Genomic DNA, 127,356 nt, shown 5'->3' with positions numbered 1-127,356 from the left:
ACATCAGCGGCCGAAAGTTAATTTTTTTAAATCCATTTAGGATTCTGTTATTTCGTTTAGCTAACAATTAAAATTTATTTATAAAACTAAAAAACGTTTTTAAAATTCGTTTTACTTTTTTAAAAACTTACAAAACAGATAAAACTAAAGTTGAAAGGATATCTAAATTTAAGTATGAGGTGGAAACTATGCACTCTTTAGATTAGGTCTGCATTTTTGACAATGCCAAGTTCAACATTAACAGTTGTTAGGTCCATATCTAACATAACATAAATTTCGATTTCAAAAACATCATTTTCTCACAGCTATAGCGTATTTTATGAAGTTAGAATAGGTAATCAAATCACCTAAGACAACGCTTCTTTCAAAAATAATGTTAATCAATATTTTAATTTATCGATATATCACCCATCACTACCGCGAAACCACACTAATGCTATTAATGTAAGTCCGTCGCGGCTATGTCGATATGTTTAATTTTTCCTATCATAACATATGGTACTGCTTTTGATAACGAATTAGATATATGTCATTCTAAGTAATATATATCAACTTGTATTTTATTAATATACCCCTAAAGTCGAAACTGGGGTCGTTATCATGTATTTTTATGGAATAATAATTAAATATATGACCGGAAATCAAGCAGGTTATGATATCTCTATAGCTTTTTGCAAAACACAAACAAAAGTATCACATAGATTAAAAGAAAATTGCGCATTAATACCGCCCAATATCCCTGCATTGTTTATAAGTGTATAAATAAACAATGCATTCATACATATATGGCATATATATATGATATAAATATGCCAAATACTAATAATAATGAACTCAAATACTATTCAGATCATTAAGTCAAAGGAATGCTACAGCAGGCCCTCTTTCTACCACTCAAAACGTTTACAAAGCTTTCTCTGTAGTTCATGTGGATCGTACAGATCGTAGCTTCGATCCCCGGCTGTGTACTAATGGATATCGTGAGGGAACCAGCATGCCTTAGACCCGAAAATACCCAAGCAGCATGTCTTAGGCCTAGACGTAATAAAGTTGTAATGTCACTGATTTCGCAATCAATCTATAGTTTTTATCTATATATCATCAGTTTATATTTCGTTGATAAGCCATGCATACTGTATTCCTATTGAGTACTCTGTTAACATTCGTCATCCCTGTCCGAGAATTCATTAGTCGGTGAGAGTTATTAAAGGCATGCGATCTACATACATAGATTCGAAATCCAGCCAGTAATTTTTACGTTATTTATGAATTTGTGTATCGATACTAAATATATCAGAATCCATACATTGGGAGATTTTATTAATAAAGAAAGGGCCCTAAATCTACAAGTACGTTTCCGTTCGTAAATCGTTAGTGTCACAACAAGTAGTTGATCGAATGCCCACGCCTAACTATGATTGATTGTTATACTCACAGGTTAAATCGTTAAATGAGTTTCTGATTTGACTAAGCATTATTCACCCTATATACAGAGTTGATTATTTGTTTTAAAGATACCATAAATTACGGTGGTCGTTGATACACAATTTCTATTAAATATTTAGGACTATTGAATATAACTTGGATTGTATTCAATTGACGACACTTATTATAGATAAGGTAAATACAGAAACAATGGTATATGTCTAACTAATATATACATTTACCTTTCATCAACACAAAACGTGGAAGAAATCGCTTGATAGCGATAAGATGGCCTTATCTTATTGGCTAACTTATGTAACCGGCTTATTTGTATGTATGTACAAAATATAAGGTAACGAAGTGTAAATAAATAAACGTTAACATCAATTTTAATATACGTATGATATTACATGATAAAACACGGGTGTTTAATAGAAAAATTCTGTGAACCAAGCGATACTGGCGATACAAGAGAATTTTAAATAAAAAAATTATGGAACTTAATTTTTTGGAAGATTGCGCTGAATAAGCATTACGCTATCACATCTATTTGTCCTAGGCGCGACAGATAGCCCCATGTGCAGCGGCTGTTTCAGCGCAGAGGAATCTGTCACCCACGTAGTCCTGGATTGCGAGGCTGTGGTTAAACAACGTAAGAAAATCCTCGGAATAGTGAGGTCGCTCCGAGAAGCCTGTGAAGTCCCCAGGAGACTTCTGTGCTTCTGGAAGGAGCTAGGCTGGCTTGAGTAGCCAGGGCTTTACGCAAAACGGACCAATTTCGAGTCTAGTTGCGGAAATTGAGCCCAACTACCTAATACCTAAAGCATTACACTATTATGTTGCATAAATGCATACTTGTATAAATGTGTAAATTTAAAAAAATATTTATATTGCCATCTTTAGGCTTTATAAATATACAAAATTACAAAAATTGATTCTTTGCGCTTTATTTGTAAATATCTCATTTCCTATGGGTTTTTTGCTATTTGTATTTTATTATCAATATTGTAGAATACCGATTACATTGTTTAGGTTTTAATAACAAGTTTAAAATATTCGTTATTACATTGATTAATTTAAAAATAAAGACTTTTCGATCAGTGACAATAATATACCAATATTTATATTGAAAAAAAAATTCCTGATTATAAGTGGTTTGAATAAAATATTTTTTAAGTTAAATACCTTTTTCTCGTGACTTGGAGCGCTGTGAGATTATTCAAAATATAGTAATATGGATAAAGAGCGTTATTTTTTGCGGTTTTGAAAAAGTACGGTATATATTTTTTTATTTTAATAAAATACCTTCACAAGTATTTAGAGACAATATTTGGGGTAACCTTTGATTCCCGAGTCTCGACTCAAAATCTAACCTCCTGATTTAGAGCCGAGCATAACTATGTCTTTAGTACTACATAACCTTTGTAATTAAGGAGTATACATATATATTAATATTATTTTTCAAATATATATTAACCCAGAATCAGTCAGTTTTATATTTAATGCTAATGTAGCTGTTATTTTACATTGAAATTAGAATGTAATTATATATATCAATGCGTTTCCGCAGAATGCCTGACTGGCACTGATGTAATTAACTTAAGACAGGGCCAAACGGGTCTTTAATGTCATCGGTAATCCCTTTATGTACTTATTCAATCTTATTTATTTGTAATGGATATTTTTTCATAATTAATTTGCACTAGCTTGGGACGTCAGCGTTTGGTTAAATAAAATAAGTTAAATATTATTATTATATTTGTTTTATATTTACATTATGTTACCTGTATAAATAAATAAATTTTGACTTTGACCAAAACCGCCATTACTTGAAATCATGATCCTCTGTTAGTCGAAATAATCACCGAGTACCTCCAAGCCATGTACCAAAATGTACATATTTTCACTCTATCAAAAAATTAAATTTGACCTCTGTATCTCGAATATAGCAACGTTTTATTGTACAACCTTTACAACTTGATCATTTGGAATTTATTACCTCTATTGTTCGAACTAAAATAAGTTACCGACTTTAAGAACTTGCCGACAGTGTGAGTACACTATTGTTTCTTAGAAAACATTTTAGGAGTATTCGATAATAAATTTATGACTCAAGTAAACACGTGTTTGCTTGCTTGGTGTCAGGTGTAATAAACCTCAAACTCTTTATGTCGAATCAAAATACGCCTAAGTCGAAATCCTCCATAAGTTGAAAACTCTATAACTCTATTTTTTAGCGTCTCCCTTGATGTTCGACTTATAGAGGTTCTATTGTATTTAATTTTTAAATGATAAGCTACTGTGTAACATATAGTTCTTTAATCGTCATAATTTTGGTTAAACATAAAAATCTAAAATTTTAAGCATTTCACACACTGTATTCTTTTTGATTCTGTTATAATATTATTTTTTGTATTTTATTTCTATATTAATGCTATACACATATGCAGTATAGTAGACAGGACGCGAAATATGATATAAAAATTTCCCGTCAAGCCTTTGCAAACAAGTCAATGTCTCGACCCTATGTTATGATAATATAATATCCTTTATCTCCCTTCAAACTTAAAGGTCATCTGAAACATCTAGACTGTTTCGTTTTTAATTTTATTTAACACTAGCTGAACTGGCAAACGTCGTTTTGCCATGTATATCATTTATGGTTATTGTGCCTCACTCGACATAGATAGGTATAGTGTGCCGCGGACTTTTTTGTAGATATTTATAAGATCTACAATTACTTAGAACATTTTATGGTTCTATCTTTAATAGTTTAGGCAGGGTACGCAAAATAAGTAACTTTTTTGGTTGATATTTTACACCTTGTGCCCGAAAAACCCTAATATCTTGCGGAACCCTATTTTTGTTCAAAATTAAATATAGCCTTTATTACTCGTGGAAAATGGAGCTTTCGAATGGTGAAAGAATTTTTAAAATCGGTCCAGTAGTTTATGAGCCTATTCATTACAATCAAACAAACACAGTTTTCCTTTTCATAATATTATTAGTGTAGGCAAAATAAACTTTTAAATTATTAAAACGGTAAATTGTAATAAATACTCTTTGTGTCTTTTTGTATTTATGGAAGGAATCGTTATTTAAAGGTAAACTAGACTACAGATTATCTATTGACTTTGATCCAAAATAGAGAAAAAGAACTATTAATGGAACGTTAATTGCCCACACGTGCTGACACGAAATACCCTGAGGTAGTATCTTGTTAAAGAGCTCGTTAAGGCAGCCACGGTTAGCAGGTAGATTTTTTAAATTTCGAACAAACCACCAAATTTTTTTCACATTCCTTTTTTAAAAACCGTCTGCTTTCTCCACCCTCTCGAAAATTATTATATTTGAATAAATTTACCATTGGTCATACATTTTGTATGCAAATGCTTGTAATTAATTTAGAAAAATAATCCTTCGGCTTTTTAAATAGTAGTAGTATAACAGTAGATGGCTATTGTATGTATTACTAAATTAAAACTAAACAGTTCTATGTTCAGTAATAAAATAGTTAAGAGAGGTTTTAACCAATTACACTGAATACCAGTTTTAAACGTGTATAACGTCGAGTAGACTCAGTATTGTCATACAAACAATTTCCAGTAAGCTTTGTCTGCTATAGTGATGAAAAAACTGTTTCAACCAAACAATGCTCTGTCTGCATCAAATTATATCTTTCTAACAAACAAACAAACCCTAAAATAATTCCAATTATCACCCATATTGGTTTAATTTCAACAATGTAATGATGTATTTATTATAATATTTAAATAACTAGACATTTAGAGTGCCTGTTGCAATGAGACGATAAGTCAATTAGGCTGAAAATTTTATTATATTTGAAATGGTTGATAAGGTTATATTAAAATAAAACTTTTATTTAATAATAAAAAGATACATTATTATTAATGTATACTTATATATTACTTACAGGACAACCAATGGTCTATGTATCATAAATTTTTAAGTTAAAAAAATAAGTAGTTTAACATTAAGTGTTCTTTCCTCGGTTCCGAGTGGAGCGGGACCATAGTAGCGGTGCCGCACTCGGATCCGTGCCAGCGTCCCGTTAATTTTTTAAACCATTGCCATCACTAGCTCTCGAATCCGAGTATTGGGCACCCAATGCCGACTACTTTTAGCTCCTTATTTTTAACTTATTCCTAATTGAGAATTGACTGGCCCTATGTGAGGTATCCGATCAAAGCAACTGGTATATGTTCTCCATCTCCTTTTATTTCGGTGTTGCGTCAGAGGGGTACCGGTATTAGTTATGCGGAGCAAAGGGAGTGCAATGGATATGAAAGAAGATAAGTAATAAACAAAAACTAAATGAAAACTTAAACCACATTACGAGCAAAATGAGGGTAGGATGATGTTTCTGAATACTTTTTAATTTACTAATAGAACGATTTAGGAGAAACCTCTGAAGATGGAATAAAAGGGCTATCCCTTTTATTCCATCTTCAGAGGTTTCTCTTCTTTCGGGGAAGGTTAGGAATTGTGGCGAGGATGAGAGACATTTGGAAGTGAGAAGACGGCGCTCCATCGAAGATCGTGCACTAATGTTAAACATAATGACATAGACTCGATGTTATCCTGATTATGTAGAACTCGAATGAAGGCTATTTATATTTAATAGAACGAAATTAACGACTAACCCAAGTCATCAATACACTATTGATAAATATTTAAGACCCACAATGCATTGATATGATGAATAATGGTATAGAAGGTCATCCATCTTAGACCCGATTATTTGTCATCGTTTGGGGTCACTTTATTATTGTATAGAGACGATAGTATAAGGTTAAGTACCTTTATATAATCTTCAAATACGTATTTAAGGAAATATTTAAACTGAATGGATTTTAATGGTCACATCAAAATGCAAACAACTGACACATTCCTACTCAAACCTCAAAAAATAACGTATAAGTACATTGTTGTTGTGAGTATATAACGTTTTTCGAATTTAAAAATTGTAAATACTACAAACGCTATGTAAAAGAAAAAGTTGGTGATTAAAAAGAGTGCCGGGGAGTTTATTGCCAGTTCTTCTGTGACTAGACTAAACAAATTCAGAAATCTGAGGCCAATTCCTAAAGCGGTGGTAGCGCCACTGATTTATTTTATTTTTTAATTACTTTTATATTTCTTTTAATACTATAATAAAGAGTTAAATTACAACACAAGTAATTTATACTAATGACAAATCACGTGCATGATAGATAATCGTCGAACATTCCACTTCATCCCCTTACATAACTCACGTTTTGCGGTAAGTCACATAATGTAATCCTTTGGTAATTTCAAGTTCATTCATGTAACGAATTTAAATGCATATTATGATCATTACTTCAAATCTGTTGTTGAATATAGGTGTAGTTATGAATTTCACTAATCTGCTTTCTTCTTCTAATTCCAATGAATAGGCTATCTCGCTCTTGCAATTTAATTACTGACCTTACCTAACAGTTTTTTATACATCTGTCTTTACTGATTCATCATGGAACATTACGACTAACTTCAGACTAATAAGTAATTTAAGTCTACTTTACTTAAAAGGATAGTACTTGGATGACCGACCTTTGCTCGGAATTTTTTTATTTTTTATAAATTGTTTTTTGGAAATTAAATTAATACTAATATTTTTCGATCTTACCGATAGAATAATAAAAAAGTATGAACTATATTTATTTAAAGAAAAAAATCATGAGTGTGATATGTAATTCTGGTGATATATATATATATATATACAAGAATATCTCGTTTAAAGATATAAGATAAGATTTAACATGAGCTAGTGACCAATAACACTACTTACAGTCTCTATTAAAGTAAAGACACACTTTCATTTAAAAGTTTAATTTATGAAGTCATAATTTCCATCCCAAAACTAAATTAACGAATATTCAAAATGAAATTACCAAAGTACTGTTCCAGTATAATTTTATCTAAAAAGTGTTGTGCAAAATCCGAAATACCAGACAAACCGGATGACGTATCTGACTAAATCTTGGCATAATCTCCACATCACCTCAAAAAGTTACTACTCCAACTGTTCTTTCTAAACTGTGATCAAGGCATTAGGTTGCTAAATAACTGCAGTAACACGAATCTTAAAGCAAAATGACCAATTAAACTGTGCGGGATCGCTTTTCTACGCGACGTTACAAGTAAATTGTTGTCATACGAAGTTTTAATGTAAAATCTTCGCGAATGTACTTGAATAAAATATATCCCATAGACTTGAAGTGTGGAGGGACGAATGTACTGTTCGTCCAACGTAAAAGATCTTTATTTTAAATTATTAGCTATTTATTAATTAAAATAACTTGAGGCTTACCAAATATTTAAAGAAGTTATTACATAAGAAAGGTATTATGATACAGAGTATCTGACTGATAGACTTTAATTTATTTTATAAAAGTTAAGTTTATTAATAATGTTAAGTACATTCTCCCTTTCGTAATGTGAAACTAAAGCAAATTACCAATTAAATAATGTATCTTGCAAGAATAGAAATGTATTAATTATGGTGGAGCATGCCCTCTCTGCGCACTGCTGTGCCAAACTAAGGTCCTTAATGTAATAAATTATAACGTGGCACGTGTGAAATATAAGCATAAGGAATGAAATAAAGATTTGAGTTTGAGTAATTCCAGGTCAGTCCTCTCCATTCAGTCTTTTACCTCTCCTTTCTTTGTACCTCGAATCAGCTGCATTCATTTGTTTTTTCTTAACTTTTAAATAAAACAATTAAGTTGATACAATGTTGTATAATTCACCATTTATTTCCGTTGCAACAATCATTTAAATACACCTAAATTGACGTTTACCAGTTTAGATACATATAAAATATTTAGTGAAATTATCCGAATTATCATATACCCAGCCTTTGAAATCGGATACTTTCACCAAATTAGATAAAAGTTATAAATCGTAACAATTTTTATATACAATAGCATCGTTTAGAACGACATTTATAGGTTTCTAATAAAATAAAGAAGCGTTTTTTGCTTAAAATGTACAGAGTTTAAAGTTAGAACATAAGTTGAATATTTTCTACTGTATTTTGAGTTGATTGACATAAACATTTTGGTACTAATGAGAGTTCAAAGATTACATTTTTTAAATCTGTTCCGCAAGCCATGTTTCAATTGCATTAACTAAATCGTTAACAGAAAAATTTGGCACATCATTGGCACTTTTACGATTCACAATCGTGGCACGATTCAATAGATCTCTTCTCGTCTACTTCGTTGATCTCCTCGCTGTCTCTTCCCAGTCTTATGAAGTGGTCACGCGCTCTGTTCTTCCTTTGAGGGTACCCACTGACGTAGAGCTCAGAACTCTGCTCGTAGTTTGGCTTTTCCTCCACATTTCTTCCCAATCGAATAAACTTTGGGTCACGTCCAAGACGGATAAAGTTCGGGCTTCTCTTCTCATTCTCGTAGTCATTTTCGTAAGTCCTCAGAAGTGTGATCAAGTCATCAGTGGTGAAAGTCAAGGGTTGGGATCTGCCGAAACGTAGGAAACTGTTACCGCGGCGCGTTGGTCGTTGGAATTGCTCCCGGATTTCGGCTGCTGACGGCTCAGGTGGATAGGAGCGACCAAACCTGAAGAAATATATATAATTTTAAAACTGAAAAAATTTATATATAATATGAGGCAAATGAGAAAGCTTATCTGATGCTAAGTAATAACACTGCCCATAGACACATACACGGCTTGAAAGCTCGCAAATTAGTATTCGCTCCTTTAAGAATTGGTACGCACATTTCTTAAAAGACGCTAAATCTAATTATTTCAGAAATATCTCAGTGGCAAGTTCCACAAAGTAGTGATGCGCAAAAAATTATGATATATGTTCCTTATTCATATGAACGTTATTTTGCATTAGCTACTATTTATTTCTGATTACAATATTATAAAAGTTATTGCTTGTACTTGGAGTAAAAGATTTGAACGATTTTAAAGAATTTGACAGGATTTTGCGATTTTCTTGTATTTTCTTCCCAGTCGTTCTGGAAATAAGACAGAGTGGACCATAGCCAAGTTTTAATTAGCTAATTTATTTTAAAGCTACAGAAACTTCGTCATTAACGCCCTAATCCAATACGGAGTTTGGAGTTTGACTTTTATAAAATATTTTGTAATACATATTAGCTGCCTAAAAACGCACTTTCTTAGTCCGTGAGAAGCCGTCGAGAACCTTGGTCCGTGGGGTTCTAGAGTTATAAGGATTTTTAAGGAAATAGCACAAAGAGTAGACGACATCACAGAAGACCGAAGAACTAGCAGCTACCTCGAACAAAGAATTAGTCTAGCTTTTCAAAGGGGGAAAGCTGCCAGTATCTTCGGAACCTTGCCTAAAGGGTCTCCTTTTAATAATATAGTATAGTTATTATATTTTAAGGTTAGTTTATGTTTTAGTAGTGTAAAGGAAATTATAAAATTAGAATTAACATTATTGATAAAATACCTAAGGCTAAAGTCGAGTTTAATTATATATCACAAACTATATATACCTTATCATACTCCGATCGACGGCGCTTCTTCTCCGTGCTTCCAGATCTGGGGAACGCCTCACCGGGTTTGCAACCACTTCAGCCATGAGGCACAGAAGCACTACAGCAGCAGCGTGCTTGGTGTTTGTCATTTTTAATCTGTGTAGAATATAGAAAATATATTTAAAAAAAAATAAAAAAAATATGAAAACGTATACGCCTTAAATAGTTTTAGCGATAACACTCCAGTTTTTACGGATACGCTTGTGTACCACGTAAACGCTGGATTGAAATCGAGTGTATTGCCGGCCTTTTAAGAGCGTACCAATTCTTAAAAGGCCGGCAACGCACTCGCGAGCCCTCTGGCATTGAGGGTGTCCATGGCCGGCGGTATCACTTAACATCAGGTGAGCCTCCTGCCCGTTTGCCCCCTGTTCTATAAAAAAAAAAAAAAAAAAAATCGTGATAGCTATTGGCAGTTACAGAGTATCAATGCAGGGCGTGATTGAATGACAGCCTGAAGGACTATGCGTATGGTACTTATACTATTGATTTCTCTAGATACCAAATTATTTTCTGAGAAAACTAACATTTGGATTCTCGCTTCTCAGTATCTCTCTCAATCTTTTTCACTTGCTTGCTACCTACTCCCGCTTCATGGCTATTTGCTTGATGCTACGTTCGCCCTTTCTCACTCTCTCAATCACTCCCTCCCTTTTCTTCAACAAAAACGCTGCACATCTTCGTGACGCTATAATATTATTATTGTGTTTCATCCGTTAAAAAATACCCTCATGTGCATAGAGAAGTTTCACTTCAAAAATATAAATTAAACTACGAAAAACAGTACTAAAAGTGATTTCAAACTAAAATCGCTCTAACATCACAAAACAGTCAGTCGTAAAATAAATACTATTTGTGTCGTGATTGAAATGCTGACCTCTCACCAAGGATACCGAAACAGACTTTGAGGCGCCAATGTTAAAACCATTAAAGTATGAAATGCAACAAAGTTTTCCATTTCCTGTAACATTTAACCATATTCAATAGGAGGAGGTTATAGTTAATTGCTAGAATTCAGTTTCATAAAATAATGCTTACTTATTTAAAGAAAACGCTTTTTTAAGGGATTGAAGTTATGTATTATTGTAAACTTATAATTATTTAAAGATAATCTTAAATTTATCCGACGTTTCGCGTGCTTTACAGCGTGCGTGATACTTTTTGACATTCAACACCTTTTGTCTTCAGTCACCGTGACCACGCACGCTGTACAGCACGCGAAACGTCGGATAAATTTAAGATTATGTTTAAATAAGTAATCCGTTAAAAAAGTGTTTTCTTTAAATGTGTAAAAGTTATGTTAATAAAAGACAATACTATTGCTTACTTATAAAAACTCAAACGGATTGACGGGTTTGATTATAATAGCATTTTTTGCGAATCATCTTCCCACACAACAACGAGAGAACTAATTTTCAGATAAATAATAGATATTTTGTTAATTCTTTTTAAATGTAAAAAAAATTATATACTCAAAATAAAAACGTACAAAAAAACAAACGAACCAGTGATGCTACATACTTTTTAGGTCCCAGCCTCAGAGTATCTGTTTTATGATCATTTGTCAATCTAATAGGCATTTTTCATCCTGTGCCTGACATACGCCATCGATTTTGGGTCTAAGACATGTAGGTTTCCTCACGATGTTTTCCTTTACCGTTCGAGCGAATGTTAAATGCGCACATAGAAAGAAAGTCCATTAGTGGACAGTCGGGGATCGATCCTACGACCTCAGGGATGAGAGTCACAGGCTGAAGCCACAACGCTAGGCCAACTCCACTTGCTGATTAAGTTTGTTTATAGTAAATTATTCTGAGATTCAATTAAAAATCTAAATTCCTAATCAGAGTTCTTCATTTCACTATGAACTTCGGCAAAGGTCCTTAAATGTAGCCTTTTATCCTCCCATCTAGTAGCGTTATAAAATGTGTTTTCTGACGAATTTGTCAACAAAAGCGTCATAAAATTGTAACGTTTATGGTGGATAATATGGCAAAAACGAAATGGCTACTTAATGGTCATTGTTTGGTTGAGTCCTTGAGATGCGATTTTTTTGACTTGACAACGTCTTATAATTCTATGAACTCGGAACTCGGTGCTAAGTGGACTTAAAAGACTATAATATAGAAAGTACCTAGGGCAGGAAGGAGAAGAGGGCAACTCAAACGTGGATAGAAGAAATAGAGGCGGTAGCAGGAAGCGAATGGAGAAAGAAAGCCATATAGTCAGTTGGAAAAAGTTTGGGAAGCCTTTATAGACCAGGTTAGAAGATTTTCTATAGTATTATATATATTTATTACCATTGGAAAGTAGAGATTATAACGAACTTTTTGAAAAAAGCTTATATTATGATGGGTGAATTTTCGATTGAAAATTTGGGTGCTTTTTCGATATTAATTCAATATAAGGTAAAAAATAAATATTTCAAATCAAATAAATTATTTAGCGTATTTAGGACATTAGGTATAGGTAAGTTTTCATCAAATTTCGTGGTTTTTTTTTGTAAAAGATAAAAATAAAAAACCAAAAACTTGGTTTTTTGAATTTTTCACATAAATTTTGTGGTTATGTGAAAAAAGTATAAATACAAAAGTTTCAGATGTTTTTATTATTAAATAAATAAATTATCTACAACTTTGACTTTTTTTCATATGACTTTTAGTTTTTATATATTATTACCTTATTATATATTACATTTAGTATATTATTATATTAAAATAGAATTCCTTACCAATTTATATCAGCCGAGCTCAGTCTCTAAATGTAATTAAAAATCTCCTTTTTGATAATTTTTTTTCTGCCTCGTTAATAGCTACTACTTATAAATATTAATTGTGATTAAATTAACCTTTGGCTTTATACATACTATTATTTGTAATTTTTCTTTGTTTTATTTTATTTAATTTTAGTTATAGTTGCATCTATTTCTCTATCTTTTTATTAATTAATTATGCATTTCTTGTACCTTACTCTCAGTAGGTGTTTCTTTTTTTTATTGTTCCATATTAAGGTTGCCTGGAATAAATCGCTTGTTAGCGATAAGGCCGCCCGTTGCTTATAACGTATGTTACCTACTCACTTTTTGGTTTTTTATATGTATAATTATGTATATTATGGCATTTAAATATAAATAAAAAATGAAAATAAATAAATTTCCATGCATCAACTCTTTACATTAAATCAATTAATATAAACGGATTTTCTGTATCGTTAATGTCGTTAAATTGGGAGATAAAGCTTTCCGATAATTCAATTGCTTTTTTATAACGCTTCAAATAATAGATTATAAGGGTGATAATATATTGCAGTTCTTTGAAACTAAGCCATGTTTATACTAAAGTACAAACAATCATAAAAATGCTAGAGCTTAGACTGTGAATTGGAGTTTCTTGCTTCTTTACCTGAATGTGGAAAGTGCGTAATGAGGAATAATAGGGAACGGAGAAAGTCTTTTAGGGAGACAAAGGATAATTTATTTGGATGGTTTAACACTAGGTGGTAGCTTTGCGAAAGGATTGCTCTTTCACGAATTTTGTAATGTCATTCATTGTGCTAAGACGCTGTCCAAATAAACGTATTTTGATTGACTATTTATATCTATATAATCACGAATTTATGTTATAAAAACAAAAACAGAATACTGTTAATTTATTTTGCTGGTTATTTCTTTTGGTTCGTTGGTTATTTTGTCAAATAATCGAAGTTAAACTTTGGTCATACTAAAAATCCCTTAACCTACGTATAAGCATTATAAAGTGTTGGCTTCATAGTGCGATTCTCAACCCTGAGGTCGTCAGTTCGGTCCCCGGCTGTGCACTAATGAAATTTATATCTATGTGCGTAATTAACATTTACTCGAACGGTGATGGAAAACAACGTGAGGAAACCGGCTTGCCATAGACCTAAATAGACGACCGCGTGTCAGACATAGAAATAAAACAGATATAGAAATCTGAGGCCCAGAACTAAAAAGATTTTAGCGCCAGTGAGTCTTTTTACTGACGTGTAGGGAAGGTTGGGTGATTGGAAATTTAAGATGAATTGTTTTTCATCGGAAATCGAACATAGAAGAAAGCTTAAAGTAAAAACTTTTAATAAATTCAAGTGCAAATTAGTAGTTATTAAAAAAAATAAAGATAAGAGTATTTTTGTAAGTTTGTGATGAATAAATTCAAATACTACACTGATTTCACTAGCATAGGCTATATTTATATTCAAAATATTTCATTTATTTGTTTAGCGAATTTATTAAGAGTTCGCTATATTACTCTCCCTAAACGAAACCAGTATACACTTAATGAAATAAATGACTTAAACGACGAAAGCGGCTAAAGTCAGTTATAGTTGTGGTTCATAAATAATATTCTTAAGTCCAAAAAAGCAAAAGCAAATCATTCCTTGCTTAATGTTGGCCATAATTCGTTTTAAAGCATAATTTTTCACGAAGATCTCTAAAGTGTTCAACAAGAACTTTAACTTGGTCCTTCGCCAAAAAAATAATACATTGAATGTTTTAATTATTTATTAAGTGATTCAGTAAAAGTCAGAAGTTAGGGAATAAAATTTAGACGTGCCTCGACTTGTTAGCGGCTTGTTATAGATTTTTCTGTTATGAATTTTATGATACATTACTCGTAGTTTGAAAATTATTTATTATGTTCCAGATTTTGTGGGATTCTTTGCTATATCGTCACAATTAGCATTTATTTTCCTTAATATCGAATAATCAATAATGCGTGTTCATTTTTATTATTTACAAATAAATGTATTATACCTTTATTGTTTTGTTAAGAATGCATTCACAATAAAACATTCAGATTGGAACATCGGGTATGTTTCCAATATATGGGTCTGGGCATCCACCATCAGCCTTTTAAATTAAGAAACCTTTCATACTATATATGCAATACTAGGCTAAAGAGAGTGCCTGTAATTGAACAAACTATCACGCTTAAAGTCTAAAACTTATACTAAGAAAACCTGAAATATTTCATCTTGGAATTTGGTTTATATATTACGCGCCATATAAATGAGAAAACAATTAGCCAAGATGCATAGTTAAACTTCTATTATTAACCAATACTCCAGCAAAATTAGGAGGAAAGACTTTTATTTGTATTTATACGTTTTATAATACTTTAATTAAATACAGAGGCGTATCAGCAATGTCTGGCTGCTTCCGCGATCGTACAATACAATCGTACAACCGCATTGTCACCATATAACAATAGAAGCATTAATAATTTAAATCTACGCTTTTGAGAATATATCTATATGTGATTATTTGAAGTCCTTCACATCAGACGTCTAACAGGCCTTGTTTAGTCAAAAGATTTTTTTTTGCAAATTGATTTGGGGATAATTAATAAGTAGTAAGAATGTGAATATATGTATGATATATTATTATTTTACTAAAAAAAATCATTATATCGGATCAGAGTGATCGGCGTAAAGCACGTCGGGTGCCGAACACTCACAATCATATTTTATTAATTCCAGTAAATTAATAAATTAAATTAAAAGCAATAATTTGTCCTCTATCAGCAGGAGGCATGGTGAAATAGGCGCATGCACATAGCATTGCATCCTAGAGCTAGGGATTGCAACGGTTAAAAAAATGAGCGGGATCCGGTTCCGAGTGGGCGACACTAATGTGTTTAATATAGCCAAGTCCAAACAATAATTTCTGAGGTTCGACACAAAACACAGTGATTATCGTGTGATCTAAAAAATCTATAAAACGGGTCTTTGGCTCAGTGAACGTCATACTTATTGTACCTACCCTAAATACAAGATCCCCGCCAGTTGTTTGAAGTCCATATAAAAAATAGACGAATCTAAATACGTTATTCACATTTCGGATTAATATTATTTATGATACAGTCCTCAGTATAATCTTCAAGATGAAAGGAGGGTTTAATTCCGCGCTGTAAAGCTAACCGGATCCCTGTGTCAGTCAAACATGAGTTTACAGGATATACGTTGTGAAATGATATATACTAACATAAAAATAAAATAATAAATCAGTGGCGCACAACCCTTGTAGTTCTGGGCTTCAGATATCTGATTATGTTTCATAAATTTTCAATCCTATAAGGATCTACTTCTTCCTGCGTCTTCTAGTGTCTGATACAAGCCGACGACTTTTTGGGTCTAAGCGAAGTTCAAGAATTACGTCACGCAATTTTTGGAGATTCTTGACATCCCTGCCCCTTCTTTACATTATACTTGAACGCCGAAGGCAAGTCGGTCTACTCACAATGTTTTTCTTCACCGATCGAGCAAATGTTATGTGCGCCCATAAAAGTCCATTGGTGCATAGTACAAACATACTGTTTAAAAAAATATTAACATAAATATAATATTTTTATTTAAGTTAAAATAATTTAATGACACTGATTTGATACGATTTTCAATATAATTTTAGTTTTAAATTCTTTTTGAAATATATTTTTATGTCTAAGCGATTAATTAAAAAGCTTTTCGTAATACAATGCAGAACTAGAAAATATTATTTTAATAGCTCTTTTGGACTATTAAGACTGAAAAGCCGAGCAAAATTGCTACCTAATTGATGCTTACTATGAAAGTGCGTTGCGGAAAAATAGTGAAAATAGAAAATGCAAAGCGAATTTAAAAAACGTGCTATTTATTTTAAGTCGATTACTTATATATGATTTTTTTATTAAATATCACTACTGCATCTCTCAGATAGATTTCTGGTGAAAACTTTTTGATATATTTTTTATGATATTATGATTTGCATTGGATTGTACGTAAATGGAATCTTGGATAATATAATTTTATTTTATTCAAGATAGTATATTTATGTTTTATTATGTATTAGGAGGCAAACAGGCTCTATTTAAGTGATACCGCCGCCCCAATGAAACCTATTCGTATAAAAATTATGTTTATTTTAATGGTCAATTTCAACTGAAAATCAATATAGTAATATTATTAGAACAGACTTAACCGACTTAAATAACTTTTGAGTTAATGTTGCTTATAATAAAAATCTAGTATCAAAAACAAAACCAACAAAAAACATATAAATGTGATGATTAAAACGTAAAAAAAATTACTAGATTATTTTTTTCAAAATGTGATATTTTTTCCTGATCTTACACTAAAGCAGATAAAATGTGTATGCAGTGCACTTAGTATGGTGACATTTCTCCAATATAACAATGATATTTATGATTCCGCGATGTCTTTCTGCAAAGCCAAAGATGGAACCGGAGACTTGCACAACAGAATGCAAAAAAAATATTGCTCTTATAGTCTGATTACGTATTTGTTAACACTTCGGTGTAGGAATATATAATACAATTGACATAATTAAGTGATAAGGCCGCCAGTTGCCGGCCTTATCTTCTTCCAGGCAACCACTGTGAGAATTTTTTTTATATAAGTTAAGCAAGTTGTTGTTTTGCGTTGATCCCGCGAGAATGTATATATATATGTAAGTGCAAGGTCCTATTTGACCATGCCTCCTGCTAATAGAGGACAAATCATTCTTTTTAATTTATTTTATTATAATTGATTAACTGGACTTAATAAATGATTTTGATTGATTTTTTATTACATCGCATTCGAAGTGCAAAAAACATAAGACAATCTCCTTTTTCGACATACCTACTGCTGATAGAGGGGTCTCTTTTTACTTATCTTGTAAAATTAAACAGTTCGTGCCAAATCTTTCCTCCCTTCTACGCCCTTAATTTAAAAACTTGCCAATAGTAAATTAAATCTAGTTTTTTTACTTTCATGAGAGCAAATGACTTGAGTAACGCTGAGCCGCCGAATTCTTTGTGACCGCTTTATGGAAAGGCGAGCTATTGGATAACGATATACACTTAAAAATAAAGCCTTTAATGGTCTTAAACGGGAGGTTTTACGAACGTTTGAAATGCTTTCACTCAATACGCCTTCAAAACGTTATTTAATAATCTTCTATGTCAATTATTGTGCGTTTTATTTAATTATATTAGAGTATGGCTAAATTTAGTACCACGAAACAATGTGATATATCTCTATTTGAAACCATCTCAATTGTCAGATTTAATTAAGTATGAAAAATCCATAACTGGAACTCAATTAATAATAATAATAAGTCTCATGAGGGCCTTATGCCCATATATACTAAATTAATACAGCATCAAAACACAACATTACTATAAACATTGATAACTTTGTAATCCAATCCGAAAATAAATATCATAAGTTTTGTGTCGTTAAATATATTATTATTATAAGGATTATTAATTTTAATTATTACATATGTTGATTATTATTATAACATGTAAGATACGAATAATGTATACACAGTGTATGTTTTGACGTAAAAAATATTATCATTATAATGATAAGTCAATAGACCCCTCTCAATATGGCGTACTTTAATAAAAATGTCTTTGATAAACATTTGGAAAAACACTCATTATTTTAAATTAATTGAGGCAAACTCTATTATAATAATTAATTTGCTCCAATATTCACCTAATGTTGGTCACGTTAGGCAAACATCTATTTTGTGATTACGGAAGCTGTTTACCAGGCTAACATCAGTCTAGGAGAGGTCAACAATGAGTTTCAAAGGCTAAATGATGCACTTAATAGACATTGCTAATCAATCACATGCAAATTTTTGTTTTAACAGGTTTTTTGTTTAGTGAGCTTTTTTATGCTAGTTTTATTAATAAAAATATTTTTATTGATACTAACGTTTAATTATTCGATTGATATTATTATAATTTATCGAGAGACAGAGCGTTCAGAGGCGTTGTTCGGATTAATACCAGCAGCCAAGTTTCATCATCGGACGTCGAGGCAGAATACGAAATTCTAGCCGTATCACCTCGACGTCCGCCGTTCCACAACTGAGCGTTTTTCTAGGCAGTTTTTGCCGCGCACCACCACTTTGTGGAACCAGCTGCCAACTTAAGCATTTCCGAACCAATTTGACTTAGGATTCTTCAAGAAAAGATCGTACCAATTCTTAAAAGGCCGGCAATGCACACGCAAGCCCTCTGGTATTGAGTGTGTCCATGGGCGGCGGTATCACTTAACATCAGGTGAGCCTCCTGCTCGTTTATCCCTTGTTCTATTAAATAAAAATAAATAAAAAATATCTGTCTAGATTTTCCAATATAGCCTATATCCTGACTTTTTTCTTCACCCAACAAGTGACAAAGATATTTTTTAAATAAATAACAATTTACTTTGACATTATATTTTGAATGAATCACGGCTGTACAGCTACAGTTTTTTGTTACTGACCATTTAACTCTCGCTTGGGGAAAACATCGAGAGATATTGACAACGTGTGTTATGTGCAAAAGGCCGGTTAGATAATAGGGAAAATGAAGAAAAAATAAGGGAAACAGATACAGATCTGAGGCCTTACCCTTGTAGTGTAAATTATTAACAATTCATTTATTGTGAAGGTATTAAACAAATTAACTTTTACACTGTAATGGTCGTTAAATACCAAATAGCATAAACTTAGAGCTAATTTAAATTCTTTTGTTTTTTCAGGCAACGAATTAAACTTGCGACTTTTTTCAAACATTTCAACAAGTTCAAAGAGAATTATTAAAAGAAACCTTTTCAGTTGTATCATTGCTTTATAATTTCATCAGAGATTAAAGTTATAGTGTCATAGCACTCATATTACGCATTGTTAAACTCAAAGCGATAAAGAAAATAACAATTAACAACAGTTCAATGTAATAATGAAACATTGTTAGTTAGCTGTCTGGGGCTCCATTAAGATTAAATTAACTATTTTTTTATGTTAAAAAATATTTAGTTATCAGTTTAATCTATTATGGTAATGTCAAAAACCCTTCTTCATATACCAATATTTATGTAATATGAATTGTGTTACATAAGAACCGAAAATGGTACGTCTTGTTGTATCTTTTTAGATACTCGCGTCGGACAGATCTCTAAATATCCAAATGACTGGACCATATCTGAAGATATGAACGAATGAATAATTCAATTGGAAGACTTCCAAACTTGATTGTATAGCTAAAATATATGTACAATGTTACAGACAAATCATATCAGCAACACAAGAGGAAACGGAAATATATGTTCTACTTTTTTTTGTTTATATTGACATATAAGATGACTTTATTTATATCGTGTTTGTATGTTTCGAAACTATTACAAATAAGGGGGTCTTCCCTGAGAGGTACGACCTCTAACAATTCAAAATTCGAGCGTACTCCTCCCTTAAAGGCCAACAACACACCCACTAAATCTATGGGCTGCGATGACAGCCTTTTTGGGCGTCCCGCAGGCTCGTTTCCTATTATATAAAGATAATAAAATAACTCTCCCAAGTAAAGATTTGTTGATCTTATCGTCAATTTCTTACTTTTGTATTTGTTGAAAACGTTGTATTTTCTACGTAGAAAATTTCAGGTCACTAAATGTTAGTTGTTTAATAAAAGTTGTGTTATAGTTTTTACCTCATTTTAAGGTTTAAAAGGTTGGTTTGGGAATTATCTGTTATAAAAATTATTTATTACTTTCTATGTTTTATTCTGCTACATAAAGAACAATAGATATTTGTACATTCATTAAATTTTATCTATTTCTGTGCCGTCAAGGAAAATCGGATACTCCAGAGACAATTTCAAATAAGTAAATTTCTGTCAGGACAAAATTGAATAAAGTTTAAATAAGACGTATCATTACTTCAGGCTTTGTTTTCAATTAAAAGAAAGACAGTTGAATGTTTATAGTTGAAAGACTTTTGATTGGAGACGGGTTAAGATCTAAGGCTGTTTATTATAAAAAAATATAAACAATATACTTTATTTAATTTCAGTTAAGTTATCACAATTTAGATGATTTCTTTAAGTAAATTACTTTGTATATTTAAGTTAAGGATTTAGAAAGATTTCTTGTGAAATATATTTTTATAAACCAGGTACAGTTACTGTGATAAAGCTACGATGTTGAATGTTTTTTGTTGAAATTATAGATTTTATAAATATTATTTTCTTATTATATAACACTTCGTAAAATTAATTATGATTTTAGCTCAATAGTTGTAAGGTTTAGGATACCTAAGAGTTTTTTAGTTACTAAACTGATTAAAGAAGGAAGATCCTATTAGCTACTCACCGTCCTCACAACACTCGCGCACAAACTTTTGAAAGCGCGTAGCACGTCTACGGCGTAGCGGTGGATCTACGTTATTGCATACCGAAGAGCCATCCCGTAGCTTTTATGCGAACGGATGTGACGTCACTTGGAGCATTGTCAAGACTATGGGACGTGGGTTGTGGCTCGATTTATGGTGTTATAGAATACTCCTTGTTCTTAATAACAGTGTTTAGACGGTATAAGTCAAGTTTAGGGAGCTACTGGACAACAATTAACATTAATTTGATATCTAATCTTAGATTACTCTTGGATATTGGAAAATTACTATCTTATGTTACTATATTCCTAATAAGTAGGATGTCTTTGTGAGTTTTTTTTAATTCAATTATCAGTAACTTTTGCTTTAGGCTTTATAACATAAATTATTAAAGGTTTTTTATATAACTATTTTTTAAATTTATGATTGTATCTACACCATTTATATCTCTAGATTGTATCTCTAGTTACCTCTGGTGATATTTGATTTGATCTAACACTTTGTTTAACACTTCTTCTTCTCAATTTTTCAAGGTATTGATATATCACCAAAGTGTTGGGAATAGATATCAAATTTGGATTCTTAATTCAATAAGATCGTGTTTTTGTTCCAAACGCATTTTTAAGTTAAACATATAAAAATGTACACTGTTGACAAAACTTAATCGATTTGTGAAAACCGCGTGAAAATCCATTGAATATTTGATAGAATTAAGCTTATATAAAAAATAAAATTGAGCTTGTTCTGAATATCAAAAATAAAATATTTTACATCCATAGTTTAAATTAAGTTGATTTAATAAAGACAAACACATGTATAAATTTATTATGTTATTAATGAAGAGGTAACATTAATAAATTCAGCCTTAAAAGAGCAATAGTACAATAAAAAACATGATTTTGAAAAATCTAATTTATTTGCTTTCTTCAATTCACGCTTGGAAAGGAGTTACTTAACATAAAAATGGTTTTTAGTTATTAAGGAAAAAAATACTGTAGATATAGCTAAAACTTAACACATAGAAGGTTCGACTAATAATTAACACAACTTACGACTAATTTGTTTAATCCATTCAAAGTTGTATTGTGTAAATTATAATTAGCCTAAATATAGACATTTGTTACGTTGGACTTTCATCATTCCCATAATCATTCATAACACGTGTCGTTTATAACATCAGCACAATATTAAATGTATTGATTGAATGACTTGCTGAGATCTAAAATAATATAGCGCAACTTCAAGCTTAAACTAAATCACCTTTCTACAATTTTAATCACATTTTTGTATAAATTTCGTCAGTTTGGGGTTTTTGGAGGCCAAGAGACAGTGTTGACTTTTTGTAATCTGCCCCACTTTAGCCTTTCAATTTTTTTTATGCCCCCAATAGTGGGGGTTACATAGGTAACAGACATATTTTTAATATTCAAATATTGAATTGTTCACTAAGAAACAATTTAAAGGTTTCGGAAACAAAAAAGTCACATTGCAACCCAGAGGGGCCTGGACCCAAAAATGAGAATAACGTCATCAGAATAACTCTCGGATAACTAACTGTTCTCAGACCGCAAGAGAAAGCTCGCTGAACAGTGCAGTGTCCTGATGAGGAACCGTAACTAAAGCATATTTTGAGACAAAACCAATACATATCATAGAAAAAAAGGATATTGTTAAATTCTATGACGCTATACCGTAGTGCTGTCGAAGATTATATTATAATCCACATAATATTGAATAATTAAACCAAATTCTAATAAGTTTTTTTTTATGTTAGCCCAAAAATTTGCGGCCCACCTAATAGTTTAAGTTGCCGCTTATATTAAACACCATTCATATTACGTAATAAATATTTTAGTTCAGTTAGATTTAGTTTAGTTAGTCTGACATCGTATGTTCGAACTCCGGCGAAAGGACAAGTGGAGATCGACAGAACAAAGCCTGTAAGGATATGAGAAGTTAGAAGTTGTACCCAAAAATTGAAAAACATAAAACAGTTTATTTATTTTTATACAGCGAAACATAATCAGGATTCTTTTCTAAGACAATTCAACAGCGTGTGTCTTCTAACCTATAAAAATATGAGTTAAACCTTTTTTCGTTTTTGAATACAAATACAACATTCTGTCAATGTGTTTTTTCATTTATCATAGCTTTATATTTCATAATCCATATGCCTTACCAAATAAGCTACGAAAGTCCTCGATCTATGAAGCTTAATTTTTTGCTGATCATATTCATGAAATATATATATTTTATTTATAAACATAGACAAATTACTTCTTATTAAAGCAGCGTTTATTAAGCACATTAATGTTCTGAGACAAATATGTTGCAATTTTAACTAGTGCACACATATGTGTACAGTATTGTATATATTTTTATACAATGACGAACGTCTCGTTATGCAACTGGAAATCTGATAAGCATCACCTCTGTAAATAAAGTATGAAAGCCTTCGACTACGAGGAAACTTTCACAGTATCAAATAGCTTATTTATTTGTCATGGTATTTCTTATTTTAAAGTTCTAGTACAAACTAATTACCCCCGCGAATTTTATTTCCCCCTGATTTGATTACTTATCTTACCTTTTCAGCTACATAAGATCTTGCTATGTGGGTAGCGTAGACACTGTTCGCTTTAAAAACAACAGTTTTTTAGGTTTATCCTTGCATTGTTTAATAGAAAAAAAATAAATGAAACAGCTATGTAGGGTTCAATACAATTATAATTGCAGCATTTAAATACTAACATTAATTTTTATGGATTTTATGCAAAATTAAGGCATTATATTTAAATATATACTTTCGTTTTCCCTTTTCTATTTCCACGATCTTTAATTCGACGGATGACGTATCTTGTCTACGTAAACTAGTTAACCACAGGTTATAGTGGCTAGATGCGTAGGAGGTTCATTCATAGAAATCTACGTTTTTGGACGCACTCCAAGACGTATAGACGTCTTGTCCCATTTTAAGACCCCAACGAAATTTGGCATTAAGATAAATGGTTGTTGCAGAGGTTGATACTTATTTTTAATATTCACAGCTTATATTATAATATAAACTTTAAGATTAAGTGTACCCGATCATATAATTCTTCTTTCATAATCCTTATCTTGGTACAAACTTGCGAGCCTTCTGGTAATGTGAGTGTCCATTGGCAGTATCACTTAACATCAGGTGAGCCACCTGCACGTTTCCCCCCCACCGTTTCACCCCCTGTTCTATAAAAAAATGTAAAAAAAAATACACTTACTCGTAATTTAAAATCTATAAAATGAGGAATATGCGAGCCTCGATTTAATCCATTCTATCTCCAAACGCGTCTTTTCGCAAAAATAAGCGTATTGAATGGATTTAAAAGATGACGTTAAAACGCACACACACGTACACATCCTCACACCTTACACATACTAACACACACCTCAACCAAGATCTTAGTACATTATGTTTTAGTAGCAATTTTTATCTTTAAGAAGCTTTGAATTGTTTTTTTTTTGAAGCTTCATTTTATATTTAAAAAAAATAAAAATTTCTTTATTTTGTCCCAAAACAAATACCACATTCCATTGAAAATTTCATAGCAATCGTTCCATTAATCACTGTTAGAGGTGGTGGCTTTGTTTTGTGACGCATGAATTATATACAGAAAATAAATTAAATTAACTGAAGGAAATTAGTATTTAACTCTAGTAGTTAATTTCGTTTTCAAGTTTTATAATATTGCAAAGAATGTCAACGCTTCGGGGAACGGAATATTCGTGAACACTTTGTGTTCTATCGTCACATATTTTCTGTATTTTTAAATAAATAAATATGTATTTTTTTGTCTTACATATTATAAAAATTATATATGAAACACCTCTGTACCAGGGAACTCGTTAAACTAAATTTTTAACCCTGCTTGCGGTGTGACGCCGCGCGGCGGCGCATCGCGTCGTGTGGCATGGTATAGTAATTTGTATGTAGGATGACGTTGCGACACCGCACCCTAACCGCATCGTGTGGTCGCGCTCTTATGTTTTTACTGCATTAGCTGAATTCCAAGCTGAATCTGTTATTGTTTCATCGGTCCTCCGAACTTAAAACTTCCGGTTGATGTCTGGAAATGTATAAGTCCCGAAAAACCAGGATAGGCTACCCTGTAGCGGCAGAGCCCGTGTACCAGGGTTCCTACAAAATATGTTTTTGCACATAGTGGAGGATGACAATACGTGCTATTAAACCAATTTGTGTACTCCACATACATTTCTGTATTTTTTAATATGTTGTATAATATATGCAGTCCGTTAAAGTAAAGATAAATAAAAATGTTCAATTATGTACATACTTTAACTTTTATACGTTGAAATTTTATTTTTTACAACAAAATTAACATTTAAATTAACTTACTATCTTCTATTAGGAATTTTATGTTGAGTGCATTTCGTTATTGTCTGGACAAGATAAAAATAATGCAAACATAATAATGACTCTTCATTTCTGAGAGTATTAAATAGACCCGAAGTTAACAATGGGAAAACCGGTAAAAAAAATATAGATTAGAGATAGATATAGATTTAGTTTCTAGCAAGTCTAAACCTACCCAAAATATTCCACTGATTGACAACTTGACAGTATGGAATCAAGGATGAGTAAAAAAATATTTTTAATATGGAATTTAAGATACAGGTATCACTTATTCCACGTCATTAAACTTGTACCGAAGACATCCTTACTCATAGGCAAAGAACACAGAAGGGCTAGTCCAAGAGAAAAAACTACCTTGAAAAAATTGAGCTACACAAAGGTATGAAAACATAAAAAAAGGATTATTTCATCTAGTGTCTAGCTCTAAGTGTGACTTCAGAATAAGTGAAGTCTTTACTCTGAACATCGCCCTTATCGCGGATTCTTAAGAGTGTATTAGGACTAAAAAGTTTTTTTTTGGACTGATGCTCTAGTGCATTTTTTACTCCATAACCAGTATAGCCTGATATGATCAATGTCTGACACGACTGAAGTGTACTTAAATGTCGCAACTTCTTAAAACTAAACAGAAAATAAAAAAGCCATTTTGCACATTTCTATCATTGTATTGACTCAGCCTCCAAAGTATCTCTTGATAGCAATTATATTTCAACTGTATTGATTTGTTCTGAGTTTGACATTTGCATTAAAATATTCGTTCGATATTTAAAAGGTAAAATGTCAAATAACCTAAATAGCGAAACAGATTACCGTCAACATAAAAGGATCTGTCACAGGTAGTTAGGATAATCACACCGTCTTATTGTTTACATTATCTACTTAGAAGATTAGGTCTGCGACTTCATCTGTGTAGAATTAATATTATTACATATTATAAGAAAAAATATCATGACATTATGATAACTAAATATTATATAGTAAAATATGTTAAGTATTTTATTTTCGTCATATTTCATATTATATAGAATTCAACGGAAGAATTAATCAATTATATTGCGTCAATTTATTGATTGGTCGTAGTGCTGATATCACAAGTTTGGGACCGTGGTACAATAATTTAATAAAAAAGTCGGAATCGCAATCGCTATTGCTATTCGAATAGGTTGTAATTAGCTAAAGTATATATTAAACAATGTATATAATCACGATGTAAATAAACAACAATATTGTAGGCCATTTTTGCGTATACGATAACAAGCTTCAAATAACATCGTAAGATAAATTCTTATGGATTTTGTTAGTGAAATGGGTAGAAAACTGATATTGTATTACGATACAAATTGCTCCGTATTTATGAATTACTAAACCCCATTGTTTACCTTCCTTTGAATATATTTTTAAATATAAAAGTAGCTTTTATGAAGCGTTAGTTAATATAATGAGATTTAACTGACACAAAATCACAAATAACGAGTTTTAAGTATCAGAGAACAACTCTATATCGAAAAATCATTTCTCTGTGAACGTCGAGAAAATTGTTTATAGGGTGTTTTTTTGTTTGTGTTAAGGAAACATTATACTAAAACTTTTAATTCGATTCCAGATTTCACAATTTCAGTGTTGCAACGTTATGACGAGTAAGAAATTGCGTTGCGAAATTATTGACGGTAACGGAATATTTCCGGATCGATCGACTACTTTAATAGAAACTAAGTATATCAGAAAAATGCAGTTTTTTCTTTTTTCGAGTCCCTATGGATCCTTACCCTTGAGTTTTACATGTAAACATATATATGTTGTATCATTATTTTACAAAATGACAGTAGCTAATGTCAAATGAGGAATTGAATTAAAAAAATATTTCTGCCACTCTTTTATTTCCTTCCACAAGTCTTTTATTTCCTATCATTTACGTATTAAAACAAAGGGTAATACTGTATTTGATAGTAATTTATTCTATTTCATTTCTTATTAAATCGTTAATTTTTAACCTGTGAACTATTTCTTTTATTTGACAACTTGTCATTGACAACTGACACAATAATCCAAATTAATATTAAATTTTCAAAATCATCTTACGTTCTACGGCTTCCTTAAGTTAGCTGTTAGATTGTATTCGGTGGTTTTACAGAAATTCTATTTACTTCTAAACTATAAAATGGTAAGTTTTTGCTTTATTGTATTAAGGTTTTACCTATGAAAAAGTACCGCTTTAGTTGTAATTTATAGCAAAATTATTTTAAAAATTGCACTGTCATTGGCGCTTTTTGATATTGTACCAAAATACCTGAAAAAAATTGTTAATATTAACGGCTTAAGCTTTTAAATGTACTTCAATCTTTTAACGAAGAGGCGTGCTGGTCCATTAAGCGTGAAACAATACATTCTGTTGCCGGAAATAAAACATAACCAAACAAACCGAATAGACTAAACAACACTTGATATTATTCTATTTTCTTTCAGTTTCGCAACCAATATGATAGTGACGTCACTGTGTGGAGCCCACAGGGTCGTCTCCATCAAGTGGAGTATGCAATGGAGGCAGTTAAACTGGGTTCAGCAACAGTTGCACTAAAAAATAAGCAGTTTGCTGTATTAATAGCTCTCAAAAGAGCAGTGAGTGAGCTATCAGCTTATCAAAAAAAAATAATTCCCATTGATGATCATATTGGTATCTCTATGTCTGGACTAACTGCAGATGCAAGAATGTTAAGGTACATAATGTTCTTAACCCTGTAAGAATTAATATTTATCACAATCATAAACTTAGTGCATAAACTAAGGTTTGAAGTTTAAAAATAATAAAACAGTATATTGCAGTTGTAAATAGGCTTGTTATCTAATTCCCTTAAAGAAAATGGATTGGTATACAAATGCAGTAATATATCTCTCACAATGCCTCTACATTACTTGATTTGCAGTGAAAGACTCAGTATTCCCGGCAAAGAAGTTTCTTTAATGCAATGCATATTTAATTATTGATCTCAATTGAAAAACTTTATTTGGCTTAGTATAATTTAAAACTGTTATATTACAGCCGTTACATGCGGACAGAGTGTCTTAATTATCGCTATGCACATGATGCACCAATGCCAGTTGGCAGACTTATTGGTATGGTTGGTAACAAAATGCAAATATGCACTCAACGATATGATAAAAGACCATTAGGAGTTGGCCTACTTGTAGCTGGATATGATGTAAGTAATATTCTTTTTGTTTATTGATACTGAGTAGTTTGTGTTGTTTTTTTTAAGACTTATGATTATTGTATCATTGCAGGATCAAGGACCTCATATATACCAGACCTGCCCATCAGCAAATTTCTTTGATTGCCGTGCAATGGCTATTGGAGCTAGATCTCAGTCAGCAAGGACGTATCTTGAGAAGCACCTCACTTCATTCCAAGATTGTGATCTGCAGGAATTGGTTGCTCATGGTCTTAGGGCTTTGAGGGATACACTACCCAATGAAGTTGATTTAAATACTAAGGTACATAAATTAAATTATATATATATATATATTTTTTTTCTGGCATTTTTTATGCATAAAAACTAATTTTATACTTCATATTAACATATTCCTAACATTTTTGCTTAATAAGTATGTTTATGAAACTGATTTTATATTGAAAATATATTTATTTTAAATTAACAAAAGCATAAAAAATTTAAAATTATTAATTAAAACTTGACATCATACAAAGTTTATGATAATACATAATCGAATAAGTTAATTCTTCTGACTACAACTATGTGTATTTATATGTATATGCATCAGTGTGTTTTAAACATAACTTGTCAAATGATTTTATGAGCTGAAATAGCTTAGTGGTTAAGCATGTGTTTCTCAACCCTGAAGTTATTACTTTTATTGCTTTTATGCGATAAAAGAAAGCCTTAAATGAAACACTATATTTGGACTTAGGTAACAACTGCATTTAATCATTTAAAATATGAGCTTATAATCTTCATATAATTCCCCCATACTGAGGTTGTGATGCTAACAAACACTAATTTGGCTTATTGAAGGTTTCATAAATATGAGTGACACTCCAATACATAGTCCACATTTTGGACATTATCGGAAACGATAATTAAAATAAATGAGTTTGGAAAAAATAGAAGTTCTTGTTTTAGCTTCAAGTATGCAATGATTGCTTGCTTGGTTTACGATGATAATTATTAACTATTGATTATGATATTATGTACCATAACTAATCTTAGATTACATAACTCTTGCTTTTCTGTATTATTTATAGATAAATACATGTGTGTTATTAATAACTTGGAATTCATTTGCGCACATAATTTTAATGTATTTACATAATATAAAACATTTTTATTCTTAATTCGTGCCAACAACTTAATTAAATCTGATTAACCAAGATGAAGAAAATTATACATTTATAGGTTTTGGGCAAAATATCTTTAGTTCAGAGAGGAATTTAATTTCTAAAACACAAAAAAAATAACTCAAAAATAATCTGGTGATGGAAGTTCACCGCATTCTTTGCGGGGTAGAGAGCATTATCGCCTCTGGCCAGGCTACTAGTGTGTTCAATCACACTTAAGCATGGGCAGTGTATATGATTGTGATCAAAAGCAACTTTATATCTATGGAAAGTTCTTATATTTTACTTTAATTCCAGAATGTATCGATCGCTATCGTTGGGCCTAAAACACCTCTTCGAGTGGCTGATGAAGCGGAATTGAGTCGTTTTCTGGCGTTGGTCGAAGGAGAAGAAAGACGTGGAGGGACAGCCACTGGAGACGCTGCACCTTCGGGGGAAGAGCCCCAGCCACAAGTAAGAATATAATTCATATATTATATAAAAAAAAAGAAAAAAAAAAGAAAAAAAAATCTTTTAATTGATTAGTTCTTAAAGATTAAAAAAAAATTGTCACCAATTTAAATTATTTAGCTACGAATATCACCAAAAAATCTTAAAAAACTTTTTTCTAACATTGGGTTTGAAATAAAAACTCTGTGGTCCAGTATAATAAATTTATTGAGAATCAGCTATATTATAACATGCTACCTTATTGAAATAGGTGCTAATAATTTTTACAATTAAAATATTTTCCCTCGGATTATTGTTTTTAATTCATTTGTGTAGTAGAATGCCACATAACAACAGACGGCGTATAGTCCATGGTATTTTCTTCATCATCAATATCAGCTAACGTTGTTCTTCTCTCTGGGTCTCTTTTTATTACGTTCAAAGGCAGATCCTCAACATCTGACACATAGCCCCATTTCTCATACATTTTAAGCGCCGTAACACGCGGATTGTTTGACATCGGACTCGCTATATTTAAACGCAGGAACGGTTCTTCCACTGAAGATCTGACAGCTCGCTGTGCGCTTTTCTCGTCAAACTTCTCGTTTCGAAGCTTGGCATCGAATGCAATTTGCAAAAACATCGCCCATCGGGGCCTATAGTAGTTATAAACCATTTCTGCCCATTGTTTGCATGCGTAATCTGATATCTCCCCGTTTGGACCCCATAGTGTAATCTGATTTCTGGCATTGATATCGTACAAATACGACTCCCCGTCGTTTTCGGCTAAACTTTTTGCGCTCTGTAGCCAGTTTAGCAATGAGAAATCATTATGCGTTGCTAAAACTTCCCCCATGTCTTTCATAGCGTCCAAGAATCGGGTAATCGATGAGTTAAATGTCCAGGAATTGGTGTATCGGTCGTTCACTACATTTAGGTAGAGCTGATCTATTCTGTATTGTAACAGTTGACGGGCCACATCTACCAAGTCGTGGTCGAAGCCCCCTTGACAGTTATCGTTATTTGTGAGGACCAAGTTCTTCAAAGCATCGAGAAGATCTTTGCTTTTATACCAAGCCCAAGGGCGTATTTTAAAACTCGGTCGACGGGTTATCACGTACTTTCCCCTTATTTTGTTTAAACCGTCGAAATTGTAGACGCTTTTAAATAAATATCTCCAGGCGGTGGCAGTTGTGTTGCAGGCGTATCTTCTTTCTGCGTAATCTGCAACCCATTGATTCAAATCATTGATAGGTGATTCGCGCCACGCTGTTTCCAACATTAGGTCGTATACGACATAGTTTTGATTGATCCCTTCTGGCGTTAGACCCATTCCTATCATAGTGCTGTTAATCCTTTTCCTGACTTCGTAAACGTCTTTATTTATGGTCTGAATGTTACCAAACATGCCAAGGGTGCCTCCGAAATTGTGCAACATGCACCAAATGAATGGTTGACCATAATACATTTTGTATAAATCATATTGTGGCCACTGTTCCGATTGCAGGTCCAGCACTAACATTCTTCCATTTGGCACTGCTGTAAGGAAGGCCTTGACTCTATCAACTGGCCAAAACAGCGGATTATGTACGAACATCCAATTCTGTATCATCCACACAGCATTCTGGTCCTGTTCTATTAGAGTGTTATAAATTGCCTTCGCAGTCTGCTGCACTAATATTGTTGACCAGGGTTCAACCTGGATCTCGTTGAAGGGGTCGGCCGAGTATATATTACCCGTACCCAAACCCTCGGTGACTTTCCTTAGATACATTTTTCCAATGCTTTTGAAGAGTGGATCAAATGGGCTAAGGAATAAGTTGCAACAGTAGTCATCGTTGAATTTGTTCCACGTGTTCACTGAGTAGAATGTGGAGTTTGGAAATATTCGACTAAACGCTCGTGGGACGTGTCCATTGAACGCTGGAAGTATCGGAATCATACCAAGACTTTGCATTTGACTAACCACGAAATCCTGATTATTCTTTTGAACGTCGTGCCACGATTTGAATAATGGACCGGCCCAACCATGGACGTTACCCATTCTCAGCCATGACAGGAACGCTGGCCCCGTGAAGTGTTCATTGATTTCGTCATCAGTCATTCCTATTGTTTTGTAAATGCTTGCCCAGGCGGCTTCCTGGGCGATCGGTGCCAATGCCAAGTTGATTCCGTTCAACGCCATCCATTCCACATGTGTGGACCATTCGGTTTTCCACCAAACAAAACTGTATGACGCTGTACATACATTCTGATAATATCTGAATCTATCGTTAGCGACAACTGTTTCATCTACTTCGGGGAGAGGATCGGGAATTTGGACATTCTGCACTTGCCATGCTATTTGGCTCTTGCAGTATTTCTTCAAGTAATAATTGAAGCCCCAAACAGCAGCCACTCCGGTACTGGCTTTTATTTGTAGTTGTCCATTAACAGTCCGAAGTACGAACACGTCCTTATTATGAACGAAGAGAACTGGACTCACAATCACGTTCACGTTATTTAAATATTTTTTAATTATTGATTCCGCAGCCGCCTTTTGTATGTCAGGTGATGTTTTTGTTTGCAATACCACTGGGTCTAAATAATTGAGGTTGATTGCCGTAGTGTATGAGAATAAACAAATGATAAGGTAAATAGAGTACATCGCGAACGCTTGCGACGAACGCGGGGCAATGAATGTACTATTCAGAGGGTCTTAAGTGAATAATAGTGACCATTGACCTGAAGAAAGATAAGCTCAGACCCGGCGAAGTTTTGTACTAAATATTTTATTTATGTACTAATATATTGAAGTTGTAATTTTGTTTATAGTTTCGCTATTACAATGTCTTATCCCTAAATAAAATTAATATATATATAATAAATAATACATTTAAAAAATAAAGGTATACATGTCTCTTTTTATAATTTATAATTTATAATTTAGCGTAATTAGAATTTGACGGATAGATAACAAAGAAAAGTGCTGGAGTGGTTTATAATAAAGTGTAAGGTGTGCCCGTGCAAAACCGGGACAATGATAAGTAACTAGTATCATTTTAAGTGTGCAAAAAAAATATAGGCATCTACATATATTTTTTTTATTTAAAATCATTACAATTAATAAAATATTAAGTGATATATTTTATTAAAATGTGTATTAAAAAAAAACAAAAATATATATTTGACCCCGACGTGATTTGAACACGCAACCTTCTGATCTGGAGTCAGACGCGCTACCGTTGCGCCACGGAGTCGATGACATTCGACTTGAAAAGTTCAAAGTGTTTAGAATGGCTGGCTAATTCATTTTTAGATATTATGAGTTTGTTGCTGTTGCAATATTTTGTTATTAAGATATTTGTTTAAAAAAATTGTGTTACTTAAATTTGTAAGTTAATAGTGAGTTGTTTAAAAGCAATTGATCATTGCTGCTCGTAAACCTAAAACATTCACTGAATGTATAATATATATTGGAAAACTGGGAGATATTATTTTTAAATATCTATTTATTATTAATAATTTTGCTTATTTTACTTATTAAAATATGTATTAGGAATTTCTTGTTTTGTATTTGTTATCATGTTAATATTATTTACAAATTGCTATCTGGTAATAGATAAGGATTCTTTAATGAGTTTGTCTTTAACAAAGTAGGATAACATGCAAATATCCGGTTATATCTTAGCTTCGTTACTAGCTATGGGTAATTCACCTAATTATGGCAATTCTTAAAAGGCCGGGAACGCACTTGCGATCAGTTTGCCTCTAACATTAAAATCTACTTCTATGTTTATTCAATATTCATAAATTCATTTTGCTTATTTTCAGCAGGCGATGGACACGGAGTAAGTTCAAGACTGGAAGCCGTGGGAAGGGATGACCAGATCGAAGACCTGATGCCGTATTGTCCTCCTACCCACAAATATGCCACAATTGTGGTTCTACCCTCTTTTCTATGCTATTGGAAAGGGCGGCCTCGGCCAGTGTTCAGACCTATTGCTGCGTAAATTATTGGTATAAGTTAATAAAATAATCTGTGTTCAAAACTAAATCGGTGTTGTCTATTCCCATTTTTATTCTGTTCACTTTCTATCATATTATACAAACGATAATCCATCGCCAAATTTTAATATAAAATTATATTTTCTTTAAATAGTTTTTGGATTAAACATACCAATTTTATTTAACAAAATGAAACTGATCGTCTTGCTTGTACTATAAATATGTACGTTTATATGTCTGAATGCTGGCCGAGGTAAATAATATTTATCCTGTGTAATTCTTCTTAATTAAATGCATACATTTTTAATTGATTTTTTTATTTATACATACTGTTATAAACATTAAAAAATATACGCTGAAGCCATTAGGCCAACACTGCTCAACTATAAACTTAAACTGCTTTAGATATTATTTTTAGACACAATTCTTCCTTATATATTTTTGTACATAAGAATATAAAGTCTTAAAGCAGTGTAGTGGCTTAAGTAGGAGACTCTCATCCCTATGGTTGTAGGTTCGAGCCTCGGTTGTACTTTCTGTCTTTGTGCGGATTTAACGTTTGCTCGAACGGCGAAGGAATGTCTGAAGCCGGTTTGCCTTAGATCCAAAAAGGTACAGAAATCTGAGGTTGTATATGACAATATTTTTTCCCAGGCATAATAACTGAATTTAATGAAAATTCAAGGATTCAAAAATTTGCCTATTAAGAACATTTTTGAAAGACGTTGAAGTTTGTGGATATATGAAAATAATATTGTATATAAGTAGATACATATAAAACCAATATACTTACATGGAAATTAGGAATAGTATGATTTTGCCTTTCATTTCAATTTCAACAAGTTTCCCTACAAAAATATGTTCATGCTATGCTAAAGATAAAGAAGACATATATTTTTGGCACAGTCATATGAAACGCGCCATCCTTTCCTTTTAGATTTCTAAAGGTTTTCTAAATAAAATTCATAGTGTGATTTGATTTATTTAATCTCTCATAATTAAAATTAACATATTTACAAATTATAAAGGTAACAGGAGTTCAGTATAAAGCATCAATAATTAAGGGTTCAATATGAAAACCAGTACATCGACTACGCCTCGTAGAGATTACGACTGGTTCATGAACATAGAACCCACGGAAGGGCAGTGGTATGATGCTACTGACAGGTCTTTATCATATCTTAATAATTTCAATTTGTAACAGTGAATAATTGATTGATAAATTGTACTGCAACACATCTCCATGGCGCGCTGTCAAGTCATTAGGATCCCAGCTGGGTTGCCATGCTAAAATATATGATACATCAGAGCCAAAATGCACTTATATATATTAAAAAGGCATTTTTATGCGGCCCTCAAAAAAAGGTTATTTTTAATTCCTGTGTCAGCTTTATTTATATGTATGAATACAAACTTGTAGATTATTACTTATTGTCATATTACCAATTTGACTAGGTCTAACTTATTACAATCGATATTGGTGGTCCTGTTGTACATTTTTTGGTATGGGACAATATATAAATATACAAAACTTAACTATATACAATTAATCTTAGCACCGTTTATATAAAACTAATTCTTGAGAATTTTGGACTTCGATCACGCGGAAGCTAACTTATGGTAATTTCAAATATATCTTTGGAATAAAAACAAAATACTATACATATGCACATGAACTAATTAAGAATGGAATATTTATATTTATTTTTTATTTTCGTTTAAAAAATGAGCCTATTTCTCGTATTTTCCTTCGATAGAGCTGGCTTGTTATGACTGAAGAAATATCTATTAAAAACTCGGCTAGTTTAAAAGTCGATTGACCGTCTAGTTAAATACACACTTTATTTTGATAATTCGCAGTGTCGATATTACTGCAAGTTTCAATCCTATCTGTTACTTTTTTATTTTTAAAGTAAAAGTGTAATTGTATACATATCATCGATTGTGGCAATGTAAATATAATTTTACTTATCATAAAGACAATATAGAAAACCAAAAAGGTTGAAAGAAAGCACTGTCCTACCAGTTATCAGCTACCAACACTATCGAAGACAAATTAGGAGATTCAAGGCTAATACGTATTATTTACATTTATGTGTACAGGTTGTGTCATACAAGAGTATCTAATACATATCCGTTTCCTGTGTACGTAAAGACGGGCTGGTTTTGATCTAAAACAGGTATGTAACTTTCTTGTAACGCTATCGGCTGTCGACTTGATGCCTCATTCAATTGTCTTTCCAAAATAGTATTTTGTAACTCTTCTTCCTCCAATTGTAAGGTTAATTCATCTAACAATTTCGTTCTATATTCCAATTCACTTTCTGTTCTTTCCAGCTCTTTATTGTTATCTTGCATTTCTTGGGCTGTTTTTGCAAGATCTTCCTCTATTTTGTCAATCAGCATTGTCACTTGTGATACGTTTTCACAGCTATTTGCCTTGTTTTCGTCTGTATATCGTTTGACCTTCGCTGTTAATCGAACAACTAGTTCCTCTTCGCGGTGTAGTCTTTTGTTTATAATCGCGAGCTTTTCAAGAAGTTCAATTTCTTCTCTTATTTTTGTTAGTTCGTCGGCTGATGCTTCTGAATCTGTGTCGGTGTGCGTTTGGATCAATCTTTCGGAGTTTACTTGGCAGATATCTGTAAGTTCTTTAGTAAAGTAGTGCTCTCTCATTAGGTGTCGTTCTCTTCTGGATTTGTGTTTTGTGTGTCTTCTAGGTGGCGTGCCACTGCCGACTCCTACACCGCTGTCACTATTGGCTGCTTGGCTATCATTTACCTCACTGCATCTCCCGAGATCTCTCAGATATGATTCCAACAGATAATTTGTTCCATGCTTTTCCATTCTACTTTTGTGTGTTTGGTCTTCTAATTGATCGATAAGTTTTTCCTGCTCCCTGTAAGAAACAATATTTTAATCTGTTATCGATACTAAGCAGTCAAGTTTATATGTATATTGGCTAATGCTCGTTTGTGGTTAATTTAAATAATGATGTTTGTTGATCATTATACATGCAATTACCTAATAGGCATCAACTAATATTAACTCTGTAGTCATGAATAAATTTATTTCAAATTAACCATAACAATTTGTATTGTCATTGAAAGACGCAATAAGCCTGCAATTGAAATATTATTTAATAATAGAGATGCGAATAAAAACCTTGATACGTAAAGCAGAGGTTGGAAATAATATAGGTATTTTAAATTATGGATTAAGCTAATGTGAAAATACTAATGTAAGTGATTAATTAACTAATTAATTAAAAAGTGATTAATATACTCCAAACATAGCTAGTTTTTTAAATGATAGATTCAGACATTGAAAAAAGAGAATGAAGCCGACTTTACGGCTGTAATGAGGCTAGTTCATTTAAGATAAACTATACATTTGGGAGCTATACTGTGATTTTTAATTCCGTAGAATTATGATATTTCATATGTGTTGCTTCTAAAAAAGTTTCTTCTTCTTCTCCTCTGAAAAAGGGACCAAATTTGATCTATTAGAGGACATTAAAACAGACAGTAAAATAAAATGCTACGTATTTTTTATTTTTTACCTACAAAAAGTTAATCTTACATAAATAACAAATATTTTAATATCACGAACAATACATTTCTATCTGCATTAAGCACTGCCTTTTAATTCCAGGTTTAGTAAACTTAAATGAAATGTTATCTTTACTTGTGCGTTTTTTACTGTTTTTGATCAAAAGGAGTCCCTTTTTTTAAGTCTAATTATCACTCGCCGTAAAACCACTTAATGTGGAGCATCGCACTTAATAAAATTGATATATTCAACAATAAATAAAATATAGCATCAGACGTTCTCGACTCTTATTAAAATTGAAAAATGTGCCCTGCCAAAGAGTTTGAAATCTCTGACATGTCAAAAAATGATAGCTGTCAGAATTATACGGAATTAAAAATCAGAGTATAAGTGCTCTCTTTCGAAGGTAAACATCAGGTCAAACAAGTTTAACATCGGGTAAGCCTCCTGCCCGTTTGCCCCCTATTCTATAAAAAAACTTAAGTAAATTTTACCTAAGCTTATCAAGTTGCTGGTGTATCGTCCTACTCTGATGCTGTATCACAGACACGAGTCTCGCTGCTGGCTCTTCACTCTTAGCTCTCGGTGGAGGTGTTGCTGCTCTATGACCTTTCCGTCGTCTTCTCGTCCTACTGCGACTTCCAGCATCACTGTCTCGCCCAGAATCATCTTCTCCACCGCTGGATAATCTTCGAAGTGATAGACGAACCTGTTATAAGTAAACTTATATTAACAGGAGTAGAACAACAGAATACGCCACCTTCATAACATGAATATCATATATCATTGACTATAACTGTTTTGGCCTGGAAGAGATCGCTCGAAAGGAATAAGGACGCCAGTTGCCCGAATTTTCATATAATTATGCTGAATAACTATTACTGTATGCAACGAAGTGTTAATAAATAAATAAAAGATGGTACTCTTGGATATAACTTACTTCAAAAAATAGTAGGATTACTAATACTAGGATTTATTTATTTAGTATAAACATATTTGTTTAGGTTATATATGTATTCATTAGTCACTCTAATAGGCAAGAAGGTGATCAGCCTTCTGTGCCTGACACATGCTGTTGAATTTTTGTTTCCTCACAACGTTTTCCTTCAACGTTCGAGCGAATGTTAAATACGTATAAAGGGGGAAGTCCGTTGGTAATCCACGGCGGAGACTATTAATGCACAACTGGGAATCGATCCTACAACTTCAGGGATGAGTTATAAGTCTTCTTAAGTCTATAGGCCAACTGCTTATTTATGCTGGTATTTGTCAAACATGACATTAATGCCCTTAAAATCTGTAAATGGGTAGAATGTTAAGTAGTTCTATGTAATAATCTTACTTCATGTCTAGCATCTCCCCACGCAGCCAATACATGCAGCACCGGCACATCTGGTGGTAAAGGTCGTTCTACTCCCCTCCATCGCTCAGCTAGAACCCACTCGCCTGGTTCGCTTAAGCAGCTGGCTGTTACATTAATATTATTTAATATCGTGTCGTTGCATTCGAATCATAAACGTCGAAACGTTTATATAGTACTGTATAGGAAACATTTCTATCATTTTTATAGCCAAGGGCGCTTTTCATTAGGTATATAAAAAATACTGGGTTCAATTCAATTCAAAATCATTTATCTATATAGGTAACATAATGTACACTTATGAACGTCAAAGTATATGAATATTTTACATTTACAGCGAGTTCTTGTTCTCAAGGACGTAGAACGGAAGAGAACAACTGGCAATAAACTCTCTGCCACTCTTTTTAATCGGCAATTTTTTTGGTTTACACAACATTTGTAAGGAGCTGCAACCATTACACCATGTTCCACATTATATACTAAGTAATTAATAATAATAAAAAAAATAAAAAGTAGTCCTCTATCTGCAGGAGGCATGGTGAAATAGGTGCAAGCACTTACATTCTCGTTGGATAAACACGCAAATATATAGTAGACAGTCCTTTATTTCTCTAAATATATTTCACTATTACTGCCATAAAATAAATCATTCCGGCCTCGAACCAAATTGGAAAATAAATGCTATTTTATTATAATCCAAACGTCGACCAGTAATCAAACCCGACATGAATCCTCTTAGCCAAGATGTGTATGGTATTTAACCTCTTATCATTGATAAATCTTTCTTACCTTCTGGAGTATCTTGTAAGGCCCTGACGATATCAGCACACGTGGTGTGAGACCGCACCCCTCTCACCCATAATTTCTGACCACGAGCTAGCACCCCCACCTCTTCATCGCTGTAGTCTGATGAGGAAGGCTCCATATTTCCACCTGTTAAGTAATACTTAAATGAATAACATAAAAAGCTTAATGTGCAGTTACGTATAATAACTTTTATTGCGCTTCATGGAGCCCTCGGTCATGTTTCAGACACAAAAGCTTGGTATTAGCGGCAAGGAGTGGTAAAATTTCCTTTGAAAAAAGTTCGTAAAAATCCATAGATTAATGACCAAACAGATTAAAGGACTGTATAAAAGCCAAAGGTAAATAATATGCAGGTATAAATTTTAATAATATTACATTACTTCATTTTTAGAAATGCATTTCCATTTGTAACAGAACTTTTGGCTGGTCTAATTATTTTAATTATATACGATGAACTCGTGTGATATATCGAGTAAAAATAATTACTTCCCTCCCCTAAGTTCAATATTGTAACCTTTACCAATGACCCCACAAAAGCGGACCTTTTAGACAAAATAGTGACAAAATAATGTCTTATAGTGGTTAAGGACCTGCACCAATAATAAGCTTACCCGTTGAAAGGATTTCGTTTAGTTCTACCAATATCTGTAGCGCGAAAATTATTAACTGAACATTTAAGTCGGGATCACAATCGCTATTGCCGGCTAAGTTGCTGTTAATGTCTGTACTTGAATTCTAGACTCTGTCCAGGGTTCAAACTCTTATCTGATAAAAAACACAAAGATTCACAGAATTGTACTAGGACCTAGGTACTAAAACTTTTTTTTTGTATCATATTTAATTGTAAAACAAAAGTAATTATTATTAGGAGCGCTTAACGAACAAAACAATTTTCAACCCAAATAAAATGTATATTTAATAAGAGCACAGACTAAGTTTATTATTAAGGAACAAGTAGTATTTAATCACACATGTCAAAACTAAAAGTGAAAACAAATAAATAAATAATATTTGTTCGAACCACAGCTCAGACTAAGAAAGTCACAGCTCAGACTTTCTTAGTTTAATAAGCTTGGTGATATCCTAAATCATCGGAGTACGCCCTGAGAGTACAGTCAGACGTAGGCACTCTGTTCAATAGTCACATTAAATTAAAATTTCATTATTTCATTTTTGTACGCGAGTTGTTAATATAGAGTAAAAATAAAAACCGGTATTATTAAAATCACCCCAAAGACTCAGAAACCGTACATTTTAGTCCTTCGAGCCGGATTGCACCCAGCTATATACGAGCCAAGGCTGTTCACTATCTTTAATCTTGATTTTATTTCCAAATGACTATTCGCTCGTAATAAACAATAGAAGGTAACAACGTAATAGGTCAAAAGAAATGCGTTGCTAGGCAACCAACGACCAAACAAACAGGGGTTGCATAAGTTTGCACAATTTAGGGGCGGTTGGCGCCAGGCACGCGAACATTATCAGGAAATCGGGGCTGCATAGTTGCAGTTCGTAACTAGTTTGCATAAGTGCATTTTAATGGAAATCTAGTTTTATTGAAGGAAATGTTCAAAAAAGGATCATAAAACGAAATTGGATGCAGACATTTTCCTGAATTGACTTATTTTATTGCCGTTTAGATGTTATTGACGGTATGCCAACTTATTTGTTGGTTGTAAAGATTTCTACTTAAGAAAACTCTGGCTATATAACGTATTATGTACAAAAAGGTTCAAACATTTACGACAGGACAACCCCAATAAATACATTACATTTAACTTAGTAATACCTAATTCGGCGATGTTGTGTGTATGTATGTATTTATATAAAAACATTATCTATTATTAAAAACATATAGGCTTTTGAAGGAAATACACACATTTATTGAACCAGGTTCCTTACTTTGTACCTTCCAACAGTATGAGCATCACCGATCCCGATCAATATATGTTTTGCCCCCACAGTTCCAAGGTTCAAGGCTACTAAGAGGACTACATCGTAGTTACATACAAAAAGGTCGGATGTCGCTATTATAGATAGATAAAACATAAATTTCGAAACACACAAACAGAAAAAAAATAAAAATAACAAAAGAAGATGAAAAGAAAAAAGGATTAAGATACATTTTAAGTGTGTAATGTGCGTTGTGGTTGTAACTGGCTCTCAGCATTATGCTATGGAGCGGACATGTTCCACAGCGCTGGTCATCAGCGCTCAGACGCAAAAAAATAAAAAAATAATTTTAGTAAATATTAACAGGGTAAGTAAAGTAGTTTTGGGAGTTAAAATGTACAAGTTCATGTCCCCGTATACAGTAGATGCTATTTCCAATCTTACTTAGGGGGTTTTAAAAAAAAGCGTAGGTACCATCCCTAAAGTCCCGCTGAGTAACTATAAAATTCGGTGTAGCATGTGTCAATGGTGGCACTTTATCTCGTTTGTACCAACTCTAAAATTTCCAAAATAAAGCAGAAAATATGCGTGATTTCTACGCGATACAGCACTTTTACCGTTATTAATAGAACAATATAAACGATTCAAAGGCACCCCTAATCTACCCCTTCGTAAAACTAAACAAGTCTGAAAGTTCATTAAATCAATACGAGCTAAAATAAAATTCGGTGAAGGTGCGGCAAATGCCAGGAGTGGGGTGGGGTTTGCGGAAACACCTAATGGACGTTAGTCACGACACGATAGCACTGGGGAAGTTTAGATTTACTTTCAGAAACAAAAGAAGGAGTGTATTGTCAGTCTATATACTTCGTTATTCTTCAGTAGCTAATAAAGTTATGCTAAATTTAATTATTGAATCACACAGTAAATTTAGTACAAAATGTCAAGGAATAGAAGGTAATAATTTAAGTGTAAATAAAAAGAAAACTATATACAATTTCGGAATTATAGTAATAACAGACAAAGACATTTTATCGATATGTACGTTGTGGTTTATGACATTTTCTTTTGAATTATTGTATGTAAAGGGAGGATAAACTTGCTGAGTTTCTTGCCCGTTCTTCTCAGAACAAGACCTCCTGGTAGTCTTGCGAACGGATGGCGTAGTTTTGCTCTTTCGCGAATTTTGTAAACGTTTTTGACATTCACAAGCATGCCTTAGGTCGCATCTGGACTGAATAAATGAATTTTGATTTTGATTTTTTGATTTTTATATGTGTTTGCTTTGAATCGAGCTCGCAAAGTGCCTTCAAAAACGCAGCAAATATTATCACCGCTTTGTTGCCTGAATTCTGCTAGAGAAGATCACTGCCGTGTCATGCTTTCAAGGGGAGATTCAATTTCTAAGGCAAGGTGACATAAGGACTATAATTTTTCAGAATAAAAATATATACTTACGTTCCTTTAATGTATTGATAGAATATTTTTTTTGTATTCTCACCCACTACAAACAAATACACGTCAACTATTTACTGTTTCTTTTTAGTCCGTTTAAATTCGGTTTTCAAAACAAAAAAAAAACCTACAAAACGTTTCAAGGTCAAGCCTCAAATGTATCTGTTTCGTGATCATATATATATATATATATATATATATATATATATATATATATAGGGATACTGAAAATATTAGCCGTATTTCGAATAAGCCTGCGAAGTTTTTTGGTACATGAACTTTCATGAAATAACTGCGTACGTACGGTGCGATATATTTATTTTTATGTTCGTGTATCAGGTACCTTATCTACAAACAAATACATATATTAAAAGCAGTTCTCTTTATATTTTTAAATAAATATTACCCATTTCATCGTACTGTTTGCGTAATTTTTCCTCGCGGTCATTTGCAATATATTATTTGTTAGTTGCCAGATGCTAAACGGAACTCAACAGAAATATAAACGCAATATAAATGTAACAAAATAGCCGGTGGCTAAGTATTATGAAGTGTACACGCTAAGCCTAATTGCCCACGGTAGCACTAGTGACTTACTTATGTATCGATGATTTTCAATACTAGAACTAGAATTATTATATTAAGGAACAAATTGATTTTTAAAAACAATACAAAGTATCTGCTGATTTGTTTTGTTATCAAAAAGATAACAAAACTTCATCATCCATTTTTTTTAAAGAAGCGAAATCAGATTATACTTATGTGGCAACTTTAAACATTTATATAACGTTCAAAACAATCACTACACACAACCATAGACAACAACACAACATGAAACAGTAATAAATTAAAATATTATCAAAAAAAACTATTTCTTACAGATAGCAATTTACAAGCAGAAGACCTTTTGTAAGTTCACCCAACGGACAATTAAAAACATTTTTTATTATACTTACATAAGTATAGATATTATAAAAGAAAAATATCAGTAAACAATTGCTGTGATATTTATCGATACATTTCCCATCACTATGTGTAATAGGTGAATTATCAGTAGCCCATGCTTAGCACAGGCACCTAATTATAGACGGGAACGCCGCGCGTTGAGCGCACGCAAAGACGCTGTTACACACAGGCATAGAGACCGGCGAACAATTTCGACTTAACGCAGCAGTTAGAATCATTACTTGCCGTAAGCGATACGCCGTTTCTGTTATTAAATAGAATAATAATAGGTTTTTAAAATACATATGTTTACGTCCAATCTTAGAACTCAAGCTTTCTGTGATGAATACTAGAAACAATAACCATACGATGGTATCTATTTCTGAATAGAGATGTCGGTACAATTATAATTTTATAACACCAAAGTCAAATTAGATCAAAACTGATATGTTTATTTGATTCACCAATATGATTAGATCTACAAATTAACAGACTATTTGATAGTCTGTAGTAATATCATAATCATTACTATTAAAGTGGGAGCAATGGTTCGAGTGTCAGCTGACATTATTTCGACAGATATAATATGACTGATATATAGTATACTAGTTGTAAAGTAGATATAAATTTGTCAGAAACGAAGCCTCAAGTAACCTCAACTCATTATTATACGTTTGTTTCTACTTTATATTATATTCTAAAGTTTTTTTACTCCAATAAAATATATAGCTTTACAATGTTGTAACCGACACAATAATAATACACCAATTAAAAATTAATAAAAGTTTGGTCCCTATAACAGTATACCGTTATCGCTGTCAGCATTTACTCGCTGTATTGCGATACTTATTCTTCTAGCGAGAAAATACACCAGCTCTGGGGCATACTGGGGCCAGTACTGTGCATTTGAGTTCCACGCGTAGAGTCTACCCCAAAGGAAACAAAATCGAAGTTGTAGGAAAGGCAATCTTATATTTTAACTTATATTCATATGAACGCAAATAGAGTTATCTAGGTTACTTTTTTTCTTTAAGTTTCATAAAAGTTTGTACCTTCTATGTCCACTAGGACTTCAACAAAATTTGTAACTTGCAACAAGATAACATAATATTTACCCATTTAAAATAGTACAAGTCTACGCACAAAATAGTCCTCACTATTATTAAAAATTTTTTGCTAGGAAGTATAAAAGAGTGGTGAACTAGAGAACCGTGTGTTTGATAACAAACAAAACAATAACAAAAATATGACTTTCAATCTTCGTTCATCTTTACTCGCATCCGTTTGCGTATTAATTATTGCAAAAGGAAAACATTTAAAATTTCAGTTGAGCCTAGTTTAATTTATATCTTTAAATAAACTATTTAAATATCATTATCATAAAACGAAATAAAAGTTCATGGAAACGAAAAATATACCGTATTAAGATTTATTTATAATAATGGTAATTTATTTGCAAGAATATGGTAGAACAATGTTATGGTGGTACAATCTAAAGCTCGCTTTTTTGCCACACATAAGTGCGTACAAATTTGACTTAAAAGGTACATTAGAACTTACAATTACATTTCTAGTCAGATCATAGTCAATTCTTATATTGATTTATCGCTGCATCATATTCTTAAAATATATTATTAATAAACATTACGTTATCAAATGAATATTAATAACTATGTTTCACGCAAGTCAATAAGTCAATTTTTAAAAATCCTGGTAGGAAGATCTTTGAATGTAAATTATTATAAACCTTGATTGCCATACAAAATGTGTTTTTTGTAGCTTATATATTGCCAAAATTTAAACATATTATGAAACTATTACAAAACAGTTTTATATCCATCTTTTAAGTACATACATTTTCAAACTATACTATGTTAATCGACCACTTTTCTAATCATTCTCCCGCGAAGAGTCCAGAAAACTGCTGCTGCTAGAGCAAGAGGAATATGACTTGGACGCTAGACTCTGCGTCGAACACAGAGCAAAAATGTTGCTTCCGGCTGCGGTGATAATTCCCGGAATTAACATAATCTCTCCATATGCGCTTTCCGTTTCGTCATTATCTTCAAACCAAATTTGATTAAAGTGAAATCCCTACGAAGCTCTAGTGAGTCTTACCATAAAATCCCCATCAAGAATTTGCGGTAAAGGTAAGGCAAGAAGACTCTTCTATATGAGATTCTAAGAAACTTCATTTATACCCTTGAGGTAGTGTTTATTCTAGACTACTAAAATTGCAATCGATCTACAGGGAAGTGGACATTCAAAATTACTCACTCAAAATGCAAATCACTTCGGTGATTAGTTTGATTAATCATCAACGGCTACCAAGAATGGTCTAAATTGCATATTATTTGGCACGGGTCAAATTGATACCAGTTCTAAGAAAGGTATCCTAAACTGTAGTTTAACCTAAGGCGTTTTAAATGGATAAAATACTTTTATAATATTTAAAACTTCTGGAAGGCAGACGAGCAAGAGGCTCACCTGATGTTAAGTGTATAATGTATTCTTTTAGTTTAATACGAGTAGAACCGAATATTTGAATAGTCAATATATAAAATTGTATGTCAAAATTTGAATATAATTAAAGAACTGCACAGATTAACGGACGTTTTTAAATGTGAGTGAACTGACAAAAGATCTGTTTCATATTAGAATACTAAATCACTCATTCTTAATATTAATAAGGAGATCTTTAAATTAATCGATGTGTTCTGTGGTCGAAGATCAATCGAAAGAGTTCTATATTTTATATAATCTGTAGCATTGGCGCCAACCTAATAAAAAAAATACAATTTCAATACTGTATCCATGTTGCATGAATGACAAATTAAGATTTAGCTTTTCATAAACCAGGTTCTTAAACATACAACGCTTAGTTCACACAAACAGCAGTTAATGTGTCATTACCCGGTGTTTTTGTTTGATACAGACAATGATGTGAGTGTCTTATCTTTATTATAGATAAGGTAGATTGACGGAAACCGTTTAAGTTTTGAAGCTATTGTTAAATATGTTTGCTTATGATTACAGGATTATTTTATTACCTTTAATAAAAGCAAGACATTGAGAGGGTTCGATAAAGCTCATACCACAAAGTAAGCCGATATTATTATATTTTGAAAGCATCTTTAATAATTTTCGTTTGTGGGTGGGAGATTTTTGCGTGACTATTTCTACTTTGCAGGTTTTAAATCCGCGCAAAATTATTTACATGACATTGTTGATTGATTCGGTGTGCAGCAAAAACTGCCTCAAAAAAACGCTATATAACAATAGGTGGGATTTCGTATTTTGCCTTCACGTCCGATGATGAAACTCAGCTGCAACAACTCCTTTGAACACTCTCCATGATAAATACTGTAAAAGATACAGTGACCACACATCTCTACGCAACGCAATTACAATGTATGAGTAAAAAAAAATCAATTAAAAGCACACTAGATTAACTTAAAATTCTGAAAATGTCTGTCTAATAGATAAGTTTTACTATTTAAATAGCAATAGTTGATAAAGCAAAACTTTTCCTTATCAAGTATCGACATAACTACGCAATCGTTGAGAAAAAGTAACTATGTAACAGTAATTAAGAGAATTGTGATTATGTACGGATCACAGAGACACGTTACAACAATACGAACTTATGCGGGAATAGCTGTCAACTAAATGACTTTGTGTGGGTTAAGTTAGAAGCGTGAAAATATTTTATAATATTTTATAAGTATGTTAAGTGAGTTATCTTTGATAGTAACATTTTTGTATTTTTGCCGCGCACTATGTAAGCTGCCCATATAAGTATTTCCAAACCAATTCGACTTCAAGAGTGTACCGATTTTTAAAAAGCCGGTGACTCACACGCCAGCCCTGTGGCTTGACTGTGGATCAGCCGTTAACAGCTGTCACAGCCCATGAACCAGAAATCATTTTTATATCCATTAGTCCATACCTTTTTCAGTACATTTTTAGATCAGGCTATCGTTCTCCCGCAGTCCAGAAAAAGAAGAGTCTAGAAAACTACTATGCTGCGAGAGTAAGAGGAGAAACTATGCCTGTGGTACTGGGAGCGTTAGTGGCCTTTAGGCTAATATTTTTTTAAATTTCTATTTTTGTCATTTATAAGATGAAAATACTAAATTAAGAGCGATGTTAAGCAGAATTCCTACTACAATATCCCAATTTCACTACATGCATAGTGTATAGCAATATAGATTGTAAATGATTCGTTTTCTATATTGCACAGATTTGAATCCATTACGTTTAGGGCCTGTTTCACAATGTATGGATAATGTACCAAATAGCTATGCAACACATAAATTATTCGAAAGATAAAAGTTCCTAATAAGATATTTCGCGTTTCATGACGAATAGCGCTATCTGACAGTCGTGAAATACAAAAATACTGTTTATCCTACCAATAAGTAATAAATAGCTTATTTGGAACTTAGTATTGTGTCGTATGTGTACCGTATGAATAAAGTTAAAAACCATATTATTTTAAAACAAAGTTCTCATTTTTAAAACCAGTTACAAAAAAGCGCGGGCATAAATGGTACTTCTATCTGTAACTGAGTTTTTGTATATCGCTACCTCTTGTAAATTAGATCTCTCGATATGGCAATACATTTAAAAACTCAGGAAGCTTATCCATTGATGTAACATGGGAGTTAATCAATGATAGTAGCAATTAAAATATTTCAATCTATGCGATGGGATTTCTTCCGTCAGCGCAAAAAGACTTGACTTCTCAAAAAATTATTTAAAACCGTCTTCTATCTTCAGTCTTCGTTGTTCTAGACCACATTGGGCTGAGGCATCAGGAAATTCACGGGTAATATAACTCCTGTGAATTCTCCCAGTGCCAAGACCCAATGTAGTCCTTGGTCCAAGCATCCTGTAGTTTCTTCTCTATTGTTGTTGCATAGTTCTTCATTAGTCATCAAGTCTTAAAATTAAAGTCTTATTCAGAGTGGATACTTAGCGAGGACACACATTCATATGTCAACACGTTAGTAGTAGCGGTAGGTCTCGACTCTGAATTTTACCTTTACAAGAAAAATTATTAACGCGAATTTATTAATTAATTAACACGAGTATGACTGGAATGCAACTTTATTTAACTCCCAAAAAAACTAATCGTATATCATAGAGGTACTTAAACGGCCAAACCCAATAATTAATGGACAATAAAATCAGACCGTGTCAGTCGGTCGATCTCCTATCTGCATCCCAATAACCAAGCCAAAATATACATGTCTATGTTTAAAACATATATATGTATTTAAAATCTTAAGAAAGGACACAGTTGAACGGTCATTTTTTCGGTTCATTTTCATTCAAAGGTATCCACATACACCGATCCGACCTACCATGGATAGCTTGTATCGACAGATAGCTATTACAATCCGTCGATTGGTTATTGGCATACTGTTATCAATATTTGGATTAAGATGTCTATCTCAGATGGTCAAATATAGGTTATTGGGTTTGGGCGTAAGACATCGGTTTCGTCAAGACGTTTTATTCGCTGTTCTAGCGAATGTTAATTGAGCACATAGAAAGAAAAGAAAGTCCATTGGTCCAGAACCGCGGATCGAACCTACGACCTCAGGGAAGAGATTGGCACGACAAAGCCATTCGGCCAACGCTTCCCTACGACTGTATTTAAATTTTCGGTTCGTATTCCCAACGCAATAAACCGCTAATTAACAACTGTTAAGCAATTTTCCATTCCAATAAGTACTGCTTAGTTCCCACAATTTTTTACAGTTTTGCGAGTTGGTACACCGCAAATGTCCATTGCTTATTGTTTGCCACCGTTACTAAAAATATTTACGCGGTTTTAAATTCTGTGAATTAATTAATTCCAATCTTTAAAAAGGTTTAAAGGAGAAATGCTTGTAAGTAAATTTTATTGTTAATACTAGTAATTCTAATTTTAATTATCAATTGCAATTGTTTAAAAACCTTCTTAACTCATTTCAAATTCAGTTATAGGAAAATTTTGACACTCATATGTAAAATTAAATTCATTTTTGACATATGGAAGTCTTAGCTTACATCTAGACTTACGTATATCTTACACGATGAATATTTATAATATTCTTAATATACATAATAATAATAATACATTGCTAATAAAAAAAATTAAAAAGTTTGGTTCTTGTGGCGGTACCTTCAATGCTGGCATTTCCTCCATATTTATTCGTTGAGCGAGGAAAACACCAGCTCTGTGGTCACTGATACTATCTGGCCCAAGAGTCTTTACTCTAAAGGAAACAAAATCGAAGTTGGACGAAAGTCTCTAATATTTAAGTCATTGAAGCCATGTTCCACCTGCTCTGCGATGTATTTATGCTTGTCTGAGGGAGGTGAGACGGATGTCCACACAAGTAGCACCCCGTCTCATCTTGCATAGAATCAAAGACATCCCATCTAGCCGACGTGAATTTATTTAAACAACAGCTTACAACTACCAAATGTTAAACAACTTGATGATTTTCTTTATACAAATAAGTATATAAGGTACACATATACATAACTAACCACAACACATAATAACTAAACATGACACGCCAACTAATTGTTCACAAGGACTAGTAAAAATATACTTAAACCCGTGTATAAGAGTCATAACACTGTTGTTACTTCGGTAACCATAGCAACGCTTCAATATGTCTGCCTATCAGATTTTGAAAGCAAATTACACGGGTCGATTATTCAAATGTTTTCTGAAGGTTGTGTGTTATTTTTGTATGGAAACCATTAGTGTAATGGACGTTTCGAACACGTCAAAAATAACACACATGAATAATTTAAGTTCATTTAGTTTATGAGTGAATTTTCTTTGCTTACATTTCGTGGTCGTATAATGTTTTATTTTTCTTGAACTTTTACAACCAATTTAGATCTGAGCCTCAGATTTCTGTTTCTGCTACATGATTATTATGTCAATCTAATAGATAAGTAAGCCTCCTGCGCCTTTCACAGACCGTCGACTGTTTCAGTCTAACGCAAGTCGATTTTATTCACCGTTAATGCCGTTAAAACGCGAAAATGTTAATAGTTATCTAAGAAACAAATCCCTCTTTTTTATAGTGGAGTGGTTGGATATATTTTATTTGCTTAGCCGCACAACAAATTCGAGGTTAATTGTAGCAAAAATTCCATGGAAAACAGCATGAAAACCATAAAAAATGTCGCACGGTATCAACATTTTTTGCATTACTAAGCCACATTCGCTCGCATGTGTACTATCTTGATTAAACTATAACATGCGACAGAATTATTAAAAGCAATTGTCTTGTTAAGCTTATCTTTGTTGTATTCATTTAAAATAAGTCAGAAGGAGCTGGTACTTTTCAGTGTCCTGTAATTCAGGTAGGAAATGTTTCCAGAGACTATTTCATTCATTTGTTTTATACTACTTAAGTTATGTAATATTTTAATATTAAATATAACAATGATCAGGGATAATTCCTCAGTGCCCTCTTTAAATGAACTTGTTTATATATGAAAAAAAGAATATTTAGTATTGTCTTTTATTAACATAGCTTTTACACATTTAAATAAAACAGTTTTTAACAATCCGCAAAATGGAGGACACCGTGAGCAATTTCTGCAAATTCCCATCTTCAATATCAATTCCGGGGAAATAAATACAGATAAGGTAACTTTTTCTACAGCTGTAATACTTTTTGACATTCAACACCTTTTGTCGTCAGTCACCGTGACCTGGCACGATGTAAAGCACGCGAAACGTCGGAAAAATTTTAAATTACTATGTTAAATAATTATAAGTTTATTAATACATAGCTTCAATCTGGTAAAAAGTGTTTTCTTAAAAAATAGGATAATTTACCAATACTTATCAATCTACTACTAATTACCATTGAAAATTGTAGTAGAAAGAAACTCTGCCAGTTCTCTTTCTATCTAATAAATACCTAATAATATGAAAATATCTAAAACCAGGGCAACATAACGCTCTAGGCGTTACCATTTGTAAAAAATATATTATACATTTTAACTTTTACGGTAAGAGTGGAGTATCATTCAGAACGATGATGCAGACTAGACAAACCAATTAAACAAATTTACACGCCTAAGGTGTGTATTGCGTGACAATCAGGGTGACCCAAAAGGCCGCCCTTTCGTCGCACCCTTGTCCTTTTATACCGTGTCATTGGGGTGACTTAAGGTCATAAAAGGGTAGTGGTTGTTAGGGATAATGATAGAGAGATCACAAATTGTTGGTTGGCTTCGATTTGGCTTTGATTTGAATAGTTTTTCTGACTGGCAATTTCTTAGACAATACTTTAAGTGCTTCGTTGTCCGACTTAAACACGTAAAAATGTGTCTACAAAATATTACTGCCATATAGGACTAAAATAGCAAAATAAAATCAAAAAACAAATTGATACATTTTATGGACTTCTCCTAATAAAAACATGTTCATATTTCAATGCAGCCTTTTACTCATCACACAAATGGCTCTAGGTTATTATGAATAATAATTGCATGTTGGATTGCAGATGTCACTTTTTCTTTGGATCTTTCTTGGTGAAAGGTTAAGCAGATGTATCCATTTCTTGGTAAAAAATTAAATTAATTTGTTTGTGCGCTTTTCTACTTTGCGTTTTGGTAAATAAGAATAGTTTTATTGAATACATTACGAGTTTACATGCTATAGGGAGACAGTACACACACATATATAAATATATATTTTGATTTTTGAAGTGAAACTTCTTTAGGCGCATGAGGATAACATTTTTGTGAATGAAATGTCACGAAAATATGCAGCGTTTGTCGAAGAAAAGGATGATTGAGACCGATTGTGAGAAAGGGAGACAGAAAAAATACACGCTATTGGTTGCTGTATTCGTTTAGTAGTAACTTAGAACTTCAGATGGCAATTCTGTCGCATAACGTAATCAGTGTGAATAAAGATATAAAAATACATGGAGTAATTATATACTGATACATGATCATCTAGTGGGGCTTTTACCTAAGTAATAATTAATTTAGAAAGAAGTTTCACTTCTGACATGTGTTTTTTTTTTTGGTAGCTAAGTAAGCTTTTTTTACTGCGTGTACCGTTTGTCAAAAATGTCGACTTTTGGGTCTAAATATTAATGTTTTTATATTTTATGTCACCGTTTGAGTGTTATGTGGCCCCGAACGAAGAAATTAACAAGATAACAGTTAGCGTTAGAACGCACGGCTAGCGTTTAGTACGAAGTTAGTACATTTCTTTAAGAAAATCAACAGTAAATGGTTTGTTCACGTATATTCGGCTTAGTTGAATTCCATAAATGAATACTTACTTGAAATCTTTCCACTTTAAGACGATCTTAAAGAAACATCCTGGATTACGCGTAAGTACCTGTAAACAGAGAAAAATATGTTGTAATATATTGTTTATTTAGTAAAAACTAAAAGAAATCACAGTTTTTAAAAGTATGATTTGGTTTTTAAAAAAAATCTTAAATTAAACGAGGTTGTCAGTCAATGTATAGTATGGAGTCACCCATAATATTTTTCACGTTGTCAAACTGTCAATGTTTATTGTGTAACTCTCTTCTTGTGTTGTAATATTTCTACTGTTTAGAGTTTCCTGATTAAATTCGTACGTTTTAGTTATTATTTTTTGAACTAAAGTATCAAGTATTTATATATTTTTTTACAATGTAATCGTTACATATACTGTGACTTCATTAGCAATTAGTCTTGTATAAGTTTGGCTTAAATAAATAAAAAATATATAATCCTTTTAATTGAATAAATAGTAAAGCAAAAATACTTTTTAGCTGACGCATGCAGACGCGGCCATGGGCTAGTTTTTTAAAGACGCACATTTCGTACATACTTTAAAACGAGTTCATGTAAAGCAAGTTCTCGCTAAAAGTAAGTAATAAATTTGAATGGCTAAAATCCGTTAAACTATCGTCAAGTGTCTAGTTAGGACATAACCACTACTGGTCTACAGTAGCGTCAGCAAATATGTCATATTATTTAGATAATTTGAAAGTACCTTATGTTAAGCCTTTATTGCCAGTTCTTCTCTTCCGTTCTACGCCCTTGATTTGAGAACTGGCAGTAAATGTTAAATTAGAAGCAATTAATGTATTTTTTTTGACGTTCATAAGTGTATAATACACCTACATAAATAAATGATTTTTTTGTTTGTTTGTTTGAAGCTATATACAAATAGTAGCATATACTACAATTTGCTAAATATAATTAATTACTAACTAATATTATTTCCGTATAATTTTAGCAATATAGGAAAGATATCTCGTATATATTCGCAACAAGAAATAAAATTTAAAAAAAATCGGTATCTGTTACGTAAGCATATGCTTTTTCAAGCAAATAGCTGATCAGCTGAAACACAGCATTGTTTTTAGCTTAAAGCGTGCCAGCTTCCTCGCGATGTTTTTTTTTCACCGCACAGACGAGTGGTTAATGTCCTTTAGTACCGGTCAGAACCAGAGTTCGAACTTACGGCCTCAGGGATGATAGACGCACGCTCAATCTAGCCGGTAGTGTTCTCAACAACGAAATTAATCATTACAATTACGTTGCGTCACTAAACGTGTGCGAATTTCATACAAAACTAGGTTATCACGACTCAAACTTCAATATGAAATAAATAGTGCAATTAACTTTATTAATGGTCCTGTTTTGCGCCCAGTACACGGTAAACGATATATTTAACATTTTTTACTGCCTTCAAACTAATTAAAGCTTATTACGAAAACATATTTTACTATCATTTACTTGTGAATGTCGGTTTTAATATAGTTTATTATAAATGGAATATAATTGGAGCTAAAATCTACTAGATATAATAATAATAAATTATACAAAATTTGTGTGATGTGGTGGTGATGCAAGGAGGTTCCTCGATCCATGAGCATCCACACACACACAATACAGCGAGGTAGTTCTGCTAGCATCAAAGCTTTCGGCTATGTATATCTGTGTTGTACCCACGAGAATGTGGTTGTAGTTTTTGCCACAATGGACCATTTGGAGTATGAATCTGACAATTGACATGACTGAAATAATGTATAAATTCAATGACAATTTACTCAAGATGAATGCAGTAAAACGTAAATTAAATGCAACTTCACTCACAAACAAGATATATAACTGAATATTTTACCGTTAAATTAACGTAAAAATTAATTCGACCTCTGACCATATGGTTTGAATTTAATTTAAGCTTGTAAATGATTAATTTAAACTTAGTTAAGCTCAAAAATATTCAAATACGATAATTATGATAAATTTATCCATTTATTACAGAGTGCTGAATAGATAAATGACTTTTAGATTGCATTGGTATGCTGATAACATATAATTTATGTTTCTGCAATTATCTGTGATATAAAATATACTTAAACTACCCGCTGACTTATAATATTTTATAACATCCCACATTATTTAGTAAAAATAATGTCTATTTTATTTAACTTTAGTTGCACTACACACTTATAAGGAAAAAAATTATTACATACTTTTTTTAATATTATGATTTTGTGTGTTTCTCTGTGTGTAATAAATATTATGTCTATGTTTATGTATGTGTCTAGTTGAATAATTAAAAATGCACATAAAACTCTTAACCTTTTTTTAACGAAATGTTTATTATAGTCTGATATATTTAATATATAGCTACTAGATACTAATATCAATGTTATTTACACAAACTGATTGGTTTAAGGTACGCTAAAGTTTCAGTATCTTATGGTAACCTGTACAATATAATTCGATCAAAATGTAAAAATGTGTTATATTCCACTAGTAAATGTGGTCTGTGCTTTCTATTCGTTTATAGAAAAGAGGTTTTGTATGGTTTTATGCATAGGGTAAACCAAAGACAATATAATGGCGTTGGATGCACCAGACTCTCTTTTAAATGAACATTTAAATAGAGCATTATAAAAACAGATTATTAAAGAAAAACTTAGTGGCATAGGACAGGAAGCGCTGGAAGTTTTTCATTTTGGAGACTAAGACATGGAGTGGATTGGACACAGCGGACTCCGTGAATATAAAGTCTAGCTAAAAATTGGTGTCTATGGGCTGCGATGACTTACTTCCCTTTTAAGGCGCCCCGTTTGCCCCCTTAATATATAAAAAAATATATTTTAAATAATGACTGCCAAAATTGGTATATATAAAATACAGTATACGTGCCTGAAAAATATGTATTTTACTACAATGATCTTTCAACAAAAAAACAGACAAAACTAAGTATTTTTCTAGCAACATCCATGGATGCATGAAGTTATCTACATGAGTCATTTACTCATTACTACTTGCTTTATTTCATTATGTACGTTATACTACATGAATTTCAATCAATTAATAGTAAATATTAATTTAAAAGCTGTCGAAATTATGCTAATTCTTAACGTGTTAATTAAAATTAAGTATTAATAAATCAACGTCCAGTTTGTCAATTATTTTACATTGTTAACCGTTTTGTAATAGCTATCATGAGTAAGATCTAATCTCAGACAAGTCGGTCACCTTGACACTTTTTGTGTTCAGTGAAAATTAAAGAGTACTTAATTATAAAGTTATCAATAATTAAAAAGGGCTTGATTATTAGATAATTTTTAATAAGTAACTTTAAATTTTGGCCCGTGTACTGTTATGTCATCGGGCTTTAAATAATAGAGGATTTTATTTTTACTTTATATAAGCGATATAGTAAACTGTTGTAAATGAATACAACAGTTGAAGAGAGTGCTTGGCTGGCTATACTCTCTGGGCGTTAGTTCGGCGATTAAGGCAATTATCACTTTAAACTCTTTTAAAACTAAGAAAGCCTATGTAAGCATAATGCACTGGCGTATAGACCGATTCTACGCCATTTTATAATTAATAATAATCAGTAGCACTACAATCTCTTTAGGTCTTGGCCTCAGATTTCTGAATCTGTTTTATGATTAATTTTTAAATCTAATAGGCAAGTAGGTGATCAGCCTCCAGTGCCAGACACACGTCGTCGATTTTTTGGGTCTAAGACATGTCGGTTTCCTCACGATGTTTTCCTTCACCATTAGAGCAAATTTTAAATACGCACATAGAAAGAAAGTCCATTGGTGCACAGCCGGGGCTCGAACCTACGACCTCAGGTATGAGAGTCGCACGCTGGAGCCACTAGGCCAAGACTGCTCTCTATTTTATAATTAGCAAGAGTTATTTCTTCCACTTATAAAAATGTAAGAAATAAATCCTCTACCATTTATTAAAATTATATTTGTCCGTGACACGAATAACTTAATTGGAACTATTACATAAAATCTGAATTAATTGTCTTGCCATAATAATTACAATAAAGGTTAGATAAAAATTAATTAAAAGTAAATGCAGTGACCTTATATTTAGCAAATGTTTATTGTTTTTTCAATCGGATTTATTTTAAAACAAAATATGGGTGATGTTACACCCGCAACGCCAGGAATCGAACTATCTACAGTCCACAATTAACTAAGATGTCGGTTCGGAATATATAATGTATAATTTATTTAACACTCAACACTGCTATTTAGTATTAAATCTTTATATCCCTTAAAAGGGAATCTCGGTCAGAATGTAAGCGTAACAGTTTAATATATATTACAAAATCATTTTATTTATGCTCACATGAATGTTTTATGTGATCGTTATCTAAACATTTATTTCGTATATATATAGACATTTGAAACTCAGTACGCAATTCAACTATTAAATGAACCGCAAGTGCACTATTTAATTTAAGAATATCGTCAAAATGAGACGCGACGTACAAATATTACATCTTCCTTATCAAATACGAAAATCTTAACAGAAATTTTATACGGAATAGTCCCCCGCAGGCACACAGAAAAAGTTACTTTTTAAACATAAGATCGATCCAAATAAGTCTGAATGGGGAGCATGACACTCTAGATTCTAACTGCTAGAATAATTACGAGAATAAGTCCTAATAATAATGATCCAAATAAGTCTAGGTCTAGAATCGTATCGTAGAATCTTCTACCTGCCGGTGAGTTGTGTCAAATTTAAAGTTATTTCCCCATGTTAGGATCAACCTGGTGGTGTAGAACAGGCCAAAGCGATACTTGCTTACTAATAAATATGACTTATTTTTATTGAGCATAATTGTTAAATTATAAAATGTTAGAGTTACGTAGATATTATAAAGTAACATGTCAAAAGGAAAGGCTAGCTACCCATTATACAGGGAAGCTTTTGTGGGTTTAGTGCACTTTCTATTAACTTTTACAGCATAAATTACCAGCAAATCGATATATTTAATGTGACTAAAAAAATATTTTAAAAACTCTGGTATCTATTATTAATAATGGCATTTTTATTCTTCGTTTACAATAAATATTTATTATATTGATCAATGAATCTTAGAATTTAGAATTTAGTATGAAAATGTGCTTTGTTATATTTTTTGTGTATATTTCCTTTATGTTTATGTTTGAATGTATATTCTGTGTAGGCCTTTGTGTATAATATAATTGTTTGAATATTATTTAATGAGTAGCTGTAGGAGTACTTTAATAAAAAATAATAATACATATCTTTTTTATAACGTATAATAAATTTCTTTACTCATTTCTTTCCATTTCATATCCATTCGTATTTCGCGAAGATCCTATTCTATCTATAAGTTCACAAACCTACATTTGTATACAACGATTTGTCAATGTTTATGATAGTACAAATTACGATAAAAATTTAACGAACTTATAAAAGTTATGGCACGTGACCGCCTACACAATTTAAGGTTTATTGGGTTATATATAAACTCGAACAATATTAATAAAAATGAGCTTTACGATATAAAAAGCTTAAGATTTTTCTTTTTACTTTTTTATTAAAGGTTTATTAGACTTTAGATTATATTAGACAAGTTTGTTATATCGTTATTAATATTTCGAAAATAAATATATGTTTTTAACGAAGTCTTTTTAACGATATATTTTTTTTCATGTTATAGGATCGGAAGGCACACGGAGCCTACAGGACGCCCAAAGCAGGCAGTGATCGCAGCGTCAGGACTTAACCAGTCGCCGGCCTTTGATTGAGGAATATACTACTTTTTGGATTCCACTGGGAGTTGATTCCACAGTTCGTTAGACCGAGAAAGCCTTCCATTATAACTATATAATGTATTGCAACTACCTTCTAACGATTGCTAAAAATATGTCACTGCAGATGTTTTCATTTTAGTCTAAATTTTGTGGAAATGGTATTCAAATTTACTGTTAAATAAAACCTTCAACAGTCGTTATACATACATTATTTGTACAGAGTAATTAATTTGATTATGTCATATGGGTGGTGCCAGTTATAATTACTCACTGCACGAACAACGCAACAATGTGTACTCGCAAAATATATGATTATTATTTATAACAGTTGACGACGTTGGTACTCTGAAACTTCCAATCCAGTCCTATCGTTTTTGTAAGTGATTTCAAAGTTCTCTCAATGTGTGGAGCTACGGATCACGCGGTTTTAAACCAGTATAAGTTAGTATCAGTAAGTTACAGATTTCAAACCAGTGCAAATTGATGACGTTTTCATTTTGTTTGTTTACTACTGTTATTTTTATCTTTTAGTTTTATTTATTATTTATATTTTTTTCTATATATTGTTTTTCTATATATTCTATATATTGCTTAAGTTCTAATGTAATTAATGTGTATTGGTAAGTGTGTTAAATTTGTGAGGTCATATTTTTTTGTATTTTTTAGGCATACAATGTGTATGTTTTAGAATATATATGTAAATAAATAAATAAATTATGTCTCCCGTTTGACAAAAAAATCATTGACGTTAGTGAGATTTAGCGTGAGTTTCAAGTTCTTGGCATCTAATCACTTTACGAAGTGCACATAAAAATTAAAAAGCTAACCAAAGGTGAGGCATTAAACAAATATCGTGTTGGTTCACAAAGTGTGTTTATTCAGTGTGTGTGCATAGATATTAGATATTTTGTTTGTACATTCACTGTATGAGTAAAGGAAGACATGAAGCTTAGTACTTAAATTAATAAGTACGTGTTTTATTTGCGAACGATTACGACTTTAAACAGCCAAACACATTTCTTACCATGTAAGAAATGTGTTTTTTTAAACTAAACTGGAAAAGTAAAAGTAAAAAAAAATTCAATGTGTAGTGAGTTTGAAGTATATCTACTATTAAAGGATTTTTTTCTAAGAGTTTTTTTTTTCCTTTTTTCTTTAAACTTTTAATTAATTTTGGGTTATCGGTTCATAATTTAACTTGGTTAAAACTTTTAAGGGAACTTGCTTAAACAAGGGGTTGTTATACCCACCGAATATAACATCTCTTTTCTTAGCTTAATTAAAAAAAATGGAAGATCTTTCTATTACACATTCTCATTCAAATATATTATAATTATATACGTAATTTAATAACATCAAAATCAATTATTTCATAACCGTTATAGTTTATTTTATTTGCCAATAGATCTAGAAATTAACGACTATTGATAGTCTGTAGTAATATCATAATCTTTATGTAGGAGCAATGGTATCAGTATTCGCTGCCACTGATTCGACACATACAATAAAGTCGAAAATTTCGAATATTCTTAACGAAGAAACGAATGGACTGGATGAAACACAATTCCGCCATTATATGTCTAGGTACATTATCCCTGAACAGGCAGTAGAATTTCCACATATTTAAAAATTCTAGCCAAGTTGAGACGTTCTGCTAATACTATAGAAAAAAAATACACATTATAATATGACATATAGCTTAGATATATAAAACTTCTGCAAAGGATAAAATAATGCGACGTTTTAGTTAACAGTCATGGCCAATATCCATATTTCAATTCTAAAACTTTTATTGAAACGTAGTACTCGCGATAACCAAAAGACCAGAAATGGTTAAAATTTAAGGGTTTTATTGGTATATAAGAAGCCTACTCACAGGTTCCATGGTGCTGCTGCCTCGCCGCTTGCCACAAGAATGGTACGTGGTATTGGCTCATGGGTTTCTCCAACCCTCAGTGGGGTACCACCACCAGATTCCGAACCCCATTACGCATGCGTATGGGTGGGGCAAATTATTGATCCCAGGACCCCATTTTCTATGATGGCCCGATAAGAAGCACGAGGTAGACAAATTAGTATGGGGTGGTGAATCGTAAAGGTATTAATTATGTATGTAGTAGAATGATTGATAGAATTCGTTCTATGACACGATGGTACGTTTTCAAGAACAATCGAATTAATCGATTTCTTTTCGTGCTTTTACGAAATTAAACGACCATTGGAGATTATTCTTTCAAATTAGACAAGATGTTTTTACACTGATGAGGCACTTATGCGTCATCTGTTTCATAGATCAAACCCCAAGGAAGCATGCGAGTGTCATATCATGGCAATTATTGCCACATACCACCACTTTGTGGAACCAGTATTTCTGAACTTATTCGACTTAGGGTCCTTCAAGAAAAGAGCGTACCAATTCTTAAGAGGTCTTGGAGGTTACGCATGCATTACATCAGGTGAGCCTCCTGCCCGGTTGCCCCCTATTAACTGGATTGATCAAGGACTCATTGCTGAATCTGTGTAAATAGGCGGTGAATGATTGCATCATAATGATACTCTTGTAGGCCAATTAGGGGTCAGAGAAGTGAGGTGCTGGACAGAAATTGGTGTTCTAGAAGTTTCCATATGTACCACGACGTTTAGACATGAGCTATTTATTTATTAAACTTTACCACATTATTATTATTACTAAGCCTTTATTGCAGACACCCAATAACATATACTAACATTTATTTAAGTTACATAAAAAAATCTAATACATAAATAATAATTAATCTAATACAGAACTCGTTTGGGCGTGTCTTGTGACACATAGGCCTCTTGCAGCTGCTTCTATCTTTTTCTAATGTTAGCTCTTCTTGTCCAGTTGTGCCTCCCATTCTCTTTATATCGCCTGTCCATCTCTTGTTCTGTCTTCATAGTACTAAATCTACGGTATATGTTAAAAACTATTTCATATAAAATGTATTAAAAAAATGTGTTTATAAATATAAAGTACATATGCGTTTACAATCTTAAGTACTTAAATAATATGATTTAAAATCCCATGTTGGTTATCGCTAAAGGAATTTTGAAAATTCACCATATTATATAGAAATTGAGAATGAAAACCTATAACGTTTTTTTAATAACTTCTCAGTACTTTATAAATACGAATACGCTATTTATTTATTTAATAAAGTACCCACAATATTAGTAATACAGAATATAATGAATGACCTTTCCAAAATAATAATTATAAAACTGAATAATACGTTTTCGCCTACTTGATAGATGTGCTTTGTTTAACCAATACTGAATATATCTGAATAAATAGCGTTCATACTGTTGTATTCAAGAATTCGTCGGGGGTGCATGAACTCCTAGTGTGATTTTCACAGAATTCTACGTCAGAATTTTTTATATGGAATTATGAAGCAAATTCTAAGCAGCCAAATAATTGTTTAGTACGTGATCCTCGCTGATATGTGTCAAATCGTGATTACTACCTACACACAGGCTGGAATGAGGAGAAAATCGTGAAGAATTGGGAGTATTGTACACATGTGGCATTCTATACAAAAATGTATAGCAGATTCAATTATATCCGCCCCATACTCTAGGTTACGGGACAAAAATAATTACTAGGTTTTAAAATCAATAGACCCATACGTCGTTACAAGATAACAATCAAAGCGCAATGCAGTTGTTTGTTCTCAGAATTGCTTTACAAATTATACTTAAAGTTAGACTAGTACTATTTTTTTTAAATATTTGTATCCAATTTGTAAAATTCCATTGATTGTGTGTTTAATTTTAAACGCAGTATATAAAGAATTGTAAATGAGACAAAAAATACGGAATTGTCTTATTCATTCACCTGAATCGGATAGCTTTGATCTTGGATTTCATTAATTAATTAACAATGTAGTAATTGTTTTAATGGTTGTAATGAAACTAAAGAATGTAACTAATTACCAAATCGGATGTGGTTTAACATGATAGGTGCTTTTTTTAAGTTACTTGTCAATTTAAGGAAACGAATCGTCTTTTGACAATTTGTCACCAAGCCTTTTTGAGTTTTATGGACATGTAACACGCATCGACAAAGTTAAGTTAAGGCTTCACCACAACATCCGCGAGATAAACACAAAAGCAAACGAATTGGTATTTGACTAATGCCCATGCCCACACCTTAACCTTAGCTTGAATTCTTATTCTCCCGAAATCTAGAATAATTTATAATAATAAACAAATGATTGACGGAACACAGCAAGAAAATTTAACAAGAAAAAACAACGAAAAACTGCAATTCAAATTGAAAATGATGTTCATTAATTTTGATGTAACCCTTTCGCGCATCACACAATCAAAAGCGCCCTACGTTGGGAAACATTGACCAAGCCTTATTTACGTGTAAATTTGACTAAAAAGGATATAATCTGTGATCGTCTGTTCATAAGAATCTGTGTACATAGGCGGAGCATGATTCCATTGTTATAATACTCTTGTATGATGATGGGTCAAAGTTTAGATCGGTATTAAGATAAGTAACTAAAAAATCATGCCAACATTCAATCGTATTTAGTACTATAAATTTATTATTATAAATGAAATTAAGATAAATACGTCTTGTTTAACAATTCAACGTAAAGTCCTTGAGGCTGCCAAGCTACCTGAAACACCGTATAAAGTGCGCACCTGTTAATTAAGAATGTAAATAATAATTACTCTTAAGTATTAATTAACCATTCACATTTTCTTTTAGCCCACGAAAAACACGCATGAATACAACCTTAAAATCCTTTGTTTCGTATACTACTTCTATATTTTTTATTTTAACGTGATACGTCTCAGAATAACTAATAAAAAACATCTTTTAAATGTCTGCTGTGTTCTATATAATTTATTAATTGTATATCAATCTGAAAGTGAAAGTAAAAGATGGAGTAAAACTAGAAAAAATAAAGGACATGACAAAGTTTAGAAATGCTAGTTCTAGTAAAAGATTGAAATGGAAATGGACAGGACACATTATAAGAGAAGATAAATGGACGAAGAAAGTGACGGAATGGCTTCCTCGCAATGACAAAAGAAAACGAAGAAGACAAATGAAAAGATGAGAAGATTATTTGCGAAGAGTAGCTGGTCCTTATCGGATGTGTAAAGCGTGAAACAGAGAAGAGTGGAAGTCCTTAGAGGAACCTATGTCTAAGGACAAGCTGTATAATAAAATCAACCGGCTTGCCGATTAATTATAAGTATTTATTTTTTATTTTTAGTGATAACTTTTTTGGTATTTCACACTTTTATGTACCTAATGTGTAAATACAGCAATAAAGGTTTTTATGATTTATTATTATTATTAATTATTTTATATCAATATTTTCTGAATCACCATTTTAGTGAAACATAAAGTACGATTGAGCTCATTATAATACATTTTATAACGTTGTAAAATAGTCAATTAATGAAACACGCAATCCATACATTAATAAGCATAACAATCTCTTCATAAATATTTATTTTATGTCATAAAAAGTTATTTATCATCCAATTTTGACACTTGATACGATAAAATGATACGCTTTCACGATAAAATCGCGGGTGTATAAAGGAAGTGAAGGAATACCTTGGAGGATAGACAATATGGATGAGGAAGTGCAGTGCTTATTTGGAGGAAATGGTTATTTTGAATACAATTGAAAATTTATGCCATATCTATTTATTATAGTCGACATAAACCTATTACTTCTGTATGACAGATGTCAGAATTACCTTAAAAAAAGAGAGGACCCTACGATAAGATGCAATAAAAGAGATAAGATTGGTAAAAATGTCGCGAAAGATGCAATAAAAGAGATAGTGGGAAAGATTGGAAAAAGTCGCGAAAATGAGACACAAAAAGAAGAAAGTCAGTGTTTCTCAAGGCAGTCTTGCGCATCACCACTATGTGGAACCAGCTACCCACTGATGTATCTCTGAAGCAATTTAACTTAGGGTCTTTCAAGAAAAGAGCGTTACAATTCATAAAGGCCGGCAACGCACTCGCGAGTCCTCTGTTATTGGGTGTCCATGGGCGGCGGTATCACTTAACATCAGGTGAGCCTTTTGCCAGTTTGCCCCAAAAAATGTTTGTTCTATAAAAACACGTGCTTGCGAGTACGTTTCCGGCCTTTTAAGAATAATTAGATATCCAATAAACACTGCATTAGTATTCAATATAGAAGTAGAATTTGAAATGTTTCGACAAGCAGATATTAATTTCAGTCTAAATCATGATAGTTATGGCATAAACATATAAACTTAAAGCCTGCTAAAAGCTTATTAAACATGGAGTTCACAATTTACATTCAAGTAAATGTATGGATATATTATTTATTAAGTATGGTCAAGCGTGGCTGTCCAGTTTATGTGGTGCGTTCAAACTTCGATTATGCTTCACGAGTGGTTTATAATATATTTTTGAGGGGTTCCATCGACAGGTTATTTAACAAGAGGCAAACAGGATCACCTGATGTCAAGTGATACCACCGCGTCACTCTCAATGCCAGCCTTTAAGTATAAGTACCCTTTCTTCTAATCATACAAAGCAAAGTGGCGGGTAGAAGGAGACCTGGCCGCAGACGCACGCCCTGGTTAAAAAACTTGAAACAGTTTGGTCAAAAGACCAAATCATTGTTTTGAAGCGAATTACATACGGTACCCTAAAGAAGATCGCTAACGTTGCAACACGTGTATGGTTAACGTGCGGGCTTCAGGGAATCGTTTTGCTGCCTCATCATTTACCGCATTTTTCCATTTTTAATTTAATAAAATATATTTGCATTATATTCGTGTCTTGCATCGACTACGGATCTATTCTATGTAATTTAATTTTAAGTTTAATTAATAAATAGTTACATAATTATTGGTTTTTTTTGAGAGTCCGGGCTGTCGATATCGTAATTGGCGCAGTCGGTAGGATAGTTTCGGGGTTACGACGATCGCTATAAAGAAGATTTCCGGGTCTAGTTTCGACACCGCGCGCGGTCGTTCTAGCTATCGCTATCAAGCGTTCACCGAAGCATCAGAAATCATAAGGAAGCAGCCGGGGCGTACTCAAACTTCAGTGCAACTCAAAAGAAACCAGGGAAGTCGACGAGTTATGTGAGTACATTGAATTATTTTTCCATTCGTGTTGCTCTCTCCTCGTTACGATTTTCCGCCCTATGAAAAATAGTCCTGTGTCCTCCAGGTATAAAACTCGTAGGGTTAGTTTAGTAGACTTGAATCGTCAATTAAGTGAAGACTTGAATCGTCAATTAAGTGAAGACTTGAATCGTCAATTAAGTGAAGACTCGAATTGTCAATTAAGCGAAGGCTCGAATCGTCCTTCAGTAGGTTTAAATTTTTTTCCTAAGAGCTCGAATTGCCCTCATAGTTTAAGCAGTAATTTGAATTTAAGTTTTAGTAGTTTAAAGTATAAAATGGATCCTGATACAGTTTATAAGGCTCTCCGCCCAGTTCCTGAATTTGATGGGAACCCACATATACTTCCTAGGTTTATAAGAATATGCGATCAAATTGTTATTCAATGTGTAAAGGACGAGATAGGATATGAATTATCTAATTTATGTGTAATCAATGGCATATTAAATAAGATCACAGGTTCAGCCGCTCGTACTATTAATTCCAATGGCATACCTGAGAATTGGTTAGGAATTAGGAATACATTAATTAATAATTTTTCTGACCAAAGGGACGAGACCGCTCTTTATAACGACTTAGCATTAGCGACACAATGTAATGAGACTCCACAGGAATTTTATGACAAATGCCAAAACCTTTTCAGTACTATAATGTCTTATGTATCGTTGCACGAGACATTAGACACAACTGTAGAAGCTAAAAGAGTTCTATATCGCAAATTAACATTACAAGCATTTGTAAGAGGCTTAAAAGATCCTCTCGGGTCCCGAATAAGATGTATGAGACCTGAAACGATTGAAAAGGCGTTGGAATTTGTCCAAGATGAGCTTAACGTTATGTATTTACAACAGCGTAATAATTTAGCAACAGATCCTAGAAAACCATTGTCATCATCATCACCACAGAACACACACCAGCAACTTACACACACACAGCCTAAATTTCCTCCGATTATTAACAACTTTAATCCTTCTAAATTTTTACCTGGGCCTAGCTGGCAAAAACCTAATTTTAATCCTAATTTTAATCCTAATTTTAATAGTCGTCAGCACATGCCTATGTATCCAACGCGTACTCAGCAAATTTTCCGAGCACCGTTGCCTAACTATAATAGTGGTTTCAGAATACCTAATAGGAATCCTGTACATAATAATTCTGGTCCTAAACCTATGAGTGGGGTAAGTCATTTCGTGACGAAACCCTTACCACCTAAAATTACTGGACATGATTGGCAGAAATTTGGTAACCCGCCTCCATCAAATTACTTTAAGTCTAAAGAACTTAATTTTAATGAATTTTATGATTATGATGATTATGAGTATGGTAATGACTATGTTGAGTACAATTGTTATAACACCGACTATGACTTAAGTGACTATTATGGACAATATGGTAATTATGACTATGATGACAATCAATACTATGAACAACAAGAATTACCACCAATAGAGGATATTCGCTATGATAGTAATAGGCCTAGTACTAGTAAAGCTAGTAAAGATATTCAATCGAAATGTCCAAATGGTAGGAAGAGTCAGGATTTTCACAAGAGCAATCAGAAATCCGCACCAGAATAGAATTAAATTTACAATCAAAGAAAGAATTACCTTATATTAAAATTAATAATCCACCTTTAAAACTTCTCATAGATACAGGCGCAAACCAATCATTTATAAGCCCTGAAGCAGTGGATAAATATTTCAGTAATATTCCGAAAATGTATGATCCTTTTGAAGTAACTAATTCTAGAGTAACAAGCATTCATGAACATTCAATATCAGTTCCTAGTTTTCCTGAATTTAATGATGATAAAAATATAAAATTATTTATATATAAATTTCATAATTATTTTGATGGTTTAATTGGATTGGATTTGTTAGAAAACTGTAGAATTGATTTTAGAGATGATATATTAATAACAGAAAATGCGAAAATTCCTTTATTGCGATATCAATGTAAAAGATATACAGATCAAATAATACCAGCCAGAACAACTCGTTTAATTAGTATACCGATACATCATAACGATGGTGACGTATTCATACCAGAACAATTATTAGGTAATTGCATTGTACACGAATGTATTACTAATGTGACTGATCAGATTGGTATAGTAGAGGTTAAGAATATGACAGATGAAGACATTTTAATTCCAATTGACAGACCTTTACGACTTGACTTATTTAACTTTGAAAGTTCCTATACAGAACCGGACTCAGACAGAGTAAAACAGGTTTTAGACAGACTTAGAACTGACCATTTGAATAGTGAAGAACGGGTTAATTTAGTTACTCTTTGTAAGCGCTACGCTGACATATTTTACATTGAAGGCGAGCCACTAACTTTCACTAATAGAATCAAACATAGCATTAGAACTCATGATGAAAACCCAATTTATACCAAAAGTTACCGATATCCTTTTGTGCACCGTCAGGAAGTTAGAGAACAAATTAGTAAAATGCTCGAACAAGGTATAATACGACCCTCTGACTCTGCTTGGAGCTCACCCATTTGGGTAGTACCAAAGAAAGCTGACGCTTCTGGTAGACAAAAATGGCGACTTGTAGTGGACTTTAGAAAGTTAAACGAAAAGACTATTGACGATAAATACCCAATTCCGAACATCACCGACGTTTTAGACAAGTTAGGTAGATGTCAGTATTTTACCACCCTTGACCTTGCATCTGGTTTTTATCAAGTCGAGATGAATCCTGAAGATATACCGAAAACCGCATTTAACGTAGAACACGGTCATTTTGAATTTCTACGTATGCCGATGGGACTTAAGAATTCACCTTCCACATTTCAGCGTGTAATGGATAATATCCTTAAAGGTTTACAAAATGAGATATGTCTAGTATACCTCGATGATATTATAGTATTCAGTACATCTTTGCAAGAGCACATAATTAATTTAGAAAAAGTATTTAGTAGATTGAGAGAGTCCAATTTCAAAATCCAGATGGACAAATCTGAATTCTTGAAACTTGAAACAGCTTACCTTGGTCATATAATCAGTAATGAAGGTATTAAACCGAATCCTGATAAAGTTAAAGCCATAGAAAATTATCCTTTACCTAAAACAACAAAAGAAATTAAACAATTTTTAGGATTATTAGGTTATTATAGAAAGTTCATACCAGATTTTGCACGTCTGACGAAACCAATGACTAAATGTCTTAAAAAGACTAAGAAAATAACTTTAGATTCCGAATATATAAAATGTTTTGAGAAATGCAAAACTTTATTAACTAACGATCCTATTTTACAATATCCCGACTTCAATAAAGAATTCATTCTGACAACAGACGCCTCTAATGTAGCTTTAGGAGCAGTACTTTCACAAGGCACAGTAGGCTCTGATAAACCGATCTGCTATGCCTCTAGAACATTAAGTGACAGTGAATCGAATTACAGTACGATCGAGAAAGAACTTTTGGCAATAGTATGGGCAACTAAGTATTTTAGACCTTATTTGTTTGGTAGGAAGTTCAAAATTATAACAGACCATAAACCACTTCAGTGGATTATGAATTTAAAGGAACCGAACTCGAGACTGACACGATGGCGACTGAAACTGAGTGAATATGACTATACAGTGATTTATAAAAAAGGAAAGTTTAATACTAACGCAGACGCTTTATCCCGTGTTCAAATTAATAACGAGGAAATAGAATCACTTCTTAAAGAATGTGGTATAGATGTGTCAATAAGACCTGAACCACCAGGTTCAACTACTGCAACAGCACATACATCCGCTGAAAATCCTATTCTTGAAATACCCATTACAGACGAACCTCTGAATAAATTCCATAAACAGGTTTGCTTAACTATAGTAGGTGATATTAAAAGAAGACCTCATGTAACTAAGCCTTTTGATACCCACACACGTACACATATACAAGTTTCAGAATCTTCATTAGAACAAGACGTAATTAATGCTGTGAAAGAATATGTCAACCCTAAGATAAAAACTGCTATTAAAATAACTCCACCATTAGGTATGTATTCGATAATTCCGATTTTACAAAATAACTTTAAATGTAATTCTATGCATCTAGTTTTAGTAAAAACCGAGTTAGAAGACGTTAAAGAGTACTTACGACAGCAAGAAATAATTAAACACTATCATGAAGGTAAAACTAACCATAGAGGTATTAATGAATGTTATTTAGCCTTGTCACGTCGTTATTACTGGCCTAAAATGAGGGAAGAAATTACTAAATACATAAATGAATGTACAATTTGCGGACAGACTAAATATGACAGAAACCCAATTAGACCACAGTTTAATATAGTACCACCTGCAACAAAGCCCTTTGAGATAGTTCATATGGATTTATTCACAGTGCAAGCTGAAAAATACCTTACCTTTGTAGATTCGTTCTCAAAATACGGCCAAGCATATCATTTACGAGATGGTACAGCTATTAGTATTATCCAAGGTCTATTAAATTTCAGCACTCATCATGGACTACCTTTGACTATTGTGACAGATAACGGGACTGAGTTCACTAATCAACTTTTCGCAGAATTTGTTAGACTACATAAAATTAATCATCATAAAATACTAGCTCATTCACCTAACGATAACGGAATTATTGAAAGGTTTCATTCTTCTTTACTAGAACACCTTCGTATTCTTCATCTGAAAAATAAGGATGAACCTACAATAAATCAAATTCCTTATGCAATCTTAGCTTATAACAGTTCAGTACATAGTTTCACCAAATGTAGACCACACGATATCATTAGAGGTCATTTTGATCCTAGAGACCCTTTAGATTTTAATTTAGCCGAACACCTTTTGCAACAGTATATTATAAATCATAGAGACCAAATGAAGACGGTATATGAAATGATTAATGAAGCTACAACTATTGATCGTACGAATTTAATGACTAATAGAAATAAAAATCGTGAGCCAGAAACTGAATATGTACCCGACCAGCAAGTTTTAATTAAGAACCCCTTAGCTAGTAGACAGAAGTTAGCACCACGATACACTCACGACACAGTTCTTGCAGACCTCCCCATACACATTTACACTTCAAAGAAAAAGGGACCTGTCGCTAAATCTCGCCTGAAACGAGTACCAAAGTCACCCAAATTGTTACAGGTACCGACTAATACTGATAATGACAATGACGAAGACAGTAGAGATAAAACTTGAGACTCTTGACAATGAACTTTTACCCTTTAAATTGGTCATTCCTTTATTATATAATATTTAGGACGAATAAATGAACAGTTGGATTATTTTAAGAAATTCAACTAGATAGGATTTATAAAAGAGAATATTTTATAGGATTTATACGTGCAGCGAGCACGCATTATAGTATGATAGGCATAGATAACTTAGGATATATGATTAGTTAATTAAGAGAAATATATAATCTAGAAATAATAAAATTTTAGATATTGATTTTAGAGAATATTATTATCCTATAAAACCAGGTAGTTATATTATAGGTATATATTCTAAAGATAGTTACGACTTATTTTAGCTATCCATTGTTCCTAATATATTCCACTAGACCTTTATACCTATATCCTTTCATAGCAACCGATGGGAGATTTTTCATGTACTTGCAAACCGAATGCCCGAAGATTGGCGAATACCTTCTCTGTGAGGAAAGCACAAATCAGTATCAGCTACGAGAACACGCAGATTGTATCCAGAGTATTATCATTAATCAATCTTTAGATAAATCATGCAGCCCCACTGAAGTCTCTATAACAAGGCAAGCTATGGAACAACTGGATGATAGACACTATACTATTGTCTTCCCGAATCCTACAAACGTCGAACTTTGATGTGAACGGCAGGAATATGTATCCTTATCAAGCAGTTACTTAGCAACCATTCCTCATGAATATTCACTACGAACAGATATATTTAAGATAACCAAGATGAAATGAAATCAAGGGACAGCCGCTGAAGATCACCTGGAAAACAGAATTATGCTACAGAACCCCATACGACTCGCCCACTTTGATTCTTCACTATACCATACAACGTTGCCCCTCTATGCACTTGTATCTGGTATAGTTATAATTTTCCTTGCTTATACTCTTCGACGATACCTGCGAAGGAACTCTACTACACCAGAGGGAGAACCAAGAAGCAACCCTATACATTCTGTTCCTGATTCTGAAAATCATGAAGTACCAGCAACATTTTCCCTCAAAGTGCTCAAATAGTTGCTGTTCTGGGGATGGAGGAATTACATACGGTACCCTAAAGAAGATCGCTAACGTTGCAACACGTGTATGGTTAACGTGCGGGCTTCAGGGAATCGTTTTGCTGCCTCATCATTTACCGCATTTTTCCATTTTTAATTTAATAAAATATATTTGCATTATATTCGTGTCTTGCATCGACTACGGATCTATTCTATGTAATTTAATTTTAAGTTTAATTAATAAATAGTTACATAATTATTGGTTTTTTTTGAGAGTCCGGGCTGTCGATATCGTAATTAGCGCGGCATCCAAATTTAAATAATAAATAAATAAATACATAAATTTTATTTAATCAAGAGCAAGTAAAGATCTGAAAGCAAATAAAACTGCAATATCACAGATTTCCTAAGATATATAGATAATTAAGCATCGTTTATCAAGTGACGTTATTACGGAACGATGATTATGTTACATTGGCAATAGTTTCTCAATCAATTGTTATAACGAATTGTTTAAACACATATTGCTAAATGTTTTGAAATTTTATAAACAATACAGTGAATGTTGTTTCGGAATCAGGTTTAATATGCTTATGTAATATAAATAGAAATTATATTTTATTTGATACTTGGCTCTGATTAATAGAAAATACCCTTTAGACATACATTTAAGTATTTAAATATGTTTACTGATAAACTGACTAACTGAATTAGTCCATTGAAATGTTACATTTGCTGAACATTTAATAGAGCTTACTTATCTATTTTATAATACAAGCTTAACTTCAAGTTTGTGGGGTTAGCTTAATGAAAAATGGATCGAGGATGATTCTCTCACAGGAACCCAACTTTTAAACTTGTTTGAATGATTTATTTATAAATTTTAATTAATAATATTAATATGTAGTTTAAGAATATTGTTGATACAATAAAAATTTAAACTTCACAAAACACATGTCCTTTTAAGATAAGGGATAATACCTGATTTGATAAGATTAGTTTATAAATTTCTTTTTCAAGGTTTGGCCATAACTTTATTACTAATGAAATTTAGCATAAAGTTTATATACATAGATGGAACGATTTTATTAAAGCGATTAAATTCCATCTCCATAATTAACGAACGTTAGTCGAACAAACCGGCCGTGTAATGAATTGACAGTTAATTACAAGCAATAACACTTGCAATATTTTGCATACATTAACAAATGCTTAGCGCGTACTTAATTCGATCTAGTTTCCGTATTCAATATTTATTATTCAATTTATAAGTAAATATGACAAGGAGCGTCGTAACTTTGTGCATTCAAACCCTTCTTTGGACTTATGGATATATAATATTATGTGCGCTGTAAAATAAAGATGATTTTAGATAAGTATATGGACTACAAATCCATCTCACGCTCGTTAATCTTATGTTGACTTAACTAAATAATTGTTATTTATTTTCCTTTAAAATCAATAGCGAAATAAACGTACTGTCTGTGTTACCAGTTAGGTGCACAAGGGCGGATAAAAATTAAATTGAAATACTTTAAAATAGTTATAATACCTTAATATTTTTGCTAAATCATGTGACTAATAAATAATAAACTTAATGAAAGTCAAATAATAAGTATTAAAAACATATAAGACATTGAAATGTTCATTATCAGTTTTCGACATTACGACATACGCACCCAATGCTTCAATTATTGTTTCGTTTTAATTACATTTGAATTTTTAATAATAATACACATCATAAGACCTATCACTAGCAATATACCTGCAGTGAGAATGGTGTGTGCTAAAAAGAAGACACAAAAATAAGTATTTTGTTTGTGTTGTCAAAGATTTTGAGATGTGGTATTACCAGATACTTCGCATCAATTGGATCCAAAGAATGATGAATTTTTAAAACAGTCTGTTAAAATTTGATAAATTGCATATCTTAGATGCGGTTTGCGTCATCATCGATACGACTTGTTGCAGTTAATAATGATGGGCAAAGTTCAAGGTAAGATATGGAATGGTAGATGAAAGCAGTCGTGGTTGCAGAACGTACCAGTGGAATCACAACCACCAAGAAGCTGTTTAGACTAGCGCAAAATGCAGGCAATTCAATTGTTAACAATCAAGCTGTATTCATAAAGTGGCATCTGAAGGAAAAGAACGCACACACAATTGTATGTGGTCTATATGCGCTCGCCATTTTTCACATATTCCGATTTTTTTATTATATATATAATAATAATATTTATATAATAATAAAAAATATTGACGAACATCGATAATTATTATGATTATAGCTATCGTAATATATACAATAATAACCCAAGTACGTCAAGACATTACTAACGAATTACACGTTCCCGACAAATTCATTAACGTACAGACAAATCGCAATGCATATATTTATTACTTGACGCAAGCATGCTAATTATTATGTGAGAGAATTATGGATGGCTTGACTTTAAGCTTCACGTACACTAGACGAAAATACTTTAGTACTTTCTAAAATTTTCACATATTTTTTTTTATAGAACAGGGGCAGCAAACGGGCAGGAGGCTCTCCTGATGTTAAGCCGCCTATGGACACTCTCAATGCCAGAGGGCTCGCGAGTGCGTTGCCGGCTTTTTAAGAATTGGTACGCTCTTTTTTTGAAAGACCCTAAGTCGAATTGGTTGGCTGTTGTGGAACGAGTGAGTTTACTGTAGTGAGTTCTTTATTGATGGCTCAGTTTTTGCGCGATACTAATTTATCTTTGAACTTTGAATACGGAATTTGGTTACGCAAGCTAACCAGAATCTCTATATTGATCTAAGTATTAGGTTGACAAGAATTCGGTCCTTAACATACACATCATACGCCTCCCGCCTCCGTCACTGTCCCAGCCATTTTTTTATTAATTTTTAATTATTAGGAAATAGACCATTATTTATTTAAAAATACAAGCAAAACAAAATAGTTTTCATTTTTTATTTGATTGTATAAACGACCGAGACGTTGAGCATTTTCTTTTGTACTCAGAGTTAAGAATCGCATGCTACAAATTCTATTTAAAATGTTGCTCAACTAAATAAGTAAGTAATTTTATATACACAAGAGAGAATTAAGAATTATTTAAGTTAACTGGATCGGCGTTACAAATTCGTTATCTACAAGATATTGTTGACATTTTGTGTCCTATTAACCTTTTCTAGGAACTTTCTCTTCCAGCAGAACATTGTAATACCGCCACTATTGTAAAAGTATGGTGGTATACAGTTCTCTCTTAACGCCTTAACGACTCCAACCAATCCTCAAATCCTCGAAGAATTCCCAATCAATGGGAGTTCATCGACGTACAGAATATTAACGCTAGAAATGGTACAATAAAATTATTGGAACATAAGCAAGGTAATTTAGAAATACCCATACCCATATTAGGTAGACAATATCTACATATAATTATTTCTTTACTAATAAATATATAACGTAAATACATATAATTTCTATTGATATACAAAATGTAGGATTTTGTATTTATGCTCTTACTATTGAGAGATTGGGCCATAATTGTTAACACAAACAAGTACCTAGTACCATGTTGCGTACAACACAAAGAGTGCATTAGGAATAATTTTACTTTCAGTCAACAATCAGCGGAAGCCTATTCGCCCCACATGGCAATACCGCGTGACAGCTTTGCGAAATGATGGGTTAGGGTTGCCACATTACTTTTCTAGGTTTCAAAAACAAATTGGCATTTTGGTCATTGAAATACAACTGTTTTTACGTGTTTTAGATATTTTGATTGGCTTTGTTATAAGACTAAGAGTGAAGACAAAAGTGAAGTCCACTTAACAGAGGCACAGAACACCGCTATACAAGTGAAACTTTGATTATAACAATACTGAGTATAGTTATATGTCATATTGACAATAAAAACCGTGATGTTATTTAGAGGGATAGTGTCCGCTCCTTCTTTCTTTCCTTAATAAATAATTTTTTCTTAACTGGTTTTTAGTATTTTCTGGTATAACTATACTTATATCTAACAACATCCAAGAATTCCATGCACAATTAAATCGACACCACACTTTGACAGTAGACGGTAAAGACATCTTTAAAATTATTGCCATTTGAATAAATTCGTTTCAATAATTTCCGCATACGCGAGCGCGGTTCTTTATTTTATTGGTGTGTCAACTCACTTTTACCAAATGCACAGCGCATGTTACCCTGTGATAATTTTTACTTTAATCTTTGTATATTATATAGTTATGGTCTAAATGTAAAAGTCACTCACTGTGTCAGCCCTTGCTTGTTACATCCGACTAGGGAATACAGATGTTTGTAACGATACATTTATGTTTCTAGGTGCTTTTAAAATAAATAAACATGTAAGAAAAATCGTGATTGTTACTAAAAATTAACCAATATTCTTTATTTTTAAACGCCAAAATTACACATCAATCTGTATCAGGTGACAGTGTTGAGTAAATGACGTAACATTGATAGAACCTAAATTTATATCGCCGCGTTTAATTATTTGCAATTATCATTTTGCCTTGTTATATTCCTACATTATTGCTATTTATGTATATTTACATTGTATATTCGTGGATACTTAGTAATCCGTGCTGCGAGATTGCGGGCAACTGGATTGTGAGGAAGATGCATGATCTCAGATCTGGTCAGCGCTGCGCCTTCTTAAGTTCTCGTCGTATTTTCTATAACATATTGTCATAAGTATCTGATTGTAGGATTTAAAGAAGTGTGATGTTTGAGAGCAAAAATAAAGTGGCTCTTGTCAAGAGAAAATTGTAAAATCAAGTATTAATGTCAACAAAAATATTTTTTTAATAATTAAAATGTATGTCTACAACCAATATATAAGTAAATACGTCTAAGATACCTACTGTATTAATCCTTTTGTTTCTAGGAAACATTCCGATGATCAAACAAATTGTTGAACAATACCGCGGTATTCATGAGCTAATAGGCCTTTAATTGAATCTAAAGTATGCAACATTGTTTACTTAAAGGTTAGGCCACAGAATATATAACTTGAGCTATCGTGAGAATGTGGACAGTGCCACTAAATGTTATATTGGAAACGACTGAACGACAATTGCAAAATCAATTGTTTTATTCGACTCATATGACGTAAAGAGTCACAGAATAAAATAAGCTTGAAATTACATGTCTTTGTTATTATGTAGTCTGTATAAAATATGGCTTTAAAACTGTTATGGACTAGATTTATTTGTAAAAATATTAAGTTATACTTGTAAATGTATAGTATTTTTTAAAAATGATTATACGTTTGTAAATAAAACAACACTAACAATAGAAAATAGGTATTTAATACATTGAAATGACATAACGCATTATCTAGTTAAATTAAGTTTATTTAAATACCTATCACAAACAAACTAAAATATGAACCTCTGGGTGTCGGTTTTTTGTGACGGTGTACGCGCATCGTACATTTTATTCTCATCATTTTTCCCTAACCCACCAAAATAATTATATAATTAAAATGTAATTATTTAACTAAACTTCAAAAAATATATGTATTGATTTTAAAACATCAGTCACGTCAAGAATAAAGATATAATTGTGCCATCATGTAATGTTTTCGCCTTTGTTATCTTAATATTATCTTGTTTTATTTGGTTCGAAACTGTTTTTGTTAGATAAATTAATATATGTTTAATCTAAAAATGATAGTTGACACGTTAAATTTGACGTTAGTTTATGTGTTGCTTGGGATGTCATTGGTGCGATCAGCGCCATCTTGCACAGACAAGGTTTTTGGCGGGTTAAATTAAGAATTTAAAACTTAACAGAATTTAAAATAACAATTTGTACTAAAATTATCTGAAATTATCTTTTTAAATATCCTATCATCTGAAACTTTGAATTCCTTTTTCAGAGAAATACGTCAACAGATTAACGTGAAAATTGTAAATAAAGTAAATAATACATTCCATAGACAACATTTTCTTTTGTTTAATGATCTTGTTTTGTTTAAATATGATATAAAATATAGTCTATCGATATCCATAGTTACACCGCTCACACTTTGAAATGGAATTTGCTATGCCTTGTAACATTGAATATAGTATTTAGTTCTTCTTGTACCAATGAATTAGCGTGTCAAGCGTTAGCTATTATAAATAAATAGATAAAATAAATGATTTTTCCTAGGTACATACATCTTTAAAAAGCTCCAAGTAACCGTTCGTCATGAGATTTTAGTGGACCAGTAGTAGGAATGGTAAATATGTAGGAGTTTGCCCTACTAATTAGTATGTATGATTCTCACTTACCCGTGAATAGAGCAAACATGGGACAGTGTTGCAATTATTTGATTTCTATATTAATTCTTTTCCAAATATTTTATCTTTTTCCATCGTATTTCGTGCTTACTGGAAAGTCTAATTAAACAGTAAAGCAATGCGTAACAACTTTAGTATTCATATCATATTTTGTCCGTCAAAATTTTTAGTCTGCGAGAAAAGAACTATTGTAGGATTTGAAGTCGAAACAGCGCTACAGTGCCACACCCTTTTTTTGGCCAGAAAGAGCGTCATCGTCATGGATTAGTATTGCCAATAAATAAAAATTAAACATTGTAAAGGAAATAATTTGATGTCTTGCAGGCTGACTATGTATACTTGTATCTAGAAAATACAGTTTTAGGCTTAAATATTTATGACACAAACTTGGGAACAACTGATATGATATGTACTATTAATATAATGTATTTTAAGGTACCTAGCAATCAGAACAGTTTGATATTAAAACTTTGCTATTGCAATTAATAATGCAGGGAATAAAAATAAATACATTTGAGTTCGATTCTTATTAGACTACCACCTAAAATGATTTATTGCACGCAACAAAATGGCGACTGCCGTCTCCAACTCCATGCCGCCGGCAAATGAAAAGTATGTGGCACTATTCACTACGTTTAATGTTCTTGACAACCTGTTACGTCATAATAGTTTGACACTAATCATTTCGATATTAAATAAAGCGCAAAATCTGCTTATTTTTATTTATTAAAAAAAAGTTTCAAATGAAAGGCTTCAAAGCTAGTATCAAACCAAAACAAAGCCTATGGTACAAATCGTGTACGCGACAAATGGAGATCCTTCCAACAACTTTCGTCATTTGACTGTGAAAGTGAAAAGTGCCATTAAAAACTTTCGAAAACTATTCAGTGTTAAAGAGCCTTATTTAGACTTTTCCCCAAATTCATGTTTAAGAAAACAACAAATTACGAATTCCTTGCGACACCATCTAGATACATGTATTTCCTAACATATAAATACGTTTTTTTAATGTTTTTTGTAAAAAAATAATTTGTTAACTTCCTAATATATTTTCTATTGTTCTTATTCCTTCCCTAACCTTATTCCCTAAACGATACGTCGATACAGCTCCACACAACTCTATCCTGAGCGTGTCTCAGTGCATTAGGGATCTTGAGGCCTTGTTCAGACCACGGGTAGGCGACTTCGCCTGCTATCACTCCTCCCCACCATTAACAGCTTATCGAGAATAATCGGTTATCTCTTGGAAATATGGCCAAAGCAGCTAAGCGCCTATTTGTTTCCTTGACAGTCTTGTGATGTGTAGTGGTCTTTAGTTGGTTGTAAATGGAGTTATGGGTTCTAATAATTAACAGACCACGAGGCGCCACTGGTTTTTTTTTCATCTGATCGGATAGCCGGTTTTACATGATTTATGTTTTTTTTTAATAATTTGTGAATTTACAAAAGAGGCTATGGACACAGCCTTGTAAAAATTGGTACGCTATTTTCTTGAAGGACCCTAGGTTGCAGTAGTTAGGAAATACTTCAGTGGGCAGGTTCCACATAGTGGTGGTGGGCGGCAGATTTCTTAAGAAATGCTAGGTCGTGGAATGACGGACGTGAAGGTAATATTTTGTATTCTGCCTTGACGTCCGACGATGAAGCTCAGCTGCAGGTATGTAGGCGAAAACCTATTTTAATTATTTGCTTTAAATCACTTATATTATTTCCTTATTGAATTTCGCATTCCTTGATTATCAAATTTCTTTGATAAAAATATTCCGTAGAACGGTTAAAATAGAACAGCCAGAATTGAATCGTTCAACAATATTGAACGTGTAGCTATGCGCGTCGAAGGCGCGTTCGTTTTTGTTTGACGCTATGCACAGAATATTAATTATGGTAAATTTTGGGTGAGTTATATTATAATCTGACAGTTTGAAGCATCTCCTATGGAACAAGCATTTAACATACGGGAGTAGTCTTTAAGAGAAACTCCTAAGATTTTTTCAAATATAATTCTCACTTTTTATATTACATATTTATAGTTTGTAGAAATTTTGTTAGTACAAAGCTTGCTGCAAAAGTTAGTAGGTATTTATTGCAATACACGTTGGCAAAACTTTTTCAAAAAGATACGTAAAAGATCCCAGGTTTATAAATTTATTGCAAAAACCACGACAATTTTCTAGTAATATCTAATAAATACTCTACACTTTTAATTTCAATAGACTTCAAGCAAAAAAGTAATGGGATTTACCAGAAGCAAAAAAGGTTCGTACTAACGTTTTTCTGTAAATAAGTAGAAAGGAGGTCGTATTTCTAAGCATGGGTAAATTCTAGAAATTTCGATCGATTCACTAAATTCCTCATCTTGAAGCGAAATTGAGAAAAAGAGTGGTAGATGATTTATTAGTGTTTAAAATATGTTAAATATAAAATTGAGAGAGAACGTTGAGGACATTGCTACCGCGGCTAGTAAATGGTCTATCCAGTCAGATGTTAGGTAGCCTAACGCTAAAATTTATCAATATTTTCCAAAGTATTGATAAAATAGATAACAATATTTCATAAATTCTTTTTGACGTGATTACGTCACTCCTGAGCCGACGCACGGTTGACTGACAGATCTATAGTCTATTCCAACTATGGGAATAAGGCCTTCACATGTCATAGACAATGGACAATGCTTCTGTATTAATGTGACGGAACTATGGTATCGACTATGGCAGCAGTTTCGCTTTTACAAAGCCACAGTACTATTTTTAAGATTGTGTAAAACGACAAAAAAATCTAGTTTATTTAACTTACGGATATAAAGTGATAGTAATCAATCATTTCAAATAAGAAATTTAAAAATGGCACATAGAGAAAAATAACTATAATACAAACATAACAGATGGTTTCATAAATATGTTAGGATCACAATACAGCGAGGAATTTATATGTGTTATTCACTTACTTAATCGATATGTAGGTACAGATTAGATTATGAATTATGAAAATATGCTGGTCCTGCTCCATAGGACAATCCAGAAATCCGGCAACGCACTCGCGAGCCCTCTGGCATTGAGTATGTCTATGGGCGGCGGTATCACTTAACATCAGGTGAGCCTCCTGCCCGTTTGCCCCCTGTTCTATAAAAAAAAGTCATAATATTTTTTTACTTTGACGTAAGTCACACACTGTTGGCCTGTACGTTAATTCCCTATTTGTTTATGAAGTTTAATATAAAATCGTTGCAATATTTGCACTATGTAAGTATCTATATAATAATTTAATTATCTGCTGTATTGTTTTAACACTATAAGTGTAGTAGTTATTTGAATCTAGGTACATGGTCTTGACATATAATTATGAGATCAATACAAAATATTGTAAAAACTATTTCAAAACCGTAAGTTGTGATTCTGTTCCATATGGAGTTTCTTTTCCATATGATACCTTTTGGAAAGGGTAACGAGAGCTTTTTTTTAAATAATTAAACTTTAAAAAGTGTCTCATAATGCCTTATTGAAATAAAAAATTTGTTACTTATATAAACATTTTATTAGGATTTAAACACATCAACCGATACATGAGTATTATGCCTTGTAAATTATTTATTATATATTGCATATCATAAACGCGTTTTAAGATTCCATATAAATGTAAGCTGTCGAACCCAATATGGTGCGTATCGAAAACTAGTAGTACTGTTGTTTCACAAGTTTTTTGTTAGTAATTTATAATTACTCCAAGGTCTTCGTTTGATTATTTAGTCGGCAGTCATTTAAATGAAACTTTTGAATAACATTTGATTCTCATTTTATATATCTTATTGCAAATTATAAATACAGTTATGTATAGAAAAAAAAAATAAGATTAAGCATAAGCCTACTAATATAAACGAGAAAATTTGTAAATATGGATGGATGTTTGTTAGTCTTTTACGTTAAAACTACTGAGTGGATTTTAATTAAACTTTACATTAATACATTAGAATAACACATGAAGCAATTATAAAGATATTGTGTGAATTGTCCAAAATATAATATTAGTAATTAGGAAAAGTCTATCATCTACTAGGTATTCTGGCGTGCGCTGCCAGTCGTCGTAATGTATGTGAAGGCGCTCACGTCTACATCTCACTCAATAAAGGATAAGGGGTGTCCTATGTGGGTAGCTACATCATAAACGATTTCTCCAAGCTTTATTGACGTTCAATAGAGAGATCAAAAATCGGTGTTGTGTATATAAACATATCCAATTATATATTCAGTAGACGCCATCGAGATCCTGGGGCCATCTATAAGAGAAGAGAGGCTTAAAATCTTTGAGAATAATTAAATTCGAAATCAATAAACATCTCTAAAATGAGTCATAGTCTGCAATAGACAGATTACAATCATTGTAGCCACTCCCCCAGTTCCCACAAAACTGGTCATAGGAAACGAGTAGGTTAATTCCGGTCTAATTAAAAAAACGGGTTCAAACTGCCATCGAAGCATAGGCCAGTTTTTTCTTGTCTGGCCACTGTACTTGTAGTACCACAGTGTGTCTACGCACAGTGTGTATTTGTGAATGTCGGGTTAGTACAGAATCTGGTTCCGTTTCTTTTAAGCCAAATCGAAAGACTTGTAGCGACACTGTGTGATACCCTGAAACGCGCTAAATAATTAATAAATTATAATAAAATAATTTTATTAATAATTAATTGTAAAACTCATACGATTTTTTGAATAACAGAGCGCTATCAGCTGGCGATCAGCAAACTTATACAGTTTGGCGATTTTTTAATGTTGTTGGTAAGTGTTTGTCCATGTTTTGATAAAAAAAAGATATTCTAGCCGCTAAGGATATATAGAATCGTTTCGTTTCGGCGGAGTCTCGCAAGAGGCATCTTAGAAGCCTATTCCGGTTGAGTGACACTCGCCAAAACAGCCCTTATGCGAAGTTAAGGCCCTTAAATCCAACAGCGAGATTCTATTCAAAAATTGTGCCCTTCGCGCCAATCGGTGGTTAGACTGAGGATCCCCCCTTCAGATTGGAAGAATAGTACATTATTAAATTCTTGGCGACGTTATTAAATTCTTTTAAGTTTGTTATGTCTTTCAAAATCTTAGATTTGCGCGTAGACTGGTGATCGGGCCCAAATATTCTTGTAAACTAGTATTATAATTATGTAGTACCCCGGCTGATCAGGCAATGGACTTTCTAGGTGCGCATTTAACGTTGTAGGGTGACGGAAAACGTCGGGAGGAAATCATGTGTCAGGCAGAAGGCTGATGCTTATGAGAAAAAACAAATGGTCATGTAACATATATATAAACCTCAGGCCTAGTTCTGAAAATACTCTGGCATAGTATTTTATTTTATATATTTTTCAACCAATTAGGGAATGGGCATCTAAAATATGAATATTTAGTCTTTTAACTGATAAATAGATTGCATAAATAATTTCACCAAGCAATTCACAAGACAATCTTTTAAATCTAAATCTTGATTAATTTGATAACACTGAATCTTGATTTTTTTATGTTTTTGTTACTCTATCGTCTTTTTCTTGACTAGGTTTGTGATTGCAATTCAATTATTTATTTAATATAATTTCGTTTTTAATTCACAAGGTATGTGAATAATTATGCAAGCAAACCTTTGTGCTGTCATCTGTCAAAAGCATGATATTAACTCACTAAAAAATGCATACACTGTAACGAGTTGTTGACAATTGTAGATCAATAATAGAACTGTCTAGGTTTTTATGATGTCTATTATAAGCATTGTTTAATTATAACGTGTATTTGAAACGAGTTCCTTTAAGCTATATTTACGATGCGTAACACTATGTTTATGTTGATATATTAAAAGTATGATAATGCATTATATGTTTAAAAAAGGAATCTAAATACATATATAGTTACAGCGAATTATATTGCTTATAAGTAAGGCAATGTGAATTAATACATTTTGAATTGATTTGATTAGAAGAAGATTTTTCTATGTGGGCGATAAGAAATTACAAAAAAGCCACTCTGTCGCACCGTCTTCATAATGGTTTCAAGTGGGTAGGTAGTAGAATGTAGGTACAAATAATTTCAGTAAATGAATTTCTTCTCCCCTTATTATTGTCGAATATATAATATCAAAATAGTACTTACAATTAGTATTGATGATACTATGAAGTAATAATTTTTGTATTATATTGAACATCCACGACCGTTTAGTGCATTTAAATGAGGCTTGCCTGAAACAAAAATAATTTTAATCAAACAAAACTGTAGAGGACAAATGCCAGAACTTTGAGTTAGACCTGCTATGATAATTAAGATTTGACATATTTTTAGAATATTATTAATATTATTATTATTATTATTTTTAGAAAAGTAATTTTACAATCGCAATTTTTCAATATTTTATCCTCGTATTGATACGAATAGGCTCGTTAACAGAAGCTAAAAATAATTTTACTTCAAATACCAACGGCGGCAATAGATGGCGTGGCGTTACTTGATAATATTTCAAAGCTCTTATCATAATGTCAAATTGTTATCAGCATCTTACTGCGTTTGAAATATCACTCGAAACTTCCATGTAAAACAAAGTCGTGTTAGTTACACCACTTGTAACACAAGATCAGTTGGACCGATGTTAGTTCTCTCTTCTTTTGTGGTTTCTTATCTGCTCCGATTAGCAGAATAAGTAGTAAAATATCGGATACATTGAATAACAATAAATTAATTAATTAATTTTACGAATGCAAACAGCGTGTGGTGCCATCTGTTGACAAAACATGCATCATTTTGGTCAAAATCGTGTCAGTTCAAGAATTCCGATCATGAAGGTGGAGATGCATATCCAGGCTTTGATCTTGCCTAATGTGTAAAACTGCCATTCTTCTTTCGTAATGGCAAACAATAAAACATCTACTTGCGAAAAAAGTTGAATTAATGTTATTAACTTAATTAAGTCCTAAAATAAGTTTAACTAAAGTAACGATATTATTGTAAGCTAGTAATTTAATACGTATAAGTTTTATTGCTTAAATCAATGTCAACAAAATATAACAATATATAATCATTGATAACGTAATCGTGTATATACTTAATTAATAAACAAATATTACACTCCACAGGTGTTTCGTAATAGCAATATTCTCGATATTGTAATGTTGGATTGAGAGGATTAGATTGCAAAACTAAATCTCAAAATGATTGAAACAAAAAGCGTCGGCAGTGCAAATATGTAAATTTTGCACGCTTATTCCACGGATTAAATCGCAAACTACCACAGATGTTCCCACGCAGTGGAAGCACTCAAATTAAGATAATGAACAAGATTCTAAAACGCCTATGCGGATAGGAAATTTCTTCCGCAATAAATGTAATACTTGTATTAGCCCCGCGGTTACTTGAACGACAGTAGTTTCTGAGATAGTACAGAACAAATAAACTGGTTAGCTTAATTAGTAAAATATCAAAACTGAAAAGAATTGATGAATAACTAGCGAAACATTTTAGTAAAGCACGATTTAAAATTTACTTTATAAGTAAAATCTTAATATAGGTAGCAAGCTACGCGTTAGGCGATTTAACAACAGATATAGCTTACTTCCGCCGGAAGTTAAAGTGATTAAGGTACCGTTTTTGCAATGAGATAAGGCATGGCGGTAAAAATATATTTGCACTTATTCTTGCCAACGGTAAATGATCTTTGGACAATACTTAAGTTTTAAGACTGTTGCCATATTCTGTACTGCTAAATATACGTTAAAAAATAATCGATTTCGACAATAGGCGAAAGAGGCGAGAGAGAAAGACAAAACAGGCAATATAGGCACGATCTTAAAAGTCGTAGGTAGGTATGTAGGAATAAATAGACCCTAAAATTAAAACGTTCTGTCCAACAGTTTCGTTATAATTTTCCAAACTTTGATGTTTAAAAACACTTCCATCTTACTAAGGTTGCCTGGAGAGTTCGCTTAGTAAGGCCTCCCGTCGCCTCCTTAATTTATGTTATCTGAAATAGTATATACCCTATGTTGGTTTTGGCCTCAGAATGCATCTATGATTTTATAATGAAATAGGTGTTCGGTGGTAGGTTTCTGCTATATATCGCTAATTATTGGGTTTAACACGTGCTAGTTTCCTGACGATGGGAAATAGCAAGAATCATATGGAAAAACATTCGATAATTCGTCTAACCGTAATTCGAACTCACCAAGTCACAAGTCAGTAAGTTTAAAAATCCAAAATTCTTATTTGTTTATCTATATGTACAGATTGAGGCCTCCCTAGTAAGTCAGATACCTGTGACAGGGAAACAGTAAGTTGAAGGTTGCAAGCCAATTAGTAGAATTAATAAAAGAAGTGAACCACAAAACTTATTAAAACTTTATTTATTTTCGTTGCAGAAATATAATTTAATTGACATAATTAAATGAAAGAGGGCAAACTGGTGTCCTTATCGCTTTTATAACCACTTTATAATTTTTTAATCACATTTACACAAAGTTTATTTAAAACGCGGTCGTTTTTATAGAAAAACCCAAAACTGACATTTGACAGTATCTAAGAACGTCAAACATCAAAACAATGTAAGAATTTCGCAAGTACTGAGACTTTAATGTGTAGTTTTTCTAATTCGTATTTTAAAATTCTAAGAACACCTCAAATCTCAAGGGTCTACGTTTAACACTCAATTCACGAGTCACTTACACTCACGGAGTTCAATGACCGCTGCTTTATGATTCTCTATACTTTATAGTCTGTGTTTATAGTCTATGATGTTTTGGTTGCAATTTAAGCATTACACAGATAGTGAAATTGGCTTTATACGAATTATTTTTTCTAAAACTATGTTTACGATAATGTTACAAGTAAAATACTGAAATGATAGTTACAAATATAATAAAATTAACTGAAAATAATTTCAAAGTCTTTCTAGGCCTGTAGCATGTATTTCAATTATCAATAATGTAATTAAATTTTAAAATTTAAATACATAATAACTAAATACACTTTTAATAACTAAATAGACGAAACCTTCTGTAGTGTTTTCAAAACAAATTTTAAAAAAGTGGAATTTTATTGAGATTGATAAGGTTGTTTTGTGAATTTAAAAAGTAATTTTTCCGGTCAGACATATACTTTCAATTATTAATAAGTTATACGTTTCCTGTATCAGTTTTTGTCAAAATTAGCGTGTGAATTTATTCCGTATTTATAAAGCCGTCACCCACGAAACAATAAAAATACATCTGTTTAATAAAATCATACATCTTCAATTATTATAATATCACTATGTAATTTATTTATTTATACACAAAAATGTATACAATATTTTAACGACACACGCGCGTCGACTGCGGCGTTACTCAACCGGCAGAATAATTATGGGATTATAATGATATGGGATGATAATGGATCATGTACGATAATCGGAAAGTGCTCATCACAATATCTAAACCCAGACGAACCAGCCAAATCGTGCCCGAATCCATAAATTACCTCCGAAAAAGTTATGTAAAAGCGTTTGGTGAATTAGTACCGGGATCGTAGATTGTCGCTTTCGACTGTCTATTCTCAGCAACTGCAAACAATGCAAAGGCCACTGCTGCTTCACGACAACGCTAGACCACACACGTCTACCAGTTTAGAGGCTTCAATTCTAATACATCCACCATATTCCCTGGGCCTTGCTCCAAAAGATTACTTATTATTTTTTGTAATTTGGATATCTTCTTGGAAGCTAAATGTGATGGGGCAGAAGAAACTGCATTCAAAGTTTTTTTACGACAATTTCATACGTAAGGACCTAATTAAAAATATGTATTTATATACGAGTACCAAATGCAGATTTATTGCCATTGACTGATCTGTCATTTTCATCACAACGTTGACACTAAAAGACAAATCGAAAATATTAGTTATTTAAATACTGTTTTATTAAAATAACACTTGCCCTAACCTGGTTCTGCCTGACTCTCTTGACCTAGACCCTAAGGCTTAAATGAAGGCATAGATATAGTGTAAAGATATCTATCTAGATAAATTAGCTATTGTAAGTTATTTATTAGGTGAAGCCAAGCTTACAAAATTATACCTTGTATTTGAATTGTGGGACTAACATAGTATTGCCAATACTAATATTGGTAATTTATATTTTGTGTGGCAACCCCGGGCTATAGCGACGATCAGATATGATATATGATTTACAAACTATCAGATTGTCATAGTGGCGTCAGCGTGTGACTCTAATCCGTGAGATTCGATTCCCGGCTGTGCACCAATGGACTTTCTATGTGCGCATTTATGTCAAATGGCGCTCGAATAGTGAAAGAAAATATTGTGGGGAAACCATAAAAGACGGCGTGTGTCAGGCATAGGAGGCCGATCATCTACTTACTTACATCTTTATTATAGGAAAACAATAAAGTAATATAGGTTTTTACTAAAATCAATATAAATTTAACGCAATACTTGTTCAAAGACATTTATAAACGAATTTAAATAATAAAAATATCCCAACGTTTGAATATATTGCTTAAGCGTACAAAACAAAAACTAAAAATAAATGTTATGAGATAATTATATTTCTTATTCTGTAGATTATTGATATGTGTTAACTGATCTTTCATTTAATTTGTTAGTGTTAGACAATCGTTAAATTTTAGTTTGAATATTTTTTGTTAGAACATTATTGAGTATGAAATAAATAGGATAAACGTGATTGATTTCAAGTAAAATAAATTTTGTTTTTTTTTAAATACATAGCACACACACAATTGAGTGTCATTCATTATATTTACATTCACACACAGTACACAATCAAACAATAGATTTGTCTTCCCAAGCTGGAAACCCAACAGGTATTACTTACAGGATTTCCAAATATTTCACATAATTATGCATATCCTTATAATTAATAAAAACAGTTTAATTTTATTTATATCATATACGACAGATTTGTTGATTTTGTTTGTAATAAATAATATGTTTAAAATGTCAGATCGCTACAGCATTTATTTATACTATTTTCGTCTTATAAGTGAAATTCTAAGCGAACGTAAAGTGAATAAAATGAGAATTATTCAGTTGCCCCACTTACTTCTTCACACAAAAGCCCAACAATGAGAATAATTGATGCGATTCATCACTTTTCACTCCAACGAGCTGACAAATCAGCTGCGAACCGCAACAAAGGTTGCGGTCAAAATATGAGTATTACCTCTGGGAAAACGGCTTAATGGGTGAGAAAATATAAATGGAAGTCAATCGTTAATGCATAACTGATTTTAAATTAAAAAAAACTATTATTATTGTCTTTTATTAACATAACTTTTACACATTTAAAGAAAAACACTTTTTTACGGATCGGTTTAAATTTAAAATTATGTCTAAATAATTATAAGTTTAAATACAATAATACATAACTATAATCCGTAAAAAAGTGTTTTTCTTTAAAACTATTATTATTTAAACATTTATGAACGTTAGAATTGAAGAAAATTCTAGACTTTTTAGATTTACTGCTATTTCTCAAACAATGGACGACGACTCTCCTCAGTCTTTTTAATCGGCAGTTATTCATTTGCAAGCTCTTTCATATTGCTTCTCATGATAAAGCAGTTAATAAAAAAACAAGCCAGAGCTGCTACAAGCTTCTGGTAAGCTGGGCTTCAGATTTCTGTATCTGTTGCATCATCATTTGTCAATCACATAAGCAACCTGTGCCTTACACACGCCGTCGACTTTTGGGTAAGCTAAGCCGGTTTCTTCAGGATGTTTTCCTTCACCGTTCGAGCGAAAGTCAAATGCGCACATAGTCACAAAACCTATTGGTGGCCACAGATTGAATCCACGACCTCAAAGATGAGATTCCCACGTTGAAGTAAGTCAAGCACAGGACACTGATCACCTACTTGCCTAATAAAACTCAAACTCAAAAATATCTTTATTCATTTAAAACATGTACACTTATGAACGTCAAAGAAAACAAATTAAATTAATTGTAAATTTACATTTACAACCAGTTCGCAAGATAATTAGATATGTATATGAAACAGATTCAGGAATCTGAGGCCTAAACCTAAAATGGTTGTAGCGCCGCTGTTCTGTTATTTTAGAAATCGTACTTGGCATGGAAAAGAAACAATTAATAAAATAATTTATAGGTTATTTAAAGTTTACGAAATGAAAATGATCATGATCATGAAACAGATTCAGGAATCTGAGGCCAAGACCTAAAAGAGGTTGTAGCGCCACTGATTTATTTAATTTTTTATTTAAAGTTTACGCTGTCAAAAGTAGAATGCCCGAATGCCGAAATACATTTAAAGCCATAAAACTCACAATCATAATGTTTCTATCAAGCTCGTAATAATTTTATCTCGCATCTATTCTGACTCATATTGTATCATTAAAATGCAAATCCGGCCATGTTGCCGTCCCCATACGTAACCAACGCACGCGAGCGATGAATTATTTATTTTTATATTATTTATATATTTTTAAATTATATTGTATTGCAATACAGCGAGCAAATACTGCCAGCATTAAAGGTTCTCTGTCACAGGGGAAAAACTTCATTTTTTTTATTATATTTGTTATTAATATCTAGATTAGGAAAATTGTAAGTACTGTTCCATTTGATTGTTTTATTTGGGTTTTATATTATATTAGTTTTAAATAAAACCAAAAGACGACGGCGTGTTAAACACAGAAGGCTAATCTCCTACTTGGCTATTAGATTGACAAATTATCTAAAAACAGATACAGGAATCTGAGGCCTAGACCCTAAAAAGTCCTAGGTAGAGTGCTACTGTTTTTTATTTTTATTAGATATAAAATGCTTCATTTTTGCAGTTGTTTATAAGAGGTGGTTTCGAACGAATAAGTTTCGCACAGCAAGGAAATGGATATTCATACTAATTGCTCCCTTCTCTTTGAAAACATTTCTTTTATTTTTAAACAGTGAGTGGCTTCTATGTTTAGGTGCTGATTTTCGCCTTGAGCCATTTATTCCCTCAGTAACTGCAACTAAGCGGTACGATGTCTCAGGATGGATGACTGGGAAGGGAGTCACGCGAACTAACTAAGATTCTGCTAACACTGGAGTTCGACTACATAACACCGAAGATGGTCACTTGGTTTTCCTAAGCAATGTCACGACCAATCTCCGTCAGCGATACAGGACCAAATTAAAATTTATTTTTTATTTAGGTTTTCATTCTAAAAAAGCCGACATTCTCTGAAGGCATCAAAATGTTCCATATGTTGGTATGTAACTACTAAAAAGGTAGGATAAGTAAAAAACGTTTCCAGTTTACAAGAACGGCAATTCAATTATGATTCCTTTCTAGAAGAAACGTAAATGGAAATTGACTGACATTGATATAGGATTAGCAGAATTTGTATAGAGCAGCAGAACGACGTTATGAAAAATGAAATCGTTGTGTTAAACACAACAGTAACTAGACAGCATTTGACAGAGAAATCCGGAGACACAGATGGCTACAGCAGCAATGAGCAAACAAACCAGAATACGGCAAAAAAGTTATGTGTTGAATACTACCAAAAGCAGGCTCAGAACTGGATAGAGATATTTGAGATGTGCAAAAAGAAGCGATTAGTTGCATTCTCAACCAACTAAAGATCAGTACTAGATGATGGTGCTTAGATACTTTTGCCATATTGCCAGGATAATCAGATAGTTTCGACAAACTGGTAATGGTAGGAAAGAGTGCAGGAAAAATCGTGGATTGCCTACCCGTTGTTGTAACCAAGTAATCAATCACACAATTCTTAATTCTGAGAGAAACAGAACAAAGAAGTGTGGAGGCAATCAGCACTTTCAGAAATAAAAACTACGAAGATGAATGTTTGTGTGATTATAGCTTTCGGGTGTATTTACGGGTAAGACTTCTGACTCCTGTATGTCAAAATCAAATATGTTTTTGACAAACGAATGTACATAATTAGAATGTTTTTTACCATAAGACGGCACTCTATTTTACATTACAGTTACAGCACGAAGTCGAATCGAATTTTAATAAAAACTATAGGTATGAATAAATTTAAATCTCTTTTATGATATAATATTCAATCCATTTGATCGTTATAAAGCATAGCCGCACGTTAATGTCCGCAGGAAACAGGCGGGAGCGGAAGTGACGTCAGGCGGCGCGCGCGCTGACGCGTGAAGCCCTGTACCTGTTGTAGCCTAGGAGATAGGAACGAACTTCATGTTTTGCTTTTACTTGCTTTCATCATAAAAGGAGCTTACTAAACTTAGCCAGCGTACAGTATATCGCTACGTCATGTGTGTGTGTCTATGTCATTAGAACATTATGTCTAATTATGTGGATAAGTATAAGTCTAAGTATAAACTTTCAAAATTTCCTAACAATGATTGCGCAAAAGCAAATGTGGGTTTTTTTATAGAAAAGGAGGCAAACGGGCAGGAGGCTCACCTGATGTTAAGTGATACCGCCGCCCATGGACACTGTCAATGCCAAAGGGCTCGCAAGAGCGTTGCCGGCCTTTTAGAATCGGTAAAAATTGGGTCGGAGAAGGTTGTGGAAGACAAGGGACGGGCTGGGAGAAGAAAAAGTTGTGATTACGGAACGAACGGAGATGGACCGGCATCACATCCGCCGTGAATCTTTTTAAACCAGCGCAAGATATCCAGCAATTGAGGTAGTTAATAGGCAATCCCTACGGTACAACACAGTTCCAAAATACGCCATCATAAAGATAGGAACGTCTGTTGCTTGTCGCTTGTAAGCGATAAGGCCGCCCTTTGTCTTTTTAAAAAATTTTTTTCCAAAAGTATATCTTTTGGAAAAAAATTTTTTTATTAAGTTATGTTATGTGTTTGTTTTTGTATAAGGTTATAAAGAATAAATAAATAAACGTCAAATGTGTTTTTGTCAAAAAAATCTGTAAACTTATTTCACTACTGTGGTCCTAAAGAAGCGATGAAAAACTTGATTGATGAAATATCGTGCACTGTTATAAAATGAGTACAGCTAAAGGTTTGTATATAAATATAAAAAAGTGTTTTTGAAAACTTAAGAAAAATATTTAAAATTGCTATAGTTAATATAAAAGTTATTAAAAAATTAGGTCATTATCTCTTAAACTACCACCTGGCGTGTATATTTATATTTTTTTCTGGGTCTAACGGTTTCAAAGGATCAGTAGCAGGTGGTTACTATAATTATAACTTAACTGTAGGGAACGGTTATATTGTTAAAATCTTGATAATTAGTGTTTTAAGAAATTAATCAATGGTGCTACTTTTAAAGAGTTTAGGTGGAATTAACACCTCCAGAGGTTTTAGGGGTTACATTTATTTAAGGGAAAAGTATCCCCTAAATTCAAGATTAAACGCACAATTTGATACAATAATTCTTCTTATTTAATAATATTGCTCACATTTCATATTGCTGAAAACGTTTCAAACTTGTCGAAAAATCTAGAAACGTTGCAATCAATCCCGTCTTCGTATCAATATTATAACCTCGAACCTAACCAATAAACTAAACCCAATATACTCCAAGCGTGTTAGTAACTGTACCATGAAAAAGCTATAATACTTAAATTTCGAAATAACAGCTGTTTAGGAACACTTAAATTTTATTTCTTATAGAACAGGGGGTAAACGGGCAGAAGGCTCACCTGATGTTAAGTAATACCGCCGCCCGTGGACACTCTCGATGCCAGAGGGCTCGCGAGTGCGTTGCCGGCATATAATAAATATCTGATATTACGTTTCTTTGTATTTGTCTTTTATATATACATAGAAAGGTAATATCAGATATTTATAAAAGGCTTTTTTATTTTTGTTTTATTTTATTTATTACATTTCTAACGACAACAAACTTTAAGGGTTTGATTTGGAGTTGGTCCTATGAGAAACCTGTAGATGTTGACATCACTGATCAGTGGAGGCTTTATAATATCCGTTGACAATTATGATTATACAATAAATATAATACCGTATTTTCTTTCATTCTCTGTTTCGTTAAAATATTCTTTTAAATAATTACTTCTTGCTAAGAGACTTGTCGAGTTATCTTGAAATAAGTCAATTACATCCTATTAGCTACCGTTATTTAGTAGAAATGGTTCTTATGGAAATCAACAGGTCAAAGATTCTGTGTCTCAATACATTTATACAATTTCTACTGGGTCAAGTGTATTAAAAACCTTTATAACTAAATATATGAATAGAGATAAATGCAGCTATATGTTCTTTTGTTTTTAGTATTATTTCAACCTTATTTGGTTATTTCTAAATTTTCTCGTCTCTTTCGTCTCGTTCAATTTTGAATTAGCCATGTGTTAAATAAACTAAGATTAGACAAAACTAGAGAATGCAAAATACAGCGACCATTATTGCTTAGTGTTCTCATTTTATAGTACGAGGACCACGTTAAACTCTGTTAGAATCTTGGAAGTATAAAGTTTTTATACTTTGTAACATTCCGTCAATATTTTGTATAGTAATGGGGTAAAACGAATTAAATATTTTTATTATGCCTTCCTGAGCAAAGTTAGTGACAGTACAGATATCTGCTTCTTCTTCAGTCTTCATTCCAAAAGTCGTGGTTGTATTAAAAAGCCCTAACTGATACGTCTTGCTTCACACACCACTCTATCCTCAGCTTGCGCATAATTGTCTTTGTTTCTTCAGACCAACAGGTCATCGACCCCGACTGCTGCCATCTCTCCGTCCTACCAGTACACACTTAGTCCGCTGGTATTACGTCCCAAAAAGATTCTTGGAGTCCGAAATGAGAATCTTCCACCGGTCCCTGTTCTGTGCCATCTCCCACCAATTACTGGCTTTCAGCTGCATCATGGTTGGCACTTTGAGCATATCGGCCAAGATCGGGCGATAAATGAGGCCTACCTTATTATTATAACATATACATATGCCTTTAGCAACAGGTAAACTCAAATCGATAGGTCACGCCGTTGTAATTACAAACGTTTAACGATTCGTTACGACTAACATCGCTTTGTAAGGTTCAACGGAACGTAATGTTCGTTATAGAACTATAAATTATTATGGTAAGTGTTTATGGGACACGCATTGCGTTTTGGTTTATAACTGAGCCTCAACAAAAGCTGCTATATTATATATTATATACTAGCTGACCCGGCAAACGTTGTTTTGTCATGTTTTTGTGCCAAATAATTAAAGTTTATAATTAAATATATAATATGTTTATAAAAAAACATAAGGGATTGTAGAGGGGTGAAAATTTAGGGTTGCATGTATTTTTGTATGGTGTATCGTAAAAAAAGAAAAAAGAAAAATTTTGTCTAAAAAAAAAAATAAAAAAAATTAAGGGGTGGACCACCCTTAACATTTAGGGGGATGAAAAATAGATGTTGTTTGATTCTCAGACCTACCCAATACGCACACAAAATTTCATGAGAATCAGTCGAGCCGTTTCGGAGGAGTTCGGTTACTAACCCCGTGACACAAGAATTTTATATAGGTATTAGATACTTATAGGAATCCTCGAAAATTCATTTCATTTTCAAGCATAGACAATGTGAAAAAAGTATTGACGTAATCACCAAAAAGCAAATCAAAGCAGCGAAGAGCCCCGCCGGGAGTAAATTCCACAAATTTGTAAAAGAAAATGTCTTTTGAAGCGGAGCGTGGTAGACAATCAGGTCAGATCAGCCAACTAAAGTAGAGAAAGGAAGAAGGCAAGAAACTCATGTTTGCCTCACTCTCTGGTCGGAAAGGTCATTTCACGACAGTTGTGTTAGAAGATGGAGGGACAGTTACTGCAAACTGGTATGCCAATCACTGTTTGCCTGTTGTCTTGGAAAAAAATCGGCAGCAGCGCCCTCTTAGCGGGATACTCCTTCTCCTTGTTTTTCATTTTCTAAACATTTTCAGTGTTACCAAAATAAGGCAGAATTTTGGATAAAGAATCACCGTTATTTTACCCGCTACTTCATTACAATATTTCCCTAAGCAAAGTGCAGACCACACATTCGCTATTTATTATACAACTTATTGCAATGACTTCTTGAATAAATTATATAAAATTACTTGTACAGACGTACGTTTGCATGTTTACGAGATGGTTGTTACTTTGAAATACTCGAAAGAGTTGCGATAAATAAATTGAAAATTGAATGGTTATTAGGCTTTAAAGTTCGTAGACTGACTCATAGATGGCGCTACAGTATTCAATTAATTTGATTTTAACTTTGCCTTAACCTTCAAAAGACAAGTGTATACATTTGACAACTTGACGACATTTGACAACAAATGTATGGACAGTAACTAGTGGCGATAGATAGAGAGTCCATACACACACATCGACAAATTGAAATTGTCATATTTATGTAATAAAACATAATATTTTTTCAATATGTATTCCGTTTTGGCTTTTGTGTGTAATGTGATTGTTTAGTGATTAGCTGTAGGAATACTTAAATAAAAAAAAATAATAATAATAAAAAACGTAATTATAATATTTATATAATAAAAAACGGAGCAGTGTCGGCCTAATCCGATATTGTAACGCCACTATATATTATGTTAAAAATAAATTTTCTCCTGATTAAATATATAGACCATTGTGATCATTATAATTGCAATTAAAATTATAAAATTTTATCTAGAAAACTGAACCTTGCGTTCTTAGATAATTAATTAAGATGAGACGTCTTATATATTATTATATTGAATGGTGTTAAGAAATATAATACTTCTTAAACCTCTATTATTCAAGGATTGTCTTCCGTATAAATAATTTTTGTCAACGCAAAACTATTCGATATATCTTACATATTAAACGTGCATTTGCATAATTAAAATGATAATTTAAATTATTTTAGCACTTGGGTCGTTCGGCGTTTTTGATCAAAAAATTAGCATAATTATTCAACAGTAGCACGCGTTAGTGCACTCTGTATAATTTTTTAAGTATTTAGGAATATTTTTAACCGAATATTTAGAAACTTTTTTAAAGAAACACGAGGTTATCAACTCTGGTATTGCTTGTGCATGTTCAAACGTAGGTTTTCTAGCCGGACTAATTTATTAATAAAAGCTTGCTAACGCATTTAACACTTATACATTGGTACAAAATACAATATTTAATGTGAAGCACTTATAGGCGATATAACATACGAAGTGATAGAAAAAGCCTAAAAAACAATCGATTTCAAAGTGTGGGAGCATCTACGGATATCCAGACCTAACTTTAGCCTTATATGAACTAATATCTATAAATTAATTATCGTTTAATAGATATCATTATTTTGGTAATACAAGAAATATTGTTTTTTTTAGTACATGTAGTGGGTTCTTTTTTTAAAGTAATGGCGCTCATAATGATTTACTTATAGTAAATAGGTAAATATAATTTACTTACAGAGTAGGAATGATAACAAGACTACGATAGCGCGTTTCGTTTGTTTGTGATTGGTCCAACGGAATGTAGAGAAAGGTCAATAAAAGTGTTTGTCAGTTATTATAACATACATTAAATAACTATCAACGCAATACTGATACAATATTACTTATATATTACTAGACCTTTGTAAACGGCAGAATTATTGTAAATATTGTATATAAAACACTCACATGTTAACCCGTTAGCTCAGTTGTTTTAGGATTTTTACCTGTTTATGTCTTAAAGAATTCCTGTGTTCTTAGACAAATAATATCAACTCAATCGCTCCACAACTGAAAGTTTTAAAGATAGTGGATATGTGGAATCAGCTACTCACAGAAGTATTTCGAATTAGGCTCTTTCAAAAGAGCGTACCAATTAATAGGCGGCTACGCACATGCAAGCCTTGCAATGTGAGCGTCCATCGGCGGTGCATATATATATATATATATCACTTCACATCAAATTTCCGCCCCTTTGTTATTTAAAAAAAACATCGTTATATTATACGTAAATTTAAACGCTCGTGCACACTATTATATAATCTAACCTATTTAATACACACATACACAGACAAGAGCTATTTTATATTTCACAAATAACACTGTTGCATTCACCGTTATGTGTGGAATATTGTAAATTTGATACTATATTAGTTGTGCGAGCAGTCACTTGTAGATTGTATATTAAAATTTCATACTGTTTGCATATCAACGACATTTACTATGTTTATACGTAAATAAGAACCGCATTACCCTAATCAGAATAAATGCACCTGTTTCTTGTGAATTGATTCCCACTTAAGGCAACTTTGATATTATTTAGTTTATTTCGACAAGGTTTGTGAAATTAAATTATTTATTATTATTAATTATATTTTAATTATTATATTTAAATTCAATGTATTATAAATCTATTTTCTACTGTTAGTCCCGTTTTTTCTACAAAGGTAGAAAATTTAATAAACAAATTATCTTGCTGCGCCAAAGAAGTAAATTTCGCCCCAGATACAAGCTTCCTCTACTACTTTTTAACCCAAAATAAGGATGAGCTTTTTATATTATGGTCTAGGTTCTTGATAAATTAATGATGAACCGTTGTTTGCGTGATCCACGCCTGTATTTCATGCTTCATAGAAATCGGTTTATCAATTTTCCACTAATACCATGACGTCACAATTAAAGGTTTAATTCTTGAATATAGAATAAATTCCGTCCGTAAAATAACAAAAAAGAACCGAAATATTTAATTAATGACCTCTCTCGGACAAGCAAAAAATCTGGAGGGAAAATAATAAACGACTCAAATATGGGAGTCTCCTTCAATTGTTCCCTTTGGAGTAGAGACTCTTGGGACCTAGAACCCGACGGGGTTCAAGTGTACAGGCGCTAATTAAAGATTTCAGTTGGCGCCAGCTAGATGGGACTGGTGAACCAAGAGATGGTGCTTTTTCGGTCAACGAATAGCTATCGCAATACAGCGAGGAAATGCTGAAAGCGTTAAGGCCCTATCCGAGCACGAAGGCTCGAACACTGAGGCGCGCCGGCCCATAACAACTATTATATATTTTTATTATGTAAATGTAATTTTGTCAATTTTTATGAAATTTCTGCCTTACTTGGCTTCAAATTCATGTTCTATATAAATTTTCCGTCATAAAATGAATTCAAAGTATCAATAATGGCTATGTTTGGATTTTTTGCCACGAGCGAAGTAATTTAAATCGTGTATCGATCTTGAAAGACTTTTCGATAGGTTAGACTTCTTTATATATGTGACATTTGCCCTACTTTAAGAAAATGGATCCACAGGGATTAATTTGTTATAATTTTTTTTTCATTATTTGTAATTATTTTTATGATTACTTTTAAGGTTAATTAAATATAGGTAATAATTGAAACTATTATAGTCACACAACGCCTGTCGTTTGTAGCAATTGATAGTGTTATTTGTAACCAAGGTTTACGTGTATAGTTATAGTTCTATGTAAATTGACAGGAATATGATTATTGTTAGAGATTGCGAGAGGTCGCAAAAAAGCACTAGGGTGAGCTGCAGCCGGAAGCTTTACGAGCTTTAATAAAACAAAAAGCAATATATGGAGGCTCTATAGATTTTCTCACATTTGTTTCACTCTAGATAAGTGTAAAGTGTCTTGTCACATTATTAGTTTCACAGTTATGTCGACATGAAAATAGCGTATAAAATTTAACACCTCTTTTCAAATAGTTTACATAAAACATTACGTATTTCACTACTTTTTGTTTTGCAGCTAAGTTTTATACTTTACTTAGTTTTTGTAGTATATACTAAAATCCTAAAATCACTGCGAAGATGACATACCCTGAAACGCGCTTACAAAATATATCCCGCTTAATATATACAGCGTCTCGACTTTATCCTCTGGGATATCCCGGGGAAGGCTTCCAGCCTGCTTTTTACACGATTGACCAGCACGAGGTCGGAGTCCCTCAGTAGACGCCAAGATCTCGTGGAAGATCCTGTTAACCCCTAGAATTATAACCGTAATCATCAACATGGATTTCCTGTAATGCAATCTCTGAAATACCTTTGACCTCAGAGTAAACTTTCTCTACCTGCTATGTGTGATTGACCACTCGATCGGGTTCTTAGAACTTCCGGAGGCGGGGAACAATTTACCAATTTTTCAAGATTTATCATGTTTGTCTGGGAATTGAACCCATAATCAGGCGATCAGGTCACTTGACACCTATAACGTTTTTTTGTCGATGGCGTATCATCTCTTAGTTAGAGTCCTTCGAAGTTCATCATAATATTATATGAGCTGTCCGTACCGGCTTCGCACAGGTGGTTTTTAAAAAAGATAATTGATATATTGTTTAATATCGTGGAACATTTTTTTCTATCATCAATAGTTTTCGCAGCGCATGCGATGAAAGGTATTTCATTGGCATTTTTTGATACCTTCGGTAACATTATTTTCCTTATTTTTTCTAGCAAATAAAATAGTCTATGTTAATGAGTGGTAATGTAGCATTCAAATGGTTTAAGTATTTTTATAATCGATCCAGTACTTTTTGAGCCATTTCGTTACAAACATACAAACCTTTCCTCTTTATAATATTATTTATACATAGATATTATTTATATGTATACAGATTTTTGATTATAGATTATATGTATATATATATATAATCAAAAATATATCTTTTATTAAACGCATTTGACATTTAATTTGGTAGTTGAGTTTCAGTATTCTTCAAACTTATTAAAAGACAAATTAATATGTAGTACAGTAGTTCACATAACTGGCAACTTTAATTGACGTCTCTGCGTAACCAACAGTTGCTTCAAACCTTTCTTCATTAGTTACAAAGTAAGAACCTTGCGAGAAATAGTAAAATTTGAAAACTAGTTTATCGTTAAGCCTATTTTGTAACGGTGAGCACTAAGTGTGCCAAACGAATTACCTTGAATTCTTGAAGTAGCAAAAACTTGTACATGTCCTGGAATTGCTTACGAAGTTTTATATAAACTATGCAAAAATGTAAACTTTAAAATCATTTTGTTGGTTAAAGTAATATAAAAGGTGTTGTTTTAAACATATGAGATTATCATCATTTATTTTATATCATTATCATGTATGTACGTGTATATGTACATGGCGGTTCTATGTATTTTAAGTATAGTATATCTTACCTAATAACAATTTTTTCAATCATAACTTGAAAAGTCACAGTCCTTATCTGCCTTTTTTATTTTGAAACAATTTCTAAATGCTGATGTTAAAGGCAGAAATGTGCAAATTATATAGTATTCTTAGTTAACTAAAATTTTTAAGGGGGTGTCAATATACTACGCAACCCTACCATGGTGGCAGTCGTAGTCTTTTTTATTCTCAATCGTATAAATATCTCTTTTAATAAAGTCTTCCACATGATGTTTTATAATATTATTTTATAAATATGCAAAATCTATGAAGAATATTTCTATTATATATCTGTCATATTGCACAATGCTTACTTTAATAAATTCAATGGTTAACAATGCTGTTAAATAATAATAAATGCGTTTGAATACATTTATATTTCTACTATATCATTCAGTCCTAGATATTTGTATGCCCATTTTTGGAGGGGCCAAATCGGGCCATTTCTGTCTGCACTGTGACGCTCTACGTACCACCTGCTTTTAAATACATATACATTACAGTTATTAACAAACAAAATAAAATGTTTACAATCAAAAGACACATCATAAAGACTTGAAAAACGTATAATCGAAGAACCCATACTTAATTAAAGCAGTTTGTACGCCAACATTTTTAATAATGAATTATTGATATATCGACATGTTTCCACAGTTATTAATTCTATAACACTTCATAAACTTTTGAAAACAATTTTTATTTTATCTTTAAAAACAATTTTAATAAGTGAATCGTTTTGTGGACAATGTACTATTATGTACCATAGGTAATTCATATGTGAAACTCACGTTTAACAACGCATTTTGCACCTGAAGTTCAATTAGTATTATTATCACCTGTACATCATCTTATGAGCCTTAGCAACTGACTTCGCGATCGAAATATCACATACTTCTGGCGTCCATGACAACTTCATACCACCAACACAGCCTCTACCACGTTTTCTAATGCAGCGTTCAAGTATTACGTCACGCAATTTTTGGATTCTTGGATAGCCCTAACCCCCCGAGGCTAGGCATGACATAATAACTAACTACTGAACTACTTAAAAAATTATCTGACGCAGCCATTTGATCCGAGACTAGGGTCACCACATGATATATTAATATTCGATGACGTGTACCAAATAACTGATCATGAGGTGGTAAAATAGTAGCTCCATTAAATTCTAAGTAAAGCATGACGTGTCCATTAGTTATGGTGTATAAATCTCAAATACTACTTGTGTACACTCAAAGCACTTCGTGTAATGTGATGTCGTCAGTTTTAAACTGTTGACTTGCAGTGACCATGGTTTTTCATGGATGGATCATTTACAAAATAGAAATACCGGACAGGTCTTGTGAATGTTATGATAAAAATTATGATATTATTGACTAAATATCCTATAACCCCTGGATGGTGTACAGCACGTCCATATCTCACTGTGACCCTCTCCTTCGCGTTCTGGCTTCAGCCACGTATTTTACCTCGCTCCAAGTCTTTCCGTCTGTCTTTGCCTCATCTGCATCTGAGAGACGCCAGGTTAGTTGGAACACCCAATCTTCCGCTATTTTGTGGATTCCAAAGTCGACTGCTGGGGAATATAATTGAAATCTCTTCCACGACGACAACGATACAATGTCTCTGCGTAAACAAATTTATGACCGATTTCCATAGTAGCAATTCGCTAAAAATGCCTAAAAATGCGAGAGAAACGATGTTTTTAATCGTTATATTGGTTTTCGCAATTGTATATGTTTTTCAATTCCTTGTTAATTGATAAAACAATCAATCAAACTTGCTTCAAAACAACTTTCTTAGCATAATAGCAAAATAATAGCAGAACACAAATTATATTACCAAAAATAAATCTTGTGAAATCCAACAGAATATACACCCTAACAGTGACAATGTTTCAAGTTGGTATTTTATGTTCATTGGATGTATTTTTAGTGACACTCTTTGTACTTAAACGGTTTTAAGCAAGTCATATACGGAATAAATTATCTACTAAGATAAAGATTATAGATGTATTTAAAATGTCTCTAGAACCTACTTCATTTTTAAACTTAACATTACTCATTGAATTTGTGGACTTAGCAATGGCGGTAGAAAGAGAGATGGAATGTGAGATAAAAGATTTATGGATTAATTACAAATTGTCTTTTTCTTACTATTATTCTACTTTCTGACCGGAATCTTCATTTTTATTAAAATATTGACTTCTTTTAAAACTGTCGCTACAAAAAAGGTGTTATATGACTTAATCATGTAGTCTGTGGATGTCAAATGTCAAAATATATCAGGTGTATTATATGTGGTAGGTGATTGATAAAACCACCCCAAGTGTGATTATGAATATTTCAATGTTTTTGTTTTTATTAATGAATAAGTCAGTAATGTTATTCACTATTCCTATCAGTGATTTAATAAAATTTGTATTATTTTATATTTGCGCGTGAAATCTAAATATATTTATAGTTAATGTCGTAAAATCTCCATTAATCGCGCTATAAAATCGAAATTAATTATATTCATATACAGCTTGACATTAATGTTGCCACTCGCTGTTTTTAATTACCAACATAGTATTTATATGATCAATGAAGTGCCTTTAAACTTTACTGTGTATTCAGGAACGCCTCACGATTTTATTAAAAAAAACTAGCTGTCCCCGCGAACTTAGTTTCTCCTTAATGCCTAGTCTACCTTTTTAGTACATACCAAGATGGAATATTTTGATATGCTACCCCAGAGACTGTTCGGTTTTAGGCTTTGCTGTGATTTTTCTCTATATATAAACCTCAGAGTTCAAGTTATAAGTTTTAACTAACAAATAAAAATAAGGGTTGATCGTAGAGGGTAGATGAAAATTATTGGTTGTATGTGTTAAAATAATTTTTTTTTTGGGTTTCGAGTACCCCTTATTACTTAGAGGTTTGAAAGATACCTACTGAATATGCACAAAAAATTTCATAACAATCGATCGAGCCGTTTCGGAGGAGTATGGAAGTGGTACATGGTGAATGTTTCAAAATTTTTTTTTATATAAAGTAGTTTTAGTGGTAGTAGATTAGTTGAAAACTAATCAAACACAAGTCTTTAACAAATTAGGTATACGTGAATGTATGTACGTGAACGAGGAAAAAAGAGTAGCTGAGAGATGAACCTGAGAGAAATGCCAAAATATATAGCACGCCTCAGTAGAGCGCCATTTTTATATTTTGACGATCTCATAAAATACTTCTCTAGCGTTCTACTAACTTAGTACAGTAGGTAGTATTCTTCCTTACAATCATAATGCTGTTGGCTACCCAAAAAACCTCAACTAGTCCAGAAATCTTTATCAACTCCACCTTACCAGTTAAGCCATAAAATTCAACAATCAATCAGTTATATGTCAAATTGGAGTGAGGTTTGTTTTTATCGTGTTTCTGAATGTTTATCGTAAATTTTTATGTTTATAAATATTTATAAGTTGTCGGATTATATAAATACAAGAATTCACTTTCGATTTTCTTTCTGTTCAAATTAAGTGTCAAATCTTTAACAAACAAGTTTTTATGTAGAACAATTTTGAATGAATGAACAAGAAAAAAAAAATTAATTCAGAGGACTTGTCAAAATATTATACGCTATTTGTGCACTGTCGTTAATTCGTGCATAGTTATGTAAACTATTAATTATGTACCGTATTTAATATTTCTTTAACCTACTAATAATACAAAAAAGAGTGTGTGTACTTATACTTATATACACGCGTTAGAAGTTATACTTCTTAGACGTATGAAAAAAAATTAGCTAAAATGCAGTAGTGATTAACGATAAATATTAAAATTAATCAAAAATATCGCTGGTCCCTGTGGCAGTATAAGTCATCGCATTTGTTTATTTTTATTTCAAGTGATTAAGTATTGTCAGTAGAAAAGTTATTACACTGCAAATGTCTATAGTTTTTGTTACAGGAGACAGACGGGCTCACCTGATGTTAAGTGATGCCCATGGACAATCGCACTGCCAGAAGGCTCGCAAGTGCGCTGCCGGCCTTTTAAGAGTTGGTTAGAGTCTAACCGTTATACCATAAGGTTTAATAAACTTACTTCGACAGCGTTCTAAATGTCTTAGGGTCTGTAACAAAAGAAATTAGAAAATTAGTTATCGCATACATTGTGAGTCCACAATGTCAAGACATTTTCTATCTTTCTATATACTGTCGATTAAACCCAAGGGTTAAATCGACAGTATATAGAAAGATATGATAAGAGAGAAGAAGGAGAAATGGACGAGAATAATAACTGAATGGCAACCACGAGATAGTAAAAGAAACAGAGGCAGACAGACTAGAAGATGGGAGGACGACATCAAAAAAGTGGCGGGCCCAATATGGACGCGCATAGCGAAAAATAGAACAGAGTGGAAATCTTTAGAGGAGGCCTATGTCGAAAGACAAGCTGAAATGTAGAAACGACCGTTTACCGATACCTGATTTATGAAAAGAAAAGAAACTGTTAAAAGTTATAAACGTATTTGTAAGAAAAATTACTGTAAAAATAAGTTCAGCAATAAAGGCTATTTTATTTTATTTTATTTTATTTATTTTATTATATAGAAAGCCATAGAGTTCTGTGGAAACTGTTAGAGAAGGCCTTGCCAAGGTAGAGGCTCTAGCAAGACAGAATACTAGAGATAACTGGAACCTGGAAGAGATCGCTTGTTAGCGATAAGGCCGCCCGTTGCATCCCTTGTAATTTATATATATTGTGTTATTTGTATTTCTTTAGCAACGAAGTGTAAATAAATAAATAAATAACCATTCAAGCCTGCAATTATTAAGCCTACAAAATTAACCTCCTATTTTTATGTAATAGGAGGCAACCGGCAGGAGGCTCACCTGATGTAAAGTGATACCGCCGCCCATGGACACTCACATTGCCAGAAGGCAGAAGTGCGTTGCTGGCCTTTCAATAATGGTACGCCCTTTTCTTGAAGGACCCTAATTCAAATTGGTTCGGAAATATTTCAATGGGCAGCCGCTTCCACATAGTGGTGGTACGCGGCAAAAACTGCCCAAATAAAGTTAATAAAACCGTACAAATAATATTAAAATGTACATGTCTATGTTTAAAACATATCAAATTTTAAAAACTGGTGTAAGATAAAATCTTTAGATAGGATATTGGCACAGTTGAACTGTCATTCATACAAAAGTCTATCCACATACAGCGATCCTACCTACCATAGATAGCTCTTATCGAGAGATGGCTATTACAATCCGTCGATTGGTTATTAATTACACTATTATAAATATTTAAGATGTCAATCTCAGATGGGAATATTGGGCTTGGGCGTTATTGGTTGTGTTAAATGCGCACATCCAGTCCATTGGTGCACAGCCGGGATGAAACCTAGGACCTCAGAGATGAGAGTCGCACGCTGAAGCCATTACCGCTCTTACAATAATTAAACACTCATCAAATTAAATTACGGAACTATGATGGTAATAATTGATTACTGCAGTAATCGATTATAATATCGATTTGCGAGGTCAGTGCTGTTAGTCGATCATTGTCGGTCACGACTTAGATTTGCATAAACAAACAAACGTGATTGTTATATTATGTTGTTTTGTGGATATTTTGTTACGTTTAATGCAACGTTATTAACTGTCTATTGTGAAAGTAAATGTAACCAATTGGTACATATTTATTTCTCACAATGATTATATTAAGAGTTACTAATACGTTAGAACTGCACAATATATACAACGATAATTCTACAATCAAAAATACTATATTAATTATAATTATATATATTATTTAAATAATGCAACGTTATTGTAACTTGCTATTGTAAATAGGAAGTAACGAAAGTAAATGTAACCAATTGGTACATCTTTATTTCTCACAATGATTATATCAAGAATTACTAATACGATAGAACTACACTCTACACCTACAACGATATTCTATACTTCTATATTATATAATAATAATGCTCTTGTGAACTCAGCCAGAGTAGAAATAAATAGGTCTATCCAGAAGTTGTGACTACCGCCTTAGTTTCTTGCTTGCCCGTAGACCCAGTCTCTTCATTATATTCACCCTGTCTTTACATAACCACTCGTTAAAGGAACAAATGCTACAATGCTATTTATATTTTATTTTTGCTCCAAAATATCAAAAACCAGTGGCAGTCACCATATAGCTAATCAACAGCTAATCAAACTCGTTAGGTCTGGGCCTCTATGTAGGAATAAAGAAAATTATTATAGCAAGTAATGAAGGCAGAAAGATTGCTGAAAACATCCATCATAAATCTTTATAAAGGTAATTTTTATTTAGTATGAAAGTATTGACCAATCTCTTTTGAATACAGAGAGCTAATTGGTTAGTGAAGTGGCTATTGAATGGCGAATATTTTCACACGCGTTCCATACATAACAATGAGACATGCGCCTGCGCACCGAAGGTTAGGTCTAAGAATTTATTCTTCGTTCTAATCGTCTGAGTCCTATTGACTTGAAATTGGTACTTGTAATATTCATTATGCGAATAGTGCATATTAAAAACAACACTATTCAAACTTACTATATTTAGACAATACGTCATATGACTGGATTTATAATTTAAATTAATTATGAATTTATCATTTTTTGTTTTTCAGAAGTTAGACGGACCATGCAACATAATAAAACAACACCTTTATACTTTGCTACATTGAAATTACACGCGGACAAAATAGAGTTGGATTCATAATACTCAAGTGGCTGAAAAACAATATAGAGCTTCATAGGAACAACAGAACGAGTAGAAACTTTCAACATGAACTCTTATCAAAGAACAAAATATCAATTATACAAGTATACAAAGGCTATAATTAATAAATAAATAACATATATATTACTAACATAATCTAACCTACTATTAAAATCGATTGTTTGGTTAATATAGCAACCAATTTTACATTGGTTGCTATATTAACAAGGAAATAAAAAGGCTTATTATTATTATTTTATGCACTAAATAATATTCTGAAAAATGATAAAATATTGGTACCATCTGCTCACCGCTAAATTTCCGAACCAATTCTATTTAGGGTCCTTCTACCACGCGTACCAATTATTTATAGGCCGGCATCGCACTGGCGAGCCTTCTGGCAATGAGCCTGTCTGTTTGTTTGTAATTAAAAAAATTTATATTTTGAAATAAAAATAATTATTTCAATTAATTAAGGAATTTAAAATGTTCAATTCAATTCGACGATCGTCAAATGTTTCCAATGCGTTTGTACGAACACGTTTGTAGGTGTATACTTGGTGTATAATAATGCAATATGACCTCCCAGGCTATGAAATAACACAATGCCACTGTTGGCACTTAAGGCTGTGAGTCACGGGTCATTGTATTGACCCACGCACTGAACGAAAAAAGCCCGCTTGAATACCTATGCTCGTGTATGAACGCCATAATAATAATAATTTATTTGCAATACACAAAAATGTTATGGTGGCACAGTCTAAACATTGTGCCACACAAATTTTCTTAAAAGGCAGCACTTTACATCTTACATTATGAATCATATAAATTTATGTTTTAATAAAATATATTATTATTTATTTATTTATTCAATTACAGACCATACATGGCTAAACTCATACTAAAAATAGACTTAAATATATAAGTATATAATATTATAACGTTATCAAATTAATATTAATATGTGTTCACACGTATATATAGAAATGATTCCAGGATACTTTATTTTTTATTTTATAATAATTATTATTATTATTATAAGCCAAGCGCGATATGTTATTACGTAAACATACCTAAGATATTATAAACTTAAAAATTAGTTTTTTAGTTACCGTGAGTGGTGACTCACGTTTCGCAGTTTTCCGCGGAAACCGCGCAATTATTGCTATGGTATGTAGGGCGAGTTGTAATTACTTGGATTGGCGTAACAGCGCACGCGCACTTTACTTGTAAGGAAGTAATTTGATACTAAACATTAGCGCCATCTATTGACTAAAACTGTTGAGATAATTTGATATGTGTTTTCAGAATTCAGTTGAAAATACAAGACGTGAAAAAGTGTTTATTATAAAAATAAAAAATAAAAATCATTTATTTCAGACCAATTAATAAGTCCATATATTGTTATAGTAGTTTAGTAAAACTGTTAGAAAAAATAGTAAAAACATTTAAATATTCAATTCATGTTGCGTTGATTTGAGACACCAGGTACATGGGCATGTATATTAACCCAGTGTCCCAAAACAGCACATTCGGGCTTATTAGCTATAACCATCAGGATATTGTTGGTACTCGCACGAACCCCGCGCATCAGTGAGGCTGTAAAATTTTAGATTTTTACGTTACCTAACGTTACGTTAGATACCTGTCCTATCTATCGGTCTCAAGGTTATACACATGCGTGTGTATAATTTAATGTATGCCATACGTATAAAAAAAATAAAAGTGGGTTAGCCACGTGCGACTCATCTCCAAAGTCGTAGGTTCGATCCCCTGTGCATCAATAGACTTTCTGTGAAGGAAATTGAGAGGAAGCTGGCTTGCCTTAGACCGAAAAAGTCAACGCGTGTCACACAAGTCACACGAGGCCGATCTAGTACTTTTTTTTATAGACCAATGGCAAACGGGCAGGAGGCTCACCTGATGTTAAGTGATACCGCCGCCCATAAACACTTTCGATTCTAGAGGGCTCGCGAGTACGTTGCCGGCCTTTTAAACTTGCGTATAAGATTGACAAATGATCATAAAGCAGATACAGAAATCTGTGGCTCAAACCTGTAATGGCTGTAGAATCGATTTATTTTATACTTATAAAAATATAAAAACTTGCTATTACCAAGCAAAACTCAAACAAAAATATCATTTTTATAACGGTCAATAAAGTTTTACGGCCGAAATAACGTATAATTCCCACATAGCGTGGTACCATAGTATTAACTACCCCAAGATCTCAGGAAGCGAGACCTGATAAGCTCGACCTACTGACCCCTCGTCAAAGAACACACAACTTGACAGACCCTCCCTTTGGCTACAACTCGGAAATGAATTTTGTTAAAAAGAATATATATAATAATATAACGCTCTTCAAGTATTTTATTAATATACCACTTTGTGGAACCAGCTGCCCACTGAAGTATTTCCGAACCAATTCGACTTAGGGTCCTTCAAGAAAAGAGCGTACAAATTCTTGAAAGGCCGGCAATGCAGTCGCGAGCCCTCTCGCATTGAGAGTGTCCATGGGCGGCGGTATCACAACACATCTGATGAGCCTCCTGCCCGTTTGCCCCCTGTTCTATAAAAAAAAATTACAGAACTGGATAGACTTATGCCCACAATCCCTCCTAATGTTAAGTCAGATGCGTCACTGTAAGAAGACAATCTCAATCTCAAATATCAAGTTCAGTAATTATTGTTTAGTAATTTCAAGTATAAACAATAAATTAAGTTAGCTTTGCATTTTAACTTTTGTAAGGTGTTAAACGTTACTCCATTCATGTAATGTTTATAAAATTGTATGTTATATTGATACAAAATAATTAATGCATTCATTATCTATTTTTAAACAATTGATTGTGCGTTTGGTGGCGCCAGATTCGCTAGATTCAAGTGACAGATTTTAATTGTAAGTGGGTGTGTGAATTATGATTCCCGTATTCACAATTCAGAAGCCTTTTCACCTACTTTTCTATAATAAATAATAAAACAAATAGCTAAAATATATTTTATTAAACGTCTTTATTCTTTATTTTATAGTCAAATGTTGTCTTCTTACACAGACTTCGTGTCAATATATTAGATGTTTTGAATTTTTTTAAGATACCGGTTACCGGGTGTATGTTACATATTATAAGTGTTATCTCTTATTGTAATATTCAAATAAAACATTTTAAGATAAGGAAGGCCGTTTTAATTAATCAATACATAAAATCGTTTTGCTTTGATAAATTAGATTTTTTTAACTTAAAGATTTATGTTCGAATAAATTACAAATTTACGTATATTAACTGTGGAATATTAAGATTTTAAGTCCATTACGAGACTCCAACTAAAGACTTATATCAGTATGTCCGTTTAAATCTGTTAGATCTGTAAAATAAAGAATGCCCTTCCACGCTTTGGGCGCAACGAAGATCACGTTTCATGGCTCGAAGCTAATTCCGAGGTTTAAAAATTTATCGTTGACAGAACTTTCTCGCCCGGAGCTTTAAAATACGCCTTAAATCTCGTCGTGTTATTAAATTTAAATATTAACAAGAAGAACTGAGCACACCGTTATTATTGCGCGTTGCTAATAAACAAAAGCCCTCTTCAAGTTTCAAATAGGTATTTAATGTATTTCCTGGCATTTTGCAAATAAGCTACAAACATATCCTTAATATATATAAATTACGAGTGACGTTGTTTGTCCGCTATGAACTCCTAAACTACCACACCGATATCAATCAAATTTGCACACCGTGTGCAGTTTGATCTAACTTAAGAGATAGTTTAGCTTATATCTCAATTTATACCCGCAATATTTAATTTCAAATATTTGTTTATTACTTGATAAAATTTTAACAGATGGCGCTGTGTTCAAAGTACCAACGTTTCAAATAAACTCATAAGCTCTCCTACCGTTTCCCTTGAATAGTTTACTACTATGTAATATAACAAAAACCTCAGCCACAGCAACGCTTGGCCGAGTCTGCTACTATAATATATATATTCTTCTGTTAAGGTGACAGTACACATTCTAATATAACTGTTGTGATAAACTAAAATTAATTTATACTAATGGTGCTATAACCTTGTAGGTCTATCTGATTTCTGGATAAATTCAATTTAAAACACACCATGTACTTTCTGGGTCTAAGGCATGCTGATTTCATCACGATGGTGGCGGCACCATACGAGCGTTATATGAGCACACTAAGCAAGTCCATTAGTGCACATGCGAGAATCGAACCTATTAGAGATGAGAGACGCAACGAACAACACAACATCATGGAATAACTATCTTAGTTTAATGTCATCAACGCGTTGGACTATCCAGAACATGCGGTGGAGGTTAACTTAATCAGTGCAGCAGGAAAAACTCTAAAAGGCAACAATTGCCAAACATCGTAAAGTATATCACATCTGCCCCGTCTTATACTACTACTACAAAGCTGACGACCGCTCTGTCAAGAGCGTACCAGATAAGAAGTTTGGGAGAGCTTGATGTCAAAACGCTAAACTCAGAAAGGTTCGGAGTTAGTAAAAGCCTTAGTTTTCATTATCTGTAAGAAGTATTAGATTAGATTTAATAAATTGTAGTATAATTATAATATTACGTGATGTTAAGTTTTTGGAGTCGCCATCTCAAATAGAGCCATCGCTCTCTAGCAGATAACAAGTTCGCTAAACAACTTTCACCTTCAAAACAAAGAGCCTCTGTAATTGCCATACAACACCGACTCACTCCGCCCACACAATATTTTTAACCATAATCACACAGGAAACAAAGATTTAAGTTAGTATGAAATTCCGTTGTTTATTATGGCGATATTAAAGGAGGGAATATATTTACGTATCCCCTGAAATCAAAAGCTGCAAAGTAAGACTGGACCCACACCAGAATCTTTACTATTTAGAAACTGGGTGAGCAATAACCACAAAAACAATCTAAAAAACAAAAACGGGTAGTTCCTACAAGGGCCGTTACAGAGGGGGCGGATCTATTTTAGGGATTTCTGTGGGTGCAACCTAGGGCCCCGTAGATAGCCTGGATAGATAGATGGATACTTTATTTTTAAATAAATGAGATTAAAAAAAAATCCAATCATAAGATTGCATCCCTGAGATCAATCAACTCATGTGCGATGCGCGTCTTTCGAATGAACGGGGTCATCTCCTTCGGTCGGAGTATTTTTTCGCGTGTTCGTCAATTACGGGGTTTTTTCCCGTAATTGCTCAGAGCCCCACAAATTTACTATCCGCCCATGGTTAGGCCTCAACGGCATACTTGTTACACTTTAAACCTCCGCAGCACACACTACATAGGAGATGGGCTATCTTCTTCTATTTACTCCGTGTCATCTACATTTGTCCTAGGTACTTTCTCCAGATAAGCAAATATTGTGCGATATATTGCATTTGATCCAGTGTCCCATATGAAACTGTGGGAACATGTTTGGGAACACTTTGACGGCATTTTCCTCATCAGTTCAAATTACGGGTGCTAGCATACTCCCACCTAGGTATATCATTTATCGATTTTGATCTCAAATACGCATAAAATTTAAAAACTCTCATGATTCCAAGTGGGTCAGTAATAAAAACATTTACGACATATTTAATATTTTTACTTTGATCCTTTATCGAAAATTGAAACATAACAGTAACATTATTTATATTACAGCTTCACTGAGCCTTAAAATATCATAAAATACATCGTTTTGAGAAATCAAAATCTTATTTCATTCTCTACAACACTCTGCAAATAAAAATATCAGGAGGAAGTAAAAAAAATTGCGCTACCGGCGATATTTATTGCGCCCTGCTATGCAGTGATTGTTTGTGACTATTGAATGATTAGTGATTGTTGTACGATGATGATCTAAAATAAGTTTCCTTACCATCTTTGCCTGTATCGTATTTATTAATTTAGTAATCCTACAGCTAACATAAATTATTTATTTATTTATTTATTCACACTTCGTTGCTAGAAAGAAACACAAATAACACAATACAAATAGATTACAAGGGATGCAACGGCCTTATCGCTAACAAGCGATCTCTTCCAGGCAATCCTAGTAAGAAAGGAAAACAATAAATAAAAAAATGATGAGTGCAAGAAGTGAATAACCAGAAGTTATATAAAAACAAAATATATTTATATTAATCTATAGAACCTTAATTTAGAGAAAATAAAAAAAAACAAAATATTAAATTATATATAATTACAAACAAATACACTGAAAATATAGTCAAAGATGGAATACATGATACATTTTACTAGAAAAAGATTTAGAAAAGGGAACAAACAAACAAAAAGCATTTAATACATTTAACTACTTGAGATTTAATTTATTCAACTAAGCCTAAATTGGTTGTGTTGTGTGATTGTGTAATAGTGTGGGTATGTACGTGATGGTGTGTATGTGGGGTGTGCTCATGTTTGTATGGACAAATATTAAATGTTAGTAGAAAAATCTATTACGTCGCGGTATTTTAAAGGGGTGAATTCACGATATACCATAAGTCAAATAATTTTACAAAACGTACACAGCTATTGTTATTAATTAAAAGTGACTGTAAATTATCACAGGTCAATAGCCTTAGCAAAAACACTAGTTCATCACCTGTCTATATCCATAAACGATGGTCAGACAATACAATTAGTTTTTGTACCTACTCATTTTAAGATTCTTGTTATGCATTATTATTCAAATCAAGGGTGCATGCATTAATTTCTTTTTATTTATTTATACGATCTAAAACAATGTGTATGCCTAAGTAAACAAAAAAAAATGTGACACTACTTTAACACATATACACATGAATTATGTTAGAACATAGTAATATATCAAAGGAAAACATTCAAACAAACACAAAATAAAAATTCAAAATTCAATCAATCAAACTCAAATTAATTATAAATAAAACTAAAAAGATAAAAAATAAAATAATAATAATAACTGAAACTATGTATGTAATTTTATCTGTAACTGTCAGTTTCTCAGGTCCTTATGCTACGTTTTACTAATCACTTTTTGAAAATTGTATCACAACACGTCCTTCTAAACTACGCTACTGAGCTGTGGAATTGGCTGCCTCACTAACTTCTTTTAAAACTCTTCTTACTAAACATTCCTTAACCATGTTCTAAAAACGATTGGAGGAAACCTTTGACACCTGCAAAAGTACAATCTACGAAAAATAAAGAAAATACTGTCATGTCCGAAATGAGGCTATTATTATTTAAAAAAACCATGTCCTATCCTACTTAATCGTGACTTTTGTAATTCTTGTATTTCTTTTACTCTTGTATTAAATCGCAATTCATAAATCTATAAGTTTAGCTTTTTAGTTTTTTTTATTACTTATTTAATTTAAGATTAAGGTTGTAAATTTTTCTTTGTAAGATGCACTTCTTGTACCTTACAATTCATTTTTTTATTTTTTTTTCTTACTACAGTGGCCGCTTGTTAGCGATACGGCAGCCCCACTTCTGTTTTTTTCTATAAATGTAACGAAATCTAAATAAATAAAAAATATTTTCTATTAGTTTAATATATTTGTAAACAAATGAATAAACATTCCTAAACCATTACGAAGCTTCCCGTGTTCACAAATTTTGTACCGTAATTGGCAGATGGTCTATAGTAATTGTGTAAGCGAGTTGTCACAGTAAATGTCATGTGCATCAGAAGCGAGAAAACTTTTTACTTACATCCAAATGTCAAATTTATTTAATTGATTTTATACTTACATGTTATATTTGTGACAATACTTAATATTTTTTTAACAGTCCAAAGAGATCCTTTGAACTGTTAAACCTAATAGGTACTAGAGATTAAGAAACACAAGTTTTAGTAAGACAAACTAACAGCAAATTATTTTTATATAATATGTTCTATAGATACTTTCATTATAAATTACTAGTGGTCTATCCCAGTTTTCAATGTTAACGATTTTCAGAAATAAATATCATACTCAATAATATGATGTAGTAATAGAAATCATGTAGCATGATATCATAAAATTTAAATTGGTAGAGTTTTGTTTGATTTGAAAAAAAAAATTTTTTTTAATATTATTTAACATATATTAATTTATAAGTTATTATTAATTCGACTATTGCATTAATTTTAAGAGTGGAATTGGAATTATCTCGTCAGGCAATCATCTAAATAGTTGCCTATTCTCAACACGGCGGTAGAATTTCTAATTGAATTAAACGATACTTTACGAGAATTCTCTGATTCTCTCTTGTCAACATAAATATCCTACAAACTTTGATGCTTGATTCTATTCAGGGTAAAAGAAAGATATATGGAGTTTATCTTCTAAAGTAAGGACACGATAATTTTACATTAATATACAAACAGCAAGCAAACTAGAAATGTTAAGTAAATGTTAAATGTAACATTTTGAGATGACTAGATTTATAGCCAAACGGACACTCAATAAGTAATGAAGGTATATTTTAAGTCCACATTTTATACCATAAAAATGGTACGATGTCCCAATATTCCTGATGGGTCAAACTTATGACTATGTTTGGTACTAGATTTATTTTATAGGCAAGTAGATGATTAAACATCTAATACACGTTATCGTTAAATGTTTTCGCAAAAGTAAATTGGGTAGCATTTAAGTATTCTTAACGAATTGCTGGACGGGAATTGAATTACGCGTCATTGTTAATATAATTTTCGACCTTCCGGTACTCTACACCTCATAATCTTAACGATTAGGTATAAAGAGTCACTTAGGTATAAAGCTCATGGAACGTTGTCCTTTTGGCTACACAAATATGTTGCGATGCGGTGCGTTACATGGGGGAGGGAAGATCAAGAATATTCTTTTTGTTTGTTTGTTTCTTTTATGAATCTTTTTGATGTAAAATGTCTCATGTATTCCATCTTTGGCTATATTTTCAGTATATTTGTTTGTAATTATACATAATTTATGTTAGCTGTAGGAGTACTAAATAAATTCAAAAATTGCGTTACGTAATTTTTAAACGCTCCCTTGGATCATATTCCAACTTATGTTTCTTTTTCATACTTTGATTGAACAGCTATTATAAAAACGTCACCAAATTATACAGTTCAAACAAACAATTGTTATAGTAACTTCTGTTTCAAACTGAGGAAATCGTCAGCACAGGCCATATGGTTAACAATAAAACATATTCCATGAATTCATCTGTCACGCATTGTCCATGTCAATGCCACTCACGAATTCTCGTCACCGTTCCGAATGCCTTCATTACGCGGATGATACGATTAATTTCAAATACATTGCTTACTTTAGGACGTTCTAATAATAACCTTATATTTGAGTTATCGTTTCCACACACTGTGTATGTTACCTTTAAATAATCAAATCGCTAACACAGCTTATGTAAAGGAAAATATAGGAAGCCAGTGAAAAAAATTCATACCTACGTTAAGAGTCGAGATTAAGCGCATCCTAATGGAAGTCTTTGTTCTTAATATAGAACAAGCAGTGTATTGTATACATACACGAAACAACACTGTAATATAAGTGTTAGATATTTTCGTAAATACAATCGCGTACAATTCGTAAAATCATCAATTTTCATTGTATTCGAAATGAAGGAATTAGTTCGGAGATTGTACGTGGATCAAATCACGATTGAATTTATAGCAGATTCCGTGGTAATATACTGCAAAACTTTATTGATACTGTATAGTCAACTAATATTATTATAATAAATTTGTCGGAGTAATTAATATATGTTTTTGTCACTGCTAATGTTATTTTCGAAAACATACGAAGAGTTATTTTATTTTTTATAACCTACACACATACACCTTACACGTCAATTTCAACTGTACCTAAAATCTGATAATAGTAAGGATACTAGAAAAAAAATATATATGCAAAATTACCACCCAGTTCTTTGGAATAGTTCTGCAAAACAAAACCTATAATATCTATTAACCCCAGTTATATCGATACTATTATTATTCATAATATCCATGGGCGAGCCGAGGCGAAATTGCTTGCGAGACCCTTTCTTTCAATTTTGTATGCCTCCTTCAGATATATGCAGTTCCATTTCAATAAATACAGTCATTACATAATTGAATGAACAATTTGTATTACTTATCTAAGAAATAATTAAATGTTACATAGCCAATCATTAACCCTAAGAAAAGACATCAACGCGCTGCGCGTGGGAGTCTGTTACAATAGACATTGAGATTCAATAGAAAACTGTACATTCTCTTAATATTCTTTAAGATTAATTACTTTTATTTGGTACATAGTGAAATTTGCTATTAAAATCGTTCTATATACATTTTTAATTGTGTTTAAGTCGATATGAAATTGTGTACATATATATCATTACTATTAAATTATATATTGTTTTAATGATTTTTTCTCTTCTTTAAAATATTAAAAGAAATATGCAAATAAAGTATAGTATTGAAAAAAATAATCTCTTATTTGAAATGTAAAACAAAGTAGTAAAAGTGACTATAATATGAAAAATAAGGCAGTATTTCTCCTAATTAATTTCTAAACCAGTTTGTCGACAAATGAACTTGAATGAAAACCACTCGTATTTGTAATTGATCGTATTATTTTGTCTAGAAATATTATCATTTTTTACATTAACTTTCGATACATTTTTTATAAAACAGGGGGCTTACTGGCAGTAGGCTCACCTGATTTTAAATTATTAGGTTTTCATTAAAATTACGACTAGTACTTAAAACGACCCCTTGAATCCTCCCAAAAAGACCTCACCTCAATGTCAATTACGCCATCTACTCTACTATTATAACAATAACTTTAATTTATATTACAAATCCTATAGCAACACGAGTTATGCAATTTTTGACATTTACTTAACTGACCCGATGAATTTCGTCTCTTAAGGTTAATAAAATCAAATAACCATTGTAAATAAAGGCAAGTACCAATTTATACGAAATCTTCATTGTCGGCTAACCAAGCTTTTGCAAGCAATAAGTTGAGGAAAAAAAACACAAATTTTTTTATTTTGAAATTTAAAGAATCAGTAATTACCTTCAGGCCTGAGGACATAGGTTCGATCCCCGACTGTGCACCAATGGACTTTTTTTTCATGTTTGCGTTAATAATAAGACAAGATGGTTCTTCACTCCGGGCCACCGCTTGCTATACGGTGCAAATTTGGCCGCACATGCATCAATCGATTCATCATCGACAAATCACTCTTGGTGCAGATTGAATGCTTGGTGTTGAGTAGAGTTGTGTGATCTTTCTGCATCTACCGCATTTATCATGGAGAGTGTTCAGAGAAGTTGTTCGGACTAATCTGCAGCTGAGTTATAATGTGGGACGTCTAGGCAGAATACAAAATACTATCCGCACCTTAACGTCCGTCGTTCCACAACTCAGCATTTCTTAACTACCATTCATACACACACACACACACACAATATATAAAAATAATCACAACGATAAGCTTGTTAATAAATGAAATTAAGTCTTTTCGTAACATGCCAGGTATTTAATCTAGGATTGAAATGTTTTGCAACCATATTTCAACTACAGCTATTTACTTCAATTAAACGTCATATGTCGGCTGGCTTATTAAACAATCTGACTGCAACCGCTTTTGAGTAGATTAAGTTAATATTAGCGACATTTAATTATGTTAACAAATAATTCATAACAGACTTCAAAGGTAGCCGTAGGTTTTTTTATAGAACAGGGGGCAAACGGGCAGGAGGCTCACCTGATGTTAAGTGATACCGCCGCCCATAGACACTAGTGCCTAGTCTCGATGCTAGAGGGCTCGCGAGTGTGTTGCCGGCCTTTTACGAATTTGTACGCTCTTTTCTTGAAGGACCCTAAGTCGTAATATAGCAGAAATTTAAAGAGGGTGTAAGGAAATATATTATTTTCATTTAACATCGAAAGATCGCATACAAAGTCTATACCAATTTTCAAGTAATATAAGTACACATATCTCCACATCTCAAACTAATGTATAAAATCAAAACATGACCCCAATCAAACTCGACTTATGTGAGCTTAATATTTATTTATTCAAAGACATGTTTTATTGAGTAATTTATTCTGATATCAAAGCATTCAGTTATCTAATTAATATTTAATACTTTTGGCAGTAAATAATAGTCTCTTTTTCTCAAATTGTGTTTAATCTGTGATGGAGAGAGTTGGCTGTCACCACAGCAACTTGATAAACAATGTTTTATATTTTGAAAGTTATTAAATAACTTACTACTTAGCTAGAGGCTTAATAGTGCGACTCGCATCTCTGAGGTCATAGGTTCGATCCCCGGCTGTGCACCAATGGACTTTCTATGTGCGCAATTAACATTTACCGGAATGGCGATGGAAACATCGTGAGGAAACCGGCTTGCGTTTGACTCAAAAAGTCGACAGCGTCCGGCACAGAAGGCTGATCACCTACTTGCCTATTAGATAAATAAATGATCATGAAACAGATACAGGTCTGAGGCCCAAACCTAAAAAGGTAGCGCCACTGTTTTTTTTTCACTACTTAGCTAAGGAACATACATATTAAAAAGATACGATTTTATTACATTGCAATACGTTTTTAATAGTACACTTCGTAGTCATAAAAAATCGTGATACTATATAATTTTTTTTTAATTGTATAGATCTTCTCCTAGATAGAAGCTCCTAATAGAAGGAGGAACCTGTCGTATGAGGCATCGTGGCAGATTTTTTTACATTTCTTTATAACTGTTGGAGTATCGTTGTTATATATTAATGCTGTCAACTAGTTTCACTGACACAATAAAACATGTAAAAACAGTAGAGTTTTTCTCAATATATGTTAGAAATGTTCATGATATTTTAAGGGAGTAGTTAAAATCGTTAAGTTTTACGTAGGTATATTTAGATAAATTTTTCAAGACTGTTATGACATCTTCCCTAACTTTTAGGAGTGATAATAACAAAATATTCAATAGGCAATCAATAATCAGCAATAAATATTGTTAACCTAAGAAATAATAATGATCATTAAAAACTGAGAAATAAAAAACAGTAAAAAATTAGTAAAAACACATTTTAATAATAAAATACATGAATACTTTTTAAGCGTTAAACTAATTAAAACACCCAAGAGTGTTTAATAAAAAAACAATTATATAAAACGACCGTATGCCTTTATTTTACGAGATATAAAATAATAAAACCATTAAAACAACCAAGAAATTTAATGTCAATATTAGTATGCAGTTGGGTTTTTTGTTATAAATTATTTCGACGTGTTTTTTAAGGTTTTTGTCCAAATTCAGTAATTTTACGATACAGGTAGAACAATTTATATCCACTTGTTAAGGAATACCTACTTTTGTGGTATGTGAAATGTGCATTTATATATTCTTTACGATAATACATTAGAATATTGAATTAACACTTGGGAAATATAGCGTTTTCTAAATATTTTTTAATTTGTTGTGTAAGATTTGTTTCTTTGCTGAGTTTCTTGCCCGTTCTTCTTGCTGAGTTTTAGATATTGTTTTTATTAGAATCATATATGCTACACACAGTTTAAACGAAGAAAATCATGATATGAATTCTCATGTTAAATATAAAATACAGCCTCAATTTTGTTCTCCTTGGACAAAAGAGACTCTTAGGCCGTGGTGTGTAGTAGTAGTGGTGTAAGTGCAGAGGCGCAAATTAAAGATTCTTAGTTGGCGCCTAGTAGATAGTATTGGTGACCCCAATGCTGGTCACTCAACGAATAAATATCACAATACAGCAAATAAATGCTGCGTTAAAAGTACACTAGGACCAAACTTATAAAATTTGTATATTTATTTTATTTATATTTAATTACTTTTTTTATTGCTAGGTAGAGTTAAGAAAATCGTACAGTTTATAAGTAAATGTTATATAATGTTCGGATTGTTATGATTAGGCTTTAGTAAACGATTACACCACAATGTACAACATATATAGCAGAGATGATCGCAAAAAATGAAGTAAAGGCCAGAATGACATTGGTCGACAGTAAAACAACTAAATTAATTTTAACCTTGTCACGACATAACCAGCGTTATTATATTTAATTATGTATGTAGTAAGGAATTTATATCTTTGTTCGAAAACTGATTCCAACATTTTGTTATATTGACTTTTTGTCTACAGTTGATAGTGTGTTTCCAATGACATGACACAGCATACGTTGGTGGTTTGATACTACAAGTTTGAACGTTATAGCTTGTAAATAAAAATAATTCAATCAGAGGCACTACAACATATTAAGGTCGTCCGGGCTGATCTTTTCTGTATCTGTTTCATGATAAATCTAAAAGGCAAGCAGATCACCTGTGCCGCACTCACTCCGTCGTCTTTTTGGGTCTACTGCAAGCTGGCTTCTCGCGATGTTTTTCTTCACAGTAAATGTTAAATGAAACTCTATTGGTGCACAGCATTAAATGACCTCAGAAATGAGAGATGCAGACTGAAATCACTAGGCCAATACTACTCTTATGGCTTATATCAAAATATTTTAAGACGACCTAAATGTCTGTGAAATTTAATAGAAATTTCTATAGTTTTATTTACTATACATAACTATATATTATTTGTTAATAAATCGTTTGTCTTAACCTACATAGTAATAATAACTTAAAATGGAGAAATATTAAATGTATAACTTAGTAACTCTAATGAAATATTTCATGCCATAAGTTTCCTTTAATTTGAGGATAATAATATTTAATCATTTCTACATCAATCAATTAATGTATTGTCTAATCCCCCACAATTCGTTGTCTTAATGATGGTTACAGAACCCACTATTCGTAGGTGTTAAGTTTAATTGTGATTTATAATCCTAATTTACTAGATAGTAATCAAATTGGGTATCAAAAACCGAAATACCTAATTGAAAAACATTTGTACACATCTGTAATTATTAAAATGTTGTATTTTTTGTAATATTTTGGTAATCATATAAATACATTAATTATATAGGTAAATCCCCTGTCCATGACGCAAGCAATACAGAGAAAAATACTGTAAAATTAAATATAACAAAACAATATATTTAATTTAACAGATGATACTAAGTAGAGAAAAGGGCGGTCTTACTTCTAAGACCAATTTACTATAGACTATAGAATTATATAAAATACTGATATTTTATTTATTTTATTTTATTTTTTTTATATAAGTATTCCTACAGCTAATCATTAAACAATATCCAAACAATTACATTACACACAAAAGCCAAAACGGAATACACATATAAACAGATAAACAGAAACATAAAGCACAGTTTTACAAAGCAGAGTTGTAAGATTGAATGATTGGTAGATCAAAACATATATTATTATATATATCATTTTGAAATACGATTTTTTATCTCCTAGATATTATAATCGAAATATGACATAAAAAAACTTACGAGAAAAATCCTTGAATCCACAGTACACTAATCACAAACACAATCACGACACAACACTACGTACTTCGGATAATCTAAAGGTGCGTACGCGCAGCCTTCCCCCACGCTAGTTCGTAGGTGACTGGCGCACTGACACCTGTCCGCTGTCATCCTGCCGTATAAACAATAGCAATAAATCAAATATTGTTTTATCGGATTTTTAAATAAAATACGTTTATTTTGGAACATAAGATCATCTAGGTATCACTTATTCCACGTCAATCAATTCGAACTTGTAGGCATCCCTACTCATCGGCAAAGAAGACAGAGGGCTTAAGCAATATAAGTTTTAAAATTGAGCATAAGTTATCTATATAACCAGCATAAAAACAATGTCCTAAAGATGTATCAAAATTAATCAAAACTTGCTCAGCCAATTTAATTAACATAATATATTAGTTTTGGTTTAAATAGAAATCAAGATTCTCAAATAACTTAATTTAGCTCAATTATTATTTCTAAACTTTAAGTAAGTATTATACAAGAGCATTTAACAATTCATTGGTAAAACTGTCAAATTTTCTTTATGTTCTACATTGGCCTTTATTCCACCAAAAGATCACTCAGTCCTAAATCATTCATTCAGAAATTCATTCCTAATAAATACAATTAAAAACTAAAACAATTTTGATATTATCCCAAAAAACGGAATACCACTGCAAAAAGATAAAAATCTTTAAACCGTAAAATTATTCATGCATGTTAGTGGAAAACAAACCATATTTATCGATTACAGTGTTTGCAGTGCAAAATCTCGATGATTTCACTTTCGCAAGAGAGCTTATAGGGTAAAAGTATGTATTTAACAGAGCGTCCATACTCTACTGAATGAGGAAATTGCGTGAAAAACCCAGATGTCAATTTTCATGTTTCAACTGTTTCGTATTCTAGTGTCTTGTTCATTCAACGCTTGTTTGGATTGACTATACAACACCATATGTCGCGATGTGAAGCATCTGTTATCACAAGCCATCAATTACTATTTAATCATCGCTTTTAATAGACGCTAAAGGGGCTTTAACTTTCCACTGCTATATGTCCGTGGTCAGTTTCAAGAATTTTTCATTTTATTCACATAATTAATCAGATATTAATAAGTTTTTAAATATTTAATATTTATAGATCTGAGGAAGAAATTTAAACTATTTTATTTGACAGAAGATCATTTACATACTTAAAATGTACTCTTTATGTTAATTAAATCATGTTAACAAATCAATCAAATGTTAACATTATCAAGACAGAAATCTATAATTTAATGAAAAAGTATGTTAAGGAATACATTCGATTTTTTTAACTGAAATTTAAATCGATTCGTTTATTGTTCTACGCACTTTCTAATACATTTAATTATTTATTTATTACAGAAATACATACATTATTCTTACAGACTATGCCAATAAGATAACGCCAAGAAACATTAAATAAAATATAATAAAGTAAATATAAATACTTTAATTAAAAATAAGTTAAAATTTTAATATTGATTTTTAAGTGCACCAATTCGTTACAAAATCTAAATTTAAACTCTTTTTCATTCGTTTTCCTTTTCTATGCAATAAAGCAACTGCTAATGAATGAACGAAGATCCAGTATAATCAGTGTAGGTGTCATAATCTCCGATAATCTTGGGGTGAACGCACTGATTCAATCGCTGACTCACTAAACGGTACCTCACTACTGAGCTGTCATTAGATGTAAAATAATAGAGCATTGTCTTTTGAAACGCGGGAGTTATGAATTGTGTTTTATTTGAAATAGGAACGGTATTTTTGACAGTTGATGAAATTTTTTAAATTATAAATAAACTGTGGTCGAGAGTATTTTATCGTTTAATTTGTTTTATATTCTGTGTCCCTTATAAGCTCTCAATATAATTAAGTAGGGAAACTGTATTTCTCTTTTCTTTTGTCACAAAAAATCTTGTCCGTAAAAAAGAAACCTACAGTCTCTAGGAAAAAAGAAAAACGACAGAGCTTTCGAAACTGAATCAATTATTACTTTGCCAATGGACCGTTATTATATATTATTGGTTATATTTATCTCTAAATAGATAGGAGAGGGAAGAGGGCTGTTTGGAGAGCATTCAAGGCATCTCGGCATGTAGCTGGGACTATTTCTTCTTTCTTTTTTAAGAGGCAAACACGGCACATTGAGTTTGGAGCTTACAGCCGTAGACACCTGGAGGACACACCAGGAGGTTTGCAAATACGTTGCCGGCCTAATATTTGGTACGGTCGTCTCATAAATCGTCGATGTTTTATTTACGGCCTAATCCTCCAAGAAACTTTGATTCACATTTGTAATCAAAAATCAAGGCACAAATCAAAATTCATTCGGAATCATACGAATTGTATAAATTATATACAATTTTTAATTACTTAACAAACCGGAATCCTATCAATTAATATTCCAAATCGTTGTTTTTCGTAATAAATTAATATCCGTACAAATTACTTAAATGAATATTTAATTCTTCAAACCGGATATTATCGAACACTTAATTCTAACGGCTACTGGTTTTAATCTAAACAATGATTAAGCTATATTTAGTCAGCTCTGGAACCTCTATACGTCACTCAATATTTTTAATAATCATAATATAGATCTTGGACAGATTGCATTACTGTTATAGTCAAGTCCTAATACAATTTACAGTATGTATATTGCGCTCATAAAACCATAAGACAAAAGCTCGAAACTTAAAGAATCCAAAGATTCTTATGACAAAGGCTTATATACATAAAAACAACGTGTAACTAATCGTTCGATTTAAAAAAGCAAGTCGAAGAATCATTTTATATGCATTTGTCACTTTAACTTAGTCTTAAAATGTAATATGATTTAGATTGTGTTATTATGTAAATTAAAAAATACATTTTATCTCAAAATAAATAATCAGCATAAAATTTAAACATAAGTCTACCAAAGTGTGGGTACCAAATACCGCAA

At 32.4% G+C, this 127,356-nt stretch overlaps 4 protein-coding genes and 1 non-coding gene across 8 annotated transcripts; 1 reads left to right on the top strand and 4 right to left on the bottom strand.

Annotated features, from left to right (window-relative positions):
* Nucleotides 1-8,195: 8,195 nt before the first annotated feature.
* Nucleotides 8,196-21,220, bottom strand: LOC110994048 (FMRFamide-related peptides-like). Its single transcript, XM_022260531.2, has 3 exons — nucleotides 21,150-21,220; nucleotides 9,963-10,100; nucleotides 8,196-9,050 (listed from the first exon to the last, which is right to left on the bottom strand). Exons 2-3 carry the CDS (start codon nucleotides 10,091-10,093, stop codon nucleotides 8,642-8,644), a joined length of 540 nt encoding a protein of 179 aa, XP_022116223.1. The 5' UTR covers nucleotides 10,094-10,100; nucleotides 21,150-21,220; the 3' UTR covers nucleotides 8,196-8,641.
* A 6,412-nt stretch (nucleotides 21,221-27,632) lies between these two features.
* On the top strand, nucleotides 27,633-34,653 carry LOC110994041 (proteasome subunit alpha type-1). Of its 2 annotated transcripts, none has more exons than XM_045631628.1 (6): nucleotides 27,633-27,740; nucleotides 28,043-28,293; nucleotides 28,617-28,776; nucleotides 28,859-29,068; nucleotides 30,228-30,383; nucleotides 34,176-34,653. In XM_045631628.1, the coding sequence occupies exons 1-6, from the start codon at nucleotides 27,738-27,740 to the stop codon at nucleotides 34,191-34,193; spliced, it is 798 nt and encodes a 265-aa protein (XP_045487584.1). In that variant the 5' UTR covers nucleotides 27,633-27,737; the 3' UTR covers nucleotides 34,194-34,653. The 2 variants fall into 2 exon arrangements, with proteins under 2 accessions (XP_045487584.1, XP_022116213.1); XM_022260521.2 differs by having other exon boundaries at nucleotides 34,173-34,653.
* LOC110994038 (alpha-N-acetylglucosaminidase) lies at nucleotides 30,570-33,047 on the bottom strand. The gene has a single exon (XM_022260516.2). The coding sequence runs from the start codon at nucleotides 33,004-33,006 to the stop codon at nucleotides 30,679-30,681; it is 2,328 nt and encodes a 775-aa protein (XP_022116208.2). The 5' UTR covers nucleotides 33,007-33,047; the 3' UTR covers nucleotides 30,570-30,678.
* On the bottom strand, nucleotides 33,527-33,598 carry Trnaw-cca. Its single transcript has one exon. It is a non-coding gene; the product is annotated as a tRNA-Trp (tRNA).
* A 662-nt stretch (nucleotides 34,654-35,315) lies between the features above and the next one.
* On the bottom strand, nucleotides 35,316-124,474 carry LOC110994039 (ras association domain-containing protein 10). Of its 3 annotated transcripts, XM_022260517.2 has the most exons (8): nucleotides 124,366-124,474; nucleotides 106,302-106,329; nucleotides 85,252-85,337; nucleotides 53,685-53,743; nucleotides 40,048-40,191; nucleotides 39,241-39,365; nucleotides 38,393-38,607; nucleotides 35,316-37,245 (listed from the first exon to the last, which is right to left on the bottom strand). In XM_022260517.2, the coding sequence occupies exons 5-8, from the start codon at nucleotides 40,181-40,183 to the stop codon at nucleotides 36,456-36,458; spliced, it is 1,266 nt and encodes a 421-aa protein (XP_022116209.2). In that variant the 5' UTR covers nucleotides 40,184-40,191; nucleotides 53,685-53,743; nucleotides 85,252-85,337; nucleotides 106,302-106,329; nucleotides 124,366-124,474; the 3' UTR covers nucleotides 35,316-36,455. The 3 variants fall into 3 exon arrangements, with proteins under 3 accessions (XP_022116209.2, XP_022116210.2, XP_045487656.1); XM_022260518.2 differs by lacking the exon at nucleotides 85,252-85,337; XM_045631700.1 differs by lacking the exons at nucleotides 85,252-85,337; nucleotides 106,302-106,329; nucleotides 124,366-124,474 and adding an exon at nucleotides 61,342-61,372.
* Between the last annotated feature and the right edge of the window lie 2,882 nt (nucleotides 124,475-127,356).

This window comes from Pieris rapae, chromosome 16 (genome assembly GCF_905147795.1).
Source record: "Pieris rapae chromosome 16, ilPieRapa1.1, whole genome shotgun sequence".
Lineage (NCBI taxonomy): Eukaryota > Metazoa > Arthropoda > Insecta > Lepidoptera > Pieridae > Pieris > Pieris rapae.
Note: the sequence above shows the minus strand (reverse complement) of the source record. Positions and strands in the feature narration are given on the sequence as shown.

Excerpts from the sequence above, each read along its gene's own strand:
- LOC110994039 (XM_022260517.2), bottom strand. The coding sequence starts at position 40,183 with ATGGAGCCTTCCTCATCAGACTACAGCGATGAAGAGGTGGGGGTGCTA. Across the intron at positions 39,366-40,047 it reads CTTACAAGATACTCCAGAAG|CCAGCTGCTTAAGCGAACCA; the intron begins GTAAGAAAGATT and ends TTAATGTAACAG. Across the intron at positions 38,608-39,240 it reads GGGGAGATGCTAGACATGAA|GTTCGTCTATCACTTCGAAG; the intron begins GTAAGATTATTA and ends TACTTATAACAG.
- LOC110994048 (XM_022260531.2), bottom strand. The coding sequence starts at position 10,093 with ATGACAAACACCAAGCACGCTGCTGCTGTAGTGCTTCTGTGCCTCATG. Across the intron at positions 9,051-9,962 it reads GTCGATCGGAGTATGATAAG|GTTTGGTCGCTCCTATCCAC; the intron begins GTATATATAGTT and ends ATATTTCTTCAG.
- LOC110994038 (XM_022260516.2), bottom strand. The coding sequence starts at position 33,006 with ATGTACTCTATTTACCTTATCATTTGTTTATTCTCATACACTACGGCA.
- LOC110994041 (XM_022260521.2), top strand. Across the intron at positions 28,777-28,858 it reads TACTTGTAGCTGGATATGAT|GATCAAGGACCTCATATATA; the intron begins GTAAGTAATATT and ends GTATCATTGCAG. Across the intron at positions 29,069-30,227 it reads AAGTTGATTTAAATACTAAG|AATGTATCGATCGCTATCGT; the intron begins GTACATAAATTA and ends CTTTAATTCCAG.